The 117,142-nt window shown below is 48.6% G+C and overlaps 2 protein-coding genes across 3 annotated transcripts; both read left to right on the top strand.

The window, feature by feature from the left end:
* Positions 1–2,487: 2,487 nt before the first annotated feature.
* On the top strand, positions 2,488–33,474 carry CENPI (centromere protein I). Of its 2 annotated transcripts, none has more exons than XM_054038834.1 (21): positions 2,488–2,561; positions 3,528–3,900; positions 4,305–4,442; positions 6,871–6,989; positions 7,712–7,819; positions 9,447–9,495; positions 9,920–9,966; positions 12,835–12,924; positions 14,993–15,121; positions 15,410–15,574; positions 15,833–15,953; positions 16,188–16,279; positions 16,615–16,732; positions 16,824–16,888; positions 17,679–17,776; positions 18,701–18,836; positions 21,571–21,695; positions 25,204–25,252; positions 25,408–25,641; positions 31,139–31,180; positions 32,211–33,474. In XM_054038834.1, exons 2-21 carry the CDS (start codon positions 3,681–3,683, stop codon positions 32,340–32,342), a joined length of 2,277 nt encoding a protein of 758 aa, XP_053894809.1. In that variant the 5' UTR covers positions 2,488–2,561; positions 3,528–3,680; the 3' UTR covers positions 32,343–33,474. The 2 variants fall into 2 exon arrangements, with proteins under 2 accessions (XP_053894809.1, XP_053894810.1); XM_054038835.1 differs by lacking the exon at positions 2,488–2,561 and adding an exon at positions 2,575–2,606.
* A 30,687-nt stretch (positions 33,475–64,161) lies between these two features.
* Positions 64,162–115,587, top strand: DRP2 (dystrophin related protein 2). The gene is made up of 24 exons (XM_054038763.1): positions 64,162–64,399; positions 81,442–81,595; positions 87,628–87,761; positions 88,821–88,977; positions 90,071–90,191; positions 95,459–95,727; positions 96,324–96,470; positions 96,982–97,060; positions 98,828–98,888; positions 99,797–99,858; positions 100,297–100,371; positions 100,970–101,171; positions 101,501–101,586; positions 102,037–102,194; positions 102,500–102,666; positions 103,771–103,882; positions 104,412–104,548; positions 104,941–105,006; positions 107,433–107,498; positions 107,780–107,923; positions 108,765–109,002; positions 109,238–109,358; positions 109,788–109,874; positions 110,756–115,587. Exons 2-24 carry the CDS (start codon positions 81,488–81,490, stop codon positions 110,773–110,775), a joined length of 2,817 nt encoding a protein of 938 aa, XP_053894738.1. The 5' UTR covers positions 64,162–64,399; positions 81,442–81,487; the 3' UTR covers positions 110,776–115,587.
* The last annotated feature ends 1,555 nt before the right edge of the window (positions 115,588–117,142 follow it).

Here is a 117,142-nt window from a genome sequence, read left to right on the forward strand (position 1 = left end):
CTAACATGGCTACCCCTCTGATACTTATAACCATTTAAGAAAGGGACTGACTATTATTATGACCGTTGAAAAAATCTCTGCTCAGTGTGAAGAGGCAATCAGAAAGGCAAACTTGCTAGGGTATACGAAGAAAGAGCTAGAGAATAATACTGAAAATATTATTATATAAACCAAGGATATGTATTAACCTGGAGTACTGTGTCAGGTCTAGCCACCCACTTTGCCCCTTTTTTAAGAATGTAGCAGACATAGACTAGGTGCCACCTATATTGCAGAAACTTTCAATCCCAGCCCTTGAAAAATTGTATTCAGCACATTAGACAGCATTCAACTGCATATATGTTAAGGATGTATCCATTGTTAAGGGAGAGATACCATATTCGTAAGTTTGTTCTGCACGTATATAAACGCCCCCGTTTTTATTTCAAGTTCCCTGAGGTCTTGTCATGATGCAGTCATAAGGATACCTTGCAGCACAGATTAGGTTGGGGGTGAAAAAAGACATTTATGGGGAGAACTGTGTGAATACAGGGGATTGAGGCTGACATTTGCAGAACTTCCAGTTGTGCTTAGTTACCTCTCACAACAGCTGTCCTGGAGAATACAGCGAAAATTATAAAAGAGACCATGCTTGTTACAGAATCTTCTGTTTTAAGGGACTATCCCAAAGTCAGCCCAAATGCATATGTAGTTTGTTCCACCTTCTGAAGTAATTTCTTACCTGATACCCAAAATTAAATGTCACTGTGTTTATTTTTAAAATATTTTTACAGAACCACCAAGACATGCACACGCTTAAACTAAGTTTCCACAGTTGTATTGCTGTGATCCTCTGCATGTCTGCCATTCACTTGTGTCACATCTAAAATTTACATAAAGCTTTTGGGAGCAGGTTTATGTCTTTAGTGAAGTACCTCATATAGCTTTGGACACCCTACCAATAAAGCATAATCAGCATAAAATCTTGAAAATTTCCTCAATTTGATGCAAACTAGAAGCACTTCATATGCCATGAAAGCCTGAAAACCTTCCCATCTCTCCACCTCCATCCCCTTTTCAGAGCCTTTACAGTTCCCCCACATTGGACTATTATTATGACCCCCAATTGCAGCTACATCTTTCATTAAAGAACAAAATAGGGCCTGCTTTTTGAAGGCCACCAACAAAACTCTATATGCCTATATTGGGTTGCCCTCTCTCCTTGCCCCAATGTGTGTTGGCATGCTACTTTTGGAGCATTAGTCATTCCTGCTTGCTAGAGGTGAAGAGGTAAGGGGCCAGAAATTGAATCCAGGCCCCATGCATGGCATCTTATCATGCTAACTTCCCCTTTCAGGCTCCTTTTTACTCCTCTCATTTTTTCCTCCTTTTGCCTGTAAATTCAGAAATGTCCCCTCCCATCATGCTGCCACCACTTCAGCTCTGCTGAGGGCAGCCCCTTTCAAGGGCCTGTCCTCCCTAGAAACAACATAGGAGCTGCAGGAGAGATACCTTGCTTGTTGCGAGTGGCACTACAGTGACTTCCCTGATAGAGGCACAGGGCTTGCAGGGCAAAGCCTCTCTTTGTGGGAGTCAAAAGGCAACTCTGACAAAGCAAGAGGGATGGTGAGTTGGTGCATTGACTTCAAGGCTTGCTGAAAACCCCACACCCTCTGCTGTGTTTCCACTTGCACAAGGCATGTCAGAGCACATGTTGCTGCCCCTATGCTGAGGTGCATTGGGGTATGTGCACAGGGGTGGACAGGCATATGCATATGGGTGGGCAGTAGGCATGTGTAAGTGGGCATGGGCAGGCTGGCTTGGGCAGGCAGGTGTAAGTTGGGTTGGGTGAATAGGCAGGCAGGCACGTGGAGGTAGGCATGGGAGTGGAGGTGGGCATGGCTCCCCTGCACACTCCTGGGCACAGGGCACACAGGTCTGTTCATGGGCAGGGGTGTGTGAACACCTCAGAGACATCAGGTAGGAAGCCTCTGTCACCCCTGCACCTCCAGCGCACTGGGAAAGAGGCCCCCTGGGCTCCTCTGCGGGCAGGTACTACGTGGGCTCTCTGCCTGTCTGCCCCCTGTGTGGCGTGGCGCTGCCAGGGAAGCGAGCAGCCCCCTTGCCCTGATGAGGGAGGGTCCCCTACATAGGCGTGGCCCACGCTCGACCTCGCTCTTGGCTAACTCAAGGTTCTTCCTCCGGCACGCGCGCCAACACCCCTGCAGTCGCGTGACCCCCTGACCCTGACCCAACCGACAAAAAAAGTCCGCCATACCACTGAGCACGCGCATAGCCCAGTCACCAACCTCAATGACCCTAATACGCATGCGTAAAGACATCCCGCTCCTTTCCCCCGCCCGCGTGGGAAGTTGCGCATGCTCACAAGGAACATTGACGCTCTCATGAGGTCAGTTTTTGTCCGACCAATCCGCACCCGCGAGCTCCACGCGCGCGCGCAATGATCACCTCCTCGCTCTAGCTACTGCCTTACGATTGCGTTCTGCGCATGCGTAGGGAGTGGCGCGGGGGTTTGAATTGATTCGGACGGTTAAAAAAAAAACCCGTAACAGTGGAGTCAGGTAAAGGGGATGTTACCATGGCAGCGTGGGCAGCCACCTGAGGAAGTAGATATCTGGGGGACAGGTGTATTACGGTGCCGGTCGGTAACCACCGGCGGGGGCTGACAGTCCTCGCGCAGGGCCCAAGGGCTGGCAGCGCAGGATAGCTGGGCACCTCGCAGGCCTGTCTGAGGTCGGGCTCTGAGCCTCGCTAGGGCCGGGACAGCTCCGAGCAGCGCGGGGGCCTTTGGGTGCTCCAGGCTAAGGGCCCTGCTGCGGGTGCCGAGCGCAGGGCAATGGCCCAGAAGATGGGGAGCTGGGAGCGCGGGGTGTGAGCCCGCAGAGCAGGGATCACTAGACATGTGGGCGATGGGCAGCTTCCTGCCTGATTTGACTGCTCACGGTCCTGTTTCTGTCTCTGCATTGTTCTTTCCCCCTTTAGTGGCAATTCAGAGCTGTGGGTTATTTAAAGGGGCCCTGTCAACTTGAATGTTTAAATATTGATTGTTGTAGAATATATGTGTTTGTTTTTCTGCTCTGTTACTGATGTATCTAAGAACCTTTCTAGCCAGGGGGACTTCGGTGGCCTGGAGAGACAACAATACCAAACTGTTCGTGCATGGGGTAGAATAGTAATCCCCAGCATTTCTTCTGTTTTGATTATTTTTGCTAACTTTTTCAGTGTTATGTGTTATAATTGTACATGTCTTTCGGACACTTAATTTTCAAGATGACATATTCCCCTTTAAAAATTCCTACTTGTGAGCTTTCCTTCATCTTTCTCTGCTGGAGGGAAGAATTGGGCTTGTCTGTACACAATGGATGGCCTGTGTATATAGATACTCTTCTAACTGGGTTATCTGCCCTTTCTGGGGCACATGCTGCTCTAAGTGGTTTATGGCAAGTCATAGTTAGTTACTTTATGCCGAATCCTGTAGTGGGTTTGTTGGAAAGGCTGTGGATAAACTGACTTTCATCTTCTTGCAGGCAAGTGGCTCTTTGATGTTCTTCAACTGCTGGAGGTATATCTGGCTTTGGGGCCTTGATTTATATTCTTGCCTCTTTGGGGGAAAGATTTGGAACCAGACTGGCAGATGAGTCAGTACTTAATTTGCCCTTCCCAGCTGGGAGACTGAAGGGATGCAGCAAAGAGAGAATGCCAAGAATCCAAAGCAGGCTTTGCAGGTTCGCCGTAGTAGCCTCTCTGCATGGCAAATAGGAGAGAGAACAGCTGGCCCAAAGCCTGCGGACTTGAAGAGTGCCCAGAAACATGAGAAAGGGAAGCAGCAATCTGCCAGTGATGAGGCAGGCAACAGCACACAAGACCATCTGGAGCAAGCTCTGACCTATTTTGAGAGGGGTAAGAGCAGTGATATAACTTTGCTTCTGATATTGAAAAGGGCACTATCAACGTGAAATGTAGTCCATTTTTAAATGAGTTTAAAATAGTTTCACATGCAACTTGAGTCCATCTGGCTGTTTTTGTGGTTTTATAATTATTTTCCTATCTTGATTTTTTTCTTCTTCTCACCTATTGCTTTGAGAAACACCCAGACAGAGAGAACAAACTATACAGGGGAACCATTAATGGGAGCTGTGGGTGGACAGCAGCTTTTGAAAACCAGGGTGTTTTCTCTTAAAGTGGTAAACTATCAGCAGAAGACAGATTTGGGGGTAGAATGCATCCCCGTGGACATACATATTTCTCAGGAGGATGATTATCAGGATGCACTTTAATCCCTACATTTTTTTTTCTTCTTTTAGTTAAAGACTACATTCCACTGAAAAAGAATGAGGTTCTTCAGAAACACTTGGCTACTGTGGAAAGCATTGCCCTGCAGAAAGGATTATCCCCAGAAGGACTTGATGTGTTGCTGAATGTGGCACTCAGTGGCCACCTTGGTAAAACATTCAGAAATTGCTAGCATGTCCACTGTGAATGTGTCTTCCTTCCCTCCTGCCACTCTCGTACCATATCCATGGCTTTGAGAGAATATGTTTTGGTGGTTGTATTGTCATGCTTTGTCCCTTACTGTAAATTTACAGCATCCTTAAAGTTCTTTAATGTACATTCTGAGTTTTTGCTAAAATAAGTGTAGCAAACTTAGTAGGGACAAGGAATACTTTGGATAAAAATTGTAAATATATACATATATAACCTATTGTCTTCAATATTTAAAAGAATACTGCTGTGTCGCTTACTTTATAAAATCTCTTACAGGCTTGTAGTCCCTAGAAACCTTTCTCTCCTCTTCCATGCTGGGGATTGTTTGGGTTTCTTCTCCCCTGACATGCAGCTGACATGGCTGCTTATTTTTAGCTTAAACTTTTGCAGTGTCTCATACAGACAAAGGAATGGAGTGTCAGTGCAGACTTGATAAGTGTGTTTTTTTTCAAAATTACTGACCACCATTTTGCTTTTAAATTGGTGATGAGCCAATGGATTTAAAACAAATAACAATCCTCCACCTCAAAAACCTAAAGATGCATGTTAGCATGTGGAGGATATTTTTCTTCTGGTTATTACAACTTTAGTAGGTCCCTTTTATTGGCATAAAATAATTGGTGCCTCTTTACAAAACTAAACTGCTGATGTGAAACTGACACTCTCACATTTTACATGTTGATAACATTACAAACCATGAGTGAAATTTTAAACACTTAATTCAGTTCTCACTCTTACTCTGATTTTACTTTTTCCCTTGTCCTGAGTAATCACAATAGAGTAGTTGGTTTCACTTTCTAGCTCTCATGTACTAGCACCATGTTGCAAATGCTGTAATAGAATGCAGTTCAATATACTGTATTTGAAATTTTGAAAAGAGCTAGGCAGACATTTCTATTGGTCTTATGTTTACAAAACTCAATTTTTAGTCCATATTTGACCTTCCAGTTTCATTTCAACGTTCAATTTTCCCTCTTGTCAGACTGGTAGAGACCCTGTGGGGTTTCGTCTTTCTCTGTATTATGGGGCACAGGTCACTTGCAGGTTTAAACTAGTGTAAATTATTGATTCTCTGTAACTTGAGGTCTTTAAATCATGATTTAAGGACTTCAGTAACGCAACCAGAGGTTAGGGGGCTATTACAGGAATGGGTAGGTGAGGTTCTGTGGCCTGCAATGTGCAGGAGGTCCAACTAGATCAGGGATCGGCAACCTTTGGCACATGGCCCATCAGGGAAATCCGCTGGGAGGGTTTGTTTACCTGCAGCGGCCGCAGGTTCGGCCGATCGCAGCTCCCACTGGCTGCAGTTCGCTGTTCCAGGCCAATGGGGGCTGCGGGAAGCGGTTTGGGCTGAGGGATGTGCTGGCTGCCATTTCCTGCAGCTCCCACTGGCCTGGAACGGCAAACCGCAGCCAATGGGAGCTGTGATCAGCCAAACCTAAGGATGCTGCAGGTAAACAAACCGGCCCGCCCCGCCAGCGGGTTTCCCTGACGGGCCACATGCCAAAGGTTGCTGATCCCTGGACTAAATGATCACAGTGGTCCCTTCTGACCTTTAAAGATGAGTTTAAAATAGGCACACTAGTGCTTTACATCATACACCAGTATTGAATAGTGTTGGCTTGTAGTCCTAAGTCTCATTCGAGCACTGTCAAGCTACTGACTCAGACACTATATGGCAACAAAAGAACAGCTGCTAATGCATGTGTTTTGTATTGTTTTCTTATGTTGTTTGTTCCTTAGTCAAATATTGGCTATAAAGAATTCCTGTTATTTTTGCCTGACTCTAACTAAAGAACTAAACACTATTTAAATACTAAAGTCCTGGGGTGGTCTAATTTTATGTCCACTAGCCAATACCTGTAATTAGGATGAACCTGGCACTGGCTAGTAATATAGGAATATGAAGGTGGTTGTGGTTAGGTTTCAGGCCACTTGAATTTATAATCTGAAATGGTTTCGGATACTCTGACCTTATGCTGATTCAAAGGAAATTCCTTTTTTTCTCCAGCTCATACTTCCATAAACTCCAGGTATCTAGGCTAATAAAGGCAATATGCACGTCAACAGGCTGTATCTTTTTTTTTCCTCTGAGTTACGCTGCTGTAAATCCAGAGTAACTGCATTGAAGCTAATGGAGTTGCACGTCTGTAAAACTGGTGTGAGGACAATCAGGTTCCTACTTTTTGACTATTAACCAGTCTTAAGGCTTTTTGTAAGAATTTTTTCCAGTAAGTCCTTGTTAGATTCTTATTCCAGCCTGTGGTAGCTGCATATAGGTAAATAATCTGTCTCAGAAAGGACATGATGGTCTCACCTGCGTATGACATGGCAAAGAACCTGGAACTTGAAGCACTATCTCACTCTGAATGGTCTCTTTTGTAGCTGATACAGTAAATACTCGGATCTTGAAGTGCCTGATTCCAGCCTCAGTAATAGCAGAAAGTTCAGTGGTTTCAGCAGTATCCTGGCTCTGTGTTGGCAAATGCTCTGGCAGCACCCAGGTAACTTTACAAACACTTGTAGTAGTAACGGCTACTGGGGACAGATGATTCAGAGCAGGCTGCTTTTAGGAAGAGGAAATCCAGAGGCTTAATGTGCAAAGTCATCACATAGTTGGTACCCATTAGCAAAACTGGCAGAGAAGCCTAGGCACTGGAATAGCAGGTCTTTGACAGAGTAGTGTGGGAAGTAGACACAACTTCTGCTTATTCTGTACTTTTGAGTTTTTTTGGGAAGCTACTTACATCAAGATGTTCAATATGCCTCTGTGGTGTCAAGCATTTCCCCAAAATGCACCAAGATGTTCCTGCCTATCATGATAGTTCAGAATCTGAACAAAATATGGCCTCAATTAATCCTTGAAGGAGCATAGATTGAAGCCTTTTTCTTGGAATCCCTTATGTCTGACTAGTCTGCATGGAAGACTAGTCAGAGCAGTCTAAATCCAAGTGATCAGTTCCCTAGAGGTTAGCATATACTCAAAACCAGGGCACTTTCTCCATTCTAAGTTTACTGTTTACTGCTTTCTCCAAGCTTTAGCACAATAACAAGGAGATTGGCTATACCAAACTGTTCAAAGATGTCCCTTGGCTGCCTTGCTGATCTCAAGGAGGGTGTACAACTTTAAATAAGTCCTCTGGAGTGGGGTGATGGTTGGTCGGTCGGTCTGTCTGTCTAGTTTTTCCCTCATTTACTGCAGCATGATTCTCTTGTTTTGCTGCAGCTGCTCTTCTTAAGATGGCTGATTGCAATGTTTGACTTCATTGATCACAAAGAAAAGCTTCATGCACTCTATGGCTTCTTCTTCTGCTCCCTACAAGATGAGAAGCTGGTAAGGAAAACAGGAGTATGTTCCTTTGGTTCTGAACAAATTTAGAGTGTTCACCTGTACTGTACGTCTTATTATGCTGGCCTGGAGTAACTAGAGAGTGGAGCCCTTTCCTCTAGTGCTGTAGTATGTGTTTATAGTAGAGTGACTGGCCCTCTTCACTCTGCTTTTTTCCAATGATTCCAAAATTTCTTCTGAACCTAGAACACCCAGCATGGAAGTTCAACATAAGATTACTCTAGTTTGGCACTGACAGCAAGGTTGTGTAAATGAGCATCCAGGACTTCATGCTTTATAGCAAGAGCAAAGTGACAGTGAATGCTGTCTCAGTTCCTAAGAGACACTGTGACACTGCAGAGTCTAGCGTTGCTTTTAATGTCAGACAGCGAAGAGGTAAAACTCCCAGGATGGAACTGTCTGTACATCATAGGCAAAAAAGAGCCTTTTAAAGTAATGCTCATTTAATAAACAGAATCCAAATGCCATTCCACTAACATAAATGTAACTTAAGTGGGAATCAGGCAGTTGGTGACTTTTTTATATGGTAGTTACATAAGTATTTTATTATCTGGAATGTAAGGTCACCCATTGTCTCATGTCGTGAAGGTGTGAAATACTGATCTCTTCAGAACCATACCTGAGGTCAGAAAACATGTAACATTTTCATATGCTGCCCTCTGGGACTGTTAGAAAACATCAAACAAATGAAGATAGACTTCTATAGAAATTACTTTAGAAACTTATAGAATTTGAGACAATGAGGCCATTTCTGTAGAATGTTTTAACTGACATATGGAATACTCTAGCAGGAGCATCATTCTATTTCTGTAGGGTTTTTTAAAAAATATTATAGTGAGAGTATTTTCTATTAAATCCCATAGGCATTTTCCATGAGAGAGCAGAGACATTAATTGCTGTTAATTGTGAAAAGTCCTACATGATGGTTTTTGATGTTTAAAATGTATTGCAGTACAGTAGACTTACACCAAAGACAAGATATTTCCTGCAGTATGTTTGGCTGGTTTTGCTGAACTTCGCTTGTGACCTCTGCTGAAAATTGGATTCCTACAACTGAATTCCTACCCTTTAAATACTAGTTTCAGGCACAATAGGTCAGTTGAAAGTGCAGCAAAGATTAATATCTGGCACAAAAAAATCAATGCCAGACCCCCGATGCATTTGCTGCAATTATAAGCGCTGATAAAAGAAGCTGGTTTTTGATTAATTCATGTCCTTTTGCTCACCAACTTCTGAATTGATTAGCCTTCATTTGAGAAACAAGGATCATCTCCCAAATGGACCCTGGCTGAACAACTTCACCAACGAATGTGCATAATGGTGTTAAATGAAACTATTGGCATACGCATTGGTTGTCAGTTCTAATGCAGAACTGTACTGGTACTGTATACATATGACAATGAGGACTTCTTCCCGAAGAATCTAGTGCATGTTCTGCATCCTGGTAACTGACTGAAGCACTTCAACCTCAGTATGGCAGCAGGATCCTGAGGATATTTACTTAAGTATGAGATACCAGCCTGTTAGTTGTGTCCAGTGGAAGTAGTTTCTGAATTTAGCCTATTAACTATCCTGATGAATCAGATTGCTTACTGAGCCTTTTTCTCTGCAGTGCCCCTATGTTTGTCATCTGCTGTATCTGCTGACCAGAAGAGAGAGCGGTGAGTCCATTCAGTCCTGATAGTTCCTATGGGTCTAGTTGATTGGGCCATACAGAGCATAAATATGCATTGACCATCCATTTGTATGATACAGGGCTGGTTTCATGTGCTTAGAAAAGGGATGACCATTATCTTCCCTAGTGCTTTCTTCCTACCGTGCTAACATGATGGCTTCAAAAATTCATAAATTTTAAGGCCAGAAAGGATCCATTATGCTCTTTTTAGGCTTTCTTGCATAACAGGCCAAAAAACTTGACCAGTAATTTCTGCATACAGCTGATAATGGATCTGTCTGTTCCTGCCCTTTTTCTTGTGTAACTTGGTCTGTTTTGGTGTATTGGCCAAGAGGCTTCTAATTTGTACCCAAATGTCTGATATGTTTTGTATTCTACCCTAATGTTCTTAATTTTTTTTCTTTTCCCAGTTAAGCCTTTTCGGGTGAGGAGACTGGTAGATCTACAGGCAAAGATGGTGAGTCACTAGAAATCCTGAAATGAGTAAGCAGTATAACTGGAATTAGGCTTACAACTCTTATGGTTAATGTTTTCACAGGAATGGCAAATATCGTTGCAAAGGATGAGGTTGTTAGACTTCAGAATAGTAGCTTCCAGCCTTTGGAATACCAGGGGCTGCACACACAGCTTGCCATTTAGCACAAGTGCTGCACCTAACCTGCACACATCCCTAATTTGGACTTTGTGTCCCTTCCAAGCACCCACACAATGACAGTTACACTTTTTTTTTTTTTTTTTTTTAATTACACATTTTACAGCTAGGGATGATAAAATTACACAAATTTGAAAGCGATCTCTTGGCTTCCCTTTTCCTTTCCTTCACTCCCTTTTATCTTCCACTCTCCTGTTCACTTCATATATCTTATACTTCTGTGGCAGTTATCCAAGAATAACAAAACAGTGGGCAGATATCTCCATTATGTGAAAGGGAAACTGAGGCATAAATGCTGTGAACTGCTCAAGGCACCCATGTCAGTATCAGAACCAGGAATAAAACCTGGGATGTTGACTCTAGGTCACTTCATCTAACCACCAGATTGCTGCTTCCCAACCCATACTTTTATTCTCTATACCTTTTCTTTCTGTTTGATTATCTTTTGGTGTTCTCTCTTTCCCTTTGCTGCCAATCCCCTGTCTGCCTTCTCTAGGTGTCCTCCATTTCCTTGTCTTCCCTTCCCCTTCTCTTGTATCTATAATCAATCTTGGACAGCATTTATTTTCCTTTGGTACTCTTATCCTTTACAACCTACTCTTGCATTAGACTCCCAACTGCAGCATCTTCTTGGTTATCCCAGCATCTCTTCTTCCCCTTCTAGAAAGGTAGTGGGAACCTGAATCCAGAGGGAGGAGCAGCTACTGCTCTTTTCCCTACCTTCTACAGACCAACTGAGATTTTTAAAAGATCTACCAAGTAAGATCATGAACTGTAAAACACACACTGATGGCTAACAAGCTGTCCATCACAGTATTAGAACAGGACACAGAATGTAACGTGTCTGCAGATATGCAGACATAGAATATAAATGATTTGGGAGAGAGCTTTTGTCTATTCAACAATAACACGTCTGGGTTTTATTGGCTCTGAAACGTTTCACATTGTGCAGGACATATGGGTGGAAAACTGAAAAATATGAAAGTTCCTCAACATTTGGATGTTGAGGACTCTCTCCCTTCTTCCACCCACCAAAGCTATTGCCATTAAAATAGTTGTCATCTTTATGTTGGATTCTCAGACTACAAAAATGCCAAGAAAATAATTTAACTTTTTAAAACCATCAAACTCCACTTTTGGCTATGCTGCTTTTGATTAGGATCTGGCAATGGCAGGAAACAAATGGGGGCTTTGCTGCTGAAGTTTTTGCAGAGGGGTTAATTGGGGCGGATGGCTTTCTGTTCCAAACTGCTCAAGGCCACTGAAGCATTAAAGACCAAAGTCTCACTTTTTCTGTCATCTGACCAGCTTGGTATTAATCTTTCTGGAAGGGATATTGAGCAGTTGGCAACTGTTGAATTTTTGGGAAACAGACCATTTTAGAGAATGTTCAAAAGATATGTACACTCGTAGAGCAGCAGCCACCACCACCACCAAGTTCTGGGTCCTTGATTGACTTCTGTGGAAATGTCAGAGTTGGAAGCTGTGGATTTACAGGACTATTGTATGCCAGTGAAACATGGGTGCTGGGGAGGCTGAAGAGCATCAGACTGACATCTTCTATTCTCATTGTCTTCGTTGGCTGCTTCATATTAAGTGGCAGGATAAGATCAGCAATGAGCGTATTGATAGCTAAACCCATCCACCACCCTCATCAGCATTGGTTCAGTCTTGCTGACTTTTTTGGTACGAACATACTATTAGGATGGAAGACCAATGAATTATGAAATGCGTTTACCAAGGAATGTTCACATGGGCACCAAAAATTTCTGTGGTGCGAAAAGATTGTTCGGTCTATGTCCATTACTGGCATCCATCTAGACAGTCTTAAGGATGTAGCTAGATACGATCTCAATGGCATTTGATCTGCAGGAAGCCTGTCCCTTTGGGATTTGCCATGATGATGATTTGCGAAGGATGCTTTTGAGACTTCATGACTGGAAATATATGCTTCTGGTATGATTGTTTTGAGGGAAAGAGTAGACTATAAAATGTGGGGCAATGGCTACATTTGGATAATCTAGCTAGAGACATCTAGCCCAGAAGGATTGGTATTATTCACAGAGGTCTTAAAATGGTGTTAAACTCCTGCAATTGTCAGTTTTTTCTTATCTTTGTGGCACAACTCATCCCTCTTCACCCCTCAATTTAATGTCAATTTAATATTTACATGGTACTTGTAACAGATAATCTTAGAGGATATTATCTTATTATATATCTTACAGATTGTACAATGAGAACTCTTCCTGTAAGAGCTAGCTATTAATATATTTTACAAAATCAGTAGCACTTCAAGAAGTTTAACTATATAATGCTATGTTCACTCCTTGGGTAATGAAGTGCAATTGGGGAGTATGGGTATCCCAGTAAAACTGCTTGCATGTGTATTTAGGCAAAATAGATATGATATACATTTTATACAGTAATTTTGATTTATTTAGTAGTCTGATCTATGGCAATTTAAACTGTATCTTCTTTTCCCACCCAAACTTCCTTACTATTTCCAGTCCTCAGTAGAGATGTTCTTTTCTTCCTCCTTTTCCTCCCTCCTCAGTTGCACAATGCTAATTTGGACTGATTAATAACACACTAGTGTGTAGACTTGCAGTATCAATTGGGTTTTCCTTGCTGTTTCTTATGGTGCACATTTTAACTCTCTTCTTTTTCTTCTAGGGAATGCAGCCTCATCTGCAGGCTCTGCTATCACTGTACAAACTTTTCTGCCCTGAGCTGGTGTCCATAACTCTGCCTGCAAAGATGAAGGTGAGGAATGGAGTGACTCTGATGTGTCTGTATTGGGATTAAAGTCTGTACTGTCCTTCCTACATAAGCAGCTTTTGCTTCATGATTCAATGGTGAAAGAATAATTCTGTACCCTCTCTCCACTCAGTAAAACGAAACCATTAGAGTTTTCTATGGGAATTGCTACCATTTATTTATACTGAAGTGAGAAGACATATAAAATGATTCAGCAGAGAAGGGCACATAGCGAGCAGGTGTAACCATGTCCTTACTCTCATCCTCCCTTTCCTGTCTCCCTCCTATTGTTATACTATTTTTATGTCTTGTATATTTGATCATAAGCATTGTGGGGGAAGGTAATATCTTCCTATGAGTCTGCTGGGCATTGTCCAAACACCTTTGGGTGCTACTGCAGCACAATAATGGAAGACACAAGTCAGAGTAAACATTAGATCAATGGTTCTCAAACTTCATTGCACCATGAACCCCTTCTGACAACAAAAATTACTACACTACCCCAGGATGGGGGACCAAAACCCAAGCCCATCTGAGTCCCACCACTCCAGGTTGTGGGGGGGCAAAGCCCGAGCCCGACCACCCCAGGCCAGGGGGAGGGGCGAAGCCAAAGCCCAAGGACTTCAGCCACAGGCCGGGGTGGCCTCTAACCTGAGCCCTGCTGCCCAGGGCTGAAGCCCTTGGGCTTTGGCTTTGGCTACTGGCAGTAGGGCTCGGGCTTTGGCCCTGGGCCCCAGCAAGTCTAAGCCAACCCAGGTGACCTCATTAAAATGGGGTTGCAACCCACTTTGGGGTCCTGACCCACATTTTGAGAACCTCTGTATTAAATTATTTGCAGGCCTGATATCTAAATTGAAAGTTTTAGCATATGAAAGTAATGGTGGGGAAGCTGACAATGTGTTCTGAGATGGATTTGGGGGAGTTTCAAGGTAGGAACAGACTGTATGGCTTTCTTTTCATAAATGTTTGTGTGCTGTGTATGCAGCAAGTTATTTGGTGAAGTTAAGATATGTACGCTGACTATCTTATTTATATGCTTCATACTATACAAAGACACCAAGAACTCTGCAGCAAACTAGATCTAAATTTTGCAGCAAGGCTGCCTGGTTTTTCTGGCATTCCAGTGAGGCAGATTTGTCCAGGTCTAAAAATTGAGGCTTTTACTGACTACAGTATGAAAGCAAATTACACAAGCAGTCCTTGTGGCATTTGTTTAATGTTCATTTCAGATTATTTTACATTGCCCCAAATTTTCAGTTTTCATTGTGCTGCAGATTTATCTGTGAGAGTAGTTGGAACTTTTGGTACCCACACATGCATGGGAGATAGAAATTTCCAGGCTTAGGACAGTTCACCTAAAAACAAATTTATAATCTATTTTAGTTAAATTGGTTCATAAGACAAATTTAGAGTTTCCACATGGGGGGGAAGGGGGAGGGTTGCATTAATTAAAGGTTATGATTTAAAAGCTGATTGTAACTTCAGTGGTGCAAACTTAGTTCAGATAAAGCCTTATGCTGGCAATTTTGTGTTTGGTTTGTATTTCAAAAGTTTTCTTCACAACCATGATGTCTAGAAACTTAATCCAATGTTCAGTGAAAGCTGTGATTATCCAGTTCGCTTCTATGGCAGATCTCACTGCTGTTTGAAAGCATGGGATCTTCACTATAAAGACACACGTATACCTGGGCAGGTTTTATTTAATACATGAAATTCTTTAGATCCAGTCTTTATGAATGGACAGCATATCATCATCAGGATCCTAAAATAGATGCAAATTTCCACACTTTTGAGATCCCGGGGACTTTTTTTTCTTACCTTTGGGAAAGGTCATATGCCTTGAAAATTACATACATATCTTTCAGATTGTAGTCAAAGGATAATGAGTCCAGAGAAATAAAAGCTGTACTGTACTGTGACAGAGACCTAGCACCTTTTGGACTGTCAAGCGCAGTCCTTACAATAGAGCCCATAAATGTCACTGTAGTGACATGTATCAAATTGGCAATTGATTTTTCTGTCACTCTGCCTTAGAGTTTGGTCTCACACATAGGTGCCTGGATTGTGTTTTTAGACCTACTTCAAGAACTCAGAAAGCCTGTGGAAGGCAGCAGTCAACACCATAAGGCGAAGAAATCAGGGAACGTCTCCAATATCCCAGCAACTGATTCTAGGCGCAGGTCACCCTCAGTCCCGGAAGAGAGTAAGTTATGGGAACTTATGTGAATCCTAGAAAATGCCAAGCATGCTGAATTGTAGAAAGGAGCTGGAATCTGGATAGACATTGCGGAAGGTAGTGTAACTTAATGGGAAATTCTGTCTTTATATTGCAAGTCTGGGATGTGATTCACAGGATAGCACTTTGCAGGATAGCAAGTGAGTGATTCCCAGTTTGTGCTAATATTAGTTGTCTTGTTTATAGTGTATTTATCTGACTGCACTGAAATCCTGCTCGCAACTATTAATTTTGGTTTCCTGTTTCTCTCTCCAGAAATGGAATACCCAGTTGATTTTGCCTGCGTGCAGCACTGACACAAACAACCCAACTAGGAGCAAGGACATCAACCATGCTGACATCCTCAGTCACAGTGAATCTTTCCCAGTGGAGCAGCTACACACCTTCTCCCAGCTCTTACAGAACATCCACCACCTAGAGGTGAGTGTCATGAAGGCCTCACCTTGAGCACGTGTAATCTTAAAGGTGACCTAGGGATACATATCAATAACCTATTTATTGGGGAATAGGTGCACACGTTATCCATCTCCAAAGGGATATACTGTATTGGAGAGTGATATGAAAACCTGGAACCTGTGTGTATTCCCTGGTGGAAAGGGTGTGGACTAGTGTCAGCTTTGTTTGAATACCTTTCAGAAGCAGATATTCAATAGCTGGTTGTCCCGGTTTCTCTTGCAGTTTCCTTCCCAGATGGGCTCAGTGCTAAGGAATTCCTTGCTGCTTCACTACATTAATTGTATCAAAGATGAATCTATCTACTTAAGGCTCTACTATTGGATGGGCCAGACTCTTCAAGAAGGTAGGAACTTAACATTACCAGGTATGGTGGGGAGGAAAAGGGATAACTTTGAGGCTGTAATGGTACTTAGCTGTACCGGCATATGTGATTGTTTTACTGGTACATAAAAATACTATCTGAGATGACAGCATTGACTTTAACAGTACCTATGATGGGGGGGTTGGATTCTGCTTCTGGTTGTTGCATCCTTGTCTGTACTCCTTGTACTCGGTTACGTTATTCCTTCTGGTTTAGAATGCACTTGGTATAAGCTTGATAACCAGCAGTATGAAGAAGAGTTCAAGGACTTCCTGGATATTGTCTACAAGACAGAGTGTTTCTTGCAGGTAAGTACCTACTTAATGAAGCCCTGTTCTCAATTAAGCCTTTGCTTAGTATGTATTAGTGGCTCATCCATTTCCTGTGGGATGCCTTAAAGATTACGATCTTAGAAACAGCAATAAGAGATCAGCAAAAATGTGTTCAAAAGGCAAGTCCAGGTTGCTGAACTGCCCCCTCTTTCTGGAGGAATGATAATTTGGGAAGCAGCAGTCATTAGCTGATGGATTGCATGAGGGAGGGACTCTGCCCTTCTTTAGTGAATCGTGGCGGGGAGTCAGAAAAGGGAAGGGATTGTGATGAAATTTTTTTTTTTGAAGGTTTTAATCTTTGTACCCTTCAGGAGGGGTTCTCTTCCTGTGAAGAATTCTTGTATAAGAGCCTTCCCCTCTGGGATGGTTTCTGCTGTCGATCGCAAATCCTCAGGCTGGTGAGCTGGATCCCCCTCAGCAGCTTCTCGGGTATGTAGTCTAGACTATGATCTTGGACTATATCTGATCTGGCTGGATTGGATTCTTCCATAGATATTTGACTTCTCTCCTCTGTTTTCAGAAATGAAACCACATCTTTGTGAACCTCTGGCACAGCTTTTTTTTACATCATCCCTTTATTTTAAGGTAATTCAAGGTCGTTATATTGGTCACATGCAGATCTAGTTGGTATTGCTGTCCCCACTATGGGAGGTAGGTAAAGCAATCTACAGACAGTAAAATGGGCTTCCCAGTTTGGCGTTGGATCTGGACCCGTCCAACATGGGTCCTCTCCAGTTTATAGAGAGAGTTAAAATGTATAGTGGGAGGTAACTATTTATTTTAGGAAGCCCTCTTGCTCCTTTTTTTTTTTTTTTTTTATAGGCGATTTCAACTGGAAATAAGCAACAGTGTTTCAATTGGAAATACACCTCTACCTCAATATAACGCTGTCCTCAGGAGCCAAAAAATCTAACCGCGTTATATTGAACTTGCTTTTTTCCACCGGAGTGTGCAGCCCCCCCTCCACCCTCCGGAGCACTGCTTTACCGCATTATATCCGATTTTGTGTTATATCGGGTAGCGTTATATCGAAGTAGAGGTGTACAAATATATTTTGCACCCACCATGCTGCTGATTTAGGATAATAAAATCCAGTAAGACAACTTTTTTCTTTTGTTTCATCATTTCAGCCTGAGTTCTGTGTCCCTGCACTTGTTACACCCTCTGTTAATCTCCCTGTCTTGAGTGCAAGTGTCCTACATGGAGACCTACATGAAGGCTTCAGCTTGCTCTCTCCCCAGTCTTTCTTGTAGTCCTGATGATAAACTGTCTGAAACCTTCACAGTATACTTTGAAAATGATGGCCCATTTTTATTTAGCATTCAGACACTCCTCTACAATGTACATAATTCACTGCTTTCTTTCCCTCCTGCAGTGTAGTGTTCTTGAAAGTCTGAAGGAGCTGTTGCAGAACTGGCTGAATTGGCATGTGATGCAGTTGGATGTGGAGTCTGATCCTAAAATCAGTCCTTTGTAAGTTCATCTGAATTGCACACAATGCAGTATTTGTGTGTTGTGCATGAAAATATCCTGTTTTTATTCCCCACCTGTGACTAAAGAGTCAGAAAATGCTTTACTGCTTCTGTGACAATTAGCTTAGTTGTGAATCCTGTTTATTTTTTTTTAATGTATTGCAATCAAGGTTGCTATGGTTTATTCATATCTTGTATCTTGCAGTAACGTCATTAAAAGTACATATCTTAATGTTTTGTATGTCTTTTCAGCAATGTAGTACTCAAAATAGAATGAATGTATCAATAGCATGAACCACACTTGCAGCATTTTATTAAGGGAGTTATGAGGTATGGCTGGATAGCCTCTGCATAATCCTTGTTTGCCCAAGTCAAAATTCCTTTTTCACTCATTTCTACTTGATGACACAAACCAGTATTTTCTAGGCATAGAAAAGAACGATCATCTGCCTAGGGTCTCATACCCAACTCTTCCTCATAGTATCTGAACATTTAATTCATATCCCTCCCTTTCTGACTTATGAGCGCTTTTTAAATTGTCAAAATAGTAAATATCCTAACTTAACTTAGACCACAAAGCAGGCAGGTTGGGGTTAGTTTTGTCAATCCAGGCTTGAGGCTGTAACACTGAAGCAGTGATGCAAAAAGCTATGTTTGTAAAAATACTAACATTGAGAACATACATGCCCAAAAGTCAGCAAATTGAAGTCAAGAACTCTCCAGCAATGAAGATGTGGCCATGTTTTGTGTAGTATTTTGGATAACTCTGTTCTGTTTAACTTGGATACATTCACAAATTAATGTTGCTGACTTCAACACTGAGGGTGGGGAAACATAGAGTTCTCTTGTCATTCTGCTTAACTCTGCTCTGTATTTTAAAGCTGTGTTGTGTTAACATTGTCTGTTTCTCTGACTGCTGTTCTAGGAACACCACTCTTTCTGGACTGGTGAACTCTGTGGCTGAGCTGATCCACTTTGTAGGGTGGATCGCCACTGTAGCACTGCGCTTGGAGAACAATACTACTTTCTTGCTGTACTTTATTCTGGATTTCTATGAGACAGTATGTATATCCCATTACTCTTAGCATTTTAAGATGTCCAACCTCTCTAAGAACAGTTTCCACTCATTGTACAAGAGCATAACATATCCTTCCTTGTAATAATTTGTAGATGTTATGCTTGATTAAGTGCTACATCCTCCTAATTGCTGGACCGGTCCACTAGTCATAGATGATAGCTGCTGCATCCAAGTTTAAGGCCAGAGGGATTACCAGTTTAGTGGTCTGAAATGTGCAGGTCAGACTAGACAAACTCCACCCAGTTTACCCCCAAATTTAGTTTAATCCAGATTTTTTTGACTCAAGTACTTCACTCCTCTGGAGACTAAATTGTGTGCCACAGACAGAGAATAAGAGGGATCAAGAGGTACTAATGCCCACGGCCTCTGTAATGGCACGGAATTGAGTAGGTGAGAGATGCCCAGATGAGCCTAGCAAGCAACCCAAGCCCCATGTTCCAGTGGAAGGCAAAAGAATCACAGGGTCCCTGCCAATCTGACCTGGGGGACAATTCCTTCCTGGACCCAAAAAGGGCAGTCTGATCCTGAGCATGTGAACAAAAGCATCTGAGAGAATTCTCTATACTGCCTGACCCCTTCCAGGAGACTAACTGAAGACCTGAAGCATGGATCCAAATAGTTATCATAGAGAATTTTGTATTGTTTTTTAAGGGGGTTGGGTGCTATTGATATTCACACACACGGAATAGCAAGATATTAAAGGGATACAACTAACTTGAAAAAACTCAAATTTTAATACTTTTAAATACTTTTAAAAATATTTTTCTGAAAAAATTAAGACCTTTTCTTTACTATTTGTTTCAGAGTGTGGTGGGTAAAAACATGATTTAAAAATAAAGGGATTTTATATAAATTACTTTTTTCTTTTTAAAAATAAAAATTTAAATCTGACGACAATGTTAAGGTCTTAACTTCTTATAATCTATTAAAATCATTTTAAATTTAAAACCAACACTCAAGCAGTCCATGTTTGGGGCCAAACTACTGAATCTGGAGGAAGTCACTGGCTAAACTGGAAGCAGAGTTTATTGAAGTGCTAAACCAGCTTTTAACAGAACTGGTTGAATCAACTAGTTCATTAAAAGTGGAGAAATTGATGACGAGTTGAAAAAGCAAGAAAACTTGTCTTCGTCTTTCAATCAATGAATAAAAACAGTGTGATAGCATGAAGCATCCTAGTTCTAAAATCTTAAAGGATATTATGACCAGAAGTAATTAGTTGAATCTAGAGGTGCAGCCGTGTTAGTCTGTATCCACAAAAAGAACAGGAGTACTTGTGGTACCTTAAAGACTAACAAATTTATTTTGAGCATAAGCTTTCGTGGGCTACAGCCCACTTCTTCGGATGCGTGTAGTGGAAAATACAGTAGGAAGATATACATATACACCACGAAAGCTTATGCTCTAATAAATTTGTTAGTCTCTAAGGTGCCACAAGTACTCCTGTTCTTTAGTCGAATTTACTAATACTTCCTTTATTTAACAGATTGGTTAGTTATTTAAACATAAAACATATTTTGATAATTTTTTCTCGTGTCCAGCACATTTAAGGTGATTTTATTTAACTAACAAAAACCATTAAAATGCTGTTTGTGTCCTTTGAATTGAATTCCAGTTTCTATCCACATACAGAGTGATACAAATCACAAGTGTAAAATATTAATCTACTAAATCCAAAATGCCTCATTAACCCGTTTCTAATATAAAAAAATTTAAGAATCTGAATGAATGTATGTAATCTACATAACTGATTTAAATAAATACATATATAGTATAGTCTCGCAGTTGGCAAAAAGTACCAAATTTAGCATACATTTATTTAATTGCAAATCCTATGTGTTTTAATGGTTACCCACTAATGAGAACCAACCTTTCTTTAGAAGAATAACCTAAAAAGTACAAATTATAAAATAAGATTAAAACTGATTTTAAATCAAGGTTTACTGCCTGCTGATTTTAAATCATGAATAAATCACACCTTTTCTGTATCAAGCTATATGTAGAGGGAAACAAATTCAATTCAAAGTGCACAAAAACAGCATTTTAATTTAAAATCTCTTGGGGGCAAAGCTTTCTGCTGTGACCATGGAATCCCAATAGGCTAATTATAACTACTTGAATTGTCTAACTGTTAAAATTATTTGGTCTCTGTTATGTGGTTCACTGGTAATACCTAACCCAGACTTGCTGTTAGGTCAGGTCTGGTCCAGTCCAAGCTACAGCTACAGAAGGAGCATGTAGGATCAGAGAGAAGGTGGCTGCTGTATGTTTGCTAAAGGGAAAAATTAGATTTCCACTACCCAGTGCTAGAGTGTAGGCTAATTTTCAGGGTTTAGACTGACATTTACACAAGCTCCTGCACAAGGGTCATGGTGGATTCTACATCAGTGGCAATTTTTGAGATCAAGATTGGATGTTTTTCTAAAAGATCTGCTCTAGGAATTATATTGGGGAAGTTCTATGGTCTGCCATAGGACTACAAGAGGTCAGACTAGATGGTCACAGTGGTGACTTCTGGCCTTGGAATCTATGAAGGAGTTGGTGATGTGGTTGGGGAGGGAACAAATGGAATTGCTTCTCTCCCACCTTCCCTTCCAAGGTGTCAGAGTTAACAGGAGCACAGACAAGTGACGTAATGCTCATTTTCCCCTGTAGGTGTTGTGGGGATTGATAACGGTGGTTGTAACAACCTGTCTGGATTTGTTTCCTTCCTGCAGGTGTGCGATGTGTATCTTAAGTATAACCTACCCTTGTTGGTGATGCCTCCTCCTGGAGTTTTTTACCCAGCACTGCTCAGCATGGATGCTGTCAGTCTGAACCAGCTCTGCTACATTATGTACAGGTACCAAAGATGTGGGAGGGCTTTCAACTTTATCACCTCTTCTATTCTGATCATCCGTTGTGGAGATGCCACTCTTTGTGTTGCGAAACAAGAACATTGGAATTCCATGAAGTCTTCTGTGTTCTCTCCCTCTCTCTGTGTGAAAGGGGCTGGAGGGGGAGTTCTTGGGCTATTCTGAGTGCTGGCCATATACTTTACAGCAGTGATTCTCAACCTTTTCCATATTGTTATCCCAAGTAACAATAAAACCAAGTTTCAGGTCACTGCTCCCTCCTCAGGATGCCATCTCTGAGGTAGGTAGGTGTTCCTTTAATACTTTGAGAGACCTTAAGTAACTCACCTAATAGGTTCAATTCCTGACTGACGCCTAGAGTGTCAAACTCCCCGGCTTGTGCTCTAACCCAGTAGTTCTCAACCAGGGGTCCTTGAGCAGGTTTCAGGGGGCCCTCCAAGCAGGGCCAGCATTAGACTCGCTGGGACCCAGGGCAGAAAGCCAAAGCCCCACTGCATGGGGCTGTAGCCCAGGTGCCTGAACCCTGCCACCCGGGGCTGAAGCCGAAGCCTGAGCAATGTAGCTTTGCGGGGGCCCCTGTGACATGGGGCCCCAGGCAGTTGCCCTGTTTGCTACCCCCTAATGCCAGCCCTGGCTTTTATATGCAGAAAGCCAGTTATTGCGGCACAGGTGGGCCATGGAGTTTTTAGCATGTTGTGGGGGCCTCAGAAAGAAAAAGGTTAAGAACCTCTGCTCTAACCATTAGACTCACATTTGCAGAAAGAGGAGTTTAGGGCAGCGCTGAGTATGAGGTGTTCTGCTGCTTCTGAGTCTCGGAGGCCTGGAGGCTGCCTGCAGGTCTGGAGAGAGCATTGTTCATTTCTCTGTAGGACCTACTGAACTGTTGCTGTTCTTGGTGGTGTTAGTTCCAGTGGTTGCATCCAATAAGAAAAGTAGCCAATTGCTGACAGCTGGCGTAGGGCTGTCCATGTGGCTTTCTCTCTGAGGAGACTGCAGGGTAATTAACGTGACAGGGCGCTCTCCAGGAGATAAGAGCAGCTAGTGATTATTTATACAGAACAACTGTCAGGTTCCATTACTTCCAGTGGCTTCCATTTTCTATACTCGCTGAATGAAAGGCTCCTTTTTAAAAGCACACTGCATTTTTGTGCTAGATTTCAGGGCTGCACACTGCATATAGCCTGTTGAGTCATATGAAGGTGATTTTGTCTCTGATTTGGTTGGAACATATTGCTCCTGCAATAAGGTGGTGCCTTCCAGTCCTATGTTCTCTGTTACTAAGGAACCTCAAAGTCTGTTAGTTGAATGAGAGCTCATCTCTTAGTATCTTCCTTCTCCCTAGTCCCTGGATAGAGGCTAGCCCTGTGCCAAGTGGTGAAGTCCCTTTGAACTCTTCCTTCCGTCAGTGTTTATAATTAAGGCTGCGTGTCAGTCACAGAGGTCACAGATTCTGTGACTTTCTGTGACCTCCATGACTTCTGTAACTTCTGAGTTGGGCAGCCCCATGGCCAGCAGCAGCAGTTTGAGAATGGGCGGGGGCTCAGGGCTGGGATAAGGGGTTGAGCTTACCTGGGGGCGGGAAGGGAAGCTCCCCAGAAGCAGCCGGCATGTCCCTGTAGCTTGTAGGCAGAGAGGTCATGGGGCTCTGCACACTGCCCCTGCCTATAGGCACCACCCCGCAGCTCCCATTGGCTGTGGTTCCTAGCCAATGGGAGCTGTGGAACCAGTACTCATGGAGGGGGCAGCACATGGTGTCCCCCTGGCCTTCCCTCCCACTAGGAGATGCAGGGACATGCCATCCACTTCAGGGGAGCTGCGCGAAGTTGGGTAGGGAGCCTGCCAGTCCCACCAACCCTTCACCCCCAGCACCAGCGGGGATCTCAGGCCACCAGCACCCACGGCACTCCTGGACCACCCCCCCATTCCCCCCCCCCCGCCCAAGTTTTAGTTAGGGGTGTATATAGTACAAGTCACGGACAGGCCACAGGCCATGAATTTTTGTTTACTGCTTGTAATGATGCTGGTTCTGGCGGGACCCAACTGAGAGTGCCAGTTCAGGACAAATTGCTTAAAGCAGGGCAGTTACAGCCCAAGGCTGGGGTTTTTCCACCTCTAAGACAAACCAAACCAGACAGACAGAGAGGACTTTGGTTTTGGCCCACTGGCTAACCACAAGTCACCCAAGCAATTCCCTTAGACACTCTAGTTTCCCAGTATTACCACCAGTGCCACTCGTTATGGGGAAGAATGCTTATGAAAACCAATACCCCAGTAAAAGAAAAGAGGTTCTCTCGATCCCAAAGGACCAAGCCCCAGACCCAGGTCAATATATAAATCAGATGTTACCCACAAATCACGCTGTTGCCAATCCTTTAGAATCTAAAATCTAAAGGTTTATTTAGAAAAGGAAAAAGATATAGATGAAAGCTAGAATCTGTTAAATGGAATTAATTACATACAGTAATGGCAAAGTTCTTGGTTCAGGCTTGCAGCAGTGATAGAATAAACTGCAGGTTCAAATCAAGTCTCTGGAGTACATCCCCAGCTGGGATGGGTCATTCAGTCCTTTGTGTAGAGCTTCTGTTTGTAGCAAAGTCCCTCCAGAGGTATGAAGCAGGATTGAAGACCAGATGGAGATGAGGCATCAGCCTTTTATAGTCTTTTCCAGGTGTAAGAACACCTCTTTGTCCTTAATGTGGAAAATTACATGGGAAGTCCCTGCATACTTTGAGTTACAAGGCGTATTTGCCTTCTCTCAATGGGTCAGTTGTATAGCTGATGGTCCTTAATGGGCCATCAAGCAGGCTAGGCAGAGCTGACACCAACTTCTCTGGGGTGTCACCCAGAAGCATAGCAAGTTTTTTGGCCTGTTATGCAAGACAGCCTAAAAGAGCATAGCAGAGATTTGAAATGCAGACAGTACAGCGCCAATATTCATAACTTCAACTACAAAAATGATACACATATACAGATAGCATAACCATAACCTTGTCTTAGACACCCTATTTGACCCCCTTTATCAGGGCTGGCTCCAGGGTTTTGGCCACCCCAAGCAGCCAAAAAAAAAAAAAAGCCACGATCTGCGGCGGCGATTCGGCGGGAGGTCCTTTGCTCCCAGCGGGAGTGAGGGACCATCTGCCAAATTGCCGCCGAATACCTGGACATGCCGTCCCTCTCCAGAGCATCCGCCCCAAGCACCTGCTTGCCAGGCTAGTGCCTGCCCTTTATACGAGATTTGGTGTCACTACAGGACTTTGGTTGCAACAATGATCTATATAGTCCCAGTTCAAGTCAATAACATGATACTGCTCGTGATCTGTCCATGACTTTTACAAAAAATACCCGTGACTAAAATGTAGCCTTATTTATAATTGGAGGAGGAGAAAAGCTGCCATTAACTTTTTCTGAAGCAGCACTCCTGCCCTTCTCTAGTATTTATCTGCGTTAGAATTCAGAGGGCACTTAAGTCTCTCTTCCATTTGTTCATTCCTTTAGGTATCGAACCAACTTGGTAGCTGCAAAAGAAAATGAGCTGATTAAAAAGGTACCATGAACAAACCTTTGCGGTAAAGTACTGTGGACGGTAATAAAAGAGTTATAAACAAGTTGTTGGGAAGGCAGTGCTTTAATGACACAATTGCAAGGGATAAGGGTAGTGCACCAGTGCTATGCAACTGAATTGTTTTCTGATCCCATCAGACAATACTGCAATTCAAGTTCAGTAGCCAGACTTACCAAGAGTACAACCAGTACATAATGGCCATGGTGGGCTGTCTGTGGACATCCAGTGCATTCCAGAAGGATATCCACCCTCAGGGCATTCGCCTAGATCCGGAAGTACTGAAGAAAACCAGAGTGCAGGAGGTCAGGAACAGCTTCAACATTGTCCACCACCCAGCCCTGATGGGCTATGCTATCCTCTTCCTGCAGCAGGTAAGTGTGTGAGCAATGTTTCAGAGTGGCCCCCACTATTGCACTGCCAATGAGTCACTCCATCTTGAGAATTCAGCTGGAGAACTGTCCTCCCCCACTCCTTGCACTGCTTGAGTTCACTTGTGTTTTTCAAGCGTTGGTACTCTGCTAGGTGGGCTGAAACCAGTGCTCTGTGTTCATCTCAGCCCAGCAGCTCAGTCTGAACAGTTTAGTTTTGGTTGTTTGCTTGGTATAAAAGTATATAAGGCAATGGTTTTAAACATGCTTTGCTTTTAAACTCCATGATTATAGTGTGGCCAAATCATTTTGAGACATGGTTAGAAGTAATACAGATAAATATTAAATGCCCAAAAACTTCATAAGCATGGAATTAAGGTTGCCCAGTGATGCCTTGTGTCATTCTAGAATGTGGAGTGACTAAACTTAAATCTCTTGAAAACCAGGGAAATGCAAAACTAAGATATATACGCCCCCGCAACACAACCTTAACTGTCACCTGGAGCTGGCACTAACTACTGGCAATAGTTCAATTAGCAGGGAAGGCAGCATAATTAATAGAGATGAGGCTGTTCTATAGGAGTTTGTGGTGGTCTCCACAGATTTGAATTCCAGCATTTATCTGCATGCACTCCAAATGCCTTCGTTGTGTTACTTAGAGCTGTATTGAATGAGGGAGGAATAAGTTGGAGCAGGTTCTGTTGTGATATGATGAGATGCATGTGTACTTGGAAGGATGAAGTATGCCCCATTTCAGCACTGAGTTTTGTACAGCGTGTCCGCAGAGGTGTGCATAGGTGTCGCCTTGGTTTGGGGATGGTCAGCATTCTATGGCATACATAACAGTGGTCTTTAGGGCTTAATGAGGAGGAAATGAAGGCAATGTCTCAGAAGGAATCCTCAGGACATGGGCGAAAGGGGGGTAACGTTTAGCAAATCTGGGGTGGCTTGTGTAAAGTAAGCTCAGGGTATGCCTACACTGCAGTTAGACACGCGCGGCTGTACCATGCCAGCTGATTTGGGTTTGCGGGGCTCAGGCTAAGGGGCTGTTTAACTGCAGTGTAGATGCTCTGGCTGGAGCCCAGACTCTAGGGCTCTGAGCGTCCCAGAGCTTGGGCTGCAGCCTGAGCTGGAACGTCTACAATGCAATAAAACAGTCCCTTAGTCCGAGCCCCATGAACCCCAGTCAGCTGGCACTGGCCAGCCGTGGGTTTTTAACTGCAGTGTAGACGTACCCTCAATGTTTGAGTGTAGGCCAAGTGTAAGTAGGTCCTGTTTGCTACTCCTGTGAGTTTTGCCACAGCAAACAGGTGTTTAGCACATGAGCACCAAGTCTGTCTTGCCGAAGGGTTTTGCAGCATCTGTAAGGGAAGTACTAGTATGTGTTTTATTGGCATGCTGGGACCTTACTCTGCCATCTTTGAGCTAAGGTCACATTGTGGGGGTGGCATGTATCTTAACTTTGTATTTCTGGTTTTCAGAGGTCTAACATCAGTGCTCACCTGGGGAGCAGGGAGAGTAGCTTATTCTCAAATAAATGTCTACACTTGCATCTGAAGAAGTGAGGATTTTTTACCCACGAAAGCTTATGCCCAAATAAATCTGTTAGTCTTATGGTATGTCCAGACTACCCACCGTATCGGCGGGTAGCGATCGATACCCGAACACGCTCCCTGTCGACTCCGGAACTCCACCAGAGCGAGTGGCAGTAGCGGAGTCGACGGGGGAGCCGCGGCCTTCGATCCCGTGCCGTGAGGATGGGAGGTAAGTCGGAATAAGATATGTCGACTTCAGCTACAGTATTTCCGTAGCTGAAGTTATGTATCTTACATCGACACCCCCACCCCCAGTGTAGACCAGGCCTTTACAGTGCCACCGGACTCCTTGTCGTTTTTGTGGATACAGACTAACATGGCTGCCCCCTGATACTTGTACACTTGGAGCTGTTTGTTTTGCTTCACATTCACTCTTGACCTTAATCCAAGTTAACTTTCAATTGTAGGCAAGCATTCAATTCCATTCTTTAGGAAACATCATTACATCATCCTAACTGTATTTCATCTTTCCTCTCTAGTCACTCACTGCTAATTTCCTTGACCGTACTTCTAACGTAAAATCAAAGTCTACAGGTGTGTGTTAGAGCATTTAAAACATTGCTCTTAAACCAGAAGTCTTTAGTCTCAGGACAGAATTTCCAAAAGGAGCCCATGCAAACAGAATGCAAACAGAGTAAGGGATATGCACAACATGCATTCTCTGAAAACTGCCAAGCTCTATCCTACCCTTGAACTTTCAGTGCAGGGGTGCAGCTTATACTCCTGAGGGAATTCTGTGCCAAAAATATTAAAAATTCTGGGCACAATATTTTAATTGTCAACATAACACAATATAATCATACCATTTTCAATTATTTTGGTAATTTATTTCAAATACCTATCAGCGACTATGTCTGTAACAATACAGTCAACAAAAAAGATTCAGGAAATGTTTTTTGACAAACAGTTTCCTTGCTAAGAATATTAGTACATCTCTATGGCTCCACAGTGAGCGAGAGGGGACAGTGTCTTGCACATATGCCCAGCCCTACCCCCCCGATCCAGATGTAGGGCAAGCAGGCTCAGCCCGGCAGGATCCTAGTGTGGGTGGATCCAGGTGTGGGGTAACTTGGATATGGGTGTCTCAGTGGGGGGGATCTGGATGCACAGGGGCTCATTGGGAGCAGGGGGAATGGGATTTTGCTGGGGGGATCCAGGTGAAGGTGATTGGGGCTCAGCAGGGGTGTATGGGAGGGATGGGGCATGGCAGAGGGTCTGGGTACAGGGGGCTCAGTGGAGTGGTCCAGGTGCTGGGGGAGTGAGGCTCGGTGGGGAGTCTGAGTGGGGTGGGGATCTAAGTGCAGTTGGTGGGGCCTTGGTGGGGCGGGGGTCCTGGTGCAGCTTGTGGGAGCTCAGTGGGGTGGGGGTCTGAATAGAGAGGGGTGGGGCTCAGCAGGGGAGTTTGGGTACTGGGTGGCAGATGGGAGGGCAGCTCCTTGCACAGTAGCCCCTCGCCCAGGGCATGATGGGAGCAGGAAGCAGGCGGTGTGTGGAGCTTCCTGCAGACCTGGGGATGGGTCTGATCCGGCCCTGGGAGCGGCCCGTTCAGGGGAAAAAAGTTCCGTATACTGCCCCTCTTCCCAGCCCAGCTGTGACTAGCAGCTGGTGCCCAGAGCAGCATAGGAGCCACTGACGGGGCTCTGGGTGCACCGCGAGAGGGACAGAGAGAGCCCAGCACCACCCCCAAAGCAGTGATTTTAAGTGTCTCCCAGCTTTTCTCAATGCCCGAACCAGATGTGCCCTGCCCCACCCCACCCCCAACTGCTACCTGGGAGGGATGCATGAATCAAATGTTCTCTGAAGAAAGAGTAAAATCTGCAGGGGACATTTAATTCTATTCTTGCGCAGTGGCACAGAATTCCCCCCAAAATAGCCGCTTAGATTCTAAGACCACAGCATGTTACCTTGCACCACCCAGTTGCTCTAATTACAAAATGTAACTGTGCTATTTGTTCACTTAACTGAACTTTGAAGGGATTTTCCTTATGTCCTTAAAAATGCTTTTACATGATAAACAAAAATTGGGAGAAGGGAATTCTGACTTCTCCAGCATTATAGCAAGACTTTCTTTGTCAAGTTCTTTTCCTTCCATCTTTCTCCCGAGGTCCTCTTACACCTCCCCACACCTGTAGAAGACATTGCTGATGGGCAATACTAGCATTCCTCATCCTGAAGCACTGACTGTTCTCTACATGGGAACCACAAACTGGTTTAAAAATCCTTAGGAAACAAAGGAGAGGAAAAGTTCATGTATACAGTGTGACGGGTTGGATCACAGAAACCCCTTTGGGAGCTGCCACCCGATGCGCAAAGACTACCCCTGCTCCTGTTTTCCCTGCCAGCTCAGGACTCCAGCACCCTGTCTTGCTGAGCCAGACACTTCCGTCTGGCTCCAACACAGACCCAGGGTCTGAATCACTTGTCCCAAAGCTGCAAGTTTACCTGAAAACAGCTTACAGAAGTGCGCTTGTCTTTAGCACTCAGATGCCCAACTCCCAATGGGGTCTAAACCCAGATAAATCCGTTTTACCCTGCATAAAGTTTATGCAGGGCAAACTCATAAATTGTTCGCCCTCTATAACACTGATAGAGAGATATGCACAGTTGTTTGCTCCCCCAGGTATTAATACATACTCTGAGTGAATTACTAAATAGAAAGTGATTTTATTAAATACAGACAGTAGGATTTAAGTGGTTCAAAGTAGTAACAGACAGAACAAAGTAAGTCACCAAGCAAAATAAAATAAAATGCGCAAATCTATGCCTAATCAAACTAAATACAGATAATCTCACCCTCAGAGATGCTTTAGTAAGTTTTTCTCAGACTGGACATCTTCCAGGCCTGGGCACAATTCTTTCCCCTGGTACAGCTCTTGTTGCAGCTCAGGTGGTAGCTAGGGGATTCTTCATGATGGCTCCTTTCCCTCTCTGTTCTCTTCCACCCCTTTATATATCTTTTGCATAAGGCGGGAACTCTTTGTCTCTCTGGGTTTCCACCCCCCCTCACTGGAAAAGCACCAGGTTAAAGATGGATTCCAGTTCAGGTGACATGATCACATGTCACTGCAAGACTTCATTACTCACTTGCCAGCACACACATATACAGGAAGACTCACAGGTAAATACAGCCATCTGCAGACAATGGGAGTCATCAAGATTTTAAACCATCATTAATGGTCCACACTTTACACAATTACAATAGGCCCTCAGAGTTACATTTTATATTTCTAGTTTTAGATACAAGAGTGGTACATTCATACAAATCAGATGATCATACTCAGTAGCTTATAAGCTTTGTAATGATACCTTACAAGAGACCTTTTGCATGAAGCATATCCCAGTTACGTTACATTCACTTATTACCGTATTTTCTCTAAAACTATCTCAGTTACATTATATTGACTTATTATCAAGTTTTTATAAAACCATATAGAATGCACAACGTCACATACAGTGCCTGCTTTTCCTGAAAACATGCTCCGTTGTTGAGTAAATATTTCCAGAGCACCAGAGGGTGCTGCTCTGCAGCAGATTCAGAGAAGAGTCCCTGAAATAGTGAGGTAATAAACTAAGCCTCATAGGGTTCTCTACTTTTGCTCCGTTTGATAGTGGTGAGATGGTGGTTCCTTAGCCTTTGAGGCACAGGAGTTCAATAAGTTTATAAATATTACTTGTTTCTGTCCAGAAGTATTGACTTCTGGTAGAGTACTTTCCATGATACCTTGCTATTTATGGACTGGTGTCAGGAGAATATGCTACAGTATATTCACAATTGCCATAGCTTCCTTGCACTCATGGAGCTCCTGCCTTAAGGGGACTCAGCAGAGCTGAGGCCCGGCAACTCAGGACAGAGGGTTTTATCTGATCTGACTTCTGTTTACTTAATATTTTTTTTCCCCCACAAGGCTTGGCCAGAAGATAAAACCCTGAACTTCAACTTAATTAAGGTAATGTGTTCTATTTTTAAATCTTATGTGAAAACTGGCTGTATTTAGCTATAGGTTAGTAATATAAATACATCTTCAAAAATACCACGTCCAGGAGAAGAATAAGGAGCTCGAAAGGAGGGTTTATGCTCTCATCTGGTCATGACACATGAGAACTCAGTCAAAGATGAAGACTCACTTGTGGACCCACTACAAAGTTCCAGCTGTTCACAATGAGGACAGCACATTGTGTTACCTGATGACTAGAGCAGTGTACTTTGGTCTGGGAACGTTTTGGTGTAGCAGCCATGTACAGCCAGTGGACTGAGACTGTTACACGCCTCTGTGCTGAGGCTGCATTTATTGTAGGTCAAGAAGTTCTAGTTACCTCTTAACTATTGGAGAATTTGCTCCTGGGAAAATTCTTCTCTCACAAATGGATTAAGCTTGTCCAAATTTCCAATATCAGTCTAAATAGCGTTCACATTCTGGGGTAGCAGTATATTCTTTTCTTTAATTTTAAACTGAATGTACTGCTAAAGTGAACGGTGCTAGAGACAGAAATCCTCCACTGAATAGGATCAGTCTGGGCAGTGACCGTTCAAGCTTCCCCTTGTGCTGCCCTGTCAATGTGCCTCAAAGCTGAACTAGGGTAACTTCTCATTGTGGGATGGGGAGTTCAGTTTTATGGCTCAGCCACTTCGCTGGACTTGCCAAGGAGACAACTAGTGGGCTTCTGTCTACCAGAAATGGGATTTATGTAGGTCCTGAGTAGTTACCAAATGGTAAAGACTTGAGATCACTATCAGGGTAGGCCAGATTTGAAATGGTGACCTATAGGTAAAGGGCTCAATGTCAGATCCTATGAGGCATCCAGTCACTTGGGAGCCTGGGGTGGGATGTAATCTTTGTGCCGGTGCATAATCATGTGGCAGGGCAGGTGTATTCAGGCTTTTACTGTCTGTATTGCCATATTTCCAGGTTAAGGCAAAAGGAGGCTACAACTGCATCTGTGGCCCCAGACACTTAACTACCTTATTTCTGTTTCTAGGGGAGGCAGTGGAACTGGTATCTGGAATATCTCTATGTGCAGGGGTTACAAGGCCTGAAACTCTTCATCGAAAGCAGCATCAATCGTGTTTCTCAGGTCTCCCAAACCAAGTCAGGGAATGTTCAGGTGTAACAGACTGGTTCATATGGATTCTTCTGGTTGTCCAGACCAGGAAAGCAGAGTATAGCAGGCCCTGCCTCTAACACCTTTGTCTAGGGGAAGAAGTACTGTAGACCGAGCCATTAGCTGTATTACATTTTGATACTGACATCACCTTAGGAAAACAAGGACAGAGAGAGAATGGTTGAACTGACCTTATTCAACAGTGCACTGAACCTGGATGTCCCTGCCAAACTTCTGTGTTGTGATGCTGCTGAGTTTGTATCCTGTGCAATGTCCCTGTTCACTATCAACTTCCTCATACTGGAATGTCTATTTCAACTAAGCTGCAAACACTTCTGCCTTTCTTATTTCATTATGGCACTTAGCAGTGCTCCTTCACTTAGAAGTGATTCCTGACCTCCCGCTGCAGTGTGTAATGAGGAACTCCCTGTGTGTATAAACGCATGCATGCGTGCACACACACCTTTCTAAGATATTGTATATTTTGACTCGGGGACTTTAAGGAACCTGCTGGGTCTTCTGTGGTGGAGTCTATTTATACTGGTTTTGAGGGTCTGTGACAGGCTGGCCTAACTGACCCCTTAGATTTTGCTTTCAGTATGAAACCTCCTGAGGATGCTTTCCTTTGTACCAGTCTGTAGGACATTCTCGCACTGCAGCTGGAAGATTTAGCGCTGAAGTTCATGTTTTATGGATGCTTTGAGCACCCTAGGGACATTGCTAACAGCTCGCTATTTTCTTGTGACAAGTCTAAATGCAGTTTTCCCTTTTGTGCTTGTAGCAATGTACATAACTGTATATTGTATATGTTTATATTATGTAAAATACTGCCTTAGTGCCACTGCAAAGGAACTCTCTTGTGAAATGTTTCTTCCTTCCCGCCCTTTTTAAAACTCAGATCCAGTTAAAAGAAACTGAACTCCATTTCCTAAGCTGGATATTTTGGGTGAACTTCATACTGATGGTGTAAAGCAGGGTTGGGACTCTTCAACTTCCATGCTCAGAGAACAAGAGAGAGAACACTGATCATGATTCCAAGTAGTTTGTACTTTCTTTCTGCCTCTGAAAAGGAGACACTTAAGGAAATGTTGACATGTTTTTTCCTTTTTCAGCGATGGTTACCAACATGGTGGTGGTGTCTTGCCTGCTTGTTCCTTTGTCTCTAATACCATATTAGTCTTGGGGTCACGTTGTTGAAGGCTAATGATCTTGTTAATAAACTCTTATGTTCAAACAGTGGGTCTGAGAAATGATTTTTTACTTTCTCATCTGTGGCTATGCCCACCTGTGTGGCTCCTATCTTCCCAGATAGGGGGAGAACATTTTGCTGAAAGACTTTTTCACTTTTGACAGAATTAACTTTTGTTTGATGTTAACTTGTGATGTCTTGAAGCCTTTTTTCCCCCCCTCTATGGAGCATAAAACTAGGTCACCCTCATGGGGTCCTAATAGGAAAAAGATATCTCCTCATCCTTCCTCTTTAAAGGGTAGCTCAAGGCCCAGAATGCATCCTACTGACATTCTCACTGTGCTCCAGTCTCCCCTCAGGTTGGGCTCTCTTACCTGGTGACGGTTCCTCAGTACTGAAGCTCAGCCCACCACATCAGTACCAATGGCCTCCATCCAGCTCTCCTGGGTATCATTAATCCCAGTACCGAAAGCTTTTATGGTGTCACATGATCTTGCAATGCAAGCTCTACCCAAATCACCTCTCCTCTGTGGTGAAAATACCCTTCATGGTACTGGCCACTAATACCATGCAGTGGTAGTACAGAGACTGGTTTTGCCTGGAGCTCCTGTTAAGTAAACTCCACTTTTAGAGGTGGAATATTCATTTTCAGCCTCTGAGGGTAGCTGGGAGATATCACCTAATTGCTCTTCAAGGTCTCTCTCATTTAATTCCTTTGCCTCCAGTAGGGAATCTGGAGCACATTTTATTTTAATAGACCTAGGGGTTCACTATGGTCATTCCCCATAGTGGATCTCAACTAGTTATAGACCCATCCACAAATATCATGAGAGCCTGTCTCTGACTTATAGGGCATGTGGCTTCCTGTGTTTACGTGACACAGCATGCCAGACTTCACCTGCTGTGTGCAGCGAGTGGTTAAAATCTCTGCCCAACATACATCATCTAGATGAAAAGAAACCGGTTTCCCCAATTTTCATTTGGAGATAGGGACCATCTTTGTTATATGTTTGTACAGTGGGGTCCTGCTCCATGACTAGGACTTCTAGATGCTACTCTTATACAGGTAACAGTTGAACTTGTGGAAAAATTCTCTAAAGGTATGCAAGGAGGGTACCCTTCTTTTTTTTTTAACTGTTGCCATCAGGCTGCCGCCGACATGCTTCCTCATTCTCCTAGGGAGCCCCCTTAGGCCATCTCCAAACCCACAGTCTTGACTTCCCAGGAAGTCTGCCTTGAAATAAGCATGCTGGAGATCAGGCATTCGCAGCATTCCATTCTAATGAAGGGATGGACCGATCAGGACAGTCTGCCTCAGTAATGTGTTAGATCATGTTCAACACTGCCTGCTGATATTTCTTATTCCTTCTCTCCCCCTCCCCATGTCAAAAAGCTGAGAGTTTCAGGAACTGATGTATTCACCATGAAATTACTCAAGGAGCTTTCCCCTTACTAGGTTTGCAGACCTAGTCCTTGCAGACCACCTTAGCAGGCTAATTGCCACCAACCACAAGTAATCAGTCAAAGACACCATCTGGTTCTTGGATTTGATAGGTTGTGGTGGATAATCACCTGAACATAAGATCCCTGTGTGATGCTATGGCTAAAAGAGCTAATTTGATCATGGAATGCATAAACAGGAATCTCAAGTAGGAGTAGAGAAGTTGTTTTACCTCTATATGTGGTGCTGGTGCATCTGCTGCTAGCATAACATGTCTCGCTCTAGTGCCCACAATTCAAGAGTGATGTTGATAAATTGGAGAGGGTTCAGAGAAAAGTGATTAAAGGGTTAGAAAACCTGTGTTTATGGTGATAGATTGAGCTCCTTGAGGCTATTTAGCTTAACTTTTTTTTTAAGGGGTGACTTGATTACTGTCTGTAAGTATCCACATGGGGGAAATAAATATTTAATAACGGGCTCTTCAAGCTAGCAGCAAAAGGTATAACACCATCCAAGGGCTAGAAGTTGAAGCTAGACTGTAACATGATGCCTGGCACCTGAGCAACTCCTTGTGGCCAGGGTGACCCACACTAGCTTTCCCCTAATTTAGGGTTCCTTAAACAAAATCCATATAGTCTCTCTCATCCAATCACAACCCTTCTTGGGGTCAGGTTTCTTTATTTGCAAAGCTCCAACCCTCCCTTCCCCAAGAAAAGCCCCACAAATCTCCCACCTAGCCTTGAGATGGGTCTTCTTCCCCAGCATCAATACTCTTCTGTGGGGGCCTTTGCAGGATAGCTGCAGTTTTGCCCTCATTGACTGTTCTCTGACCCTTTATAGCCCTGCTGCATTAATTGGCTCAAGTGGGAGCACCTGCTCTGACAGAGGGGCACTGGGCCTATTTTTAATCACAGGGGCCAGCCACTCTGTAACAGACAAATTCAGACAGGAAATACGGTGTAAATTTTTTAACATGTACTGCATGAGAGTAATTAACCATTGGAAAACTTACTAAGGGTTGTGGTGGATTCTCCATCACTGATAATTTTAAAATCTAGATTGGATGTTTTTCTAAAATCTGGTCTAGCAATTCTTTTGGGGAAGTTCTATGGCCTGTGTTATACAAGGAGTCAGACTAGAGGTCCCTTGTGGCTTTGGAACACATAAATCCATCCATCCATCCATCCTCTACTACATTTACTACTTCTTCATTACATGTGGATGCCAGCTGGCTAACCTCCAATCTTCTTCAGAGATCCAAAATATACTAATTCATCATAGGGAAGTATTCAAACTTACACATTCTACCAAATGGAAACTGTTCACTATTTGGGGCCAACACCAATTATAATTTTTGGAGACTTGGACTATCTGTCACTAAAGAGCTTGGAGTTGTGTATAAGCTCCTTTAAGAGTCCACCTGGCAGCACTAATAGCTAACCATCCCTGCATACAGAGTCACACAATATTCTCCCACTTGATGAAAAAAACACGAGTCCTTGTGGCACTTTAGAGACTAACAAATTTATTTGGGCATAAGCTTTTGTGGGCTAAAACTCACTTCATCAGACTCATGGAGTGAAAAATACAGAAAGCAGTATAAATATTACAGTACATGAAAAGATGGGAGTTGCCTTACCAAGTGGGGGGTCAGTGCTAACAAGGCTAATTCAATTAAGGTGGAAGTGACCTAATCTTAACAGTTGACAAGAAGGGGTGAATATCAAAGGAAGAAAATTACTTTTGTAGTGCTAACGAGGCCAAGATAATCAAAGTGGACGTTGCCCATTTCCAACAGTTGATAAGAAGGTGTGAATATCAGCAGAGGGGAAACTTACTTTTTATAGTGACTCATCCACTCCCAGTCTTTATTCAGGCCTAATTTGATAGTATCCAGTTTGCAAATTAATTCCAGTTCTGAAGTTTCTCGTTGGAGTCTGTTTTTGAAGTTTTTCTGTTGAATTGCCACTGAGTTATCCCTCCCCCCACTGTGTTCCATAATGAACACATCCTGTGGAAAGTGTGGGGAGAGGAATGATTATCAAGCCTCCCCCCCCCCCCTACAGTGCTGGCTCTGCCCAAAAGCCACGTGCCCAGTGTACAGCAGGGTCCAGGAAGAGTGATTTAACCTGTCCCTGCGGCTACTCACCATTTTGGAGGTCTTGTGGCTCATGTGTGCTTGCCTGGGGTAGCCAGTTACGGACAGGTATGTGAGTACTGGCTGTGTTTTAAATCACTGAATCAGTATTCTGTGTGTTGCAAACAATACTGCTTCCGTAAAATGTTGCATTTAAACTTCACAATCACAGAGAGAACCTTCGGAGTCCAGCCTCCCTCTTTGTTATCGGCGGCTGAATGGCTGTGTCGAATTAGAAAGCAGCCAAGAAGAGCTAAGGAGGACTTTCTGTGGCTAGGTCCACACTACCTGCCTGATTCGGCGGGTAGAGATCGATCTTCTGGGATCGATTTATCGCGTCTCATCTGGACGCGATAAATCGATCCCAGAAGCACTCCCCCCGTCGACTGCGGAACTCCTGCTCGCCGAGAGGAGGAAGCGCTGTCAACGGGGGAGCTTGCCTGCGCCGCATGGACCCACAGTAAGTAAACTTAGTTCGATCTAGGAAATGTCAACTTCAGCTACGCTATTCTCGTAGCTGAAGTTGCGTTTCCTAGATCGATCCCCCGCCCCAGTGTGGGCCAAGCTTAAGTGATGTTATGATGCACTCTGCAGCCAAGAAACAGGAATTGAAGGAGTGGCGGGACAGTGAGAAGAAGGATCAAAAGGAGAACGCAGCACGCCAGAATGAAGCCACGGAGCAGCTCTTAAATGTTATGGAGCGCCAAGCAAACACACTCCAGGCGATACTAGCTCTGAGCCCGCCCTCCCCTGCAGCTGCTGTCACAAAACTCTTTCCCATGCTCCCCCCAGACACCACCAACACACACTTATCAACCTCCTGGCTCCAGTCTATATCCATGGCATTCCACTCCTCCCTTGTCACAGTCCAGCACTGCAGATTCCCACTACCCACTGCATTCAACACTCATCCCTCTGCAGTTTGGCCCTGTTGAAGTACAGTACCCACTGCATTGTACTGCAAAGGAGAAGGTTGGATATGATCCCTGGACATACACAAATCTTTATCCATCCCAGCACCCCACCTCCTCCTGGGGCCTTCCCTTCCCTCGTCCCCCTCAATGCTGATGTTTTTTTTGTGTTTGTTTGTTTGACTCTCTCCTCCGGTTGTTGTTTTTTAATAAAAGAATTGTGTTGGTTTGAAAGCAATCTTTATTCTATTAATTGAAAGCAAACAGAGCCCTGCAAAGCAACAGACAATTGTTAAACCTTCATATTGCATCATCTGCATCCATCACAATCATCACCTAGCATTACAATCACTGCACTCCCAAGCATAACAACAAATATTAGTGGCTTTCAGCTTCAAATTGCTGCCTCAAGGCATCCCTGATCCTTGTGGCCCCACACTTTGCCCCTCTAATAACTCTGGTCTCTGGCTGTTCAAACTCAGCCTCCAGGTGCTGAGCCTCTGTGGTCCAACCCTGAGTGAAGCTTTCACCCTTCCCTTCACAAATATTATGGAGCGTACAGCACACGGCTATAAGCATAGGAATATTGTCACTGGCCAGGTCCAGCTTCCCACAGAGGCAGCGCTAGCGGGCCTTTAAATGGCCAAAAGCACACTCAGTCATTTTGCACTTGCTCAGTCTGTTGAACCGCTCCTTGCTGCTGTCAAGTTGCCCCATGTATGGCTTCATAAGCCATGACATTAAGGGATAGGCGGGGTCTCCCAAGTTCACAATGGGCATTTTGACTTCCCCTACGGTGATCTTCTGGTCTGGGAAGAAAGTCCCTGCATGCAACTTCCTGAACAGGCCAGTGTTCCAAAAGATGCATGCGTCATGCACTTTTCCAGACCAGCCTACATTAATGTCTGTGAAATGCCCACAGTGACTCACAAATGCCTTAGAACCATTGAGAAATACATCTTCCAATTAATGTACTCGGTGGCTAGGTGGTCTGAAGCCAGAATTGGAATATGCATGCCATCTCGTGCCCCTTGACAGTTAGGGAAGGCCATTTGTGCAAAGCCATCCACAATGTCACGGATGTTGCCCAGAGTCACGGTCTTTTGAAGCAGGATGCAATTAATGGCACAGCACACTTCCATCAACACGAGTTCAACGGTTGACTTTCCCACTCAGAACTGGTTAGCGACCGATTGGTAGCAGTCTGGAGAAGGGCAGGGCAGCTCTCATTCTTCTTCAAGTGATTGCTCATGTGTATTCCACTATAGGTGTGCGTGCTCGTCACATGCACCGGTGCCGGAGGTTTTCCCCTTAGCAGTATCCGTAGAGGGGGAGCACCGCTGCGACCCCTGGAGGGGCCCGGACATATCGTGCCATAAAGGGGGCTGCGTGCTCCCCCCACCCTCAGTTTCTTCTTGCCGCCAGTGAAGGTAGTCGGAACTTGCTCCAGCTTAGCTTAGCTGCAGCGTTTCTAGCCTTAGTGGTATCCAGTTTCACTGATCTCTTCCTTGCTGAACTTTCTTTCGCGAGTACCTGGCTTGAGGCATGCCCCGTGGCCCAGGCTTCAAGTCGTGCGACTCCTGTTGCAACTCCATGCCCAGAAGTGATCCACACAATCAGTGTCTTCGCTGTCTGGGTGAGTCTCACCTTAGTGACAAGTGCAAGATCTGCCACTCCTTCAAGCCACGGACAAAGAAGGATCGTGAGATCTGACTCTGAGCTCTGTTAATGGAGTCGGCATTGGCACCGGCGCGTCGAGCCGACACTGTGCTGGGCTCCACGTATTCAGTGCGTGGTGAAGCGCCTCCAGTGCGCCGTTCCGAATCAGCACCTGGTACCGCGTCGATGTGCAGCGAGGCGCCGTCGACATCCCAGCACCGCTGCCCAGCTAAGAAGCCAGGGAAGTCTCAGCAGCGCCGAGAGAAGGACAGGGGTGAGGCCAGACCCGAGTTGGGCAGACCACGATCCCCATCAGGACAGAGACCTCCGACTCGGGCTGAGCAGAGTAGTCCAGTCCTGTCCATGCGAGCCTCACCGGAGGTACGCATGCCTTCGACGCCAGAGGCAGCGCGTGACATTTTAGCACTTCCGGTGCCGGAAGCGCCGCCTCAGTCGGGCCCCCGGTCCCGTGGGAAGCCACCTTTGGGCATCCATCAGCCCTCCCCGGAGGTGTCAGAGGTCGAGGCACCATCCCAGGTCGAGGTGCCGAGCAGAGCCCCAAGACGTACGTCGACTCCGCGTCTGGACTCTTCGATGAGTGGATCCCACTCCTCCGCTCTTGGACGCCGTCGCGGAGGTGACAAGAGACGGCACCATTCCTCTTCCAGCCGCTCTTAGAGGAACAGGTCTCGATGCTGTCGGCACCGGCGCTTGTACTCAAGCGTTCGCCATCGCAGAGGCCGTGCCCGGAGTGCGTCCCGAGAGACCCTGGCACCGTGGCCACTGGCGCCGCAGGGAATCCAGAGACAGTTCCTCGGACATCTACCTGTCAACATCGTCCAGGTCGAAGTCTCGGGGCAGGAGCTGTCACAATAGAGACTGCTTCAGTCGTTCCTACGGCACCATGCGCTCTTCCAGGACTTCGGCTTTGGTATGCAGCTCTCTCTCCCTGGGCCGCACCGCACCGCAAGAACAACCACTCCTGCTGCCCGATGCGCCTCAGTTCCAGGCCGTGCCCTGGCAGGGACAATGGTGCCAGTGGGCACCGTGGCCTCAGGCACCTGCGCAGCCAGGACCTTGCTCCGTGGCGGGAGCCTCTCAGGGCTGACCCGCGTCACCTCCCCGGCACTGGGCACCGACTCCGGCACCGAACCCGGATATGGAGTCCACGATGCCGTTGGCCGCTGAAGGCACCGCACCTTCCACCTCTTTGGCACAGGGCGATTCGGTTGCGGTACCGCCTCCCTCTTCCCAAGAGGACTTTAAAGCTCATCAAGAGCTGCTTCGGAGGGTGGCAGTCAACTTCAAGCTCCGGTCCGAGGAGATGGAGGAGCCCTCCAATACTCTCTTCAATGTCCTCGCCTCCTCGATACCGGGGCGTGTGGCGCTCCCTTTCCATCAGGGAGTCGCCAATATCACCACTGGCCTTTGGCAGACCCCGGCCTCTCTTGCGCCTATTTCCAAGAAGGCCGAGAGGAAGTACTTCGTCCCCACTAGAGGTCTCGAGTACCTTTACACCCACCCAGCTCCAAACTCCCCGGTGGTAGAGTCGGTCCACCACCGCGAGTGGAATGGCCAGCCTGCGCCCACGCCACAGGACAAGGACGCTCATAGACTTGATACTTTTGGAAAAAAGGTTTATTCGTCAGCGAGTTTCCAGCTCAGAGTGGCCAACCATCAGGTGCTTCTGAGCCATTATGAGTTTAATCTCTGGGGATCCCTCCCCAAGTTTGAGCCCTTCATTCCTGACAAGGATGCAAAGGAGTTCCAGGCGCTGATTGAGGAGGGTGCGGCCGCTGCCAAAGCTGCTCTCCAGGTGGCTTCGGATGCGGCAGACACAGCGGCTCGTTTGATGGCTTCCGCGGTCTCCATGCGACAAGCGTCGTGGCTCTCGCTTTCGGGGCTGTCATCAGAATCCCAGTCCATAATGCAGGACCTGCCGTTTGATGGCAAGGCCCTTTTTGTGGACCAGACAGACACCCGTCTGCACGGGATGAAGGACTCCCGCACCACCCTGCAGACGCTAGGCTTGTACGTCCCGCCTGCCAAGGACAAGCCCAGGCCTCAACCCTCTGCTCCGCAAGCTAGGGACAGATATGAACCCGCACCTAAGCGGCAGAGGGAACAAAGGCGTTGGTCCCAACGCCAATCCCGCTCGGCCCCATGGCCTGGGGCCTAGAAGGCCAAACGGCCGGGAAAACGGCGTTTTTGACTCATTGAGGGGGGTCACCGGGCCTGTTGCCAGTGTACCCCCCAACCAGTTAATAAAGTTGCCTTTTATAAACCATTTATCGGACTTCCGACTGCAGTGGTCCTGTATAACGTCGGACCAATGGGTCCTCAGCACCATCTCCCAAAGGTACAGGCTGCAGTTTGTTTCAACCCCTCCCAACTGTCCCCCATCCGGGCAGCCGGCCGGGGTCCCAGAGCATGTCCTCCTCTGCCAGGAGGTAGAGCACCTCCTCTCTTCGGGAGCAGTGGAAAGGGTACCTCGGGAATACCAAGGCAGGGATTTTTACTCCAGGTATTTCCTCATCCCCAAGGCGAAGGGTGGGCTTCGGCCCATCCTCGACCTGCAGAATCTCAATCAGTTCCTGGTGCGTTGCAAATTCCGCATGGTGTCCCTGGCCTCTATTATTCCATCCCTAGACCAGGGGGATTGGTTTACGGTGCTGGACCTCCAGGATGTGTACTTTCACATCCACATTTTTGAGGGTCACAGGCGCTTCCTCCGTTTCCTGGTGGATCAGGACCACTTCCAATTTACGGTCCTCCCCTTTGGCCTTTCTACTACCCCCAGGGTATTTACAAAATGTATGGCGGTGGTGGCAGCCCACCTCAAAAGGAATGGGCTGCAGATCTTCCCCTACTTCGACGACTGACTGCTCAAGGGCCGGTCTCGCTCTCTGGTGCAGCAGCAGACGAGCTTCCTGCTAGACACCTGCGTGGCTGTAGGCCTACTGGTAAACGAGGAGAAATCCACGTTAATTCCGGTTCAGCGCATAAGCTATATAGGGGCGCTGTTAGATTCCCGGGTGGCCATAGCCTCCCTCCCACGGGACAGATTCGAGACACTCAAAGCTCTCATCACCTCGGTCATTGCCTTTCCGGTAACCACGGCACGGGTGTGCCTTCAAATCCTAGGCCACATGGCAGCATGCACCTATGTGGTGCGAGATGTCAGGCTTCGGATGCGGACCCTTCAGCTCTGGCTGGCCTCCCTGTATTCCCAGGCCAGGGATGGCCTCGACAAGGTGGTCACGGTGCCGTCCAAGGTGGTGGCAGACCTCCAATGGTGGTCCCTCCTGAGCAACATGCTTCAGGGTATTCCTTTCTGAGAGCCCCCTCCCTCACTAGATCTAATGTCGGACGCCTCAGACCTGGGCTGGGGAGCCCACGTGAGGGATTTCAGGACCCAGGGCATGTGGTCACCAGAGGAACTAACCCTGCACATAAACGTCAGGGAGCTCAGGGCCGTACGCCTGGCGTGCGTGGCATTTCGCCAGCACATACAAGGGAAGGTGGTCAGAGTCCTCACGGACAACACGACTGCCATGTATTATGTCAACAAACAGGGAGGCACGCGTTCCTGGGTCTTATGCCAGGAAGCCCAACTCCTGTGGGAGTTTTGTATAGCCCACAATATACTCCTGCGGACTTTTTACCTGCCCGGCAAGAGCAAGGCGCTCGCAGACCGCCTGAGCAGGGTATTCTCCCAACAGCACGAGTGGTCCCTGCACAAGGAGGTGGCCAGGTGGATCTTCCTACAGTGGGGTGCTCCCCAGGTAGACCTGTTCGCCACCACCCAGAATCGACATTGTCCTCGATTTTGCTCCAGAGTGGGAGAGGGCGACAGGGCGCTATTGGATGCATTCCTGCTCCCATGGTCGGGGCCCGGTTGTACGCCTTCCCGCCTTCCCCTTAATAGGCAGGGTCCTACAGAAGGTGAAGTCAGATGGGGCGAGGATTATCCTCATAGCCCTGGATTGGGCCCATCAGCATTGGTACGGGTCCCTGCTGCAACTCTTAGCGGCCTCTCCTTGCAGGCTGCCGCTACGCCCGGATCTCCTCTCCCAGGAGGAAGGTCGTCTCCTCCATCCTATCCTACCCACGCTCCACCTGACAGCGTGGCTGCTCCATGGTTAAATGAGGAAGAAGGGAGGTGTTCTGAGGATGTGAGAAGGATCCTGCTGGAGAGTAGGAAACCCTCCATTCGTCGAACTTACCTGGCTAAGTGGTATAGGTTCTCTCTGTGGGCGAGGGATACAGGTTTATCTCCCTCCTCCGCGTCAATCCAGCTTGTCCTTGATTACCTCCTGTCCCTTCGGACCCAAGGGCCTGCGCCTGCCTCCATCAGAGTGCACCTGGCAGCCATTTCGGCTTTCTATCCCCAATGCAGGGCTTGTCTATATTCTCGCATCACATGACAGCCCAATTTCTGAAAGGCTTAGATCGGGCATTCCCTTACGCCAGACCCCCAGTCCCACTCTGGGACCTGAACCTAGTACTTTCCCGCCTCACAGGGCCCCCTTTCAAGCCCTCAGCCACTTGTTCTTGGTCCCACCTGTCGTAGAAGGTGGCGTTCTTAGTGGCTATCACCTCAGCCCGCCGGGTCTCCAAGCTCAGGGCCCTGACCTCTGAACCGCCATATACGGTCTTTCATAAGGACAAGGTTCAGCTCCGCCCTCACCCCGCCTTTTTGCCGAAGGTAGTCTCGGCTTTCCACATGGATCAGGATATTTTCCTCAGTCCTCTGTCCTAAGCCCCATTCTTCCAATGAGGAACACCGCCTGCACATGTTAGACGTGCGCAGAGCACTGGCCTTTTACTTAGACAGAACCAGGCCATTTAGGAGGTCCCCCCAGCTTTTTATTGCGTCGGCCGAGCGCATGAGGGAACACCCGGTGTCCACCCAGCGGATCTCCCGCTGGATCACCTCGTGCATTCGCACCTGTTACGACCTGGCAGCGGTTCCCCTCCTCCTATAGTGAAGGCGCATTCGACGAGAGCCCAGGCCTTGTCTGGGGCCTATGTGGCTCATGTCCCTATTCAGGACTTCTGTAGGGCTGCTATGTGGTCCTCTGTCCACACTTTTTCATCGCACTATGCGATCGTCTCCTAAACCAGGGATGACGCTGGGTTTGGTAGGGCGGTGCTCCGCCCGGGTAACCTATAATTCTTTCCTTTAAACTCCTACCTGCCTCCATCAGGGATAGCTTGGAGTCACCTATAGTGGAATACACATGAACAATCACTCGAAGAAGAAAGGACAGTTACCTGTTCCGTAACTGGCGTTCTTCGAGATGTGTTGCTCAGGTGTATTCCATGTCCCGCCCTCCTTCCCCTCTGTCGGCGTTGTCTGGCAAGAAGGAACTGAGGGTGGGGGGAGCACACAGCCCCCTTTATGGAGTGATATGTTGGTGCCACTCCAGGGGTTGCAGCGGTGCTCCCCCTCTACAGATACTGCTAAGGGAAAAACTTCCGGCACCGGTGCACGTGGCGAGCACGCACACCTATAGTGGAATACACCTTAGCAACACATCTTGAAGAACGCCAGTTACGGAACAGGTAACTGTCCTTTCTCATGTCCTTGCACCACAGGGCTGAGGTGAGCTCATAACACAGTCCTATGAATCTGGCATTCCTCATCCGAAAGTTCTGCAGCCACTGCTCATCATCCCAGACGTGCATCACAATGTGATCCCACCACTCGGTGCTTTTTTCCCGAGCCCAAAAGCGGCGTTCCACTGTGGTCAGCACCTCTGTGAAGGCCACAAGCAATCTCGTGTCGTAGCTATGCGTGGCGAGATCAATGTTGCACTCCTCTTCCCTTTGTAGTTTAAGGAATAACTCCACTGCCACTCATGACGTGTTAGTCAGAGCGAGCAACCTACTGGTCAATAGTTCGGGATCCATTCCTGCAAACCAAAGAGGCAGGGCACGCAGTAAACAAACCATTGAAAGATGGTGCCAAATGTGGACGGAAGCACAGGGATTGCTGGGATGCGAAGCAATGCATCACGGGTCATTAGGACAGGACCCAGGATGCCCTGCAACCCCTTCCATCTTCCCACAACTCTTAGCAGCAGAGAAGGAAGAAATGATCTGTGGGCTAGCTCCCCAGAGTGCACTGCTCTGAATACCGCTGCAAGTGCCGCAAGTGTGAACACGCTATTGTGCAGGCAGCTGACTATGTGAACAGACAACAGCGTTTTTCCTTCAGCGTTTTCTGAGCGGTGCTGTAACTCCTGGTGCTGTAACTCTACCAGAGTAAACCTGCCCTCAGTCTTGGACTTTGTGCCTTAAGGCCTTGTATATAGTTTTTCTTAGTAGTTAGTGTTAAGTACCCGTTAATAGTTTAGTTCAGGGGTTGGCAACCTACAGCACGCGTGCCAAAGACGGCAGGCGAGCCGATTTTGAGCGGCACGCTGCCTGCCCGGTGAGATGAGGAGGAGGAGGGGTGGAGGGGCCGGAAAGCGCCACGCTGGGGAAGAAGCAGGGGAGGAGGGAAGCTTGGCTGCCGCAGGACCAAGCTTCTGCCTCCTGCCCCAGCAGGGGAGAGTGGTAGGTGGGGGTCCCGGCCCTCAGCCCCCCCGCCCACTGCTCTCCCCTGCGGGGGCAGGAGGCAGAAGCTTGGTCCTGTGGCAGCCAAGCTTCCCCCTCCCCCTCTTCTTTCCCCAGCGTGGTGCATTCCGGCCCCTCCTCCTCCCTGACGGGGATGGCCCTTGCGAGGGGGAGCGGAGCCGAGCTGAGCCGAGTGGCAGCGTGCTCCTTGCTCCGTAGAGGAGGCAGAGGGAGGTAGGGACGGGCCTGGGGGAAGGGGGTGGAACAGGGCATATCCCTCCCAGCCCCCTGCCATGAACCGCTCAGGGCAGGGGGCTGGGAGCACCCCCACGAGCCGAGCACCCCAGCCCTCTGCCCTGACCTCCCCCCACACACCCTCCATCCCTCTGCCCTGAACCCCCCCACACACTCAGCCTTCTGCCCTGCACCCCCCACGCCCCCCAGCCCTCTGCCCTGACCTCCCCCCAACACCCAGCCTTCTGCCCTGCACCCTCACCCCCCCAGCCCTCTGCCCTGACCTCCCCCCAACACCCAGCCTTCTGCCCTGCACCTTCACCCCCCCAGCCCTCTGCCCTGACCTCCCCACAACACCCAGCCTTCTGCCCTGCACCTTCACCCCCCCAGCCCTCTGCCCTGACCTCCCCACAACACCCAGCCTTCTGCCCTGCATTCCCACACACCCGCAGCCCTCTGCCCTGACCTCCCCCCAAAACCCAGCCTTCTGCCCTGCATCCCCACACCCCCCAAGCCCTCTGCCCTGACCTCCCCCCAACACCCAGCCTTCTGCCCTGCAACACACTCCAGCCCTCTGCCCTGACCTTGAGTCCCCCCAACACTCAGCCTTCTGCCCTGCACCTCCCCCCCCCCCAAACTTATAGAGAGAGACCTTCTGAAAAACGTTAACATATTACCGGCACGCGAAACCTTAAATTAAAGTGAATAAATGAAGACTCGGCACAGCACTTCTGAAAGGTTGCCGACCCCTAGTTTAGTTGTTAGTATTTAAGGTCTCCGGTCTCTGGGTTTCAAGCCCTGTGCAGACTGTAGCAGGCCTATGCCTGTTAGTGACCCTCACAGCAGTTGTCTCAAGTACTTGGGAGAGGCACCCGTATCTGTATGAATTTTTGGCCCTGTATCCAAAAAGAGCAGGATATTTGACTCCGGGCTCTCCATATGGAGTCTGCCCTCTGTCCGGCATCCGAGCCATCTCAGCACGAGTCACTGAGCACCTCAGCGTTGGTAAAAAGTGCACCCCCAGCACCAGGCTCCGTACAGCACCGCTCCCTGTCACCAGTACCAGAAAAGAAGGCGTGAAATCACTGTTCCTTGGCACTGGTGAAGAAAAGCCAGGTGGCAACAAGCAAATTATCTGCCTTGGGCTGTCCGCTTACCCCAGAGCCCCGCAGTCGGCCTTCTCCAGTTGGGGCCATTAGCCCAGTAAAAGGTCCGACTCCTGCGAGTGGTAGTGGACCGACTTCCTTGCTGGCACTGATGCCAATGCGTGCTTCCCAGGTGTTGGAGGAGCACAGGCCGCCACTAGCACTGCAGGTGCCGGAAGCTTCGGAGAAGGTTACTCAAGAGGGCAAGCCAGCTGATAAGGCTCCCCAGGGACCAGTGGAGCACCGCAGATCCCCTGAGGTGAAGACGCACTCTCCACCTCCGTGCCAACGGATGCTGGAGCCTCTTTCCAGGTCGGCAGATGTTCGCCATCAGTCACCAGCATTGCAGTCGCAGTCACAGTCACCGTTGTCCTCACACGGTTCGCTGAGAGGGAGGTGCCAGTCCCCCTACTGCTGGCACCAATCGCCATCCCACAGGTTGTCGTCTCGTCACTGATCCCAGTCGCTGACGCCGTGGCAGTGTTCTCCTTCCCACCTCCGGTTCCCCCGGCACCAACCCCAGTCTCCACACCGTAGGTACTTGTCCCCCTGTGTAGGGTACCAGTCACTGTTATCGGTGGTCTCAAGGCAGACTCAGGCATCTACAGCCCCTCCATGGTCTCCCAAAGGGGGATACTCTGGATCTGAGGGTTGCTTCAGCCCATTGCCTACAACCCAGCAGCGAGACTGGGCTATTGAGCCAGCACTGGCAGTGGCCCATGCAGTGGCCTTGTTGGAACACGTGGGGGGTTCCAGTCATGGGTATGCCCACTTTGCTCCACTCGTCGGCCACTGTCTTGGAGCACCAGCTACCAGCACCGAGCCCGGTACCAGATAGGGATGTAAATATCGGTTTAAAAAGTTAACCGGTTAAATTATTAAAATTATATTGTTTAACCAGTTAACCATTAACCGAGGTCCCTCCAGCTGGCCTGGCGTGGCGGGGGCTGGGACTGGGGTTCCTCCAGCGGCCCTGCTGGGGCCGGGGTCCCGCCGGCCTGGCATGGCTAGGGCTGGGGCTGCTCTGGTCTGGTGTGGTCAAAACTGGGGATGCTCCAGCTGGTATGCCTTTCCACCAGTGCCATTAATGCACAGGGTCCTGGTAAAAGTCAAGCAAGACAGAGTGAGAGTGTAATGCTCCCTCACTCTCCCTGTCGGAGGGAGGCCACTCAGGCTAGTCCTTTGGGATCAGGACCAGACTCTGTAAGACAGGCAAAAGCCCCAATAGGGTCTGCGCGGTAAATAGTCAATACCAGGCTTTAGCTGGTAGCTCAAGTAGTCAGCCCTTTACTACAGTCTATCAGGGCTGGCTGGGGCCTGGGTGGAGTTCAGGCAGACAGCAAACACACAGTCTCTTAGGGCTAGCTTTGGCCTGGGCGGAGCTCAGGCAGCCAGTAAACAAAACAGTCTCCAGGTGAGCTGGGCCTGGGCTTGTGTTGGCTCAGAGTGCCAGCAAGCAAAACAGTCTTTCAGGGCTGGCTTGGGCCTGGGCGGAGCTCAGGCAGCCAGCAAACAAACAGTCTCCAAAGGTGAGTGGTAAGGGAGCTCCTGTCCTAGGCTAGAGCCTCCTTGCACCGTGTAGGGGGTCAGCCACCCAGGGTGGGGTGGCAGGGGGACGTGGGCCCACCCTACTCCACCACGTCCCAGCCCAGGGCCCTGACAGGGGCAGGATTGGCTGCTAGGGTGACCAGATCACCCAAGTCAAATACTGGGACGTGGCGGGGGGGACGGGGCAAAAAAACCAACACCTTTCCTCCACAAGCGCTGGAGGGAGGCCCGGGAGACGCAGGGGAAGCGCGGGGCCAGGGTGAGTGAGAGTCTGGCCTGGCCCCGAGCAGGCAGGACTCAGTCGGGCGGTAGGGAGAGTAGGAGGGTGGCCCGCGGGGCTGGGCAGCGGCTGTTCTCCCCCTGGGCAGCAGGACTTGGGAGCAGCCGCTGCTGCAGCTCCCACTGCCGCGGGGGGAGGAAGCATCTGATGGCCAAGCTCGGCAGCTGCGGCTCTGGCGCCCGGGCCCGAACCTGGGCCTGCTGCGGGGACCCAGCAGTGCACACGCTGCACCCAGCCCCTGGCCAGTCGTGTCTGGGCTGCTGCCCAGCTGGTGCTATCCCGCGGCGGCCCCGGAGTGGGGGCAGCAGGCCTCAGCCCCCCCATCCCGCTTGGGTCCTGCAGGGGAACCAAGGGGGCTGGGCTGCCGAGGCCGCCGCGGGATAGCACCAGCTGGGCAGCAGCCCAGACGCGACTGGCCAGGGGCTGGGCGCAGCGTGCGCGCTGCTGGGTCCCCACAGCAGGCCTGGGCTCAGGGGGTTCGGGCCCGGGCGCCAGAGCCGCAGCCGCTGAGCTTGGCCATCAGATGCTTCCTCCCACCGCGGCAGTGGGAGCTGCAGCAGTGGCTGCTCCCGAGTCCCGCTGCCCAGGGGGGAAAACAGCCGCCGCCTGGCCCCGCGGGCCGCCCCCCTACTCTCCCTACCGCCCGACTGAGTCCTGCCTGCACTGGGGCCAGGCCAGACTCTCACTCACCCCAGCCCCGCACTTCCCCTGCGTCTCCCGGGCCTCCCTCCAGCGCTTGTGGAGGGAGGAGAAATGGTGAGCCTGGGGAAGAGGCGGGGATTCGGGGAGGGAGCCAATGGGAGGAGGAGGGGGCGGAGTCAGGGCGGGGGAGGGGGCGAGCACTTCCAGAGCATTGCCTTGTTTGTCCCATGTCCCGACCACACATTGGTCGGGACGCGGGACAAACAAGGAAATATCGGGACAGTCCCAATAAAATTGGGACATCTGGTCACCCTATTGGCTGCCCCTGTATCGGTGGGGATCCAGCCGCAACACGCCGACTGAGCCACATCGGGCTCTCCGTGGCTGCCCCGGGCTACTTCCTGCCTCCTCGGGGTTTGATACGTGCAGCCTCAAGGCCTCTTCCGGCTCTTCGGGGTAAACTGCAGCGGGTACTCCGGGCTAGTTGTCATCCACGTCTGGGGATCGGGAACAGCGCCGACTCCTGTCGGGGCCTCTGGAGAACAGGCTGAGCATTCTCCTCCATTGCAGGCTCTCCCCCAACTGTGCTGCAGGGCCGGCCTCTTACACTTCCGGCCACGCCCTGGTTCTTCCGGCGAGGGGGGCAGGGCGATCTAGGCTCCACCCTCAAAGGGGCGTGTAATGCTCCCTCACTCTCCCAGTCGGAGGGAGGCCACTCCGCCTCACTACAGAGAGATATCCTCGTGGCCCTGCATGGTCCCGTCAGCACTGGTTCAGCATGCTGTTGGACCTTTCGGCAGTTGCCTCTCTTTCCCCGCCTCTTTGGCCAGACTTGCTGTCACAGAACCACGGCAACCTATTACATCCAAACCTGGCGGTGCTGCATCTGAGAGCTTGGCTCCTGCGTGGCTGAGCGTGGAAGAACAGGCGTACTTAGCCTCTGTTCAACAGGTTTTGCTGGGCAGCAGAAAACCCTCCACCAGGGCGACCTACCTAGCAAAGTGGAAACAGTTCGCGTGTTGGGCTTCGGATTGGTGCCTTCAGGCCTCGCAGGCCTTGCTGCAAGATGTCTTGGATTACTTACTGCATCTCAAGCTCCACGGGATGTCCCTCTCGTCCGTCAAGGTCCACCTGGCAGCCATCTCAGCATTGCATCCCCTATTCCAGGGCAGGTTTCTCTTCGCCCATCCTATGACGGCAAGGTTTTTAAAGGGTCTGGAGTGCCTCTATCTGCACATCCGGGACCTTGTCCCTCCTTGGGAGTTGAACCTCATGCTGCCCAGGCTCATGGGTTCCCCCTTTGAGCCTTTGGCTACCTGCTCCCTCCTGCTGCTGTCCTGGAAGGTCTCTTTCCTGGTCACTATAACCTTGGCCCGCAGGGTGTCTGAGATTAGGGCGCTCACTTCGGATCTGCCCTATACAGTCTTCCTCAAGGACAAGGTCCAGCTGCATCCGCACCTGGCGTTTCTGCCCAAGGTTGTCTCTCGGTTTCATACAGGCCAGGACATATACTTATCAGTCTTCTCTCCAAAGCCTCATGCGATGGATGAGGAGTGCAGACTTTACACCTTTGACATCAGGAGAGCGCTGGCATTCTACAAAGATAGAACGAAGCCATTCCGCAAATCAACACAGTTGTTCGTGTCAGACAGGATGAAAGGTTGACCAGTATTTGCTCAGAGAATCTCATTCTGGATCACAGCCTGCATTCGCTACTGCTATGAGCTGGCAAAGGTGGCCCCGCCGGCGATTGTAACAGATCACTTGACTAGGGTGTGCCGGCATTATGAGCCTTCCTGGTGCAGGTGCCGATCCAGGAAATCTGTTTGGCTGTGACCTGGTCGTCAGTCCACATGTTCACATCACATTATGCACTGACCCAGCAAGCTCAAGATGATGCTGCCTTTGGCAGAGCAGTGCTCCAGTAAAGTCCAAGCCCATCTCTGAGGATTCTGCTTGTGAGTCACCTACAATGGAATCGACGTGAGCAAGCACTCGAAGAAGAAAAAAACGTTACCCACTTTTTCATAACTGTTGTTCTTCGAGATGTGTTGCTCATGTCCATTCCATTATCCGCCCTCCCACCTCTCTGTCAGAGTTGTCGGCAAGAAGCAACCGAGTGGGCTTAGGGCCAGCGGCGCCTGATATATCAGCACATGAGTGCAGCACTCAAGGGGGCGCCAAAGCTGGCCCTATGGATACAACTAAGGCAAACGTGTCTGATGCGCATGTGGGCATGCGGACACCTACAATGGAATGGACATGAGCAACACATCTTGAAGAACAACAGTTATGAAAAGTTGGGTAACCATTTTTTTCCTCATTCATTTCTTCTGCTGGTTATGATTTGCTCACCAGTCCCATTATTTTGCTGTGTTATTCCTCTGACTCCACTCCAGCTATGCCCCACACAGCACTTCGGAAGGGGTGTGCTTGGCTAATGTTGCCATTGCCAAAGTGCCAAACTGGTGTCATGTTCTTCTGGAGCTGTTCTACAAAGACTCTGAATTGTGGGAGGCTTTTCCTCATTTTCAGCTTTGTGTTCATGCTCCTGGTCAGTGCCCCTAGACTATTTTAAGTTCAGGTCAACTCAGCAGCTGCTTCTTGAGGGAATTGCATACAACCTGCTTAATTTTAAAAATGTAGATTTTTGGTTACAAAATACTTTGGGAAACTAAATTTGAGATTTAGGTTGTTCTTGAACCTCATCTTTTGCACAGCTTTCATTTACCAGCAAAGCATGTACAGAAACTCCTCACTTAAAGTCGTCCTGGTTAACATTGTTTCGTTGTTACGTTGCTGATCAATTGGGAACATGCTCATTTAAAGTTGCGCAATGCTCCCTTCTAATGTCATTTGGCAGCTGCCTGCTTTGTCCACTGCTTGCAGGAAGAGCAGCCTGTTGCAGCTAGCTGGTGGGGGCTTGGAACCAGGGTGGACTGGCAGCTCCCCTAAGTTCCCTGTGCTGTAGCCGCCCAGCAGGCTATCAATTGCAGGTTATCAATTGCTGGCAGTTCAGCTGTCCCTCCCCCCACTGCCATGTGCTGCTCCTGCCCTCTGCCTTGGAGCTACTCCCAGAAACTTCTGCTTGCTGTGTAGGAGGAGGAGAGGGGGGGCTATTGTCAGGGTGTCCCGTCCCCTCCCCCCTGCTCCTGCACCCTGCTTACCCCTTCTCCATATAGAGCAGAGAGGGGACATGGACAGAGAGAGACAGAGAGAGCTTGGGGAAGCAGCTGCTGTCTCAACTTCCTGATCCACTTAAAAAGACAATGCACTTAAGAGTGGGTCAGCTTACTTAAAGGGGCAGTGTGCATCTCTCTCTCTCACACACACACACAAGGTGTGTGTCTGTCTCTGTCTACTATGCTGTCTCCCCTCCCTCCTGTTCCTGCTGCCTTGTGTGAGAGGCTACATTAACAACAATGTGTTAACCATTGAGGGCTCAGCCGAGTGCTAGTTCATCATTTAGCAGCAAGGCATTCCCTGGGAAATATCCCCTCTCTTCCACCCTCTAACTTTACCACCTCAACCAAGCTTCACAATCATCAGAGCTGTGAACAGTATTATATTGTTTGTTTAAAACGTATACTGTATGTATATCTATATAATATATAGTTTTTGTCTGGTGAAAAAAATTTCCCTGGAACCTAACCCCCCCTATTTACATTAATCCTTATGGGGAAATTTGATTCGCTTAACATTGTTTCGCTTAAAGTCACATTTTTCAGGAACATAACTACAACGTTAAGTGAGGAGTTACTGTACTTTTCTCATGCTACTTGAGTTCCCCTGCTCAGGATAATGGGGTGTGCATGTGCAATTTGGTGCCAGCCCAGCAGATTACCCTAAGTTTGGAGAGTGTACGTTGCTATCTGATCCAGTGAAGACTGCTTTATCTCCCCGGTCTCTCCCCCATGAATACAAACCAACATCATGCTCCAGAATGTAAGAAGTATACAGATGCCATTACCATTGCTTTCCATTCATAGAAGGAGGTCCTCCCTGTGTTTAATGAGAGGTTCATTATGTCACAAGCAGGATAGATCAGCAGCTGTTTAGCTCTAAACTGCGTTCTGCTGCTTTCTAGTTAATAAGTTTTGAAGCTTCCAAACAGTGAAGCCTTTCACTTTAAGAAAACCACTATGTAGATCTTCTTAGTGGATGTGCAACATGCCTCAGGTGGCACTTGACCAGGATTCATCACCGAATTTGGTCCACTGGTTGAATCGTTAGCTTGCCCAGGCTGGGTACTGACGGGGAGTGCGACATGAAGGCTGATCCATGCCCCCTGTTATGTAGGTATTGGACTGGATTTCAAGTTACAAGGTCAGATCCTCAGCTGATATTTATTGCCATAGCTTTACTGACTTCAATGGAGCTATACTGATTTATACCAATTGAGAATCTGGTTCACAATTTGAAGGCCAATTGCCACTAAGCCCTCCAATGCCCGGCATATTGACCTGAACATAATGCATCTGGAAATGCAGACGCCTAAGGGTATCAGGCTGAACTGTTTTCTGAAACCATTTTAGCTCTGTGTGTCTGAAAATTAAAATTTTCTTTTGTGGGGAGAAGATTCTATTTGTGCATTGTCTTAATTCAATGGGGTCTCATTCCTTAGGCAGTGCTGTCCTCTCCGATCTGCTTGGCCTATTCTGAAAGATTAACAGCTTCAACCCATTTTCTGCTGGAATGAAGAAACTGGTTCCTCTGTGTTCCTGCTTTCTAGTCTCTTGTTGGCCTACTTCCCTGTGCTTGCATTTTGCATTCCTAATGCTATGAATAAATCAGGACCCAAGGATTTAGAAGGTGGTACAGCTGTAGCCACTCAGAAAATTGATCCTCTGAGGGTTGGATAGCAGCTCTAACAACTGCCAATGTGTATGCTCGTGAAGTCTTCTAATGGCATGTAACTGGTACCAAAGGACAACGATTAATGCTTACTTCAGTACCCCTATCAATTGGGTTTAACCCCTAGCACTTACTTTAACCACCATCTCCTGCTGCCTTTGGCTGAGTTAATGCTCTGTTATAAACCCCAGTGGTAGGCAGTTACCTCCTGGGCACGGTGACAAAATGATTTATTGCTAATCTTTGCCCACAGAACAGAAGAGAAGAATGAAGATGATTAATTATGGGATTGGACCAGCTGATCAAGTGTCCTACTTTGTCCACACGAAATCTTTGCTACCCAGGCAAGCTGCTTATTTCTGTGGCGAGGTAGTGCCTGAGCAGGAGGAGTAAGGTGGTTCTATCTGCTTTTCAGCCATGGCAGGCATGTGGTCTGTAAAGAACAAAGAGCAGCAGTAAGTTTGCTCTTTATGATGGTTATTCTGAAAGGCAGACCAGAGTCCTGGTGCATTTCTTCCCTCCAGAAAGGCTCGGCTCAGAGCCAGCAACACCTGGCTCTCTTTTAATGCACTGATTTTTACTCTGTAGTTTCCAGCTGGGTAGGCTGATGGGGAAGGAAAGTGGTTTGTCTTAGGTCATGCAATCAGCAGCTGATTCACTAAAGATTAGAACCCAGGTTCTTCCCTGTGCTTTACTCTATGCCCTAGACACTGTGGCTTCTTAATATTTGGCTGTCTGAAACAGTTCACTTACATAGTAAAATCAATGAAGTTCTCAAGATAGTTACTGGTCGCTAGTGCTGGTTTGTGCTACCAGATTTTATTTTAGAATATCATAAAGGTAATGCTGGTGTGGTTCTAGCTAAGGATTATCCAGGAACTCTATAGACAGTTTTGTCACACACTAACAGCCCAATCCTGAAATCAGTTAAACATGTGGGTAATTCCGTTCACTTCAGTGTGACCACTGTGCAAAAGTTAAACACATGCATAAGCAATTACAGGATTTTGCTCAAGGTACTGGACTGGGCCTTGAGAGACTTGAGGGTCTGGTTCCTGACTCTGTGACAGACTTCCTCTTCTGTGACCTTGGACAAGTTGTTTAATTGCTCTGTGCCTCAGTTTCCCCAACTGTAAAGTGGGGTTGGTACTTTCCTGCCCCATAGGGGTATCATGAGTCATGGGGCTGTCTATGCTGAATTTTAAAACCCGTGGCAGAGAGTCTTGGAGCCCAGGTTCTACAGACTTGGGCTCCTGCTATAGCAGCTAAAAACAGCTGCTTTGAAGCCAACCCCCTTCCCCGGGCTTAGACCAAGCTCCAGCCTGAGCCACAATATCTATGCTGCTGTTTTTAGCACCATAGCACGAATCCCGCTAGCCTGAATCTGTAGCCCCATGCTCTAAGATTCACTGCCATAGATTTTCAAAGGCAGTGTAGATGTACCCTTAGTGGCTCAAAGTAAAATTTCCAAAGGTGACTAAGTACCATTTTCAGAAGTGACTCAGGACAGAGCCTAAGTCTCACTGACGGTCAATGGATCTTAAGCTGCTAAGTCACTGAAGTGCCTTTTGCCAATTTTACCCTGAAGGTCTAATACCCTTGAGATCCTCGCCTAGACGGTGCTATATATGTGTAGAGTTAGAATTTTCCATATATATATATATATATATTTCATGTGTAAGTTGCGCTGTCACTCAGTTCAACCCGCTTCCCCCCAACAGCTAGACTTCTAGCAGGCCCTGGATATGATCTCACCACAAAGAGACTTATCTCTAGAGAGGGGGCCGGAGAAAGCCTCAAGACTTTCTGGGGCTGCAACGTGGTACATTGTACATGCATCACTAAGCAGTTTCCTTTCTCTTAGGGCACCTCTGTTCTGTGTCTAACTGAATTTCCAGCAGCTCCTGTGTGATGGCTCTCCTCCTGTGTACAAAACCCAGCAAATAGGGCGGGAGATGGAAAGGCACAGCATAAACATATTGACAGCATTTGAAGAACAAAGAAGAGTCATGAAAGCTCTCTGTGCTCCTTTCCCTCCACCCTGCTACCATTGTCTCCTCTCTTCCCTGATTTTTTCCCTTTTCTATTCCTCCTTTTCCTATTGCACTCCTTCCTCCTCCCTCTCCCACACCCCACCCCGCAGTCTTGTATGCTCTGTGCCCTGAAAGGATTTTTCCTCCTCTCTGTAATCTTTCTCATTTCCGCTTATTCAGCATGGACCCTTTGAGTTGTTATGCAGGGGCAATCACAAAGGGAGCCAGTTTGATTTCTGAGCATGTGTAATCTGTCTGTTTGTATCTGTTCCACCCAAGCAGAATGCCACTAGAAAGGACCCCACTGTTTTTTTTTCTCCCCAAACAACTTAATGCAAAATGTTGTCAGGATAGAATCAGCGCTGGGGTATTCTCCTTATGGTTATTCGTGCTGGGGAGGGAGGGAGAGGAATTTACTTGATATCAATTATTTAAACAAAGTAACAACAATCTAATGGGCAACAAGTCTCAGATTCTCTTTGTTCCAAAGTCAGAACCTCCAGTTCTATTTTCATTCCTTGCCCTGGAACAAGGGACTTTTTCTCCTCTCCTACTCTCAAACATGCCTTCTTTGCTACTGTACTGGAACATCACGCAGGTTCTGATCCTTAGGTGTGAGAAGTACACCATTCTCAGCTATCCTTCTGCAGTGTGCTGAGCTACTCTGTGCCCAGTTACTCATGCTGTGGTAAATGCTTGGAGAGGAGCACCTCCCGCATCAATATAGTATACAGATTCCTCAATGCTGGATAGGGATGGTGTTGACACAATATTTTCACATGCATCCTGCATCAAAAATCACTCAGACCCAATTTCAGGCACATGAATATGTTCCATAGGGAGCAACCCTCCGCACTGCTTCTGCCGTTGACCCAAATTGTGTTCCTTGGATCCTTCATGTTCCCTGAGTTCTCCTTTTTCAGAGGTGCTTGTATAGGGTATCCTGAAGGATTCCCAAACCTCTTTTTCCCCTCCAGGGGATTGTAATACTTCTTCCTATTGCAATTTGCTCACTAGCTTTCTTAATTCCTCAATCTTCTTGGCTGGAATCCAGTACCTTGTGCTACTGGGGTGAACCCTTCCTTACAATCCTGAATTCAAGTAGCTCCTGGTCACTTGTACCAAGCGTCTCCACTATTTTCATGTTCTTAGTCAGTTCTTCCCATTGCTTTTCTGGCTGGATTCTCTACTTTCTGGGTCATGTTGTCTTCCATGTAACTTAGGAACCTCTTATGTATGTTTGGCTGTACTGCCTGAGTATGTTCTTGTGATTTACCACAGTGACTCTCAACCTTTCCAGACTGCTATACCCCTTTCAGGAGTCTGATTTGTCTTGCATATCCTCAAGTTTCACCTCACGTAAAAACAACTTGCTTACAAAATCAAACACAAAAATACAAGTGTCACAACACACTAGTACTGAAAAATTGCTGACTTTCCCATTTTTACCATATAATAAAATAAATCAATTTGAATATAAATATTGTACTTACATTTCAGTGTATCGAGTATATAGAGCAGTATAAACAGGTCATTGTGTATATGAAATTTTAGTTTGTACTGACTTTGCTAGTGCTTTTTATGTAGCCTGTTGTACAACTAGGCAAATATCTAGATGAGTTGATGTACCCCATGGACGACCGCCGTGTACCCCCAGGGGTACACGTACCCCTGGTTGAGAATCATTGCTTTAGCATACTTCAAGAATGGGTCCACAATGACTGAGTGAAGGGAAACTGGTGGCACTTGGAGTAATAACTATACCAAGCTCTTGTATAGCATATTTCATCAATAGATCTCAAAGTGCTTTACGAAGGACATCAGTATCATTATCCCCATTTTACTGATAGGGAAACTGAGGCATTGGGGATGGGAAGTGACTTTCCCAAGGTCACCCAGGAGGCCAGTAGCAGAGCTGGGGATAGAACCCAAGTCTCCTGCAAAGGACAAGAGAAGAGATGAGATTTGAAGAGGACGTAGAGCTATCTTTCTGAGCATTTTGTATGGCACCTCTTATTGTAGCATCTCAGCATTTTTTCACAGGGCCGCCCAGAGGGGGCACGCAAGTGGGGCAATTTGCCCCAGGCCCCGCAGGGGCCCCCACAAGAGTTTTTCGGGGCCCCTGGAGCGGGGTCCTTCACTCGCTCCGGGGGCCCTGGAAAACTCTCTGGGGTCTGGGCCCCTGGAGCTTCTTCCGCTCTGGGTCTTCGGCAGCAATTCGGCGGTGGGGGGGTCCTTCCGCTCCGGGACTGCCGCCAAAGCACCGGGTCTTTGGTGGCAATTTGGCGGCGGGGGGCCCCCCGCTGCCGAAGACCCCAGACCCCCTCAATCTTCTGGGCGGCCCTGCTTTTTCAGATAACTGAGGCAGCATGGGACAAAGCACACCCAGGAAGGCTGTTACCTAAGGAGCATAGGGAATGGGTTGGAAAGGCTGTGTTTGGGGGCTCAGTCCATGGAAGACAGAAGCCTAGGTGGGAGATTGCCTACTGAATTCTGAAGTGGAAGGAAGCTGGTGAAGATTCCAGAAGGTGACCATGATGCATTCCCTCATCCATGTAGCAGCAAGGAGAGGGAGAGGCCCGACTTCAAGGGACCATAAAGGAGGTAACCACAGTATGAAAGGAGGTGAAGGAGTGAGTGAGTTTCCGCAAGTAACCATGTGAATGTGTCTGATACCAGAGTTGTTTTGGAGGAGGTAACCTAACAATGGAGATATGAGCCACAAAATACATTTTGGAGTCAAGCTGAATAAATCAGTAGGATTGAAGTCTGAGCTGAAAATGGGAATGCTGATGTTCTAATTGTTGGTGCTGTTCAAGGTAGGATGTTAGTATATCAGCTTCAGTGTTATGGTTATTCAGGCACTGGGTTCATTTGGACAAAACTCCTGAAAGTAAAGAGTAAAGGAATAATGCTTGCAAAAAGATGAGGCATTAGACTGATGCCCAGTTGAAACTTAAAAAGCCTTGTGCTGACTTCTTCCTCTAGTGTGATTCTCTACAAACACCAAAAAGAAGAACAGGAGTACTTGTGGCACCTTAGAGACTACAAACACCGATTCTTCATGTTCATTTGTATTTGGGTTGTGCCTTGTATTTTGCAAATTCAGAGGGGGGCATTGTTTACTGTGGTCCTTATTCTGATTTCGCTGGTGTACATTGGGACTAATTTCAGTTAAATTAATGCAGCTAAGAATCAGATCCTGCTTTGACTGTCATGGACATGTCTGATGAATTTTTCTTGGTTTGTTTTATCTGCTGTATGTTTGCATGTTAGTTTTCTTCTGGAACATTAATGTTCCTGCAGTTGATATGTATCAATGTGGAGGGTCTGTATCTATATTGGGTCTTCCTGCATGCCTGTGATGAATACTTGGTGGTATTATAGCCATCACATTTGTTGATGGATTTTTATCTCAGTTCTGCTGCCAAAATATCTCTTTACCATTTACAGATTAAGAAAAGACTGAGAGACCCTTGCTGATCAGTAAAGGTTTGGAATAGGCAATAAACTGTCTTTCTGAGGTTGGATTCTTGGAGTTCTTTGTTAACTTAATTGGAAAATCTTGTAATCTCTAGAATGCAGCTCATACAGAATACAGTAACTCACATCGTTACAAGACTCATAGTTGTCTCAACATATCCGTCTTCTTTTAAAAATCTTGCGCTAGTGTCCAATAAAACTTTGTATTAACTTCAAAGTTTTATTGCATATGTAAAAGGCACTAAAAGTCTGCCTTTGTGATAGATCTTCTGAGCTTGTCTCACTTATTGGGGGCTGAAGTCTGAATTGTTAGGCTGGCTTGTCCCAGTTACAACGTTAAGTCACTGGGTGCTCAGCAGTCTGTAATTGTGCTCCCCAGCTGTGGAGCCTACTTTCCATCTTAGATTCTCAGTTTGTATCTGAATCTCAAACTACATTGAAGCAACAGGAGTTTGCTGCTTTTAATTCTTCTTAAATTATGATAATCTAAGACAGTTGTATTGCAAAGTGCCCTGCTTTTGAAAGTTTGATGGATGCTATTTAAATGATTTTCTCCATGCCGTTGCCTATCTGTGCGTGTGTGACTAGGAGTGTATGGATTGGCGTGTACTCCACATGTTTGTCCGTGATGTCATGACTCCATCCATGAGTGTCTAAGGAGCAGATGCATCACTGTGTTTCCCACAGTTGTCATGTTTCGCTATGGAATTGCGGTCTGCCAGACACCTGGATGACCCTTCTAGATCCTGTTCTTTCTTTCTTTCTTTCTTTCTTTCTTGTTTTGTGCCTCTGAACAATCTGTTGGTTCCACAGATGAATCAATAGGGAACATTAAGACAGGAAAGGAAGGTTGAGTGCAGCATAATGGCCCTGGTCTGATTGTGATTTTCCAGTACACTAAGTTTTGTTGCATAACAGTCCTGCTGCTGTCATGAAATTAACAGAAGCTATTGAACAGTACCTAATAGAGGAAAGTCTTTCTGCTCATTTGATACATTTAGCATGAAAAACTGCTTTACAAGCCAGGACAAGCACAGTTTGACCTGTTGCTACATGCTCAATTTGCTCAGTTGTGCTTGGACACCACAGTTGAGATGCTATTTATTTTAAGATATATTTTCTTTTTCCAAATGTTTACATGAGCCTTATATTTATCCACAGCACAGGTGTTGTGTGCACAGCCTCACTCCTGATGGGAGCTGGTTGGGGATTTTTTCAGTGAACCCCCAAATGCCAGTTCATTGAAACCGAAACTGTTCACGAAGCAGAGGTGTCTTGACAAATCTCCTGACTTGAAAAATTATAAGGGAAATAAATTTCAAAATTGTCAGTGTCCGTTTCGACATCTTCGAACTGAAAAGCTTTGGATTTTTGACTCCAAACAACTTTTTTCATTTTGAAATGTTAGTGTTAAATGTAATAAAAAAAGTTAAAGAAAAAGGTCAAAATTAAAATGAAGCATTTCAGAATAATCAAAATACTTTGTTTTGGTTGATCTAAAGTGCAATTTTTTTTTTCTTTCAGATTTTGAGTTCACAAATTTTTGAAACTTCCACTTTTCATCCCAATTCAGGTCTGGAATTTTTTTTTGATATCTTGAAAATTGTCAGGGGCCAGGGAAGAGCATTTTCTACCCAGCTCTACTCCTGATCTGGAGGGTTCATCTCAGAGGGTTCATCTTCATGGCCTATTCAGTCCTTGGGTCCCGGTGCTGAGACTGACAAGGGTACCAGTTAGTAGCAATTATGATGTGCACACTTTGTTCACTGGGAACTGTGCTAAGACCTATCAAATTTGTTTCACAGAATATTGTAATAGTTCTGCCACCCTCAACCTGGACCAGATTTAAACTGGCGATTTAAAGGTGAAAGGCTTCATATCCCGTTAACATCCCCATTTCCTCCACACAGTGGGACTAAGGGCTTGTCTACACTTAATGCTACAGAGGCACAACAGTGTAGACACAATCTACTTCCCTGAAACGTGGTAGGTAAGTTGACAGAAGAATTCTTCCATCAACCTAATGCTGTCCACCTGGGGACTTAGGTCAGCTTAACAATGCTGCTAGAGGTGTGGATTTTTCATACCTCTGATTTATGTAGCTAAACCAATCTATTTTGTTGTGTAAATCAGGCCTAAAAGGCAACTAGTTCTGCACCTGGGGTCCTAAAGGTGTTGAGGCACCATCTTGACCCCCATTAACTCCTGCAAACGTCTGTGTGAACACCACATGGACCTGGTGTTGAGTTGACTAGGGGCATAGCTGCTTTATGAAACAGTGTTCCCTGGCAAACAGACAGGAAAAATTCCTTGCTGAGGTGTTGTTGTAGTTGTGTTGATCCCAGATATGAGAGAGACAAGTGGGTGAGGTCATCTCTTACTGGACTAATTTCTGTTGGTGAACGAGATAAGCTTTCAACCTATTCAAAGCTCTTTTTCAGGACTGGGAAAGGTAATCAGAGTGTCATAGCTAAATACAAAACAGTACAGGTTATTTAGCATAAAGGATGTTGCATACTATTTAAGAAGAAGTGGACAATTAACATCTCTGCAGTCATAGGACAAAGGAGGGTGAGAGGGTTTCACAGATCGTTGTAATGAGTCATAAAATCAGTACTTCTGCTGAGATCATGATTTTTAGAGTCTTGGCGGAGTTATGAATTTAAGTTCCCAGGCTTTTCTTTTGAAGGTGTCATGTTGGCTTCCTTTGAGGCTGAGAACAGGTCAGATATGGAGTGATCACTTTGTGAAAAGTGTTTGCCTACAGGTCTTTTATCATTTTTCTGTGAGTTCATTCGAGAGCATAGTGATTGTCTGGTTTCGCCCATGTAGTTATTGGTGGGGCATTTGATGCACTGGATGAGGTACACCACATGTTGTGATAGGCATACATAGGACCCATGGATCTCGAAAGGTGTGTTGTGGGGAGCACTGATCATCCTAGCAGTGGAGATAAGAATTATTAAATAATAGTATAGTGCTTTGAGAACCTTGAGTGGAAGGTGGTAAAAAAGTACAAAGTGTAACTATAACTATTTATCTGTTACATATGGGCACAGCTCCAAATCCCAGGTCTGAATGTGGTTTCAAAGACAAGTTAGTGCTCAAGCCCTCTGTCTCTAAGGGGCTGAATCCAAAAACTGCCAAACTTGGCAAAATTTGGGTTCGGATTTCATACCCCAAGTTTGGGATTGTTGGACCCATCTAGTTATTTTTCTTTTGCAAGAGAAACAGAAAATGGGCCTAAAACGCAATGATTTTTCCCCTTTGACTTAAAAATAACCACATTTTTACTGAAATTATTAAATTTGTGTAAGAGTAAAGAATACCTGGGTTTTTATTTAAGCTGCTTTATTTCTTAACTGAGAACTTGTCTAGCAATTTCCAGCACACACATGGACATAGGTATCCTAAAACAAGAGCTGCCACACCACCCCAGAAACGCTGTTGATAGACATCAGCAGGCTGCATGGAGTGTGTGTGAATCCAGCAGTCTGTCAGGTCTCCAGAGGTCAGGCTGTGTCTGTATTTCTCTCTCCCTCTCTCTCTACCTCTGTGTGTATTTTGTCTCCTCCTCCCTTCGTGTGCGTCTCTCTTCCTTTGTATCTCCCCGCTTCTATTCCTTCCTGTGATCTCTCTAGACAAGGAACCTCCAAAATTCCAGGCACTTCACAGAACTGCCCTTGGTGTGTTCCTGCATTGCCCAGTCAAGGATATCTCTGCCTGAGGTTGGAGAGATGCTGTTACTCCTGGTGATATGATTGCATAGCAACACAGAAGCACAGGGTGGTGGAGGAGGAGAGACAGAGAGCATGCACACAGCAGCGCTGAGCCTCAGCATGCATCCTTGTCACAGGGACTTCTTTGCTGATTCACAGAGGCAGCCCCAATCCCTGCCACTGAAGCCCAGCTGCTGCCTTCATTTCAGACCTGACGGAATCGGAAGGTAGGCCACAGATAAATTGTTTCCTAGCCAGCTCCTGGCTCTGCAGGGAGAGGGAAATTACCAATGTATGGTTAGCCTCAGCATTGTGGGTGTGTGTGTGTGTGTGTGTGTCCATCTGTCCGTGCACGGTATACTGTCTGGGTATGTGCGCCTGGAGAAACTTGCATGCAAAAGAAAGGGGATAGGGGGTGGGGGAGAGACCGGCTGCCAAGACTTTGATTCCACAGGAAAGAGCGCAGGGAATGGTAAGTAGATGCAGATTCCTGAGAAAAACAGCAGTAGCAAGCTTTGCAATTATCTCCAGCTTTGATTCTTTTTAAATCAGAGGTTTATTTACACCGACAGAAGCTTTCTGCCGAGCTGAAGGGCTGCTTGGATCAGGGCATGGTGGCCTTCTAGCATTCTCCTTAAAAGACTATCCTGCAGAAAGCAGAGCCTAAAGCTCTTTCCAAGTAGTGAGCTGGAATCAGAGAAGAAGCAATAGGGACTATGGCCCCAGCTCTGGCCTTTCATTCACTTCCTTGTTCAGTCTTGCCGCTGCTTTTATATTATCTCTCCCCCTCCCCCCACCCCGGCTCTTATAACTCCTCCCACTTTTTCTCCTGCTCCCCTCTTCTCCCACTGAGGACCCATATTACAACTAGCATTCTTCTGCTTGAGGAGGGCTAGTCAGGATTACTTCCAGAAACCATCAGTTCTGCTCCATAATAGTCTAGAGAGGACATGGGCCACTTCCTGCTCTCCAAAGCTGAGCACTCTGCTTCTACTCCCTTCCCAGTCTCAGCAGCCAAGACCTGGGTATTGCATAGCACTGCAATGTATTATCATGGGTGGCAGGTTTGTATAATTTTTGGTGGTGCCCAGAATTGGTCCAAGCAGAGTCATCCTGTCCGCAGGACAGACCGGGGCAACCGCCCTGGGCCCTGTGCTTTGGGGGGCCTCCGTGCTTCAAGGGGTCCTGAGGTCCAGGGCAACCTGGGGGACAAGCGGGGGGCCTCGTGCCAGCAGCAACAAGCAACTTGGCTCCGCTATACCCTGCTTCACTGGCTCCCGGCATCACTCAGGGGAGGGGGCGGAATCGGGAAAGAGGTGGGGCGGGGGCTTGGGGGAAAGGGTGGAATGGGGGCGGAGCAGGGGCAGGAAGAGGCGGGGCGGACTGGGGCCAGGTTGCTTGCTGCTGCTGGCGCCAGGCCCCCCACTAGCGCCCCAGGCTGCCCTGGAGCCCACGTTCCCCTGAAGCGCGGGGCCCAGGACGGTTGCCCTGGTCCGTCCTATGGACGGGACAGCTCTGAAAATATAAGCCCAAACATTGATGGAGCCGGGCCCACGTTCCTGAATATTGGTGGAGCACGGGCACCACGGCCCATATAACTTGCCGCCTATGTGTATTATTACTAGTGCCCCAACCCAGCCCATTTCCAGTTACCTCCTGTTTCTTCTCACCTACTCCCTTGGTATGGCAAGCATGTAGTACTGGCAGTGGGTTTACTAACAGGGCTCTGGCAGGCCTCCTTGCCAAGAAGCACGCGTTGCACTGTTGGAGCAGTGGAGAGGGTTGAATTGCCCATGGGTTTTTAAATGCTGTGTTGACAGTTGGGGAAAGCCACTTTTGACATTTTGTGGGTTTGGGGTTTTTTAAGTTTAAAATACAAATCAAACCTTTAGAAAGTCTGTGTCCTCCCTGTGTCCCAAGACCGGATCCTTCACATCTTTGTTCCTTCCTCCTCCACTAGCTAATCTCTCTTAAGCAGCTAGAATTTGCTATTCAGTTAGTCTTTGTGTTACCCCATGGGGGGATCCTTTCCTTGAATACATAGTTCAAGGCCTTGGGGGTGCTGATCCCCAAAATACACACACAGTGCCATGGGCTTTCCATTCCCCGGCAGACCTGTTCTCTGCGTTCACCCCTAATGCCTTGGGGCTCCCATTTTGCACTGGTGCATGTCAACACCTGATACTTCCCGGTGGTGAGTGTTCCTTTTCCTGGCAGTACATGTTACACCACATGGTGATGTTATAGCCCCTGGTGATGCCCCCGTGTGTAATGGGCCTGATAGGAAAGGGCTGTGTTATAAAGCCATGCAGTTTTGAACTGCCTCTTATCCAGGGACCTGTGCTCACTGACACTTAAAGATTTTGAGTAATAGAAGGCTTTGTCCAGATTTTATTTAACCAGAAAAAGATGAAGACAGTCTCATTCCAGGTCACACCCTGGGACATATAAACTGTACATATTAAACACTGTGTAAAGTAGAGATGATTAAATATACCCAGGGACACAACTGATCACAGAGGGCAGGACAAGAGGCAATGGGTTTAAACTACAGCATAGCAGATTTAGATTAAATCTCAAGAAAAACTTCCTAGCTGTAAGAACAGTAGGACAAGGGAACAGACGCCTCGGGAGGTTGTGGAAGCTCTTTCATTGGAGGTTTTCAAAAGGAGGCTGGATACCCAACTGTCTGGGATGGTTTAGACCCAACAAATCCTGCATCTTGGCAGAGGTTAGACTAGATGACCCTTGCGGTCCCTTCTAACCTTATGGCTCTATGATTCTGTGATCAGACTGGAATACGTCTTTAAGATGACATTTGACCATCAAGCAAGGCCAAGCAAAATGTGATGCTTAAGGAGCTAAGTGGGTTCCAGTAAAACAAAAGGTCCAAGTTCTCTAAAGTGTCCAGTGAATTTCAGACTATAGTGATATTTTAAAGAATGCTGCATACAAGGCCTCTGTTTCAGGCTCAGTGGCTAATGCTAAAAGCACATAGGTGCTATTGTAAATCTTGTGTAACAAGACATACCTAGCAAAACGAATCCACTCCTCAAATGGCCTGATTGGAGTGCTTAAGAGTAGAATGTAAATTGCTCAGACCCTGCTTCCTTTCCATGTCCTATAAAACAAGAACAGGATAGCACTTATACATTCTGGGGGGGAAAAATTACTTCACGCAGCACACACTCCGCCTACAAAATTCACAGCCTCCTGAGGCTGGAGAACTACATGCTGTGGTTGGATGTCTGAGAGCTTGGGTGATTGTGGGCCAATAATGGTCAATGCACAAAAACATATATTAATGTAACATTAAGAATGAGAGATCAAGCACCAGGAAGTTAACGTGGCTACCTGGCACGGCTGGCTCTGTGTTATTACTAATCATTTATATAGCACGATAAATGGATGGTGCATATTTCAGAACCTAGTGTAAGCGTCATTCCTCCCCTCAAAGAGCAGGGAAAGAAGAGTACAGATTGTCTGAAAGACGACAAAGAAAAGATTCAGGACAGTAGTTTATCTAGGGAGAAGCAGCATGGTCTCGTGGCTAGAGCTGTGTACGGGGACTCTAGAGATCAGGGTTCAATTCTTGGTGCTACCACAGATTTCTTTGGTGACTTAATCTCCATGCTTCACTTCCCCCATCTGTAAAATTGAGATAATGCTTCCTTTCTCTCATCCTTTTCCTGTCCTATCTACCTAGATTGTGAGTTCTGTGGGGCCGGGACTTTCTCTGTCTAGCTGCACAATGGGGCCACGATCACAGTTGAGTCTGCTAAGTGCTACTGTAATAAATATAATTACTATGTGATAGAGGAGGGTGAGAAGAGATTGGTGAGGAGAATGAAGTAGGAAAGATAAGATTAGTCAAAATGGGCTTTAACGAGGGAGCAGTTCGGAAAACTATTTCAAGCGTAGGGAGAGGCATAAGAAAGAAGTTGCATTTAACCGCCTCCTAAATAATATGCTATGGGTTGCATGTAGCCAGACAAAGAGGAACAGTGAAGGCTGCGCAGCATGGCCTAGTTAACGTTGCTGTAGGAACACTAACTTCTGCATTCCCTGACTTTTGTATGTGCAATTCCTCAACTTGAGTGCTGTATTAACAGAACATAATTTTTTCCATGTTGGAGGGAGAGAGATTCTGCTTCTTCAGGAGGACCCTCTCCTTAGTGTTTTCCATGTACACACCTAGATCCTTCACACTGGCCCCCTTCCCTGGCCTATGGCCTCAAGGCCTGATCTTGCAAGGTGCCAAGTGCTGTTAGTTACACTGATGTCAGGCCCTTTATTTCCCCATGGGATCAGGGTCCAAGTTTCATTCATTAGATGACCCAGCACATCTAATGTGGCACGGGGGTGATACCAGTTGCGTCAGAGGTTTCATTTTACTTTAATGGGGGTAGGTGTGGCCTTTACACATTAAATGTTTCAGTACATGTAATGCAGGGGACCTAGATGCTTAGTTCAGTTGGGGAAAAGGAGTTTTTCCTGCCTAAAGAGGAGAGGAAGGAGCTACAAGTTCCTAACAGCTAATTGTCACAGGACATGCCTGGTGCTAGGCCCGGTCACATCCCATGTTTAATCATTGACATCACCGCTTCTTTTTTCCCATGGGTTGAGGTTCCTGTGTAGGGTGTTGTCTCTGGTCTTTTCGTCCCTCTGGAGGGAAGAAAAGACCAGAGACAAGCAGTGGTGTGTCTGTGACATGGGGCACACAGGGTGGTTCTAGAGAGAAGACCAAAGACACCCACTCCAGGAAGGAACTCTTCTTTACTTGTAGACCAATTCCTAGGCAGCAATATCTCCTCTTTTTCTGCCATCAATCCCTGACCCCAGTGTCTCAAAAAGACGTCCTGCTGGCCCTGGTTCCCAGGAACAAGTACTTACTGCATGTCCAGTAGACAACTTTTTATTCTGGAACAATACGTGTTAGTGCAGTATTGCGAGTCCAGCTTCTCAGCTCGTTCAGGATCCTGTTAAGGTGTAACTAAAACTGCAATGAAAGCTTCTCTGCTACATATGCATAAACATCATTTGAACTTTGAAATATCCTAAACCCTCCTTCCTTCCCCTCCTGAATACTCAGTTATTCTTCCACTGTGCAATAAATTAGCTAACAAAAAAGTCATTAACCGTTCTAGCAATGGAGCAAGTATGTATTGTATTTCCATTGCTACATCTGGATAATGGCTAAGAAGCCTTAGCTCAAACATTCACCAAATAAATTGTTCCCTTTAGGTCAAGACCCTGACTTGAAAGTTTTAGTCTCAAAGGAACATTTTTGAGGACGGTAGTGATTGGAAATGAGGGGTTGTGCAAAAAACACTTTCTTGGCCTTTCCTGCAAGCTACGCTGTGAAGGTATTGTGTGTTCAGTATGTGAAACAAGTCATATAGAGTCTGAAGTCCAAAGTTTGGATCCAGTCCAAACTTCCCCAAAGGTTGAGGGTTGCGTAATCTAGTTGGCTATAGAGCTCTGAAACAGCCACACAATTTGTCTTGAAATGAGAACTTCTCTGAAATTTGAGGGGGTTCGGCTTAGGCTCATTTCTAAAGATAAGGGCAATCAAATTGTATGCTTCTGGGGGTCAGAGGTCAGGCGTGTGGTTTGTAGATGAATGGTCATTTTCTTCTCAGCCATGAGGTTGGACTGTGGCCAGAGGCAGGATGCCAAAAGAGATGGCGCAAAGGTCTGACTTCATTCAGCAAATCTACCTAAATGCTGGCACTTGAGCAAATCAACAAACACTGCTGAAATGGGCTTCTGAATAGAAGAAATTCTGTAGACTAGATTCCTCAGTAAAGCAATAATCCATATTCTAGAGTTGGAAGCAGAACTGGTTTAGCAATGGCTATTAGTTTCTTTTGTCAGACTGCTTTTCAGTTAGTACAGTAGGCCAATCTCACCCTTACTGGTTTTGAAACAGGTGCAGCTTGATCAGCAAGAGGAAAGATGTGTGTGTGTTTGTGTGTGTGTGTGTGTGTGTGTGTGTGTGTGTGTGTGTGTGTGTGTTTTTAACAACCATCCAGTTTATCTTGAAACCACCTTAACGCTGCACCATTCCAGCATTTAAAAGTAATGCCAAGACCTGCACATTACTTATTTCTCAGCAGAGTGATTATTGTGATCTGAAATACAACTGATGGTTGAAGGTGTAATAGCGGTTTGAAGTCCTGGTGCAGCCTCATGAAATGCATAACACTATTGTCTGCGCATAGTTTATACTTACTGTACTGCAAACTGGGGGGAAAGATTGGCCAGTTTCTGCTGGGGCACTCATCACTAGGGAAAGGGACGGTCAGCGTTATGGGGTTGGCCTGCACCATTGGAGAAAAGTCCAGCCCCATATTACATGGGGGGGGGGGAGGGTGCCCCAGGAAAAGGGCCAGTTGTCATTTCAGGGTTTGCACTCATGTCTGTGAATTTTTACCAGTCCCTGTTCACACAGGCCTCAGCATATTTCCTTCCTCTTCAGAAGGGCACACAGGGGAACCCACTCATCTCACACCCAGATGGGTGTGACGGGTTGGATCAGAGTCCCTTTGGGACTGCCACCTGATGTGCTGGGACTACCTCTGAGCCCGTTTTCCCTGCCAGCTTGGGACTTCAGTACCTTGCCTTGTTTGAGCCAGACACGCTTGCCTGCTGCAAACAGAGATCCGAGTCTGAACCACGTTCCCCACAAGCTGCAGGCTTAACTGAAAACCGCTTAAGAAGTTCTCCGGTCTCCAGCACTCAGATACTCGGCTCCCAATGGGGTCCAAACCCCAAATAAATCCATTTTATTCTGTATAAAGCTTATATAGGGTAAACCCATAAATTGTCCGCCCTCTATAACACTGATAGAGAGAGATGCACAGCTGTTTTCCCTCCCCTCGCCCCAGGTATTAATACATACTCTGGGTTAATTCAGAAGTAAAAAGTGATTTTAATAAATACAAAAAGTAGGATTTTAAGTGGTTCCAAGTAATAACAGACAGAACAAAGTAAATTACCAAACAAAATAAAATAAAACACACAAGTCTAAGCCTAATACAGTAGGAAATAATGCAGGTAAATCCCAGCCTCAGAGATGTTCCCATAAGCTTCTTTGACAGACTAGCTTCCTTCTAGTCTGGGCTCAATCCTTTCCCCTTGTTCCAACTCAGGTGGTAGCTAGGGGATTTCTCACATGGCTGCCGCCCCTTTTGTTCTGTTCCACCCACTTATATATCTTTTGCACAAGGCGGGAATCCTTTGTCCCTCTCTGGGTTCCCATCCCTCCTTCTAAATGGAAAAGCACCAGGTTAAAGATGGATTCCAGTTCAGGTGACATGATCACATGTCACTGTAAGACTTCATTGCCCACTTGCCAGCACACAGGTATACAGGAAGACTTTTACAAGTAAACAGAGCCATTTACAACCAATTGTCCTGGTTAATGGGAGCCATCAAGATTCCAAGCCACCATTAATGGCCCACACTTCGCATAATTACAATAGGAGCTCAGAGTTATATTTCATATTTCTAGTTTCAGATACAAGAATGATAGATTTATACAAATAGGATGATCACATTCAGTAGAACATAACCTTTGCAAAGATACATTACATGGCATATCTAGCATAAAACATATTCCAGTTATGTCATATTTACACTCATAAGTATATTTCTATAGAGCATTATGGGATGCAATGGATTCAACAGTGTGGCTGTCAGGCCTGTGTGCCACTCTTCAGATCCAGAGGGAATGCTTTATGGACAGGGTCTGATTAGGAGGTGGAGGCTGGAGATGTGTGGGAAACCCTAGTCACACACCCACAGTGTGTCTCTTCGTCCTCCACCCGTCACCAGTAGCATGGGCTGCTTCCACACTCTGCGACCCCTGTGGTAGGGGGCAGAGCCCATAGTGCTGCTCTGAATAGCATTAATACAGGTCGTTTTTACACAGTGCCCCAGGAATAATCTGGAGGGGGGTGGGTTATACCAAAGGCCTAGATGTCTTAGCACTCCCCAGTGCATGCACACCTGCACAAACACAATGGGGTCAGCCATTCTGCACTCTGTAATGTGACTGCAGGTCCAGGGTCCTGACCTCTGCTCCATCTCGAGGGATGTGCTGTTTATCACGTCACTGCACATAGAGGGCCAGGGGTGAGATAAACAGCTGCTGATGGGTAAGTATTTATCTCTCTCCTCCACCCATGGGGGTGTGGCTCTAGGAAGCACTATGCCATGGAGAAAAGGATTCCCAGCTGATGCAAGGCTGCAGCATCTCACAGCATGGAGGTGTTCCTCCCTACAGTAGATTAGCTGATCTGTCCAGTCTAGTTTAAATATCCTGAGTGATGGGCCTTCCACCCTTCCCTTGAGAGCCTATTCTACAGCTTCTGAGAGCTCACTGTCGTCCTGATAGTCAGTTTAAATTTTGCCTTTTAATTTCACCCCAAGTGATTCCCCTCTCTCCTAGATGTTAACAGCCTTTGAATATCTGAAACTGCTCTATCCTTGTGGAGTGGCCACTTAGCCAGGCTGTTACATGGTCATCCTTTAAAACACTTCAGTAACTCAGTAACGGTACCACAAGTTCCCAAAGTCCATGGAGCACTTGCTGGTGGGCAGCGGAGAGCTTGTTGGTCAGATGGTGCCACCTGTCTACCCCCAGGACTCTTTTGGCAATCTCATCACTCCCACTGAGTATCTGTTTCTTTGCCCCTAGCTGGATGTCGTGTGGCTATTTGCTATATGCTAGAATTCCATGCTAGGCTTTGTTGCTGACATGTCACAGGGACTGTGAGTTGTAGAATTCTTGTTATCAAGCTTGTTTTAAGGTCTCTGTAGAGAGAGTGATGCAGAATCTACCTGTCTCTCACCGGGCATGCTGTTAGTGGTGGCAAAGGCATCCAGCTAGCAGGGCTGTTGCTTGTATTTCCAGCCCTGTCTGGTCTGTGGCTACTGAGTCGGAAAGGCTTTGTTCCATTATGGTATTGCATAGGGCGCTGTGAGGTGCTATGCCTGACCCATATTTCTCGTGAGAGATCTCCACATAGTCCTCCCCATTTTTGCATCAGAAATCCAGCTTTGTAGAGAGTGGGCTGCCTTCGCCATTCTCTCTCAATACAGCTGCTAGGGAACATGAAATCCATGCATGTCCTATAGCCCCAGAATTATCCCCCTGATCCCCCTTCAAAGGAGTGGCTGTCCTGTGCAGAAAGGCTGATCCAAAAGCAAGGTGCGGGAGTTGACGTCAGGCATGGGAAGCCATGGGGCACTGCATACTCCAGCAGAGGGGTGAAGAGGAGTGTTCAGCCCCTAAAACTATAGCCACATTGCACCCCACAGAAGCAGCTACTTAAGCAGTGGCCCACAGTGGGAGGACTGGCCAGAACGTAACACTGTAACTGTATCGTACTGTGCAGTAGAGACTAATTAAGGAAAAGCGAACCAGACCCCCTGGTACCGCAGCCAGACTGAATGCATTATGGACTCTTTCATCAGTGGTATGACCCTGATTTTTCCAGCCATATCATAGTGTTCACCACTGATTAATCTGTCTGTATATTTACTGAAGAGGATAGCCAAGGCCTCAAACTTTCAGCCCCACTTTCAGCTGTGCTGCCTGGCCTAGCCCATCGAGAGATGAATTAGGGGGACCAGGAGAAGACCATTCCCTTTTAGGAGTTTGTTGGGAGTGTGTACAGGGAGATGTGGAAGAATCTGATCTTAGTAATTTTGAAACATAAGGCAGAAGTCATCCATTGTTTCAGTGGAGTTACACCGGGGGTAATTTGGTCAATGGGGCTCAGGGAACTCAGAATCCTGGAACTCTAGCCATAGGTGCATCAAATTAATAATTTCCTCCAGGGCTGAGGAGGGGAGTCACTGCAATGTGCAATATCTGACATTCATGTAGACGGGCAGGCATAGGTGTGCGCATGGGGTGTGCCGGGTGTGCCCAGGACACCCTAATGCAGGGGTGGGCAAATGGCTCCACTCCCCGGTGCGCCAAGCCGCGAGGTCCACGCTCCCGGGCCGGAGTGTCCGGCCGAACACAGCAAGCCGCCGTCCCCTCCCCCACCATCCCCCCTCGCCTGGAGCCATGCTGCCATGCACGCAGCACTCTGGGGGCCGGGGCTGCATGCTCCCGAGGGGCAGTGTTTGGCTCCGCGGGGAGGCTAGGAGCCCAATTCTCATGGTAAGGGGTCTGGGGCCAGGGGGGTTGGATAAGGGGTGGGGGTAGTCAGGGGACAGGGAGCAGAGTGGGTTGGATAGGGGGTGGGATCCCGGGGGGTGGTTAGGGGTGGGGGGGTCTCTGGAAGGGGCAGTCAGGGAGCAGGAGGGATTGGATGGGGCATGCGAGTCCCGGGGTCTCTAAGGGAGCGGGGGGTGGATAGGGGTCAGGGCAGTCAGGGGACAGGGAGCAAGGAGCGTCCTGGGGGGGCAGTTAGTGGGCTGGGTCTCTGGAGGGAGTGGTCAGGGGACAAGGAGCTGGGGGTGGGGTTGGATGAGTCAGGAGTTCTGGGGGGGGTTGTCAGGAGGCAGGGATGTGGAGAGGGGTTGGGGGAGGCAGGGAGTGGGGGGGTTGTATGGGTCGGGAGTTCTGGGGGTCCTGTCGGGGTGGGGAGCACTTGGATAGGCGTGGGAGTCCCGGGGGTCTGTCTGGGGGTGGGGGTGTGGATAAGGGTCGGGGCAGTCAGGGGGTAGGGTCCTAGGGGGGCAGTCAGGGGACAAGGAGCAGGGAGGCTTAGGTAGGGGATGGAGTCCTGGGGGGAAGTTAGGGGCAGGGGTCCCAGGAGGGGGTAGTCAGGGAACAAGGAGCAGAGGGGGTTGGGAGTTCTGAGGGGGGAAGTCAGGGGGCGAGAAGTAGGAGGGAGTGGATGGGGGCGGGGCTAGGGCAGGGGCTAGGGCGGGGCTCCCTGGGTGCACACCCTAATGAAATGGGCCGCACACACCTGTGCGGGCAGGGAAGGTTAGGGGACAGGGATTATCGGCATATTGAAGAGCTCAGTACAGGCTATTCTGTGGGAGATGGAGCCAGAAACTGCTAGAGGATTAAAATAAATCATAATAGGATGAGCTGTTCTCTTAGTGTGTGTGACTGGGGAGGGGAGGGAGTGCGAGAGCACTAGCAAACGGAACAGAGGCCTGTGAATGGAGAGACAGACACAGCTGTGGCCGGGGGACTTTCTCCTCACCTGGCTGCTCAGTGCTATCCGAGGCTTTGCAGAATGTACTGCCTGCTTCTGTCTAATGAGAACCCATTAGAAAGTTTCTCAGTGCCTCAGAGTGTGTGACAGCCACCCACCCCAAGGGAGGCAGCCACGCTTTCTTCCAGCTGCCTCACTTCTCCTTTCACACAGACCCCTTTTGAAACAGCCCTTTTTATGGCTTTAAAGTGAGGGCTGGTGGCTGGAGCTGTATCAGGATTCCCTGGGGAAACCCGGCTTTTAGGTGGTAGACCTGGGAGAGGGCTGAATCTCTCGACACTGCAGTGGACATATGCGTATGCAATACTTAGCCGTCCTTCCCCACTTGTCTGTACATTTCACCTCTTGGGCCTGATCTACACTAGGCGGTTATGTCGAATTTAGCAGCGTTAAATCGAATTAACCCTGCACCCATCCACACAACGAAGCTATTTAGTTCGACATAGAGGTCTCTTTAATTCGATTTCTGTACTCCTCCCCGAAGAGGGGAGTAGCGCTAAATTCGACATAGCCATGTCGACTAAGGGTAGGTGTGGATGGAATTCGACGCTAATAGCTCCGGGAGCTATCCCACAGTGCACCACTCTGTTGACACTCTGGGCAGCAGTCCGAGCTCGGATGCTCTGACCAGCCACACAGGAAAAGCCCCGGGAAAATTTGAATTCCTTTTCCTGTCTGGCCAGTTTGAATCTCATTTCCTGTTTGGACATCATGGCGAGCTCAGCAGCACTGGCAACGATGCAGTGCTCTCCAGCAGAGGTGACCATGCAATCTCAGAATAGAAAGAGGGCCCCAGCATGGACTGATCGGGAAGTCTTGGATCTGATCACTGTGTGGGGCGATGAGTCCGTGCTTTCGGAGCTGCGATCGAAAAGACGGAATGCAAAGATCTACGAGAAGATCTCCAAAGCCATGACGGAGAGAGGATACAGCCGGGATGCAACGCAGTGCCGCGTGAAAATCAAGGAGCTGACACAAGGGTACCAGAAGACCAAAGAGTCAAACAGACGCTCCGGATGTCCAACCCCAGACATGCCGTTTCTACGAGGCACTGCATTCCATTCTAGGTGCGGCCGCCACCACTACCCACCACTGACCGTGGACTCTGAGGATGGGATATTGTCGACGGCTGCTTCCTCGGAGATGTTAGCGGACGGGGAAGATGAGGAAGGAGATGAGGCGGACGAGGCAGTCGACAGCGCTTACAACACTGATTTCCCCGACAGCCAGGATCTCTTCATCACCCTCACAGAGATCCCCTACCAACCGTCCCCAGGCATTAACCCGGACCCTGAATCAGGGGAAAGATCAGTCGGTAAGTATTTTAAACATGTAAACATTTATTTTGAACAGAACAGTAATATTAACAATGGGTTTTTCATGATTAGTTTGCCCTAGGCGCTTAATGTTTTAGTCCTTGGCAGTGCAACTACTGGAAAATAAGGTCTGTATGTCCGGGGATAGAGCTCAAATCCTCATGGGACATCTCCACGAAGCTCTCCTGGAGGTAATTGGGAAGCCTTTGCATGAGGTTCCTGGGGAGAGCGGCCTTATTGCCTTATTGCGTCCTCCGTGGTAGGAAACTTTTCCTTGCCAGGCTATCATCAAGTACTCTGGGATCATTGCCTCGCAGAGCATGGCGGCATACGGCCCTGGTTTTTGCTGGCTTTCACGCAGCATGCGGTCTTTCTCTGTGTCAGAAAACCTCATCAGAGTGATGTCGCTCATGGTGACCTGCTTTGAATTGGGGGAATGTTAGTATTGGGACTGCTTGCCTGTTCCTTTACATAACTGTAACCGGTGGTTTACAGCCACACAGTGGAGGCGGGAGAGGGGCAGCATACAGGGGTCTTTTCCGGGGACAGCCGCGAGGGGATGGGACGGGGCAGAGTTCATGCTTGCCGGATTGCTGGCAGCAGGAACTGGCCAAGGCTAGGAGCATTGCTTTGAATGTGAAAGGAGGGCACTGCTATAAATTAAGTTTTAAGCAGCCAAAAGTCTACGGCTTACCATGTCAGCCTGCTACCCGAATTCCGCTGTCCTGCCCTGCTTGTCGGATCTCCACTGCAAGACCCCAGGCACTGAATGCGAAGGCCGAAAATTCGACCTTGTCCTGAGTGCGCATGTGATAGGTGCTGTGCATGGTCTTCTTCACAGAGAAAGACTATGTTCATTGTTCACAAAAATGTATCTTTGTGAGGAATTCACTCCCTTTTTCCCATCCCACAGCTGCGAATGTCTCCCGACCTACCCCGGCATCCTCCTCCCAGAGGCTGGCGCAGATCAGGCGGAGAAAGAAAAGGACACGGAACGACATGTTCTCAGAACTTATGGGCTGCTCCCGAGCCGAGGCGGCCCAGCAGACCCAGTGGAGGGAGAACATGTCGCAATACCAGCAAGCACACAGCGAACGGGAGGAGAGGTGGCGGCAGGAAGACCAGCAGGCGACTCAAACGCTGCTTGGACTAATGAGGGAGCAAATGGACACGCTCCGGCGCCTTGTGGATGTTCTGCAGGACTGGAGGCAGGAGGACAGAGCCCTGCTGCAGTCTATCTCTAACCGCCCTCCCCCGCCACAAAGTCCCATACCCCCTCACCCAAAGTCCCAAGAAGGAGGGGCGGCAGGGGCCGTGAAAACAGTCACTCCACCCCTACAGACTGCTCAAGTAACAGAAGGCTCTCATTCCCAAAAATTTGAAGTCCTTTCCTTCCCGCCTCACCCAAGCCCCCATCCCAGTTTCATCCCCTAACTGTGTAGTTGCTAATAAAAAATACGTTTCTGTTAATTACAGTTTCCGTCATGTTCTTTTAGAGGAGAGTGTGTTTGAAGGGGGGGAAGGGGGTTGGTAATTGGAGAGGACAGTCACCTTTACCAGGGTACAGACACGGGAGCAGGTCCAGCAGAAGGTCACACACACATTACAGTCACTAGGCACCCTGGTCAGTCTGGGAGGTGGTTTTCATGTTCTGTGTGTGTGTGGGGGGGGCTATGTGACTTTGTGGCGGGGGAGGGCGGTTAGAGATCTTATGCAGCGGTCCTTAACCTGGATCACAGAGCCACGCAGCAGGGGATCTGTAACCGTCCTCCCCCGCCACAAAGTCACATAGCCCCCCCCCACAGAGTCCCGAAAAGGAGGGGTGGCAGGCTTCATTGAAACAACCAGTCCACCACTGCGGACCACTCTAGGAGCAGGAGCCTGTCATTCCTCGAGTTTAGAAGCATTCTTTCCATCGCTACGCCTGCTCCCCACCACAGTCTGCATCCCAGTTTCAACACTTTACCGCGAAATCCGTAATAAAGAAAACGGTGTTCATTAACAAAGTTCCATTTATTTTATTTTTAAACGTGTGTTGGAAGGGGGTGAACGGGGTATGTAACTGCAGAGGATAGTCAACATTAAGTGGGTAAAGAAATGGGGGTAGGTTCAGCTTCTCTTTAAACAAACTTAATAGTCACAGGTTACCCTGCTCACTGAGGAACCTAGCTTTCAAAGCCTCCCGGATGCACAGCGCGTCCCGCTGGGCTCTTCTAATTGCATGGCTGTCTGGCTGGGCGTAATCAGCGGCCAGGCTATTCGCCTCAACCTCCCACCCCGCCATAAAGGTCTCCCCCTTGCTCTCACAGAGATTGTGGAGCACACAGCAAGCTGCAATAACAATGGGGACATTGATTTCGCTGAGATCAGAGCGAGTCAGTAAGCTTCGCCATCTCCCCTTGAGACGTCCAAAAGCACACTCCACCACCATTCTGCACTTGCTCAGACGATAGTTGAAGAGTTCTTTTTCAGTGTCCAGGGCACCTGTGTAGGGCTTCATGAGCCAGGGCATTAGCGGGTAGGCAGGGTCCCCGAGGATCACTATAGGCATCTCCACATCCCCAACAGTTATTTTGTGGTCCGGGAAGTAAATACCTTCCTGCAGCCGTCTAAACAGACCAGAGTTCCTGAAAACACGAGCGTCATGAACCTTGCCCGGCCATCCGACGTTGATGTTTGTAAAACGTCCCCTATGGTCCACCAGTGCTTGCAGCACCATTGAAAAGTAGCCTTTTCGGTTAATGTACTGGCTGGCCTGGTGGTCCGGTCCCAGGATAGGGATGTGAGTTCCATCTATAGCCCCACCGCAGTTTGGGAATCCCATTGCGGCGAAGCTATCTATGATCACCTGCACTTTTCCCAGGGTCACTACCTTTGACAGCAGTACCTCAACGATTGCGTTGGCTACTTGCATCACAGCAACCCCAACGGTAGATTCGCCCACGCCAAAGTGGTTCGCGACTGACCGGTAGCTGTCTGGCGTTGCAAGCGTCCAGAGGGCTATGGCCACTCGCTTCTGGACGGGCAGGGCTGCTCGCATCCGGGTGTCCTTGCGCTTCAGGGCAGGGGACAGCAACTCACAAAGTTCCAGGAAAGTTCCCTTATGCATCCTAAAGTTTCGCAGCCACTGTGATTCATCCCAGACCTGCAGCATTATGCAGTCCCACCAGTCCGTGCTTGTTTCCTGGGCCCAGAATCGCCGTTCCACAGCATCAGCATGACCCATTGCCACCATGATGTTCACGGCACGGGGTCCCGTGCTTTGTGAGAGGTCTGTGCCCTTCTCAGACTTAATGTCCTCACCGCGCTGCCGTAGCCTCCTCGCCCGATTTCTCAGCATCTGACTCTGAAAAAGGTGGATGATAAGGTGTGAGGTGTTGACAACGGCCATAACTGCAGCGATGGTCGCAGTGGGCTCCATGCTCGCAGTGCTGTGGCGTCCGCGCTGTCACTCACCAGAAAAGTGTGCGAAGTGATTGTAGTGTAGACATATCCTTGGAGTGCTGCACTCCACAGATGTGCCCCATGTCACATTCATATTCGTTAAACTTTTAGCCCCAAGACGAATCCCCTCTGTTTGTGCTCAACTGCTCTGTTCCTCTCATGACACTGGTGCTGTCTTGAGGTTAGAGTTGCGATTTTTGTGTGCTTTGCCCAGTGATTTCCATGGGAAAATCATTTAATGTCAATGTCTTTTAGCGTCCCCTTAGCTTTCTGTAGAACTGGACAAATTAATGTTGTGAGCGTTGATTTATGTTTGTAAAGCATGTTGAACTCACAGAAAAAGTGCCATGGAAGGGCAAATGCTGATGATGCAACCTATAGGCTTTTCAAATTGTCTGCCATGATCTATTCCCCCTTAGTAATGGCCCCAATCCCTGTGGTATCACAAATAGAAGCTGTAGTATTTTGGACCTGACTGTAGAATGTTGTTCTCTCTAAAATAAGGGCTCCTAGTTTCTCGCTGCTTTGCTGCCTAAACTGAAATGCAGAAACAGCACAATGTCCAGAAGAAAAGAGTGAGGTTAGTGGAATAGGTGAGAGACCAAAGTTAACCATTACAAATGCTTTTTTCTTGGAGCAATAATGACCCATGATGGGTTATATATATATAGTCTGTCTGTCTCTGTGTCTGGAGCTTTAGACATATGGCTTTACAATCAATTTTCCTTCCAAACACAGGACGTATTTATTATTTCTGTCCTTCTGAGATCTTTGAGGGTAAATGGCAACAGTGCTTAGTGCCCATGGCAGTTCTGGTCTCCTCCAATTTCCCGCTAAGCTCTGTAGTTCTCTGTCTCACTTATCATAGTCCAAAGAAAAGACATTTTTGCATGCTGTAGTATAATCTGTGAAATTCACAGCCACAGGGTTTTGTTAAGGCAAATTGCTTACAAAAAGGATTAGATGTTTATATGAGCAAGAAAATAGCATCTTCAGTGACACTAATTCTATGATAAAAATGACAAGGCCTTTCAGTCCTCATGCTTCAGGGCAGAAGCTGATCTGGCAGGTGGGGTCAGGAAGAATTTTCCTCCATGGTTCAGTATTGTACAATGAGTGCATTGTGGAGGATATATACCTTCCTGAGAACCATCTAGGACTGGCCACTGTTGGATACAGGTTTCTAGGCTAGGTAGACCTTTGGTCTGTCCCCTTATGGCAAGGCCTGTGTGCCTAGTTTTCTCCCTGCAACTCAGCCAGCTCTCCTGAATGGTGAGATCTGAGAGCTGATCCAGTGGATTTCACACTGTGTTTCAGGTGCCGGTGCCCAGAGAAGTCTCCATCCCCATGAACCTCCGTTCTGATGCAGCCAATGGTCATGCAGGGATGCTCCTACACCCTCCCACGATGTCATGAGCGGCATACAGCAGACCAGTCACATCGCAGCAGCACCACCCACTCACAGTCTCAGGTAAGAGTGCTAGGGCTTGTTAACTAGCACACTTTTTCTCTTTCTTTTTCTTTCAATTCAGAGTTTTGGTGACAGTTGCCAAACTTCTGTATTTATAGCAAAGTGGCACCTCCTACATTCCTGTTAGTGATGGGGCTGTTATTTCCTCCGTCTCCTCCTGCTCCCAGCTTCTACTTAGTGTATCCTACTCAGATAGCACTTTCCAGATGCACGGGGCTTCACAAACAAGAGATGGGCTTGAGTGACAATGTGTAGTGTTGGGATCAGCTCTGCATTTCAAACCTCCACCACCAAAAATCATGTGTGCATATGTGTGTGTGTAGGGGCTGAGGGGGGTTCTGTTGTCATCTCTCCTGATTTGACGGTGAGTCTCGCAATATTTGTTTTTCCTGAAGTCCCAGCTCCTGGATTCATGTGACTCAGGGGGAGGTGGTGGGGAGGTGGGGTGTTCAGCTATCGTTTTTTAAAAAGGAAGTTTCTGCAGAGAAGAGGTGGAAAATGTGAGCCTGGTGCTAAAGGCTCAGAAACCAGAAGCCAAAGAAAAAAATCCAACTGTTTTTAAGTCTCATGATTTTTAAGCTGATCTCATGATTCTTTGGGGCCTGACTCATGATTTTTGAACTCTTGGGGATGGCAGTACTGGTGGGATTGCAGAATCTATCTCCCTTTGGCCCTTTTGGAAATCCCAGGCCTTTGGTTAGGAGCAGGCCTGTGCTATTCTTGGCTGGACAGGCTGGGGCTAGTAGCCATCCTGAGGGGGTTTCTGACCTGCATGGAATGTGTGTCCCTCAGATACTGTATCAGTGGTCACTGGATGTGTGTTTGCCTTGCACTTCTAGAGCTGAATGTAGCCAAGGCTGGCAGTTTGTCCTGCCTGCAAAAGGGGAATGAGCCAGTTAGCCCAAGACCCCAGCCGATGGCGGAGAAGGCACAGAAGTGCCTGCATTGCTTGTCTGATCTGGAGTTTCAGCAGAGGCTCTTCAGGGCTCTTTCCCTTCCCCCCTTCACTGCCCTTTCCATTCCTTCTCCCTCTGGCTGAAGAGTGCTGGACCAGCACCCTGTGGCAACAGCAGTGCTGCGCTGAGTGAAGCAAGCCCCCTTTGGCTTCAGCACTCCTCTTCTACAGCAGAGGTTCTCAACCTTTTTCTTTTGGAGGCTCCCCCAACATGCTATTAAAAACTCCACGGCACACTTGTGCCACAATAACTGGTTTTCTGCATATAAAAGCCAGGGCCAGGATTAGGGGGTAGCAAGCAGGGCAATTGCCTGGGTCCCCATGTCACGGGCCCCACAAAGCTACATTGCTCAGGCTTCGGCATCAGCCCCAGCTGACAGGGCTCAGGGACTTGGGCTTCAGACCCATGCAGTGGGGCTTTGGCTTTCTGCCCTGGGCCCCAGCAAGTCTAATGCTGGCCCTGCTTGCAGGCCCCCCTGAAACCTGCTCGATGCCCCCTAGGGGACCCCGGACCCCTGGTTGAGAACTACTGTTCTACAGCACATCCAGGTTTGTGCTGGCTCCAAGGAGTTCAAGATGGCTGAGTCTGGGCCTGGATCCCAACACCGTGTGTTGCCGTTGCACTGGCTGCCCCAGCATGGAGATCTGCAGCTCAGGGGAGAGAAGCCGGGGGAAGTGTGAGAAACCAGCATCTGTCTGTCTGAGCCAGTTCCCAGGCTGGAAGCGGGTCTCACAGATGAGCCCGTGACTTTTCCCTGCTGATTCTGAGTCAGTGTTTATGGGGTGGGGGTGGCTGTTATGTAGCTATTACCAGGAGTGTGTGAGGGGGTTCATAAACGACCCAGCAGATTCAACAAGGAGCAGAGGGTTGGAGGGAGAGCAGAGAGAGCCGAGCAGCAACTTCCACTGCCTCCTGCCTGCTATGAACATGCTGAGGAGCTATCCGTGGGTGGAGCCGGTTCTCCTTGGGGGTACAGGAACGGAAGAGGGAATAAGCAGGGAAACAGACAGACGCAAGGGCAGCCTCAGGGACACTTGCAGCAATCAGCAGCTGCACTGGAGAGAGGCTGTATGAGGGGCACTCATTGCTCTGGGCTCATAATCACGCACCCAAAGCCTCTCCTGACTTGTGTGCTGCACAGGGCTAGAGTATTTAACCCCACATGCAGGGAGAGTGCCAGGCCACTGGCTTGCTCTGCTTGCAGGGCAGCGATCTTAATAGCAGCTCTGCCTTCCACCCTCCAAATACCGTGCACTGTCTGCCTCCTCCCTGGGACGGGCCTTACTCAGGGTTGCTGGCGTCGCTATTGTCTTGGCTTCAGAGTCCAGGGATCCCACTGGGTTGGTGAAAACTGAAGAACATGTTGGTGTGAGAGCTCCCTGATTGCAAAGGGCAGCCCAGCCCAGAGAGAGGGAGGAGGGGACGAATGGGTAGAGATGGCAGGCGTGCGGAGAGAGAGAGAGAATGAGAGAGACCGATGGAAAGAGGGAGAGATACAGGGAGCTTTTTCATAGTGTTCCTGTAGGTGGTATTGAGCATGGAAACAATGCCGAGCTGCAGAAACTCCAGAGAACTCTGTGGGAGACGGACGGGGACGAAATCCTTTTGGCAAAAACAAGATGTTTTCCCTGGGTGCGGAGGGGTGTGAGCCAAGCCCAGGAATGTTGATGTTGACATGGGGCCAGGGAGCCCCAGCTGCGAAGGTGGGGAGCGCTGAATCTGTAGAGGGGCTTCCCCTGCTCACCAATTCTGTCCCCAAGGCAGGCCCTGGCCATCACTGTGATGCACAGCTTTGCTGGGGCCCACCCAGCTGAGCTCATGGCTTGTCCAGGAGGTGTGGGCCAGGGCAGACGCTTCCCCACTGAGGCTCTGGGCACAGTGTCTGGTAACCATAGGGAACCCCTGTGGCTCTTTCAGTGTAGCCTCCCTCCCTCCTTCTCGTATAATGGAGTTTGAGGTGTTTCTGTTTCCACCCCCCATGCCACCCCACACACCCTGTCCTCCCCCACTATAATGGGACTCAGAGAGAGCCCCCAGGTGCTCCCTGAGTCTGTCTAGGGGACTAAAAGCTTGCATTGACTATTCCTTCAGGAATCTGTCCATTGACGAATAAACGCTGAGATCCCAGCACTCCATTTTCAGTAACCAGAGGACCTGGGGGCTACTGCACCATTGCCTTTGCTATTACCCAGGGGGCCCCGGACCTGTTCAATGCCACCTTTGCTATAACCTGGGGTGGCCCTGCCCAGCGCTGTGTTCTCTCATATGTGCAGTGATTTCTTTGAATGTGGCTAGCTGTGGTACCTTTTCCCCCATCAGCGCCTTTCACACACGCGTGTGCACAGGGTAACTCCTGGTGACACCCTGCCCTCCCTCACACACAGACAGCTGCTGTGGCACCCGTGGGGGTTAGGGCAGGTTGGAGGGAACTGGAATTCTACCCGGACAAAGCTGTGATTCACTGGCAGAGAGGCTGCTGCTGCCGCCTCCCTCCGGATTCCTAGGGGGTCAGTAAACAGGGCAGCAGCTCCTCTCAGCCCTCCCATCCTGCTCCTCGCCTTCCCTCTGGTCCCTTCCACTCTGCCTCTCTTCCCTGTGGTGCTGTTTGCCTTTCTCCTGCCGTGGTCTGCCTGGTGCTGGCTGATGGCATTGGGAAAAGAGGGGGACAATGTTCTCTCCTGTGCAGCTGCTGAGCAGCCAAACCATGGATTCCCGGCTCTGCACAGGTAGGGGAAGCGCTCCACAGCCCGGGCATGTGTGTGCCTGCACACACATCTAAAAATAAAGCTGTTCAGATGCATCTGACTTCTGGAGGGAGAAGGATCCAACCAGCCTGCCACCTTGGCAGCTGCAGCCAGTGGAACTGGTGCTCAATGTGGAAGCGCTGCTTTCTCCCGCTCACCTGCAGGGGTTTTGTTCTGGGAGAGCAGGTGTTGCACATCTGACCAATGCATGGCTGCTTGCACTCTGGCTCATCTATAGGACATAGTTGGTGAGTGGCAGGCATCGTGGACTTTTAACCTTTTCCTAAACTAGGCTGGAGAGGATCACGCTTCCCGTGGGGTTATATCCACGCAGTTCCGTTTACCCCCCAGATGGAGAAAGGCCATTGGCCCTGATCCCTTTGCAATCTCCCTGGGGACAGAGGAGGTGGCTATGGCCACGCGGGGCTAACCTACTTTGGCAGAGTGAGTATTTGCACGAGAAATGTATTGACTTTCAGTATACAGGCAGCAGCGTTAGCTTGAATTATTTATGATATTCATGTGTAGGATTTCTCTGTACTCCGTGTTTGATGATTTTTGGGATGCTCTCTGGAATGACGTGGCAGATCGGGGCAGAAAATTAAACGTGCTTTGGGTGAAACATAAAACACGCTTCTGCCCCCACTGTGATAATTAAATACCTCCCAGTTCTTTTCTGGGCAGTAGAGGGGTGATAGCCCTAGTGACCTGGCAAAACCCCCTTTGGATAGATTATAAAGCCAGAAGGGACCAGTGTAATCATGACCTCCTGTGTCACTGCCCTGAATTAATTTTTTGTCCTGCCTGCTCCCGTCTTTCCTTCTGTGCCATTAGCATATGGTCCCCTGCTCTGTTGCAGGGTAGCTGTGTTCTTTCAAACAACTGCCCCACCCCTCAGAGATGGCTGCACTCCAGTTGAGTGAAGTGATTCCTGTACAGATCATTTGGAAAGCAATATGGGTTGAAGGGTGCTAATGCATGTTAATTGTTATCACTTCTGAGCCCTGCCAACAAATTAGAACTGGAGGGAAATGTTGTGATTTCCAAGCAAAACACAGCAACTTCCCACCTGTGAAAACAGTAAATGTTTGTGTGTTTTGACAACAGGCAGCAAGCTGCCATTGTGGTCACACACCAGCCCTCCACCCATGCACCCCAAACACATAGTGGTGTGAGTGTTTGTGTTTGTGTTTGTGTTGCATTTTAGATCATGCCTCCCTCCGATTGTTTGTTGGTGTGTCTGGCAATTGGGACAGTCTTCGCTGTTGTCATGGGAGGGAGCTCAGTCTAGCGATCAGAACTCTGGAGTGGGAGCCAGGAGACTAGGTTCGTCTCATAACTCTACACTGTGCGAGTCATTTCCCTGTGCAGTGCCCCACTTTCCCCCCGTCTGTGTCGATAATGCTTCCCTTCCTCCCAGGGGATTGAGGCTACATTTCTCATTGTAAAGTGCTTTGAGATCCTCAGATTTAAAGCACTCTGAATGCAAAGATGTATAGTGACTAGAGTGTATGTCTCTGGCATTCTGAGTGTCTCCCTGCTTTTCACACACATGCGCACTCTTCCTTCTGGAGTGGGTGCAGAGAACCTGCAGTGTCTCTGGAAGTTGGGCCCTTGGACCGCCAGAGAATGTTCTCACATGCAATTTTCTACAGGTGAAACAGGTGTGAGCTTATAGTCTGTCTTTTGTGGTGGCTTAGGCTGCACAACCAGGGCCATTAATATTGTAACAAATCCGTGGTCATCTACACCTTCCTGGTTGCCACTATGCTGAACACTGGGGCTGCTCATAACTTAATGGCAGCAGCAGGAATAGAACTTGAAGCCTGTGCTTCTTTGGTGCTCCAAAAGCAAAAGCTCTAGCCACTTAAGCTGAAGGGGAATCTCCATGTGGAGTGATGCCACATAGCTGAGCAATTCTGACTCAATCCAACAGAGGTCAGAGGTCAGTCACATACCCACCCATCAGATGCTTATATTAGATCTAGTTGATCCTGGAATACCAGACTAAGAAAACCTGGGAGCACAAGAGTAAAAACCCTTCATCTCCTTGCAGTGTTGTAAATGCTGATCACTTTATAATATGTTACACTGATAGAACATCCTTCAAGTGTTTTAAATCCTTAACAATATCTCAAGATCTTTTGTGATGCAGGCCAGCATTTCAATCCCTTTCTACAGATGGCGAAGCTGGTACATAAATGTTAAGGGTTGTGCCCAAGAACACACAGTGAGTCAGTGGCAGAGGTGAGAGTAGCAGTCAGACATGTGTTCTAGCCACTAGCCATCCTGTGTCTGGATACCGTTGTCAGGTGTTTGTGTTTCCACCTAGGTTAAAGCAGCGGAAGATGGTGAAGGAGCGCCCTGTGTAACCCAGCAGGCTCCCGACAGTGCCCTCAGGCCCCAGACACCTCTGGAGATGAATCTTTGCTGGAATGAAATAAAAAAGAAATCCCACAGCCTTCGGTAGGACTCCCCACGTGGAGTGAACTTGCTGGTCTTTGCCCTGGGATTGCCTGCTGGAGATGTTAGGCACAAGCCTTTAGATCTTGTTCAGTTCACTTGCCACCCAAGTTCACTGTGACCTCAGAGCAGTTTCCCCTTTCAGCTTCTAAAGCAGAGACAAATTTCTGAGTCACTGGCTCTTTTTTCCTCTGCTTGAAATGTATTTTCTTTTCGTTTGCCCTTGCTTGTGCTCTCACTCCTTCTTTCCTCTTATTTCCTCCTGTCCCTTTATCTCTTTTTCCCCCTCCATTCCTGCTTTCTCTCTGTCCCTCTCTCCATTCCTCAGGCAGCTCTGTGTGTGTGTGTTCTTACTGCCCAAGATCAGGACTCAGGAACCCATTCCCTTCATATCACCTTCCTCTTTGGCCTGCCCCTTCCCTTTAGGAGCATGTGCCTTTCTGTAGCCTTCTGTAGTTGCAGATCCACAGCCAGCATCATTGAGAGTTCAGTTGAGGCATATTAATTTTGCTTTGCCTTAACACACACATCCTGGAAATGGTCCAGGTTGCTACAATGTATAGCCAAGTCCCTGCCAATATGGGCATAGCCGGAGTTCAGGCCGTGTGTACGCACAAGTCCAGGCAGGTTCTTCTGCTCTCCCCACCACGCACTTGGAGATCAGAAACAGCTTAAGGGCATCCTCGCACCCGCCCCTGCTAACACCAGCAAGGACTTCTAATGCTGAGCCCCTGGAAATCTCCCATGGAGGGGATCCTCTGCTGCATGGGAGACCAGGGCAGCATGCTCACAGGCTGAGGGAGCCCCTCCCTCCTGACACCAGTGCAGGATATAGCCATTCCTTAGTCACTGGGCAGGGGAAGTTTTCCCTTAGCCTGGCTGCCTCTCCTCAGGGCGGAAGGCACACACTGTGTGAGACTGGGCTGGTGCCCTCTGAGCCGCAGGCTGCAGGGGCCCAGTGCACCGTCCACTCTTCCCTTTGTGAAAAGAGGTGAATTCCCATCAGGCCTCATCCTTGTGTCTGTTCTCTATGACTGTTGTGTTCCCATCCGTCCGGTGCAGGGCTCGTCTGGAGGCCTTTTCAGACCACAGCGGGAAGCTGCAGCTCCCGCTCCAGGAGATCATAGACTGGCTGGGTCAGAAGGATGAAGAGCTGTCCGCCCAACTGCCACTCCGGGGAGATGTGCTCTTGGTGCAGCAGGAAAAAGAGACGCACGCAGTATGTTTCCAGATACGCGCTCCCTAGAGCCCTGCCCTCGCTCACCAGCTAGGATGAGCTCCCGCCCCAGGTTCCTTGGCATGGAACTTGGATACCTGACCTGGCCTCTCTGCCCACAGCTGTACTTGCAGGTCCCCCTGTGACTCACGTTTGGGGCCAGTACACTGGCTGTCACTTGCACCTTTCCCCTTCTCATGAGGCGGAGCCAACGTTCTCCTGAAACGCTCGAGCCTGTATTTTCCCCCAATGAATAACTGATAGAATCAGTTCAGGTTAGAAAGTGAAGAGGCATTTAGTGTAAATTACAGAAAGTAAATCTGCGTTACAGATTTAAAGTTAAATCTACGAAGAGATCACAGAACTGGATACTGAGCCTCAGTCACTGACAATAGCTTATTGTTTGTTTCCCAACTGGTTGCAATATCCGAGCTCTCAAACAAACCGATGCCTTTCTTTGGCCACACTCGTGGGGATCCTGACACTTGCCGAGAGACCAGTTTGGGTCATCTGTCTGACTTTGACCTACAGCTGACACAGTGACGGGGATGTGAGAATCCTTGTTGTGTTATAGCACATAGCAGTTCTGATTAACCAATGTCCTCCCCTCTGCATTTAGGAGAATCATAGGACGGTAAGGGACCTCGAGAGGTCATCTAGTCCTATCCCCTGCACTCGTGACAGGACTAAATATTTAAAATACTTACAAAGGACAGTTTCCTCCTCCCTGTACCCACAATGCAAACTGGCCATGATCAGAATGCCTCCCCTTTAATAACTCCTGGCCCAGTAGTTGCCTATTTCACGCACACTGTTGATCTACAGATCTCACCAAATCTCTCTCCTCCTTCCATGTGTTGGGATCTTCCTTGAATCCTAGGGCTGTTTATCCATTAACTTTCCTTTGTATGCTAAAGATATTCATGTACCATCTTCTCAGGCAGAGCTTCTTTAACATGTCAGTTATGTGCTCTGTGCCGGTAGTTCCCTTGTGCGCTGGAGTGAGTAATTCACTGAACAGTTCTTGGTTGAGGAAGGAGCTTTTCAATTCTCTAACTCAGTCTTTTTTTGGTCATGCTGTGCCTCCCCACTGCAGGCTTTCATGGAAGAGGTGAAGTCTCGGGGCCCATATATTTATTCTGTCTTGGAGTCGGCACAGGCCTTTCTCTCCCAGCACCCATTTGAGGAATTAGAGGAACCAAATTCTGAAAGTAAAGGTATGTGGAGCCTCCCACTCTCATCCCCCTCCTTGTTGTCATGTCAGCATGGCCTAGCTCTCAGACCCTGCATGCTGTCGTTCTGAGAGAAGAGACAAGTGGGGGCAGGGTGCAATGTGGCATTGTGTACCGCAGTGCAGCATGAATGAACTGAACGTGCAGTACTATAGCACAGTGTTACCTGGCACTGGCACTCCATATGTCTCCATAGGTTTGCCTGCACTGCCATTGGAGGGGTGATCGCAGCACCTGTAGACATACTTGCTTTGATCTAGCTAGCTTGGGTAGCAATAGCAGCAAAGCTACAGCAGCACGAACTTTGGTGTAGGCTCTATGAGCCCGCCTGGGACCCTAGGTAATCACTTGGGTGGCTAGCCTGCGCTGAAGCCCATCACTGCTATGGGTACTGAAGCTAGCTCGAATAAAGCTAGCTTGGGTATGTCTGCATGTGCTGCTATCACATCTCTGATGGCAGCGTAGACATGTCCTATGTCATGTTACTTTGTGGTGGGACAAGGCACAGCATGCACGGGGTGTGATGAAGCACAGTGTGTGGCACATGCTGGAAATGGCATAGTGTGTGGCACGTCCTAGAGCAGGGGTGGGCAAACTATGGCCCAGGGGCCGAATCTGGCCCTTCAGATGTTTTAATCTAGCCCTTGAGCTCCTGCTGGGGAGCGGGGTCCATGGCTTGCCCTGCTCCACATGTGCTGTGGCTCTGTCTGGCTCCCGGAAGCTGCAGCATGCCCCCCCTCCGGCTTCTGTGCATGGGGCAGCCAGGGGGCTCTGCATGCTGCCCCCACCTCAAGCCCTGCCCCCGCAGCTCCCATTGGCTGGCAACCGTGGCCAATGGGAGCTGCAGGGGCAGCGCCTGCGGATGGGGCAGCGCCTGCGGATGGGGCAGCGCAAGGACCCACCTGGCCGCTCCTCCGCGTAGGAGCTGGAGGGGGGACATGCCGCTGCTTCTGGGAGCTGCTTGAGATAAGCGCCACCCAGAGCCTGCACCCCAACCCCCTACAGTGCCCCAACCCCCTGCTCCAGCCCTGATCCCCCTCCTGCCCTCCAAACCCCTCGGTCCCACCCTCCTGCACCCTGGAACCCGCACCCCTGCCCCATCCTGGAGCCCCCTCCCACACCCTGAACTCATTTCTGGCCCTACCCCAGAGCCACCACCCTCACCCCCTCCTGCACCCCAACCCCAATTTCGTGGCATTCATGGCCTGCCATACAATTTCCATATTCAGATGTGGCCCTTGGGCCAAAAAGTTTGTCGACCTCTGTCCTAGAGAGATGGTACTCGAGGGCATCGAACAGTGATTTAATTAGCATGCCTGCAAAATGAACTCTTGTCCCAGCCCTTCAATTGAGCCACACCCCTTATGTGAAGCCATGGCCTCTTCCCTCCAGAAGGACTCTACTGGCAGCTGGTGGGGAGCTCTCCCTTTTTCTTGGTGACTTTGAGGGGTTTCCTCTCTTTCTCCTGCCCCACCCCCAACTGCTGGGAAGGAAGAAGTGCTCTGCAAGACGTTGCTCCCTCTCTTGGCCAGGGGGCAGGGTACAAATCCACTCCCAGCATGTGTGTGGGGTCCTGGCAGCTCCTGTGCTTTCCCCACTGATTGGGAGGAGGAGGGAAGTGATCTGGCATGGCCAATAATAGGGCCCATTTGCTGAGTTTTGGGCTCCCTAAACCGATCGGCACTCAGCTCTGCTGCTGACCTGCTTTGTGACCTTAGGTAAATCACTTAATCTCTCTCTCTGCCAGTTTCCCCTTCTGTGTAACAGGGATAACACGCCCCTCACATTAATGGGCCCAGCTCTGAGACCCTTACTCAGGCAAAGCTCCCTTTAACTTGAGGGGCTGTCTCTGCCTGGGGAAGGATTTCAGGCATTGTGCTTTAAAGGCAATAGTCCCATCTTTACTCCTTCTGCGGAGTACTCACCTTGGTACCACAGTTGAAGCTACTGGTGGCCGCAGTCCTTCAGAGGTCCTTTGTCAGACCTGCAGTTCCCTGGCTGGGATGTAGCATTGCTGACTGCGGGGTCACTGTGTCCCGTGGAATGTGTATGCTGTACCCTGATACGCTGTTAGGCAAGCTCCTTGGAAAACAGCTTAGCCTCCTGGGCTAAAGCTATCACTTGTGAGTGCAGGCTGTGATCAGATGGATGATGGTAGGCAGGAAGCTTGTGACTGGCAGCAGGAGAGGCTGGGACACAGACAATTCAGAGCTGTAATGCTGAAAGAGGAATGAATCTGAAGATGAAAGGCAGCCTGAGTGAAAGTGATCTGAATGATAGATTTCATGATTCTAAGGAAAGCCAGGAGTGAGAGCACCAGAATAAGGACAATGGATTTCAAAAAAGCAGACTTTAACAAACTCAGAGACCTGGTAGGTAAAGTCCCATGGGAAGAAAATCTAAGGCAGTGGTCCCCAACGCGGTGCCTGCAGGCGCCATGGCGCCCGCTGGGGCATCTATGTGCACCTGCGTACTGGCCGGCGGATGAGCATCTGCTGAAATGCCGCCGACAAGCAGCGTCATCCAGAGGCATCGCTGCCGAAATGCCGCCGATTTTTGGCGGCATTTCGGCAGCGACGCCTCTGGATGACGCTGCTTGTCGGCGGCATTTCGGCGGCGATGCCTATTAATGTTGCCGCTTCTCGGCGGCATTTCGGCGGATGCTGGTCCGCGGTGGCTCGTCGTCTGGCACCCGCCAGACGAAAAAGGTTGGGGACCACTGATCTAAGGGATAAAGAAGATCAGGAGAGCTGCCTGGCAGTTTCTTAAGGAGATAATATTAAAAGCACAACTGCAAACAGTCCTGATAGGAAGAAGAGTAAGAGGCTAATATGGCTCCATCAGAAGCTCTTTAATGACCTGAACATCAAAAAAGAATCCTACAAAAAGTGGAAACAAGGACAAATTGTAAGGATGAATACAAAAGAATAGCACAAGTGTATAGGGACAAAATCAGAAAGGCTAAGGCATAACATGAGTTACATCTAGGAAGGGACATAAAAGACAGCAAGAACAGGTTCTTTAAATACACTAGTAGCAAGAGAAAGATGAAAGAAAGTGGAAGCCCTCTACTTAGCAGGGAAGGAGAGCTAGTAACTGATATCAAGGAGGATGAGATGTTTAATGCCTATTTTGCTTCAATCCTCACTAAAGAGATTAATGGTGACTAGATAGTCAACACAATTAATATTAACAACAAGGAGAAAAGAACACAACCCAAAATGGAGAAAGAACAGATTATAGAATATTTAGATAAGTTAGATGTATTCAAGTCGCCAGGGCCTGATGAAATTCATACTAGGGTGCTGAAGCAATCTCAGAACTGTTAGCAATTATCGTGGCGAATTCATGGAGGACAGGAGAGGTTCCAGAGGACTGGAGAAGGGCAAACATAGTACCTATCTTTAAAAAGAGGAGCAAAGAGGACCTGGTGAATTACAGACCAGTCAGCCTAACTTTGATACGAGGAAAAGATACTGGAACAAATTTTTAAACAATCAAATTGTAAGTACCTAGAGTATGGTAAGATTATAAGGAATAGCCAGCATTAATTTGTCAAGAACAAATCATGCCAAGCCAACCTAATTTCCTTCGACAGTGTTATTTTTACCTAGTGGATGGGGGGAAGCAGTAGATGTGATATATCTTGATTTTAGTAAGGATTTTGAAACGGTCCCACATGACATTCTCATAAGCAAACTAGGAAAATGTGGGCTACATGAAAATGATATAAGGTGGGTGCACAACTGGTTGAAACACCGTACGCGAAGAGTAGCTATCAATGGTTCACTGTCAATCTGGGAGGGTGTATCTGGTGGGGTATTGCAGGAGTCAGTCCTGGTCTAGTACTAGTCAATATTTTCATTAATGACTTGGATAACGGAGTGGAGAATATGCTTATAAAATTTGTGGATGACACCAAGCTGGGAGGGGTCACAAGCACTTTGGAGGACAGGATTAGAATTCAAAATTATCTTGACAAATTGAAAAATTGGTCTGAAATCAACAAGATGAAATTCAGTAAAGACCAGGGCAAGGTACTGCATTTAGGAAGGAAAAATCAAATGCATAACTACAAAATGGGAAGTAACTGGCTAGATGGTAGTACTGCTTAAAAGAGTCTGGGGGTTATAGTGGATCACAAGTGAATATGAATAAGCGAGGTGATATAGTTGCTAAAAAGGCTAATAGGGGTGTGTTAACAGGAGTGTTGTACTGGCAGGTAATTGTCCTGCTCTGTTTGGCTCTGGTGAGGCCTCAACTGGATAGTGTGTCCAGTTCTGGGTGCCACACTTTAGGAAAGATGTGGAAAAATTGGAGACAGTCCAGAGGAGAGCAACAAAAATGATAAAAGATTTAGAAACCCTGACCTATGAGGAAAGGTTAAAAAAACCTGGGCATTTTTAATTTAGTCTTTAGAAAAGAAGACTGAGGGGGGACCTGATAACAGTTTTCAAATATGTTAAGGGCTGTTATAAAGAGGACAGTGATCAATTGTTCTGCATGTTGACTGAAGGTACAACAAGAAGTAATGGGCTTAATCTGAAGCAAGGGAGGTTTAGGTTGGATATTAGGAAAAGCTTTTGAACACTAAGGCCTTGGCTACACTTACCAGCTAGTTCGACGGCTGGAAATCGAAGTTCTGGGTTCGACTTATCGCGTCTAGTCTGGACGCGATAAGTCGAACCCGGAAGTGCTTGCCGTCGACTGCGGTACTCCAGCTCGGCGAGAGGAGTACCGCGGAGTCGACGGGGGAGCCTGCCTGCCGCGTGTGGACCAAGGTAAGTTCGAACTAAGGTACTTCGACTTCAGCTACGTTATTCACGTAGCTGAAGTTGCGTACCTTAGTTCGAATTAGGGGGGGTAGTGTAGACCAAGCCTCTGGGTGGTTAAGCTCTGGAATAGGCTTCCAAGGGAAGTTGCGGAATCCCCATCACTGGAGGCTTTTGAGAAGGAGGTTGGACAAACATCTGTCAGGGCTGGTCTAGGTTTACTTGGCCCTGCCTCAGCGCTGGGGGCTAGACTTGATGACCCGTTGAGGTCCCTTCCAGCCCTGCATTTCTATGATTCTATGACATGTATTGAAATTGTCCTCTTTTTCTCTCTGTCCTTTGTGCCTCCTCTTCCCAATTCTCCCTGGCTTCTCTCTTTCTCCTCTTTCTCCCTCTTGTCACCCCACCCTTGTATTGGCTGTCTCTGCCGTGGCTGGGATCTCCTGGTTGTTCACTGTGGCCCTGCTGCTTTGCTCATAGATGTCTCTCCAAGGCACCGGATCCAGAACATCAGCCGGTTTGTCTGGAAGCAGGCGAATGTGGCCAGTGAGCTGTGGGAGAAGCTCACTGCCCGCTGTGTTGACCAACACCGTCACATTGAACGAACACTGGAGCAGCTGCTGGAGGTCAAGGGAGCCATGGAAGAGCTCAGCACAACACTGGACCAGGCCGAGAGTGTGCGAGAAACCTGGGAGCCCATTGGGGACCTCTTCATCGACTCCTTACCAGAGCACATCCAGGCAACCAAGGTATATCTCACCCTCTCTCTGTCCCTAAGGGAGACCAGTTGCTTCTCTCCAGGATATCCTCCAGTAAGACAGCATCATGCAGTCTGATACAGTCACTATCCAAATAGAACTGTTCCAAAATCTTATCTGGACACTGATAAAACCAGAGGGACCAGTTCCTTGCTAGTGTGACTCCACTGACTGCTAGGGCGAATTTGGCTCGTGTAGGGATAGATAATCCTGAGGTCTTCTCCAATGGAGCATATTCCCCTCACTGTGTCCTGCTCAAACCATGCACTCTCTGGATAGGACTCTTCTTCTCATTGGCTACTAGTTGGGATCTGATTAGTATCCCAAGCAAGGGAACTCAATTCCATTGTAGTGCTAGTACATGCATCTCCAGTCTGGCTTGCTGGGTTCGTTCTGCTGCTCTAGCACTCTCGGGAGGAGGGTTAGGCAGTGATTCCCACCCACCCCCACCCTCCCAGGCAGTGCTAGCCACTGGTGTACCCAGGTCGGTGGAGCGTTGCTAGTGATGTTACAATGAAAAAGTGAGTTGAGTGGCTTTTGTCTCTGTCCCACCTTCTGTCTCTTCTCTTTGGGATGGGGGGCTCTAGCTGTTTAAAGAGGAGCTCTCCCCCATGAAGGACGGGGTGAAGCTTGTTAATGACCTCGCACACCAGCTTGCTATCTCAGATGTGCACCTGTCCATGGAGAACTCCCGGGCTCTGGAGCAGATCAACACCCGATGGAAACAGCTACAGGTAGGAAGGGGCAAAGGAGGGAAGTTGGGTGCTCTGTGAACAGTAGTTGAACATTATGGAGAATGGGCTGTCAGAGTGCAACAAGGGTAACAGAGATCTGCGGTCATATGTCTGAATGGGTCTTTTCGGAGCGAGAGGGAGACAGCAGGCCACTGGGCAGGGAGGTGGTGAGTCTGCAGTGGGACTCTGAAGAACAGAGGCAACATGAAAGACGAGGCACAACGGGGGCTCATAGGGGCAGGTCCTCCGCTGGCGTAAATGGGTGCAACTCTGGTGACTTCAGTGGAGCCATAGTGAAGATCTGGCCTGTGGGGACTGAGAATTAGCTAGGCCAAAGAATGGGCTAGAAGATTTGGTTGTTGGGGGATAGGAATCCAGGGAGGTGGTAGATGTGGGAGAGGGTTGGTGCATTGCAGTTCCATGTTAGTACATGTGTGATGCCTCCTGAGCTGTCGAAAAGCTGAAATCCTGGGGAAGTTCACATTTAAGTTCCAGTTTCCCCTTCTCCCAGACCTCGGTTAACGAACGCCTGAAGCAGCTCCAGGATGCCCATCGGGACTTTGGCCCAGGTTCCCAGCACTTCCTCTCCAGTACGTGAGCAGATCCTCCCAGTGTCCCCACCATCAGATACCCCCGCATGGGAGAAGCTAAGCACTGTGCCATTTGCTTTGTACAGATTCACACCTGCCTGCCTTTCTTAATGCCTTGGCCACATAAGATTACCCCCGGAGACATATTCCCCTTGGCCTAGCTCTGCCAGGGCAACCCCAATAACCAGCTAGAAAGAGGCACTATCGAGTGGCAGTTCCTAAGTGACACATGGCATTACCCAAGGTTGATAGCACCATGATACCTGGAGGGTACAGGATTTAGGTGCTTGTCTATATGGGGACACTCAGGAAAAATACAACAAATCCACTAAAGTGTGAAGTCATTGGGCATCAGTGAAAGTGCATTAAACCCATGTGGATGCTCCCGTTTGGAAGTAAAGTGACCTTTGTTCCCTGAATCTTAACCCTCTTTGAAGACAAGCCCTTATGCAGGAGGCAGCTCTCCAGACTATTATGATCTGTATTTGCTAACCACTCGGGCCAGTCAGGTGGAGTGGTGCCCCATTCAACAACACAGACATAGTGACATGAGCCTGAAGCAGCTCCCAGTTGACACTTGGGGCTGTCCCAAACTCAGTAATCCTGTGACTCCACAGGGCTGGATGACAGATGGCAGCAAAAAGTCAGCTCCCATAGTCCACAGTGGTGGGTAGGGTGGTGAGAATGTGCCTGTTATTTCCCATTGTAAAGCAGGATGCTGTTCTCCCGTCACTGAGCTGGCTCTGTCAGGAGGCTGTCTTGGCACCATGGTGAATCCTGCAGTGGAAAGCATTTAGGACAAAATTTCCAAACCTGGGTGTCTGATGTTAGACTTCTACATAAAAATGGCCTGATTCTCTGAGGTGTTGAGCACCCCCAGCTCCCGATGACATCAGTGGGATTAGTGGGTGCTCGGCTTCTCTGCAGAGCAGGTCACTTGGCCTGGGTGCCTGCACATAGATTTAGGAGCCAGGTTTAGAAGCACTGACCTTGGTGCCTGCGTGGAGGTGAGCTGTTTGGTGGTGATGCTGGAGGTGAAAGGGTTTCCTTTCCCCGGATAATGACTGATGCTGCAGACAACCAATGCAGTTATGGCAGAGCTCCTATCCACCCTGATCTTTCTGGTTCAGAAAAACAGGCCTCTCCTGAACTGAAGGAGAGCTCTAATGAGAGTGAGAGAAGCAGGTGTCTCATACACTGTGGCTCAGCCATTAGAGGGTAGCAACACATCCTCAAGCACCCAAATCCAGTGCAGTACACCCACCCACACTGATGCACATTGGTGTCTCAAGGATGGACCTTGTAAGGAAGGATTTCACTGACCAGAGACCATTGCCTGGGGCAATGGCAGTGTCCCAGTGGTAGGGTCCTGTCCACAGTCAACTGTGGGGAGTGGGGTGAGGCTGGGGACACAGAGATGGCTACTCCATTTCTCAGAGTAACAGCCGTGTTAGTCTGTATCCGCAAAAAGAAGAACAGGAGTACTTGTGGCACCTTAGAGACTAACAAATTTATTAGAGCATAAGCTTTCGTGGAGTGGGCTGTAGTCCACGAAAGCTTATGCTCTAATAAATTTGTTAGTCTCTAAGGTGCCACAAGTACTCCTGTTCTTCTTTTTACTCCATTTCTGCGTTCACAGTGCAAGCAGTGCTGCGTCCCTAGCCCCACCTCATCTCTGCTCCCCAAGAACAGCACTCGGTAGGCTGCGATCTCTCATCAGAGAGGAGTTTGACTGACAGTAGCGTCTGTATCTGTCTCTCTTTGCAGCCTCTGTCCAGGTTCCCTGGGAACGAGCAATTTCACCCAATAAAGTGCCATACTACATCAAGTAAGTGTACAGTCAGAGGCTGGAAGAGAGGCTGGTCTCTCTGTCTCACATCCCGTGTGACTTTCCCACTCACCTCCAATAAGACCTATGTGGTCTTGATGGGGTAAAACACAAGTCCTGTCCATTCCAGGCTCTCATGCGGTGAGCTCACCGTCTTCCAGTCACACCGGACACAGCCCATGTAGCCCTTTCCCCCCCGGGCAGATCTGTAATCACAGTGCAGACTCCTCAGTTTGTGGTGTAAATAGGAGCCTAGCTGGGTCCCCACATTCAGATGTGGCTGGGGAAAGAGTTGTGTTCCCTTGCAGGATTCCCTGCTCTGGGGACTCTCATTTGGTTTTGCAGAGGGGATGTTTGCAGACGTGTGTGTGTGTTAATTTGGCAAGTGCTGTTGTCAGGCACTCCCTAGTGGCTGTTAGCAGGCATTGGGGCACTGGAGAGTCGTGTGTGCATGTTGTAGGAGGAAGGACCCTAGCAGTCAGCCCATAAGAGGTGGGGCTGGAGGCGAAATTAACAGTGATGTTGAAACAAGCTCATCACACCTTATTCCACCAGGGTGGACCCCTTGCCTCCAAAATGCACCCCGCCTGTGTGCACTGGGAATCCCCTTGGTATTATCAGCTCCCCCTCCCCGCCCAATAGGACATCATGTGGGATCTCTCTGCACCATTATGCTGAGATGGGAGAATGAGATCATCAGGTGATGGGCAGAGGCCAGCAGGCATCTGCTGCCTAGTTTGGGGCCAGAGGGAGCTCCGATCCAGTGCAGCACAGACTTTGGGGACCCTTTGCAATAGAAAGAGGGTGATGGCTGGCTGCATCCATCTGCCTGTTCACATGTCTGCCAGTTAACTTACAGGTTTAGTGATTTGGTTTCCTTCTTTTTTTTTTTTTTTTTTTTTTTTCAGCCACCAGGCTCAGACGACATGCTGGGACCACCCCAAGATGACTGAGTTATACCAAACGCTAGGTAAGAGCTGCTTGAGGCACCTCCCTTGGGGAGCCCATTGCATGAGCCCATGGAGAGCACTGATTCACACAGCCTCTCCTTCCCATGCCCTTTGTACGACAGGACTCGGAGCAATCCCCCCCAGCGCACCTGACAAGCGGCAGAACTCCCTCTGTTTAGCTCCCCATGATATAATGGATCCAGAGTCTCTGCAGAGACCTGGTGTGATTCTGTGCAGTCTTCTGTCACACTCACTCCTCCTCACCTTCTGTCCCTGATGGAGGATTGAGCCTTTTGTGTGTTGGAACTGGCACAACATCCTTTGGCTTGGGTTTTGTGCTAATTCAAAGGACATTTTCCCCAGCAAAGTCTGTGACTGGTGAGTGCGCCTTTCCCTGCTGCTGAGTATGAAGATGCACAGGCCATGGTTATATTAAATTCTTTCATGTTGTTTTGCAGCCGATTTGAACAACATCAAATTCTCTGCGTATCGGACGGCCATGAAGCTGCGCCGTGTCCAGAAAGCTCTGCGGTGTGAGTACCATACGCTGTCCTTGCCTCTCCTGCCCTCCTACTCTGGGGAGCCTTTCAGTGCTTACAAGGAGAGGTTGGAGTTGAGCAACTGATTGGGATTGGGGTTGGTTCGATGAGACTGTCAACTCTCTCTGATCAATTTTGACAGTCCTACCCTCACCTCAGAGCCCCAGTGATTCTTGTAGCTTTTCAGTCCCATTTTCCTCTGCTTTCACATCTTTTTCTCTCCTATGTTGCTGTGGAAGGCCCCACACAAAGAGGGGAAACTGACTCGCTGGGCAGTGAGACGCTACACAAAGTGCTCTCCAATGGCCAGAGTAAACACATGGAAAAAAATAGTGAGACACTGTTTCCCTGTAATCTTTCAGTGACTGGAATCTTAGCTGTTACCTGTAACCACAGTAGGGGAAAGAATGCTAGACAGAAAGGTGGCTTTAAAATAGATGGTGGCCCTTTGATGATGTATTTTTGTTGTGTTTGGGACTGATGTCTTCAGAGAAGATTTCCATACCTCTCCGCTCCATTCTGATCTGTAATGTTTCCTTTCCCTGTTCCCTGCTCCTCCAATGCCTCGCTTCTCTGCCCCTGGCTTGCTCAGTGGACCTGGTGACTCTGGCCACAGCCTTGGAAATCTTTAATGAGCATGAGCTACAGCCCAGCGATCGCGTGATGGACGTGGTGGAGGTCATCCACTGCCTGACTTCCCTCTATGAGCGGCTGGAGGAGGAGAGGGGCATTCTGGTCAACGTGCCGCTCTGCGTGGACATGAGTCTCAACTGGCTGCTCAACGTTTTCGATAGGTACCTGCTCTCGGCTTCCCTGATTCCTTTCAAAGCCATAAAACTGGCGCTGCTGGAGCCGGCACACTGTCTGGGCACTGCGTGGAGGGGAACCTCACTGCTGGAGCTTGGGCGGGTGCTGCAAGGAAGCTCACACTGCCATGGGCTGGGGCCCAGCTGGCATAGGCAGGGCACTCCTGTGAAGAAGTTGGCATTGCAGTGGTCCAGCTGGCATTGCTGGGAGGAAGCTCATGCTGTTGAACTCCCAGCAGGCACTGACGGGGCTCTGTTAAGAAAACGACCTTCGCAGAACAGAGAGGGGCTCAGCATTGTGCCTCTCTGTTTTTCAGTGGTCGCAGCGGGAAGATGCGAGCGCTGTCCTTCAAGACTGGCATTGCATGTCTGTGTGGCACAGAGGTGAAGGAGAAATTCCAGTGTGAGTCACCACCCGGGGTCCGTGGAATAACTAGGTCAGAGCAGGAGTGGGAGGCTTCCGGGCTTAGTAAAGTTTCTGAGCAAGGAGGCCTGCCTGATGGGAGCCTTCTACCATGACTAATCTCTGCATCACGACTCCCGCTCTTTCTCTGAATCCCAGACCTCCTAATTTACTAGGCTGGGACTACAATGCTGCAGTGCAAATATAGACACACACAGGTGAACTCCTCAGCTCAGCTGTGGCAAAGGGTCAGTCTCGGGGTCAAAGCTCCAAGCCTTGCTTCATCTCTGTACTCTCGCGTCCCTTCCTTTTGCCCAAATAAAGCTGCATCTCCCGCCATGGGGTGGGGGTGGGGACACACACCTGCACAACTGTAATGGGGGTGTCTGTGCTGTTGGTCTCTCACCCTTGTTCTCTTGATTACTGTGGTGCTGGGCCATCTCCTGGCAGATCTCTTTGGCCAGGTGGCGAATCCCAGTGGTCTGTGCGACCAGCGGCATCTCAGCATCCTGCTGCATGAGGCCATTCAGGTTCCGCGCCAGTTGGGAGAGGTGGCAGCATTTGGGGGCAGCAATGTGGAGCCTAGTGTCCGCAGCTGCTTCCGCTTCGTAAGTAACGTCAGTGGCGATGCTTCCTTGTGCCTTGTACCTTCCCGAGGGGTCCGTCCAATGGGCAGGGAGGCAGTGGCAGCAGCTCTGGGAACGGCTCTGGGGGAGATCAGTGTCGGCGCTACCTCCTGTAATGTACATGCCTTCTCTGGAGTGGGTATGGTACCAGCTCGGCAGAGATGGGGGGATGGAACAGGAGCCATGCCTGGGTATTGGCTAGCAGAGATCTCTGCCTCACTCCGTGCTTGAAGCCATGATGGTATTTCACAGCGTGATCCACTCCTGTCTCTTTCCTCTTTCCTTAGAGTAATGGGAAGCCTGTGATCGAGGTTGTCCAGTTCCTGGAATGGGCCAACCTGGAACCACAGTCCATGGTGTGGCTGGCTGTCCTGCACAGAGTGACCATTGCTGAGCACGTGAAGCACCAAACCAAGTGCTCTGTCTGCAAACAGTGTCCCATCAAAGGCTTCAGGTATGGAGAGCAACTGTGTGTGCAGTCTCTGCAGCCGGTTTAGGAACAAGGGGAACTCTGCGGGAGCCAGTGATAGTGGGGTTACACTGGGATGAATCTCACCCAAGTGCTAGACAAACACACTCCTGGCAGAGACTTCATCTCCCAGCCTCAGGGGAGACTGGGTGAGAGTGGGGACCCTGCGTGGAATGGGACCTCAGCCCGGTCTCCTGGCGGCGGTCTGCTGGAACCTGGCTCAGGTGGGAGTGACAGAAAGCTGACCCAGCTGTCAAGCGTTCGTGGTCTCTGTGAAATGACTTGATATGACATTTATCCCCTGGACAGAGACCAGCACGAAGCACCAACTACAAGTACTAATGGAACCCTTGGCTGGCTACCTCAGCAGGGAGACTGAGCTGCTTTCCCATGCCGGTAGGGCAGAGGCCTGTCAGCAGGTCCGAGGGAAGCTTGCACTGCTCAGGTCATGCCTGATGTGCGGATAGCAGCAGCCAGCCCAGGGGCACAGTCACACCAAACATGTTAAAATAAAAAGGGTGTGCTGGGGCCATGGGGCTGGGGTGGGGTCCCCACCCTCACCCACTCTCCCCTGAGGCTGGGAGATGAGGTCTCTGCCAGGAGCGTGTTTGTCTAGCACTTGGGGAGGCTGTGGCCGTTCTGGAGACGTTACTGGCTGGCCCCCACCAGCAGGGGCAATTCAACAGCTGGGCCGTGTGCTGAAAAGGCCATTTGCCCTAGACTTGCAGTAGGTTTTAGATGTGACCTATGACCTCCATGTCTCAATAATTTGGGCATTCGTATCAGCAGTACCTTAGACAGGTACTGCCACAAATATCAAATGGAGAGACCCTCTGTCACCGCAGGAAGAGAGGGAGGGAGCTTGCTGGCTTCTGGGGACAGTGAATGGGTCAGCGCCTCTGAGCTGTGCTTTAGATTCAGCGATGTACAAGAAAAAACAGAGCTGCTGTGACCTGTGAGGAGCACACAGGGTGAGCCAGACACACTACCTCAGAGAGGTCCCCTGCTGAGACCCCCTGGAGGCGGGAGGCTTGGAGACAAAGCATCAAAGATTGGTGCTGTCTCCCTAACTCCACTTCATCTTCCCAGGTACCGCAGCCTGAAGCAGTTCAATGTGGATATCTGTCAGACCTGCTTCCTGACTGGACGAGCCAGCAAAGGGAACAAGCTCCACTATCCCATCATGGAATACTATACCCCGGTAAGGAGCTGGGGTGCTTGCTGTCGTGCTGGGAGTGCAGAGCACTCGCGGTCTCACATGGCTAGGGAGCCAGGGGAAGCAAGCCTAGGGTATTGCAGGAAACTCTTCATTCAGTGCAGTGCCCCCCTCCTGCTGCGGGTAGCCTTGTGCAGTGCCAGAAATGGTTTAGCCGATGTTTTGTTCAGCTCTGCCTGTGCATGACGGAAGCTGCCTACACAAGTGTGTTTTGCTGATTACAAAGCTGTTGCAGTAAACACAGGCTCTGCCACTCCAGCCCATTTGTGTGAAGTGCAGCGACAGTCCCCAATACTGTGCATGTTGGCATGGCCTTGCATTGTGGTATGACAAGCCACACTCCTGATTCCATGTGCAGCTGTTTGCTCGTGCTCTTCCCTGCTCATTGCACAATTCTTGCATGCACCTGTGGCCTGTGCTCTGGAAACTCTCCCTCCTGCCCTGTTTGAGCTCGACTTGAGGGGTGCCGCCACCCCTTACTCACTAAAGCCTTGGTGTGTCTGTTTTTCTGTAGACCACCTCTAGTGAGAACATGAGGGACTTTGCTACGACCCTAAAAAACAAGTTCCGGTCCAAGCAGTACTTCAGCAAGCATCCACAGAGAGGCTACCTGCCCGTCCAGTCTGTGCTGGAAGCTGACTTCACTGAGACGTGAGTGCTACTGTCGCACCAATAGGCCCTGTCTGATACCCCCCCCCCCACACACACACACAGATGGGGGCCTGCCAGGTTTAGGGGTGTGGAATTCAAATGGAAATGATCCTACTGCAAGGATCAGAGGGTGAAGATGGTTAAGGTTTCACTCTAGAGGCTGGATTGGTGTCTAGGCCTCGGAAGAAGACCTGGGATTCCCATCGCCCTCCCTTGATGGAGGGTTTGGTGGAGATGCTGCTTCCAACTTCCTGTTTAACCTCACCAGAGTGATGCTTCTCCAAACTGTCCCTGGCACTTCTAGACCCAAATGTGACTGGGGCAGCATCTCCTAGTCAGAGGTCAGAGTAAGGAACCATAGAGTCTCACTGACCTGTGTGTGTCTTTTCCAGACCGGCCTCCTCCCCGATGTTACCACATGCCGATACCCACTCCCGGATCGAACACTTCGCCAGCAGGTACCACATGCCGGTGCAGGATGCCCAATGAGGTCCTCTGTCCACCTTGTGTGCAGCCTTCACTCTGCAGTTTGCAGGGTGAAGTAACCCCAGTAATCCAAGTGCCCTCACCCTCTCCACACACCCCTCTGCTGGGGCTTTCCAGGCAGCACTCACTAAAGTCACTTCACAGGCAGGGATCATGGCTCAAATTGGCTCAGGTTAGTTCCAAAACATGGAGCCCTCGTCCTGAGAGGGGAAGAAGGGTAGTGATGCAGCAGTAGGGCCCCCTTTGGAGTGGGATCCCCAGAGGGGCTAATCTGGGCTGGGATGCGACCATTTTGTTTCTACAGGACCTTTATTTTCATCCATGAATTTTGTATTTAAAGAAGAGGCCTACTAAGCTGCTATACTTCCCCTAAGAGACAAGCCAGATCCCTGTCGGAACCAGTTATACCCTCACCAACGCCCTCGGGGTTTTTGTTCCCAGGCACCTGCCTCAGGTCGCCCCATGGGACTTCATGGCCCCCACTGCTGTAGCCTCCCAATCCATAAAGCATTGCTTCTCCCAACACCCTTGTGAGACAGGGCAGTGCTATTGTCCCCATCACCCGGGTGCGGAACTGAGCACAGAGACGAGGGCCCCGATCCACACAGGTATTTAGGCTTCAACTTCCATTTAAATCAATGATTTAGAAGCATAAACTTCTGTGTGAATCTGGGCCTAAGTGCCTAGGGGCAGGGCCACACAGGGGCTCTGTGATGAAGCTGGGAATTGACTCTGGGTCTCCCAGACCAGTGCCTTAACACTGCCCCACCCTCCAGATAGGATTGCAGTCCATATGCAGTAACTCCTCACTTAAAAGTTGAGAAAATAATAGTTACTGATAGAAAAACCAGTCTAATATAGTAATTAAATTTACAATCAGCTCTCTGAATCCTTAAAGGAACCTTTCTTCCCATTTGTCCTGAATGCCTATTAGGAGAGCAGTTTCTAAATTATAGCCTTGTTGAGTTTTTAGATATAAGAGTAGATTAGCAAATCTACTCTTATATCTAAAAACTCAACAAGGCTATAATTTAGAAACTGCTCTCCTAATAGGCATTCAGGACAAGTGGGAAGAAAGGTTCCTTTAAGGATTCAGAGAGCTGATTGTAAATGTCCTCACTTAAAGTCGTCCGCTGTTTTGTTGTTACGTTGCTGATCAATTAGAGAACATGTTTGTTTAAAGTTGTGCAAAGCTCCCTTATAACATTGTTTGGCGGCCACCTGCTTTGTCCACTGCTTGCAGGAAGAACTTTGCAGCTAGCTGTTGGGGGCTTGGAACCAGGGTGGACCGGCAGCCCCCCTATCAGCTCCCCGCTCCCCTAAGTTCCCTGTGCAGCAGCTGCCCAGCAGGCTATCAATTGCCAGCAGTTCAGCTGTCCCTCCGCCCACTGCCATGTGCTGCTCCTGCCGTCTGCCTTGGAGCTGCTCCCCAGAGCCTCCTGTTTGCTGTGGGGGGGGAGCAAAGGCAGGGTGTCCTCTTGCCCCCTGCTCCTGCACCCCACTTACCCCATCTTCCATAGAGCGGGGGGACACATGACAGGGCTCAGGACGGAGGGAGCTTCCTGGCAGCAGCTGCTGTCTCAGCTTGCTGATTGATCTACTTAAAAAGGCAGTGTACTTAGAGTGGGGTACTTAAAGGAGCAATGCGCATCTCTCTTTCACACACATGGTGTGTGTCTCTGTCTCTATCTGCGATGCTGTCTCCCCTCCCTCCATTTGTGCTGCCTTGTAGAGTGTGAGGCTACATTAACAACGAGTTAACCCTTGAGGGCTCAGCCAATTGCTAGTTCATCATTTAGCAGTAAGGCATTCCCTGGGAAATATCCCACCCTCTGACTTCACCACCTCAACCAAGCTTCACAATCATCATCGCTGTGTACCAGTATTAAATTGTTTAAAATTTATTCTCTCTCTCTCTCTCTCTCTCTCTCTCTATCTATCTGTCTATCTATATATTAGTCTTTTGTCTGGTGAAAAAAATTTCCCTGGAACCTAACCCCTCCATTTACATTAATTCTTATGGGGAAATTGGATTCGCTTAACATTGTTTTGCTTAAAGTAGCATTTTTCAGGAACATAACTACAACATTAAGCGAGGAGTTACTGTACTACATGAAACAGCTGCTCAGTTGTGATGAACCCTGGGTGGCTCCACATGAAGGGCTCATCTCTCTCAGGACAATCTACCCATGTTTACAATTTTTTTCTATGAAGGACAAAAATGTTTAGAACAAAAAAAAAAAAAAAAAAAATGTGACCTGGACACTGGGGGCAGAACAGCTGGGAAGACGTCCAGTCTAGTTGTCTACAGGAGACCCCAAGAACTGTGGCGCATAGAACATACGGACACATCCACTGGTTCTCCTGGGCACGTATGAACACAGTTTTGTTTCCCCAGGCTTGCGGAGATGGAGAGCCAGAACTGTTCCTTGTTTAATGACAGCTTGTCCCCAGACGATAGCCTGTGAGTTGATGTGTATCTCTATATTTTGAATGTATTTCTCTGCAATGCTTGCATGGGGAGATATACTGAGGCTGGCATGTGAGAAGCTCCTCCTCTATTATCTGTCCTGCCCTATCTGTGGTGCATAGTCACCCTCTGTACCCAGGAGTTCAATTCCCCTGCTCTAAGCAATACAGAACCAGCCTCTCTTGTACAAAACCGCCTCCCTGCAGCTGTTCCTTCCACTCGCGCTCCCATTGCTAGAGTTCCCTCACTGATCTCCTCCTGGTATTTTGTGACAGGGATGAGGATCAGTACCTGTTGCGTCACTCCAGCCCAATCACAGACAGAGAGCTGGTGTGCAGCCCAAAGGTCGAGGACAGCCTCAACACGGAGGATAAGGGGGAGCTGGAGAGAATCCTGGCCCACTTAGAGGATGAGAACAGGTATGTGTGTGGCCAAAAGCCAAAGCTAGAAAGTGAGACGGGGGTTGGTTCAAGGGGGAAAGGAGCCAGAGAAACACTGTCTTGGCCTGTTCACCAAGGGCTGGACGAGCAGGCGGGCATTCAGAGAGGAGCCATGGAAAGGATTGCAGGGGCTGGGGGGGGTGACTGATGGAGAGGGATGGAAAGAGCACAATATGTCTAGCTTGACTGAGATGTGAGAACTTTCTGCAGGTATTGGGAGGGGAAAGGACACATCACAGAGCTGCCTTGTTTAGCTCCAGTAAGTATAACTTGGCGTAATGGGGTGAATGTAAAGTGGAGGAAGGGGACATGTAGGCTCACTAGTAATCAAACTTCTGGAGAGCGAGCGGTATTAAAGTGGCACAGTCTCCCGAGGGAAGTGACAGGAGCCCTGTTATCTGGGACATCTAAAGCAAGGCTGGAAAATATTCTGCAGGGAGCAGTTTTGCCTTGTCCTAGGTACTAGCTGAACAAGCCATCATAGGTCTCTTCCGTCTCCCATTTCTTTGATTTATCACCATGGCCCAAGCACCGAGGAGCCATCTGCCAGGCACAGAGCTAGGTTCAGAGGGAGGCAATTTCCCAGAGCTGAGCTGTTTGTTTCCTGCAAGTTTAGTTCATTGCTGACGTGTTTAGGAAACTGTTGGGAACTGGTGCAGAACTAGGGGCAGGTATTGACTTGGTGCCAGGCAGAGAATTCAGGGGGACGCTGGATCCTGGTGGTAAGAAATCAGCCCAGCGGGGCTTTCAGTTCAGCGATTCCAGTCTTGTCTCCGAAGCTGTAGAGTTGCTGCTTGGATCCTGACTGTCCCTTCTGCAGGATCCTCCAAGGAGAGCTGAGACGTCTGAAATGGCAGCACGATGAGGCAGAGGAGTCCCCCACTGTGGCAGAAGGGTCTCCAGAATCAGCCCAAGAGCCGCACAATGATGAGCTCCTGGCTGAGGCAAGGATCCTTCGGCAACACAAGAGCCGCCTGGAGACCCGAATGCAGATCCTGGAGGACCATAACAAGCAGCTGGAATCCCAGCTGCACCGCCTGAGAGAGTTGCTACTGCAGGTACCTCACAGGGGTCGGAGGTAGAGCAGGGTGCAGAGTCCAGTATCTGAGAGGGCTTTGGTATGATTGGCCTGGGAGAGGAGCTGCAACACTGCGAGTGAGGGGGAAGGCTGATATGGGTGGCAGGTTCTGGTAATGGACGTACAGAAGGTTGCAGGCCAAGGTCAAGGAAGGAGGAACGTGGAACCAGGGAGCCAAAGAAAACTTTTTTATGAAGTCTCCTTTCTCTTTCCAGCCGCCAACTGACTTGGACATCAATGGCTCTGCGGCCTCTTCTTTGGCTTCCTCGCCCCATCCGTCGGAGGGAAGTCAGCCCAGGGAGAAGGAACACAACACCCCTGAAACCGAAACTGCAGGTAAGGCTCTGGAGCTGGACGTTAGATCTCTTGTGCCCCTTGCCAGCCCTGGTCACCTGCCTGGGGCCTCATCCCCATTCCTTGTGACATGCCAAGGTGTGGGTGGGTCGTTGTGCTACAAAAAAGGCCCATTCATCTGCTGTTCAGATGCTCTGCTGTCACCAGCCCCTCACCTTCCTGGTCGGCCTTGCTATGAAACACAGAGCTTTGCTTTCTAGGCTCTCCATTCTTCTGCTTTATGAGAAGCCGTGCACTGCCTAGCCCCATGAACAGGGCATCTCTCTGCAGTGCTTCCAGTCCCTGCCCTGTCTCCTGATCACACTGTCCTGCCTTGTGGATCTAGCCTATCTGGTAGCCGTATGGAGTTAAATCTCTGAAAAATGCCTATAATCGCAGCTCTGCCTTTTCTCTACTCCTCCTGTTCCCCAGATGAGGTGGAGACGAGGGCACGGGATGTCAGTCTGTGTTTGGAGGACATCATGGAGAAACTGAGGAGTGCCTTCCCCAACTCCCAAGGTACTGGAGTGAAATCCCCTTTGCTGGTTTCTTACTCCTCTCTAAAATGAGTGTCTCGTTTGGCTCAAATGAAGCCTTAGCCCTCATTCAGCCAATCCTGCAACAATTGAGTCCTAGCAATCACCCACTGCCAAAGAGCTGCTTGGACTTGCGGTGACATAGATTTCAGGGAGGAGAAGGAGGAATTCCCCCTAACTGTGGAAAAGCTCCAGAACTGCTAAGAACGGCAGCCTTTGGCCCAGGAGAGTGCAACCAGACATAGGGGCAGCCTTCTGCCTTGGAGAGAGACATCAGTCATGGGAGCCCTGTGCTCCAGATGGTTTCTACTGCTGCTGAAGAGGAACATACCTGACCCCATTCGGTTCCTGGTATCGCTAGATCTGATCACCTCAAACCAACTCCCCTCTCTCCAGCCCAGTCTGGAGCCACTACCCATCACTCTAATGAGGCGGCAAAGACCAGACCCCTTACATATCTGAAGAAATCACTCACGTCCTCCTGGATACCCAGAAAAAGCCCATTCTCAGTTGGGAATGTTTAGTAGTTGGTGTTACTCTGAATGGCCCACTCTCTTCTCACAACACCAGCATGGTCTTTGGACAGGGCTTGGGATTTAGCACTTCTAACACTGGGCTATTGCTTGAGTAATGCCTCTTTAATAGCTACTGGACATGGCTTCTTTTTTCATCTAGTGTTATAGCTCCATAATCCTCCATGTGAACCTCCTTTCCTGCTCCAGCACAGCAGACCCAGGGGTTCCTGTGTGTGTGTGCTGGGGAGAACGGCAGGGGAGAACTTTCTGGCAAATCTCTCTCCAATCAGTTTATTAATGTGATAGTTTCCAAATTCCATCTCATGTGACCTCTTGGCTTTTCTTTCAGGTGTGACCTCCCTTATCTAACACCTCCCGCGGGTAAGAGGCTTTGTCTAACCAGCTTCTTGGCTGCTTTCCTCCCCCACCTCTCACACTCCTCCTGGGATGGGCTTCCCTCGGACCTGCTTGGGGGCACTCCAGTGGAATGGCCTTCATGAAGTCCACCAACGTCAGAAGATCTCAGGGGAACTCCCACTGGCCACGTGGGAATGTGACTGAAGGCTCTTTGGAGTGCTGGCTGGAGTCATCCTGAGGACCAGCCAGTTCCGACCAAGTGTTCTGGGGTCTGAATTTAAGGAACTCTATAAAGCATTCAAAAGAAACCCAGGAACTGAAACTCTGAGATGGTGTTGAACATGAAACACAGGCAGAGACTTCCCCCTCCCTTGCCGGTCACAAACTGTCGCCCTCCTTGTGACTGATGTAAGACAGGTAAGGAAATCGCCTACAGGGGATGGCAGAGCCCAGCCTTGGCCCACTTCAGCTGTGTGGCCTGCTTCTGCTCCCAGACAGCCTCCTGCTGGGCACCAGGCAGCCTAATGCTCCTGCAGCAACTGGACAGTAAACAGCCTCCGAGCATCTGTTTTAATACCCTTTTTGTTAGCTGCCAAAGGCTGCGAGTCTGACTAACTGAACTCTGGCAATTGCCTGGTACCCCAGGATCTCCAGGTCCAGGCTGGGGGTGCTTGCCTAGTGGGAACAGTGCAGGAGGGCGAAAGGGGGAAGGGAGGAGTCAATAATACAGCTTCAGCCCAGCTAGTAGCCTTATCTGGAGAGGAGCTTTAGAACAGAGAGCCGTAGCATTTAATTTACCGTGTGTGTGTATAATATATATATATATATATGTGTGTGTATATATATATATATATATATATATATATATTCTGTACTTAAATACTATCGTGGACTCACTCACGCATTAAATTTTAATACCTTGTTCAGTGTTAATTTCTGCCTCACTCATTGGGTCTATTCTAGCATCTGCTTTTGAGGGGACAGCACCTTCTGTGCTATCATGTACTCTTACAACTCACCATCAGAGGCATGGTTTGTGCTGCCCCTGGCCTAGAAACTCCCCCCTAGGTGACCTCAGTGCAGTGGGATTTACTAGTGGCGATGACTAGAATGCAAATCCAGGGTTCATTTCCCTTACGAGCTGTCTGTCACCGTAACACCGGGGTCGGGGCTGGACCAACCTCCTCTCCCATAGTTATAATACGGGATCCCAGCTCCTCCCATGATGGAAAATCCAACTAAATAAAACAGGTGGCCCTGATCTATCAGCTGAATCCCGACACATTGGCAATGGGGGATTATCCCAGTAACAAAGACGTGTGTCTAGTGGGTTCTTCATATTAATCTCTCCTGAGGCCGTTAGAGACTTTAGCTCTGGTTCCCCAGCTGCTCACCGACTTTGTGATGCCCATTTAGCAATTCCATCCCATGCGGCAGGCTCTCCTCCATTTCTCCATCTGATAGGTAAACGTGCTCCTTTTCTTCCAGGGTGTTGCAAGAGAAATGGGCGAGCTCACATCTCTTGGTGACACGGAGCCATTGTGATGTATCAGGACATCATGTTGTATTGTGACATGGTGTTGTGAGGCAATGGCACCAGCCAGAGCAATATCAGGAAGGAGATGGAGCTGTGCTCCGGTGAGCTCCATCGTGCTTCTAAAAATCTCTCTTCATCTGGACTAGGGCCCCTAGACCATTTGCTGCCACCCCGGGAGCTGTTTGGTTTGGGAGCCGAGAGGGTACAATTGGGGTCTCTCCTTAAATGAGGGAACTATTTGGCACGGGGGGTGGTGTACAAAACTTGTGTTGCAAGCATGCAGGATTGCGTTGTGTTTTGTAGCATAGCAACGTGTTCTCTGGAACACTTGGATCTGGAAGGCTCTGGAAAGTTGTCTGTCTGGGACAAAGTGTTATAGTTGAGAAGGCTGCAGAGCTGGGGGGCTGCGACATGTTCTCCAGTGGGGAAAGGTCCCCTGGGAATGGGGTGGAATGTTCTGTCTCGGGGGGGAGAGGCAATAAGGTTGCAGTGTAGTAGAGGCATAATAGGAAGTTTTATGAAGAACAACGTGGAATGTCGTATGCAGACTGCGTGGTGTTAGGGTTGCTACATTCTTCAAAGCTGATGACATTTGGCACTTTATATGGGGAACTCATCACAGAACTCCAGAGTCTAAATTGCCGATGTTGTGGGGATCTGACTGCTGCAGCTGTGCACTGGAAAAGTTCTGGCTTGCTTTGTTGTTTGCTCTTGTGTATTGAAGGTGCTGTGGACTGTGTTGTTAGGACTGCGGACGGTGGTGTGTTGTGGCCTGGTAAGGTGGCTGCAGTGTGGTGGGTATAAGGTGCTTTAGTGCTGTGTTAGGTTTGAGGGAGTGCACTGTGTCTCGGAGATTCTGTGTGATACTGACTTTGTGGTGGTATATTGTGTCATGTTGTGGAACTTGTTTGGTGCAGCATGTTGTGGATTACGTGGCATGAGGCTTGCTGTAGTACGCTGTATGTTGTGCATAGGAGTTGCTGTGATCTGTGATGTTGTGTAGTAAAAGGTCCTGTGGATTTTGGTATCTCTTAGTAGCCTTGTGAATTGCTGTCCTGTGAGGTATATTGAAAGCGCTGTAGGTTGCTAGGATTGCTATAGCATGCTGTTTACTGGAGGTGATGTGGATTGTGGTATTAAGCTTACTGTAGCATGTAGGGCAGTAGGGTTAATGTGTACTGAGTAGCCAAATGTGGTGACTTGTCCTATATTAGGGCAGCTGTAGAAGGCTGTGGATTGTGTGTGCGGAGCAACACAATGTTCTCTCTGGTGCTGCCGCGATGGAAATTGCTGTGGCCCATTCTCTGCCAGGAAAGTTGTTAGTGGAGCTCTGGAGCCACTCGTGCGTGGGGATTGGCCAATCTAGTGGAGGAGCACGTTTCACTGCAGAGACAGTCTTGCAAGTTCTGTGTTTGGGACCAGTGCAGAAAGCTCAGGCTGGGTGATGCTGCCGGAAGCTGGGGAGAACTCTCACAGATGGGACTGCCTGAGACACAGACCCTGACAAGTGAGAGCACCCTCTGCAGTTGTTGCTCCCCAGAGGAATTGCTGCTGGCTTTGCCCCCCACTGGGAATCTCCCCAACCCACGTCCAGCTCCATGCTGGTCCCCCTGGCTCCAGTCCATCAAGAAGGAGCAGCCTCAGATTCATCCGGATCAAACTGTTGCACTTTTCCCTCTAGGCAGAGGCCAGGAGAAAAGGAGAGGAAACCTCAATTGCACCCTCTCCAGCCTAGTCAGGCCCTAAGGGAGAGGAGCAAGTGCAGATAGGTGGTGTTCACCTCATCTGCTTTACCACCATGCAGCACAGGCACAAACCACTTAGCCCTAGAGCTAGGAGAGCTGGGAAGGGCCTGTGGCTTCCTTGGCTGCCTGCCACATGGAGACCTAGGCCGAGGGTGCAGCTGTAGTGATGATTGGAGCCACGCATTATCAGCTGTGGGATGGGGCAGGAGATGGCTCCCTCTGCTAGCAAACTGGAGAAGGGCTAGCAGGGCTATGGTTTTACCCGTGGAAGGCCGAGACTGGGAAGTAGCTAAGAATGAGAGAGAAATGCAAGATTAGGGCAAAGGCACCTCTAAAAGCATGTTCAGGAGTCATTGGTTTTCCCTGCATGAAATCTCCCTTCTGGGGTGCAGAGGCCACGGCCCGCTCGTCTCCCCAACTAGTTGAGAGCGGTGGCCAGCATGATCAGTGACTGAGTCACAGAGCTTAAGGCCAGAAGGGACCACCACTAGTCTGACCTCCTGTTTATCGCAAGCCACCAACACCCTAGACCACACACACCAAACCCAATAACCAGAATTAGGCCAAGTATCACAGCCCACAGGACACTAGATTATGACATGCCATAGGCAGAGAACAGAGGGACTGAGGTGCACCAGTGCCCAAGGCCCCTGCAGGGAAATGATTAAACAAGACCCCTAGATAATCCTGGCAAATGACCCATGCCCTCATGCTAGAGAGGACGGTGGAAACACCCCCCAAGGCACTGCCAATCTGAGCGCCAGGGTTAGTGTCTTAGTGTTCCATCGGAACACAAAATGATTGATCGATATTGACAGTGCAATAAGCCCAGAGAGTGGGACCCCCTGCAGCTGAAGTGTCCCACTGCTTTACTAGACCCTCAACCCCTGGTGCTCCTTGCAGTCCCCTGTGCTCTGCCCTCCTTGAATACAAGTGTTCCTGGGCATTCCCCAGTCTCAGACCTATTTACAGCATTCTCCCTCTTCCCCCGTCCATGCTTGGCTCCCCATCTCACAACGGCTCTGCGGTACTCCAGAGTTCTCTTTGCGATGAATGCTAATCTAGGCCCTGATTAAAACCACCTGATCCACTAATGTAATTAGTGGGGTTTTTAGCTATAAAATGGCAGGCCTCCATTTTCTCTTGTACCTCCTCTGAGCATCTTCCCTTAATCACTGAGGCCTAGATCCTCCAAGGTATTTGGGCACTTAATTCCTATGAGTTAGGTGCCTAAATACCTTTGAGGATCAGACCTGATTGCTTCGCCCTCTTTTGCTTTGGAAAGGGCATCAGTAGAGAATCTGAGATATCTCCCTGAGCTAGCTCTGTGCTGTAAGTAAAGATACAGCCCAGGCCAACCGACCGAACCTCTAGGACATTTTCTTTATAAGCAGAGATTGTATTGTGCATAAGTGAGTTCAGGATATCTGTTAAAGCTGGGAAGCTAACTCTGGGTACTGTTTGCTGTGGTGCTGTCCTCACTGGCTTCTCTCCATTTCTGCTCTGGAAAGAGAATAAATTTGTATTTATATTGATACTTTGGCTGGTGCTTTGGCCTTGTTGTTATTTCTGTTGTTTCCCCTCCCGCTCTCCCTGTGAAGCTGCCATTCTGGGCTTCCCTGTCTGCATCCCCCCTGCTAAGTGCCAGAGTATGGGAAGCAACTTCCCTCATGAGTCTGTTACTGCACAATCATCCATTCCCTCCTTTCTCTGCTCCCTTCCTTGCAAGAACCTGGCACGGGGGCTCGGATGAGTGACCCACTGCTCAGATTCCTGTGGGTGGCTATGGTCCTACTCCAGACCAAATTTGCTTGGTTTACAAGTAAGGTGGTGTTTTTCCTCTCTGCCAGTGCCACAAACTCACCCTGGGATCTGGAAGCAGAGCTGGCTTCTTCTTTGCATCGTTGCCAGAACTAATGGCTCTGCAATGGGAACTTCATTAACAATTCTGTATATGAAACTAGGCCAGACCAGAATCCAGCTCCCTCTCCCAGGGCACTGCTGGCTCTGCAGGTGTGAATGTTTGTCATTAGCAGCAAGTAGTTAGGAGTCTAGATACACAAAGGGGTCATTATGTAAAGGAAGCTTTTCTTTGATTATAGCTTAACTCTGTTGACAAAATCTGCTCAATTTAAAAAAAACCGCTCAAACCCATGGCCGTGGTTGTAAAGTCCCACATTCCTATTCTTAGACAATTTTTCTTTCCCTGTCATGTGGAAAAACAAACAGTGGATCCCAAGTGCACAATGAGACAGAAAACCCTGGAAAGAGATTTCTCCTCCTCCTGCCAAACCTTCTCCGTCTCCCCGCTCCGGACACGCTTTGGGCTCTAGTGACTCTAGGCTGGTACTTGTTTTACCTAGCCTTCTACTCTCTTAGCCAGGAGACTGGCTTTTCAGTTGTCTGTGTCCTGCCCTTAGCCTAACAGGTCCAGGCATATTGTCCTGAGAATCTCAACATTCTTTACAAGCTGATTATGCCTCAACACCCCAAATGAGGGAACTAAGGCACAGATGAGCTGAAGGACTTGCCCAAGGCAGTGCTGGGTTTACAATGGCTCCAGTGGCTCCATGGAGCTGGGCCCATGCTCAGAAGGGGCCCCGTCAGCTCCGCCTACACTGCGCCCTGAGACCCCTCTGGCTCCCCCCACCCCCCACTTGCTCCTCTCAGCCAGCCTGCCTGCTGGCTCCTCGCCCCCCCCACCTCCTCTCTGACCCCTGGCCGGACCCCAGTGCACCTCTGGCTCTGGGCACTCTCTGCTTCCTACCACCTGTGGGGCTTCACCTTCTCCCCGAAGCTGAGTCGCCTGGGACTGGTGCAGAAGCCTGGCTAGTCTCAGCCAGGTGTGTGTGTATGTGGGGGAGACAGTGCAGAGGGCTTGGCTAGGTCCCTCCAGGCAAGTGTCTTGAGGGACCCTGGCCGGGGCAGGTCCTGGCCTGGCTGATCGCACCACTCCCAAGGGACTGGAGTGATTCCCGGCCCTGGGACCAGCCCGGCAGACACAGTCGCCTCCCAGCAGGGCTGGTATGGCCGGGAGGCAGGGCTTGGAGGAGTGGGTCTGTGGGGAGTATAGGGGAGTGCTGGGCTGCGAAGGGGC

Source organism: Malaclemys terrapin, chromosome 9 (assembly GCF_027887155.1).
Source record: "Malaclemys terrapin pileata isolate rMalTer1 chromosome 9, rMalTer1.hap1, whole genome shotgun sequence".
Classification (NCBI taxonomy): domain Eukaryota; kingdom Metazoa; phylum Chordata; order Testudines; family Emydidae; genus Malaclemys; species Malaclemys terrapin.

Bases quoted from the DNA above. Each gene is read 5' to 3' on its own strand.
- CENPI (XM_054038834.1), top strand. From the start codon at position 3,681: ATGCAGCAAAGAGAGAATGCCAAGAATCCAAAGCAGGCTTTGCAGGTT. The intron at 4,443-6,870 runs GTAAAACATTCA...TCTCTTTTGTAG, and splicing joins GGCACTCAGTGGCCACCTTG to CTGATACAGTAAATACTCGG. The intron at 17,777-18,700 runs GTAAGTTCATCT...CTGCTGTTCTAG, and splicing joins GATCCTAAAATCAGTCCTTT to GAACACCACTCTTTCTGGAC.
- DRP2 (XM_054038763.1), top strand. From the start codon at position 81,488: ATGCAGCCAATGGTCATGCAGGGATGCTCCTACACCCTCCCACGATGT. The intron at 90,192-95,458 runs GTATGTGGAGCC...CTTTGCTCATAG, and splicing joins ACCAAATTCTGAAAGTAAAG to ATGTCTCTCCAAGGCACCGG. The intron at 104,549-104,940 runs GTGAGTGCTACT...TGTCTTTTCCAG, and splicing joins GAAGCTGACTTCACTGAGAC to ACCGGCCTCCTCCCCGATGT.